Source organism: Scyliorhinus torazame, chromosome 29, assembly GCF_047496885.1.
Source record: "Scyliorhinus torazame isolate Kashiwa2021f chromosome 29, sScyTor2.1, whole genome shotgun sequence".
Classification (NCBI taxonomy): domain Eukaryota; kingdom Metazoa; phylum Chordata; class Chondrichthyes; order Carcharhiniformes; family Scyliorhinidae; genus Scyliorhinus; species Scyliorhinus torazame.
The window spans coordinates 27428441-27572619 of NC_092735.1; the positions used below are offsets into that span (position 1 = coordinate 27428441).

Sequence of the window (144179 nt, forward strand, 5' to 3'; positions counted from 1 at the left end):
CGTGGAAGAATGAAAGTGTGCATTTATATAGAAAAAAACAAAGAAAATACGAAGGGAAGACTTGAATTTATTTACTTGAAGTCGTGGCAAGCAGCCATTTCAAAGCACTTTGCAGTCAGTGAAGTACTTCTGAAGTGCTTCTCCTGGTTAATGGAAACAAAACTAAATCAACAAACTCAGGGATCAATTAAAATGCTCCTTAAAGGGGCATTGCATCAAAGTAAACAGAATCTCAAAGGAAACTTAGAGTAGCGAAACAAAATGTGATTGGAGGAGATGATGACACACCCCTAGCCCCCGTGGTGCCCATTGGGCACGGGTAGCATCGATAGCATCATGGGACTCCAATTTCCCTCCTCTTCCAGGGACACACGGCAGCAAGCACAGCCGCGGAAGAGGGGCAGACAGCCGGGACGGACGGCCCCTTTGATCGCCCGCTGCCTGGACCTACTAATGGTCAGCTTGGCTAAGCCCAGGATCTGGCCCACGAGGAGGTCCTCCACCCGCACCGGGAAAGTGATAATGACCAGCTAATTTGTTTTTGTAAAAAAACACCCGCTCAACGTGCCCAAAGCGGGACTCTGTTTCTGTCCCGTGACATCGCGGCCATTATCAGTGCCCATAGCCTTTGCAGTATCCAGTGCCTTCAGCTGTTTCCCGATATCATGCGGAGTTAATCTAATTGGGGGTTCTCCAGAGGAGACCGAGATGGATCATCCACCCGTCACTTCTGGCTGAATGTTGTTGCGGATGCTTCAACCTTGTCTTTTGCACAGATGTGCTGGGCTCCCCCATCATTGTAGATGGGGATATTTGTGGAGTCCCCTCCTCCAGTGAGTTGTTCACCATTATTCATGACTGGATATGGTAGGACTGAAGCGCTTAGATCTGATGCGTTGGTTGTGGAATTGCTGAGCTCTGCCTATTACCTGCTGCTTACACTGTTTGGCTCACAAGTCGTCCTGTTGTAGCTTCCCCAGGTTGACTCCTCAGCCTGCTCGGTGAGTCGTGGTGCGACCCAACCACTCTTGGTGTTGGTCATTGAAGTCCCCCACCCAGAGTACATTCTGTGCCCTTGCCACCCTCAGTGCTTCCTCCAAGTGGTGTTCACCGTGGAGATTTATTGATTCATCAGCTGAGGGTGGACGATACATGGTAATCAGCGGCCCCCTTGTCCATGTCTGATCTGATGACATGAGACTTCAGTCAATGTTGAGGGTTCCCAGGACAATTCCCTTCCTACTGTATACCACTTTTCAACCACCTCTGCTGGGTTTGTCCTGTCGATGGGACAGGACACACCCCGGAATGATGATGGTGGTGTCTGGGACACTGTCTGTAAGGAATGATTCAGTGAGTATGACTACGTCAGGCTGTTGCTTGACTAGTCTGTGGGACAGTTCTCCCAATTCTGGCAGAGGCCACCAGGGGCGGGATTCTCCCCTACCCGGCGGGGCGGGGGGTTCCGGCGCAATGGAATGGCGGGAACCACTCCGGTGTCGGGCCGCCCCAAAGGTGCGGAAGTCTCCTCCCCTTTCGGGGCCAAGCCCTCACCTTGAGGGTCTAGGCCCGCGCCGGAGTGGTTTCCGCTCCGTCGGATGGCGGGAAAGGCCTTTGGCGCCATGCCAGCCGGCCCTGAAAGGTCTTCGCCGGGCGACGCATGCGCGGGAGCGTCAGCGGCTGCTGACGTCATCCCCGCGCATGCGCTGGGGAGGGGGTCTCTTTGGCCTCTGCCATTGTGAAGACCATGGCGGAGGCGGAAGTAAAAGTGTGCCCCCACGGCACAGGCCAGCCCGCGGATCGGTGGGCCCCGATCGCGGGCCAGGCCACCGTGGGGGCACCCCCCAGGGCCAGATCGCCCCCCCCCCAAGGACCCGGAAGCCTGCCCGTGCCGCCTTGTCCCACCATTCAAAAGGTGGTTTAATCCACGCCGGCGGGAGAGGGTTGACAGCGGCGGGACTTCGGCCCATCGCGGGCCGGAGAATCGCCGGGGGTGGGCCCGCCGACCGGCACGGCGCAATTCCCGCCCCCGCCAAATCTCTGGTGGCGGAGAATTCGGGACATGGCGGGGGCGGGATTCACGCCGGCCCCCGGCGATTCTCCGACCCGGTGGGGGGTCGGAGAATCGCGGCCAGTTGTTTGTAAAGAGGACGTTGCAGGTTCGACAGGGCTGAGTGTGCCTTTGTTGTTTCCAGTGCCTCAGATGTTGGGTAGTCCGTCCCGTTTCATTGAAGGATAAATGTTGGCCAGGACACTGGGAGAACTTGCGTGCACTTTTTTATGTCATGCCATGGATTCATTTACATTCTGTTCAGTGGGTAGATGGTGTCCCCCTTTAATGCCTCATCGTAAAGATGATCAGTATTGGATCATGTTCCCAAGTTCCTAGAATTGGGTTTATATTTGGTGGAAGTAAAGAAATTTTGTTGAAGCATTATGCCTTGGACTCATCAGGACAGATGCAAGAATGCCAAATTTCAAAGGAAAGTCACTGCATGAGAAAAGAGACGCTGATTGTTTGGCAAGTAAACCCTGATTGGTTGAGGAATTACAACGGAGAATGCGCCAGATAACAGTTACTCCCAAACTGTTGCTCAAACGTCTCTTATTCGTCGAGGAGTTGCCATGAGGAATGCACCAGGGAACAGTTGTCCCCCAAGGTTTTATTGAACTGAAAAAAGTGGAGTGCCTGTTTGCAGAAAGAAGAGAGGGCTCTGCGCATGAACATACGTAACTCATAGCAAACACAAGTGAGCCAAATTGAAGAGTCTGACTGATCATCTTAAATTGCTCAAAAGTGTAATTCTTAACCTACTTAGGATTGTTCAGTAGGTGCTGTCCAATTGCAGAACCACATCCAATGTTGGTCTATGGGCTTATACTCCTGGTGTACTGACCCAGGGGTGAGAGTGCTATCAGCTGAACAAGGTATATGTTAGAGCATTGCAGAATTTTTAATTCCTGAGTATATCGGCCAGCAATTAGGGTCTTGATTCGAGGATTCGGTAAGGATAAAGTAAATGCAATAAAACTTAAACATAAATACGCACAACCACGTCTCATGATCCAGGGGGACTGAAACATGACACCGTTCTGAATTCAGTACCTTAAGCTGGCCCAACCCTTTTTGAATTCATCACAAGAGACATGTGCATTGTACATTTCTCTGAGCTCAACTGCATAATAGTGTTTGCGTTTTAACATTGCCTGTGAACAGAGCAGCAGTGCCTGAAAAGGCTGTCAGGTTAAACAGTAGTTTGACGCAAGCAAGAAACTGCAAGCTGGTTCCTGAAGGATCTCTCTCCCAAAGCAGTTTACCCAAGACATCCCTTTACAGCAAGTATTCCTGGGTCTGCTAACTGCACTTAAAAGTAGATTTTGACCTGAGATGGGGTTTTGCCTGAGTGGAGATAAAAGATAGCAGTTAGGATTTAGTGTTTCATTGTCATTGTTAAACATCGTTAAACTGGTAATTGTAAGCTATTTTCTGGATGATGTTACATTTAATAATACTGTGTTACTAATAAAGTGTGTTTTAATACACCATATCCCTATTTATGCATGGAAGAGTCTGTGGATTTGGAAGGTATTTTATTTTAATCACTCTGCTATTGATTGCTGTGCTTCCAGCTGTCAAGGCCTTAAGCTCTGCCAAGGCCTTAAGCTGTTCCTCTGTGAACCTTCTCTACACACCTGTCTACTGACGGAGCCTTTAGTCAGTGTCCTAACATGTCCTTACATGGCTTGCTGTTACTTTGCGTCTGATAGCACTCTTGTGGAAAATGTTGGGAGGAGGTCTTGTGGTGCAGCAGTTAGCATCCCTGCCTCTCAACTGGAAGCCATGGGTTCAAGCCCCACCCCAGGACTTGATGGCTAAGGAATTTGCATCCACAACGTAGTCAAACAGGTTGAGTGTCAACCTGCAAATCCTTCCAAACATGCCAAAGGCTGGCGGCAAGAGCGAGAGAGACTCCTGGTGAGCCAGTTTGATGTCGAGTGGCACCCCTCACGCTATAAGTCCCTGGCGACAGACTAGCGATCTGTTCTGGGAATTACTCGCTATAGAGACAGACAAAAGTCTGCCTTAGTGCCCCACTAGGTGGGGGAAAAGAATTGGAATAATTGCATAAGGTTAAATCTCACGGGATCCGGGGCGGTAGCCAATTGGATACAATCTTGGCTTGACGACAGGGTGGTTGTAGAGGGCTGTTTTTCAAACTGGAGGCCTGTGACCAGCGGTGTGCCTCAGGGATCAGTGCTGGGTCCACTATTATTTGTTATTTATATTAATGATTTGGATGAGAATTTAAGAGGCATGGTTAGTAAGTTTGCAGATGACACCCACGATTGGTGGAATAGTGGATAGTGTAGGGATTAAAAAAAATAAATTTAGGGTACCCAATTGATTTTTTCCAATTAAGGGGCAATTTAGCGTGGCCAATCCACCTACCCGGCACATCTTTGGGTTGTGGGGGTGAGACCCACGCAAACACGGGGAGAATGTGCAAACACCACACGGACAGTGACTCAGAGCCGGGATCGAACCTGGGACCTCGGCGCTGTGAGGCAGCAGTGCTAACCACCGCGCCACCGTGCTGCCCAGTGAAGGAGGCTATCTAGAATTGCAACGGGATCTTGATCAATTGGGCCAGTGGGCCGATGAATGGCAGATGAAGTTCAATTTAGATAAATATGAGGTGATGCATTTTGTAGATCGAATCGGGGTAGGACCTACTCAGTTAATGTAGGGTGTTATAGGACACAGAGATCGAGGAGTACAGCTTCATAGTTCCTTGAAAGCGGAGTCACAGGTGGGCATGGTGGTGAAGAAGGCATTCGGCATGCTTGGTTTCCTTGGTCAGAACATTGAATACAGGAATTGGGGCGTCTTGTTGAAGTTGTACAAAGTTGGTCAAACTTGGAATACTGTGTACAGTTCTGGTCACCCGATTATAGAAAATGTATTATTAAACTAGAAAGAGTGCAGAAAAGATTCACTAGGATGCTGCCGGGACTTGCTGGTTTGAGCTATAAGGGGCGAGATTCTCCACTCCAGCGCCGGTTGGGAGAATCGCCTGGGCCGCCAAAATTTCCCGGGACGCCGGTCCGACGCCCTCCCGCGATTCTCCCAAGCGGCGGGAACGGCCCCCTCGAGTTCCGCGGGCCGCAGGCCGGAGAATCGCCGGAGACACCCAAAATGGCGATTCTCCGGCACCCCCGCTATTCTCAGGCCCGGATGGGCCGAGCGGCCAGGCCAAAACGGCGGGTTCCCCCCTGGCGCCGTCCACACCTGGTCGCTGTCGTCGTGAACGGTGCGTGAAGGCTGGGGGGGGGGGGGGGGGGGGGGGGGCGGCCTGCGGGGGGGGGGGGGGGGGGAGGGATCCTGCACCGGGGGGTACCTCAAATGTGGCATGGCCCGCGATCGGTGCCCACCGATTGTCGGGCCGTCCTCTCTGAAGGAGGACCTCCTTCCTTCCGCGGTCCCGCAAGATCCGTCCGACATCTTCTTGCGGGGCGGACTCGGAGAGGACGGCAACCACGCATGCGCGGATGACGCCAGTTATGCGGCGCCGCCTTTACGCGGCGACAAGGCCTGGCGCGGGTAGATGACGCGGCCCCGATCCTAGCCCATTGTCAGGGCCTGAATCGGTCGGGATCGGGGCCGTTTCGCGCCGTCGTGAACCTCGACGGCATTCAGGACGGCGCGGCCACTTCGGCGCGGGAGTGGAGAATCCCGCCCAAGGAGTGGCTGGATAGACAGGGACTTTTTTGCCTGGAGCGTAGGAGGCTTCGGGGTGAACTTATGGAGGCCTATAAAATAATGAGGGGCATAGATAAGGGAGATAGTCAACATCTTTTCCCAAAGGTAGGGTAGTCTAAAACTAGAGGGCATAGATTTAAGGTGAGAGGAGAGAGATACAAAAGAGACCAGAGGGGCGATATTTGCACACAGGGTTTGGAATGAGCTGCCAGAGACAGTAGTAGAGGCGGGTACAATTTTGTCTTTTAAAAAGCATTTAGACAGTTAAATGGGTAAGATGGGTGTAGAGGGATATGGGCTAAATGCGGGCAATTGGGACTAGCTTTGTGGTAAAAGCTGGGCGGCATGGACAAGCTGGGCAGAAGGGCCTGTTTCCATGCTGTAAACCTCTTTGACTCTATGGAACTCCCTGTTGACGATATATTATTGCATCAAAAGACACTACATAAATGCAAATGTTTGTTGCTGTTGCTTCTCATGGGATCAGATTCAATTTTTAACCGTGAGGTAGATGGGACATGGAATTCTTATTTGAGTGGGTTCAGTGGGTTAACGGGTCAGTCCCCAAAACACGGAGGGTAACCTTTGTACCTCCATTTTTATAGTTGCCAACTCCGGTTGGACGTATTCCTGGAGTTTTAGTGCCATGACCTCTTGCCACTGACCGCCCCACCTGACCACAACAACCTTTAATCCCATCGCCGCTGAGTTTGAAGAAAACAAAGCGGCTAATTTAATGATTTCTCTCTGGGGTTTGCGTGCCACCGTGCCGGGGAGGTTAGCCATTAGCTCCTGGGGACTCCAGACTCCTGGAGGGTTGGCAACCCTGCCCCTTGCTGATGGAATGCACCAGTGGGAATGGCGTAACTTGTGTATAAAGGCGGGAAAATACTGGGACTACTCAGCAGGTCGGGCAGCATTGGAGGAGGAGGAAACAAGTTAGTATTTCAGGATGATGGCCTGTCACTAAAGCCATTCCTCACCTGAAAAGGTTATTCCGCTTCTCCCTCCACAGATGCTGCCCAAATTGCTGAGTATTTCCAGCATTTTCTGTTTTTTATTTAAGGTTTCCAGCATCTGCGGCTTGTTTGTGTATTCATGCTCTTGTGTGTAAACAGCCCAGAGATTGCATATCACTGCAAAGAGAGACACGTCGCTGAAGCTTTTCATTTGGCACTCATCAGGACAAACACCAGAACGCCAAATTTCAAACGATCGCAGCAATTTATACCGCAGGGGAAATAGGACGCTGATTGCTTGGCAAGTCAACTCTGATTGGCCGAGGCGTCGCCAATGGGGAACGTGAACACACCCAACAGGCCTGTGTTTGCTACACCCCCTCCAAAAGATCCATTGTTCAATGTGATTCCACAATCGGGCAGCACTTACTGAACAATCCTGAGTGCGCTAATAGCTACACTAACAAACAGTTGAAAATAATCGAGCTCGTAATGTGGCTCGTTTACACTTGCCGGAAGTGACATACATCCATGCACAGGGAGTCGTTCTCTGCAAATTAAAAGGATATGTCCAAGCTTTGCTTCTTTTTTGGATTATCAATTGGCTCAGGGAGCCTATAGTTCCCTCTTGCCTCCTCCATGGCAACGCCTTCGACAAGTAATAATATAATAATAATCTTTATTGTCACAAGTAGGCTTACATTAACATTGCAATTAAGTTACTGTGAAAATCCCCTCGTCGCCACACTCCGGCGCCTGTTCGAGTACACAGTAGTGCCACCCGATACTATAAGAATTCAGAATGTCCAATTCACCTAACAAGCACGTCTTTCGGGACTTGTGGGAGGAAACCGGAGCACCCGGGGGAAACCTACGCAGACACGGGAGAACGTGCAGACTCAGCACAGACAGTGGCCCCAGCCGGGAATCGAACCTGAGACCCTGGCGCTGCGAAGCAACAGTGATAACCACTGAGCTACCGTGCCTCCCAAGTGGAGGTGACTTGCCAACCAATCAGTGCCCTTTTCCCCTGCAAGTATAAATTGGCGCGATTGTTTGAAATTTGGCATTCTTGTCTTTGCCCTGATGAGTGCAGATTGAAAAGTTTTGACAGCATGTCTCCCTCCCCTGCTCTTGCGTGCCTCGGATTTTAATTTCTTCCCTGCGTCTCCCATGAGGGCTGCAGACCTCCAACTGAAGGGTTAATGGATGGTTCAGACAGGGAGTACTTGGAATGCTCAGCTGTACACGCCTGCGTTCAGGGCGAGAGCTGCTCAATGGTAGATCATTAAGGTCTCTGCAATGGTGTCAGCCTTTCATCCCAGGGGGTATTGATCTGTGCGGCTGTCGTTCAAAGGAACGCAGATTTGTGCCCCAGGTAGCGACATTCATTACCTAGGCTTTGTTGCTGCTCCATTACCTCAGGCCCGGCGGGATGTGGCTTACCTACGGTTAAAGGAAAGGTGATGATGGTAGTGGAGTGCAGGCATTTTGAAGTCTGATCTTAGCACGGGGAATTCCTTTGATATTTATCCTCTCGAGACTTAAGTGCTCTGTCCTCCGATACATCAACCCCGCTTGTAGACACTCCTGTGGACGTGTGCTGGCACCTGGAGCTAAATCGAGGATGAACCAGACAGGCACAGGCCAATGGCAGCTCCTCTCACTTCTGAGCCAGGTCCTCCCGTCCGACTCCAGACGTTTGCGTCCACTTTCTCGACCAGACACACCCAGTGCGTACCGAGGGAGTGCTGCATTGTTGAGGGTGCCGTCTTGCGTCAGAACATAAGGACTAGCAGTGGTGGTAGGCCATTCCACTCCATGACCCCCCTCCGCCTTTTGATAATCTGACCCCGGCCTCGACTCCACTTTCCTGCCAATCCCCCCCCCCCCCCCCCCCGCAACCGTCGACTCCCTCGTGGACCAAAAGTCCCTCCACCTCAGCCTCGAATCTATCCGATGGCCCAGCCTCCACCCCTCTCTCTGTGGAAGAGATGCCCAAAGGTTAACCACTCTCTGAGGGAGAAAGAATGCCTCCTCATCTCCGTCTGAAATGGGAGTCAGTTCGGGTGGGATTCTGCGTCCCGCCGTGCCCGTTTTCTGGTGAGGCGCGCCCCCCCCCTCCCCACCAGCAGCGGGGTCCTCCGTCCCGTCAGCCGGCCAATGGGCGCTCCCGCGCCGTCGCGGAATCCGATGCCGTGAATGTGCTGCCGGCAACACGGAGCATCCCACCGACGGAGAATTCAGCACTTATTCTGAAGCTGTGCCCCCCCCCGGTGTCTCCCCCGGTGGGGGGGGGGAGAGGGGGGGCGGAGGGGTGGGGTAACCGCACGGCATCCACCCCGCCAATTCCTCTCGAGATCTTACAACGTTCAAGAAGATCGGCTCTCGATTTCTGAACTGCAATTAAGTTCAAGGTCAGGGGCGAAATTCTCCCGAAACGGCGCGATGTCCGCCGACTGGCACCCAAAACGGCGCCAATCAGACGGGCATCGCGCTGCCCCAAAGGTGCGGAATGCTCCGCATCTTTGGGGGCCGACCCCCAACATTGAGGGGCTAGGCCGACGCCGGAGGAATTTCCGCCCCGCCAGCTGGCGGAAACGGCCTTTGTTGCCCCGCCAGCTGGCGCGGAAATGACATCTCCGGGCGGCGCATGCGCGGGAGCGTCAGCGGCCGCTGAAAGTTTCCCGCGCATGCGCAGTGGAGGGAGTCTCTTCCGCCTCCGCCATGGTGGAGACCATGGCGGAGGCGGAAGGGAAAGTGTGCCCCCACGGCACAGGCCGGCCCGCGGATCGGTGGGCCCCAATCGCAGGCCAGGCCACCGTGGGGGCACCCCCCGGGGCCAGATCGCCCCGCGCCCCCCTCAGGACCCCGGAGCCCGCCCACGCCGCCTTGTCCCGCCGGTAAATAGGTACTTTAATTTACGCCGGCGGGACAGGCAATTTATCGGCGGGACTTCGGCCCATCCGGGCCGGAGAATCGAGCGGGGGGGCCCGCCAACCGGCGCGGCCCGATTCCCGCCCCCGCCGAATATCCGGTGCTGGAGACTTCGGCAACCGGCGGGATTCATGGCAGCCCCCAGCGATTCTCCAACAGGGGGGTCGGAGAATGACGCCCCTGATGTCAAACTGATGTCAGCTCTCGGGTGAATGTGAAAGATGGAAGAGGGGGAGTGTGGAAACAGTGACGGGGTAAAAAGAAATTTCACTTCCCCCTCGATTGATCGGCAACTTTTAGCTTCCCTTCTCGTGGCTTGGTCAGCAAGGGGTCAATCGAACTCACTTTGCCCATTTCTGGCCCACATCTACATTATCATAGAATCATAGAATTTACAGTGCAGAAGGAGGCCATTCGGCCCATCGAGTCTGCACCGGCTCTTGGAAAGAGCACCCAACACAAGCCCACACCTCCACCCTATCCCCATAACGCCAGGGACCCGTGTTCGATTCCGGCCTCGGATGGCTGTCTGTGCGGAGTCTGCACGTTCTCCCCGTGTCTGCGTGGGTTTCCTCCGGGTGCTCCGGTTTCCTCCCACTAGTCCAAAGATGTGCTGGTTAGGTGGTGCTACGGGGATAGGGCACGGGGGAGCGGGCCTAGGTAGGGTACTCTTTCGGTGGGCCGGAGCGGACTGGATGGGCCGAATGGCCTCCTTCTGCACTCTGGGAATTCTATGAAAGCTGTGAGTTTTGGTTGTCTGCAACAGGGGGTTCTGGGCAGAGATTTATGAGCGCCGGATCTAAATTTGTAACAAGGCTGGAAAATCCGGACTGGAAGTTTCAATCCTGAATGTCAAGGGAGGGGTCCACTTGGAAATTGGAAATGAAGGGAAAGCATTTAGCTCCTTCTCATTAAATTGGCTGTTTCATTACAAGGACTTCATTCAGAGTTTGAGTATCTGCTTGCAATCTATCCCACTCTCACACTGGCTATGAAGGGAGAGTCTCCATTGACGTTTTGATCATACTCAATGAAGCTATTAGCCATCTAGTTCATACCTGGCACAAGAACGATTCAATTCCCTCAGGAAGAACCGATCTGATTGGCAATTATTCTGTGCAGCAGAAGGTTTCTTTTCCATTCTGTAGCTACCCCGCATTAGGGTTTTTAAAATAAAAAGACGGCGGGCGGGATTCTCGATAGCCTGATGGCGTAATCGGTGTTCGGGTGGAGAGGCCCTTCCGACGCCCAAATCGGGGGGCGCCGTTTTGACGCCGTTTAGACGTCGGTTTTCTACCTCCGCTCCTTCCAAAATGGCATCATTGCGCCGCGCGCGTTGGGCCGGCCTTAGCGCGTCATCTGAATGCCCCCCCCCCCCTCCCCCCGGATGGGCCGAGTTCTTGACCACGCGGTTGACTTGTGCTCTGAGCGGTCGGGAGCCCGGCGTGGCGGCTGCCACACTCGGCCGGGATCTGTGCCTCTGGCCGAGGCGGGGGGCTTCTGCAAGGACTGGGGGGACTGGTGGGAGGTGGCCAGGGGGGCATTATCTAGCATGTCGGGTCCGTGCACGGCCGGAACCATGTGTTACGGCGCAACCGCTGAGAGCGGCCACGGACCAGGCCATTCTCCGACCATTTTTGTCATGGGAACCGGGAGTTTCACTTAGTCTCCAAATCGGTGAATCCAGCCCTGCATATTTCCCTAAACTGGCTTGTTGTTCCCAGGAATTAGCTGCGCGCAGTGTTAAGACCTGATTTGGAAGGGACCAGACTGTCCTTTCCTTTCCCCCACTCCTTGGAATGGGACGGGATCATCTGGCTGTTCACGCAGTCTTCCAGTCCCACCGAAGGGGGTCCTACGAAATGTGTGCAGGCGAACCAGTGCCAGTTCAGTGTCTGTGCTCAACTGTTTACCCGTGTGGTGGTATGTAGTGGCCCAGTAAAGCGGTATTGTTGTAAATAGTTAACGCTGCTAATCGGGTAAAATGTGAATAATTCGGTAGGCCCAGTAAAAGCGGCATGGTTGTATATAGTTCAATGGTTAAGGCACCGACCCTGTAAACCCCTACCACCATACCACCCACCACCCCGCCGGGTTCTTTTTTAACAAGGGGAGAATGTGGTGGTATGTATTAGAGGTAATATGGTACACCATGAATGCCGAGGAGCTATTGGAGGACAGATGCTGGGTCCCGATTGGATCTGCCGCCTACTGGGCTCCACCCAGATAGGCGGGGTGTAAGAACCCGGTTTACTCCCCGCAGCTGCATTCTGTGACTGAGCTGCTGGGGAACAAGTCTGAATAAAGCCTCGATTGAAGTTCTTTACGTCTCGCCTCGTGTGTGAACGATGGTGCTACAACCCGCATGTTGCAAAGAACTCGGTCAGGCAGGCGTTGCGGAGTTTAAACACGTTGGGGTTGGTTTTTATTGTGCCAAAATCCCACCGAGGTAAAGATATTTTTTTAAAAGTGCGTTCCAACCAGCTGGGGAATTGTGGTGGGCGGGGCACTAAATCTGGCCTGATGGGAAAAGTCAGCTTCCCGCCGGTGGGAAATCAGTTTGGAATTCTGTGCTCCCGCGTTTGATGGCGGTTTATAGGCCGGTCATGTTTGCATTCATTAAAAGGCCAGGGTCACCTTCGCCCTCCATCTCAGTGCCCCGCCAGCGGGTTATTCAAACATTCCGTTTCCCAATTGTACATAAGTGACGTGCACCTGGTGAGCTTTACCTCATTGACGACTTTGAGATGTGTCAACGTTGCTTACACCTACCCTTGAGAGCATCATGGTGAGATTCTGGGTGCTTATATCACAAGGTGTGCCAAGGCTGGAGAGGGAAGACATACTTACCGGGAGGTGGCAGGTTAGGGGAGGCGGTGGCGTAGTGGCATTGTCACTGGTCTAGTAATCCAGAGACCCAGAGTAATACTCTGGGGACCCAGGTTCGAATCCCACCACTGCAGATGGTGAGATTTGAATTCAATAAAAATCTGGAATTAAAAGTCTAATGATGACCATGAAACCATTGTCGATTGGTTCACTAATGTCCTTCAGGGAAGGAAATCTGCCGTCCTGACCTGGTCTGGCCTACATGTGACTCCAGACCCACAGCAATGTGGTTGACTCCCTTAAATGCCCTCAGTGATGGGCAATAAATGCTGGCACAGCTGCAACGCCCAGGTCACATGAAAGTTTAAAAATCACACACACTCACATGTGCACACACATGCGCAGACATGCACACACAGACATGCAAGCACAGACACACACACAAAGAGACACACACATGTCTTGCAGATACCCCTACACAGAGAATGCCATCTTGCGATACCCGCCCCCCAATAGGGATATACCCAATCCCTTCATTGACTGATGCCTGAACACTATCTGCAATCTCTGTGTCCTTGCCTTGGGAGAATCAGCTGAGTATTGACTCTGGTGCTTTGCTGGTGAGAAGACTGAGCACGGACAGCAATCTCTTCAGCCATCTCTCAGGGAGATAATCTCTCTTCTAAGTGGTGCCGAGGAGGAGATTTGGAGAAATGGGGGCGAGGAGGAGATTTTCAACAGGATTTGACTGATTTGCTGACAGCGCGGCACTGGTGCACAGTGCATGTTTTTAAAAAGCCGCCTTGGTGTTTTTTCGCTGCGTTATGTGAAGTTCTGGAGCTGGATTCTCTGCAGCCCCGCGCCGATATCGTGTTCGGTGCGGGGCCAGACAATGGCCGTTTACGAGGAAATCGGGACCGGTGCCGCTGAACAGGGGCGACATTCTCCGACCCCCGCCGGGTCGGAGAATCGCTGGGGGCTGGCGTGAATCCCACCCCCGCCGGTTGCCGAAGTCTCCGGCACTGGATATTCGGCAGGGGCGGGAATCGCGCCGCGCCGGTTGGCGGGCCCCCCCCCCGCTCCATTCTCCGGCCCGGATGGGCCGAAGTCCTGCCAATAAATTGCCTGTCCCGCCGGCGCAAATTAAATCACCTACCTTACCGGCGGGACAAGGCGGCGTGGGCGGGCTCCGGGGTCCTGGGGGGGGGCGGGGCGATCTGACCCCGGAGGGTGCCCCCACGGTGGCCTGGCCCGCGATCGGGGCCCACCGATCCGCTGGCGGGCCTGTGCCGTGGGAGCACTCTTTCCCTTCCGCCTCCGCCACGGTCTCCACCATGGCGGAGGCGGAAGAGACTCTCTCCACTGCGCATGTGCGGGAAACTGTCAGCGGCCGCTGACACTCCCGCGCATGCGCCGCCCGGAGATGTCATTTCCGCGCCAGCTGGCGGGGCGGAAATTCCTCCGGCGTCGGCCTAGCCCCTCAATGTTGGGGCTCGGCTCCCAAAGATGCGGAGCGATGCCCGTCTGATTGACGCCGTTTTGGGTGCCAGTCGGCGGACATCACGCCGTTGGGGGAGAATTTCGCCCCAGATTCGGGAATCACTCGCCCGCGATCTACGCGGCGCGGCTAGGAGGCCATTGACAGAGGCCCCGCCATGTCCCACGGCGCGGCCGCGCCGCGCGCATGCACGGACTCCCGACCGGAGGTGCGGGGCCTCGTATCTGCAGCCAGAGCTGCGAGGAGCACTCCGGGGCCCTGCCAGCCCCCTGCAGGTAGGAGAATCGCTCAGGACTTTCTTCAGGAAAGTCCAGAGTGAAACGCCTGCGTTGTTACGCCGGTGTGGGGACAAAGCCCCATTATCGGAGAATCCAACCCCTGGTGTTTGCTGAATTTCCCCATGAAAATTCCCGATGGGTTTGGCTCATTTACTCACCTCAATTTACTGCTGCTGAGTTCCTTATAAAGGGATTTATTTCGGATCTAATCCCGTGCTGTACCTATCCGGGGAGGAGGCCATTCTGCCCTTCGAGCATGCTCCGCCATTCATTCTGATCACATCTGATCATCCAACTTAATATCCAGATCCAGCCTTCCTCCCACATCCTGTGGGCCCCTTCCCCCCCCCCAGGAGCTATATCTAACTGCTTCTTGACAACAAACAATGGTTTGGTCTCAACTACTTTCGGCGGTAGCGGATTCCACAGGGGCACCATTCACTGGGTGAAGAGATTTCTCCTTATTTCAGTTGTAAATAGTTTACCCCATAACCTGTGACCTCTGGTCTTCCCCTCTATCGGGAACATCCTTCCCGCATCGACCCTGTCCAGTCCTGTTAGAATTTTATAGGTTCTATGAGATTCCGGCCTCATTCTCCTAAACTCCAGCGAATATAGAATTTATTTACAGTGCAGAAGGAGGCCATTCGGCCCATCGAGTCTGCACCGGCTCTTGGAAAGAGCACCCTACCCAAGGTCAACACCTCCACCTTATCCCCATAACCCAGGAACCCCACCCAACACTAAGGGCAATTTTGGCAATTTTGGACACTAAGGGCAATTTATCATGGCCAATCCACCTAACCTGCACATCTTTGGACTGTGGGAGGAAACCAGAGCACCCGGAGGAAACCCACCCAGACACGGGGGGAAAGGTACAGACTCCGCACAGACTGTGACCCAAGCCGGGAATCGAACCTGGGACCCTGGCGCTGTGAAGCAACTGTGCTAACCACTGTGCTACCGTGCTGCCCGTTAATAGAATCATAGAATCATAGAATTCACAGTGCAGAAGGAGGCCATTCAGCCCATCGAGTCTGCACCGGCTCTTGGAAGGAGCACCCTACATAAGCCCACACCTCCACCCGATCTCAGTTTTATCCTCCTCATCTCAGTTTTAAAGGATCGTCCCTTTAGTCTGAGATTGTGTCCTCTGGGTCTAGCTTTTCCTACAAGTGGAAACATCCTCTCCACGTCCACTCTACCCAGGCCTCTCAGTATCCTGTAAGTTTCAATAAGATCCCCCCCTCATCCTAGAGTTCTGGATTCAAGCTCCTGAGAAAGAATTCAAACCCCATCATGACAGCTGGGGGAATTTAAGTCCAGTTCGTTATTAAAGGATAAATTGTTCATTTCATTAATAACAATCAGAAAATTACTGGATGGCGTTAAAATCTAGCTTCACCCCCCCCCACTTTGGAGGCGGAAATCTACCATCCTTGCTCGGTCTGGCCTGTTTATGGCTACAGATCCATACTTATGTGGCTGACTCTCAATGGCATTCCAAAATTGTCTAATAAGCCACTCAGTTGTATTGAACCCCTCCAGAGATGGAGCCATGGGCGTACCCACAGCATGCGGACTGCAGCGGCTCAAGAAGGTGGCTCACCGTGACCTTCTCGAGGGCAATTAGGGACGGGCAATGATCGCCGGGCCTTCCATTGACACTCATGTTGCATGAATTGATGATCACTCACTGCTGCCTCACAACGCCGAGGACCCGGGTTCGAATCCCGGCCCTGGGTCACTGTCTGTGCGGAGTTTGCACTTTCTCCCCGTGCCTGCCCTGGTCTCACCCTCCCCACAACCCAAAAACATGTGCAGGCTCGGTGGATTGGCCACGCTAAATTGCCCCTTCATTGGAAAAAAAATGATCGGGCGCTCTGAATTTCGAACAAAAAAAATAAATTGATGATCATCAGCAGAAGATGTAGGAATAACTATCCCACACTTCAGTAACCCTCTGGTTAATAGCTCCAGGCGAGCTGTGATTTCTTTTTCGGCACACAAGCTCAAGGAGTTCTTTTCATACTTCATCATAACACTGACAGAGATAAAGGCCTACTCTGTGACATCAAAGATAATGGAACAAGCACGAATGAGTCAGTCACAGTTTAATATTAAACACAAGAGTCCTCTGCACTAAAATAGATAAATTGCCCCATCAGATCCCGCATGACTAATATCTCCATGTTGAGGTGAGCAGTACATGTCGAGGGCTCACCAGGTAAAAGGTGAACAATCATTTAGGTCTATTATTGGAAGGCTAGTTTCTCCCTGCACTGTCAGATCTTTCAAATTATCCATTTTGGTAGGAATAACAGCAAAAGGGATTATTATTTAAATGATAAAGTATTAAAACATGCTGCTGTGCAGAGAGATCTGGGTGTGCTAGTGCATGAGTCGCAAAAAGTTGGTTTACAGGTGCAACAGGTGATTAAGAAGGCAAATTAAATGTTGTCCTTCATTGCTAGAGGGATGGAGTTTAAGATTAGGGAGGTTCTGCTGCAATTGTATAAGGTGTTAGTGAGGCCACACCTGGAGTATTGTGTTCAGTTTTGGTCTCCTTACTTGAGAAAGGATGTACTGGTACTGGAGGGTGTGCAGAGGAGATTCACTAGGTTAATCCCAGAGCTGAAGGGGTTGGATTACGAGGAGAGGTTGAGTAGACTGGGACTGTACTCATTGGAATTTAGAAGGATGAGAGGGTATCTTATAGAAACATATAAAATTATGAAGGGAATAGATAGGATAGATGCGGGCAGGTTGTTTCCACTGGCGAGTGAAAGCAGAACTAGGGGGCATAGCCTCAAAATAAGGGGAAGCAGATTTAGGGCTGAGTTTAGGAGGACCTTCTTCACCCAAAGGGTTGTGAATCTCTGGAATTCCCTGCCCAGTGAAGCAGTAGGGGATCCTTCATTAAATGTTTTTAAGATAAAGATAGATATTTTTTTGAAGAATAAAGGGATTAAGGGTTATGGTGTTCGGGCCGGAAAGTGGAGCTGAGTCCACAAAAGATCAGCCATGATCTCATTGAATGGCGGAGCAGGCTCAAGGGGCAAGATGGCCTACTCCTGCTCCTAGTTCTTATGTTCTTATGTAAATCCATCCAGGCAGGCAGATGGAGTCCAAGGACGGTTGTGCAGCATTTTCTCGGTACTAATTGGAGTTTCTGCCTTGTTATTTGTCCTCATGTCCTGGAGGGGGTCTTGAACCCAAAACCTTGCGACGCAGAGAGCAGGATCCCCCCCCCCTCTCCCAGCCTGCTATTGGCTGGCAGCAGGATCATCCAGTCCTGCCACTGGCAATGGAATTTCCCAATGATCACAGCCTCCGCCACCAGGGAACCCATGGCAGGATGGGACTGGAAGATCCCATTGACGGGAAGCGGCTGGATAGTCCTGCCCAGACTTGGGAGCGCCAATTGCGCCAACAAAGAAAAATCCCGAGCCCTTTCGTGACCCCAGGGCAGACATGTTTTGCTGTGTTTCCGTGTTCCAACCAAAACACCTTCGACAGTGCAGCACACCCCCAGTACTGCACTGGGCATATCAGCCGGGAATTCATCCTCATGTTCCTCGAGTGGGACTTGAACCCTCAACTCCATGAGTCAGAGATAATAACATTTTAGCATTCAGACACAATTGCTCCATTCCCCAACAACATTTAAAAAGAAACGTGAACTTCCAATTAAAAGTAGAAAATGATGACATGACAAGATTTCATGATTTGAGTCTTTTACTGTAATAAATGACTAAAAGCACCATGAACTGAACACTATTTTCATTTTGTGGTCAATTTATACTTGAAACTATACAAAGGAGTGTTTCCCTTATGACATATCACATTATCCATGGAATTACATTCCTTACAGCAAGAGGTCTACAGTAGCTCCGAGCTTCCAATATGTTCATATTCCCTCATTTCACCGAGTAGCAATTTGGACTGACTGCCTCCAAACACTTTCCTTCGTTTTCAGTGTTTCTTAAATCAGCTACCAGCAGTAAAGCCTGTTCCAGTAACTATTACCCGCTGGTCGTGAAAGATGAATCTCCTGTCATCCTTAGATGGCTGTTGGATGTGTCTCTTTCACCTCGTGCATCTGACTGTGGTAGTTCATGAAGCCAAGCGGCATCTTCTCTCTGCTGGTCACACCAAACTGTACTTCTGTTGATTTGTCGGGAAGTCTGTAACCTGATCTCAAAATGGCCTCCCTTGCACTCTTCCCCATGGCAATGTGAAACACATTAGCTTTTGTCATGAGAGTGTCCCTTTAATAAACATGTGTCTTCTCAAATGGCTTCAGTGATGTCATTGTGGTGTGGGTGGAGCTGGGCTGTGGCCCTGGGATTTACTTTTGTTTTGAGCTGGGAGCTGGGCTGTGGCTCTGAGTTTTACTTTTGTTTACACTGTTGGAAGCTGGATTCAGACAATTAAGGTTTCTCTTGTCTCTCTCTCTCTCTGCATGTTAAAAGGTGTCCAGATCACTTGATAATTTAAAAGTGATAACCGTTTTCTGGAAAGAACTCAAACCTACTGTTTTAGTAAAAGGGTTTTTCTGGTTTATTGAATGTTGTTATCAAATTAAAACAGTTGAAAGGGAGGTTATTAAGGGTTTTATATATATAGAGAACTGTAGCTGTGTGGGGTATTTATGTTTGTCGTTGATAAGAATGCTTACCGTGTGTGTTTATCGAAATGTTAACTGAATTTGTAGAATAAACTTTGTTTTTGATTCAAAGTGCTTAAGGCCTCTGTTGAATAACACCTGAAAAGTAGGCCCTGGTGCTCATCGCAACAAAAATCTATAAACAGTTGTGGGTCAGGTGAACTCAACGATATACTTTGGAGTTTTCTAAACCCTGGCCCATAACACCTTGCATCCAGGTAGTAAAGTTATTACTTATCCAATGTTAAAAATGGGACCTCGGCATCACTGGGCAAGGCCAGCACGTATTGTCCTTCAAGCACTGAGCTGCCTGTTCGAAACCGCTGCAGGTCTCTGCATTGTAGGTACACCCATGGCGCAGTTGGCGAGGGAATTCAACCTGGGGTCAATGAAAGCATGGCCAGTATATATCCAAGTGAGGTTGGTGTTTGGCATGCACGGTAGCATTGTGGATAGCACAATTGCTTCACAGCTCCAGGGTCCCAGGTTCGATTCCGGCTTGGGTCACTGTCTGTGCGGAGTCTGCACGTCCTCCCCGTGTTTGCGTGGGTTTCCTCCGGGTGCTCCGGTTTCCTCCCACAGTCCAAAGATGTGCAGGTTAGGTGGATTGGCCATGATAAATTGCACTTAGTGTCCAAAATTGCCCTTAGTGTTGGGTGGGGTTACTGGGTTATGGGGATAGGGTGGAGGTGTTGACCCTGGGTAGGGTGCTCTTTCCAAGAGCCGGTGCAGACTCGATGGGCTGAATGGCCTCCTTCTGCACTGTAAATTCTATAAATTCTATGCAGGTGACTGTGGTCCCACGCCCTTGCTGCCCTTGTCCTTCTCGATGGCGCAGGGCGCTGGTTGGGAAGGTTCGGACAGTCATTTCTAACACCCCGCACTTGCTCACGAACGTTGGAAAATGTGAAGCAGCTCGGTGAATGCAAGCCCAAGGTGAGGTGGGGGTCAATGCCGAGCCTTTGAAGCAAAAGCGTGTTTCACTCTTTTTAAATAAAACCCTTGTCTTGTGAAGCAGCTTTATGCTGAAGTGCGAGCACCCAGAATGCTTCACTGCCTTGGCCTGGCCTTTGATGCAGCGGAAAACATTTTTTTATTCAGGGGAATATTCGGAATGATCAATGTTGTCATTCTGAAGGTCACAAAAGCACAAAAGGTCACTGCCGCAGCTGAGGACCAAGAGCCCATGTTCAAAAATATAAATAAATGTACCCCTGCTGTGTGTGCGGAGAAGACATAAATGGTGGGGTAAAGATTGTGGGTGATTTTAACACAAGCATCCACAGCGCATCACTAATTGTCACCTTTTTACACCTTCACCCCCATGCCCCCATCTTACAGAGAGTCTGGAAAACAAAGGAAGACTCCATTCCTATTCGTCCCGTGGCTGGGAAAAAGGAGAAACAGACGCGAATGGTTGGCGCTGAGTGAAAAATGGGAAAGGTGGGAATATTTCAATTTCCGGGCCTAAGCGCAGTGTTCCTTACACCCTTCCAGCTTCTGCACCATATCGGGACGGCCCAATGATAGGGGCTCAATGCCTTACAAATTATCCTCATCTGCACTTCCTCCCCAACCTCATCTGACACTATCCCTGCTGCCTCCTCCAGCCTTCGCTCCCTCCGTCCCTGCAGGTTTAATTCCTTACATTTTGTCTTTTGGTCCCTTGTGTGTCTCCCTCCCTACCTCCTTCCCTCCCTCCCTCCTTCCCTCTTTCTCAATGTGCATCCCGTCACAGGAGCATTGGCCCGAGTGCCAATATCTGGAAATCTCCACCGGAAGTCTCCCCTTCTCCTTCTGCCATTGGCACCCTCCTTGAGATGCATATTTTCAATCAAGCTGTGAGTCCTCAGACACCGAAGCAGTCTGTGTCCAAACGCAGCAAGATCTGGGCAATATCCAGGCTTGGGCTGATAAGAGGCAAATAACATTTACGCCACACAAGTGCCAGGCAATGACCGTACCAGGCGGCACGGTAGCACAGTGATTAGCACTGTTGCTTCACAGCGCCAGGGTCCCAGGTTCGATTCCCGACTTGGGTCACTGTCTGTGCGGAGTCTGCACGTTCTCCCCGTGTCCGCGTGGGTTTCCTCCGGTGCTCTGGTTTCCTCCCACAAGTCCCGAAAGACGTGTTGTTAGGTAATTTAGACGTTCTGAATTCTCCCTCAGTGTACCTGAACAGGTGCCGGAGTGTGGCGACTAGGGGCTTTTCACAGTAACTTCATTGCAGTGTTAATGTAAGCCTACTGGTGACAATAAAGATTTTTTTTAAAGTCTGGAGTGTGATGGAATATTGTCCACTTGCCTGGATGAGAGCAACTCCAACAACACTCAAGAAACTCAACACCATCCAGGACAAAGCAGCCCCACTTGATTGCTCCCCCTTCCACAAACATTCACTCTCTCCACCACCAACGCACAGTAGCAGCCGTGTGTACCATCTACAAAATGCACTGCAAGAAGTCCCCAAGGCTCCTTCGACAGCATCTTCAAAACCTGCGAATTCTACCATCTAGAAGGGCAAGGGCAGCTGATACATGGGGAACACCATCACCTGGAAGTCCCCCTCCAAGTCACTTAACACCCTGATTTGGTCGTTCCATCGCTGTTACTGGGTTAACACCCCGGAACTCCCTCCCTAACAGCACTGTGGGTGTGCCTGCCTCCGGGACTGCAGCGGTTCAAGAAGGCAACTCACCTCTACCTTCTGAAGGGCAACTAGGGATGTAGTTCTGGAGTTTCCGTCACATGATGCCTGCCCTCTATTGCCCCGCTCTCGAATCCCATTGGTCACTGAGCACGACCAATCTCCTGGCACCGTGTCTTCCCGCGGCCAATCAGAAAACAGGTAGACCCTGATTGGATGAATCAGTCAAGCTTCAATTTTTTTCCCCAACTGCAGAATTATTTTCACTCACAGTGAAAAAGTGCTGAGAGAAAATTATTGATGTTTTTTTAATGTCTTGGACAGTCTTTCTCTCGGGGTGATGGTTCCAGCAAGTATGATGGGAGAATCAGTCAGGGGCGGCATGGTGGGACAGCGGTTAGCACTGCTGCCTCACAGCATCAGGGACCCGGGTTCGATTCCGGCCTTGGATAACTGTCTGCTTGGAGTTTGCATGTTTTCCCCGTGTCTGCGCGGATTCCTCCCGTGTCCTCCCACAGTCCAAAGCTGTGCAGGTTGGGTGGATTGGCCACGATCAATGTGCGGGGGCTAAAGGGATAGGGCGGGGGAGTCGGCCTAGGTAGAGTGCTCCTTCGGTGCAGACTCGATGGGCCGAATGGCTTCCTTCTGCACTCTAGGGAATCAATGGATAACCCGGCAGTGTTGGCAACTCCAATTCCCGCACAGTGTTTGTGTGAAAAGCTTCCCAACAATTTGGGGCCCAGTTTGACGTTGAGTGGTCAGTTCAGTCGTCCTGGGGGATGTGACAGAATTGTTACACCTCAGGAGGCAGCCATTCGGCCCACCGTATCTGCATGGCTCTCCAACCGAGCACCATGACATAGTGCCACCCCCTTGCCTTTTCCCCAGTACCCCTGCGCATTGTATGTATTCAAATAATCATCAAACGCCCCCTCGAACGTCTCGATTGAAACCTGCCTTCGCCACATTTCGAGGCAACGCACTCCAGACCCCAACCACTCGCTGTGTGAAAATGCTCTGCCTCACATCGACATTTGTTCCTTTCGCAAAATCGCTCTAAATCTCGTTCTCGGACTTTTTTGTGAACGAGCGGGAACGGTTTCTGCCCATCTGCTCTGTCCTGCCCTCTCTATGATTCTGAACACATGGGAGGAGGAACCTGTTAGAATGCAGCGAAGGGTATGTCCTGGCGCTCGCTGCCACGTGAGCGTGGCGCGCAGCAGAGACGATGAATGATCCCAGAAGGTCATCGGATGGGCACTCGAGGGGATTGAACTGGGAGGACCACGGGGGATAGAGCGGGGCCGATGGTCTGAATGGCCTCCTCCTGGAGCTGTCACAATTCGATGACTCTGCAAACAAGAAGGTACAGCTCCTGGCGATCTCGCTCCCACAGGGGGACGATGGGCGGCTGGAGAAAGAACGGCCAAGGCCATGGAGGACGTAGGGCGGTACCCCGAGGGGAGTGACAGGGAGGCGCAAATAACTCCCCCTCTGCCACCTCAATAACCTCGGTTTGTCGGACAGAGACACCTGCGGAAAAGGAAAGGGGAGGAAAAGAAAAACGGCTATGGGTTTGCGGATTTTGGATAAGGGTTTCTCCAAGTTTTCTGAGGTTACCTGAGAGCAATAACGCATCTCTAACGCGTGACGGGGGTAATTTGTGCCACACAAAGTGTTGCAGCCCCTGCGACCTCCCCCCCCTCCCACCCCTCACCCCACTCTGCCCCCACCCTCCGATCCATTGGGATCGTTCAGTCATGTTGCCGTGGAACCCGACTTCCAGGCAACGTGCCAGGAAACCGTTGCCTAGCAACGCTACTCCGGACAGGGTTTGCAAGGCCCTGTAAAATCACTGGCTGCGGGCAAATGAAGGGTTCGGCAGCAGTTCTCAGTCGGTAATTACAACTCTCAGGGACCGCTGGCCACCAGAGAAAGCCGCAGCTCGTAAAAAAAAATAAAAAGTTCCAGGCGCAGAAAGGACAGGAAAGGTAGGGCAGCAGCGATGGCGGAGCGGCCATTTTCTTTCATAGAACTGTACAGCACAGTACAGGCCCTTCGGCCCACGATGGTTCAGTTTTACAGTTTTACATTTACAGTTTCCCTGGCAAAGGGAGTGGGCGTGTGCCAAGTAAGGGCAAGGTACTGAAATGGCCTGGAGGTAGTTGGGGGGGGGGGGGAGATGTTGGTGTTGGGTGGCAAGAATGTTAATATTGCAATTCTGTCACAAACAAAGTGCATGTTCGAGCTGTGAGTGGGAACAGCTGTGGCTAATTGGGGACAGTTTAGGGCATTTTTCTGGAGCATATATCTGAATCTTAATGAAGGAAAGTACGATGGTATGAGGCGTGAGTTGGCTATGATGGATGGGGCAACTTTACTTAAAGGGATGACGGTGGTTAGGCAATGGCTAAGGTTCAAGAAGCGCAGGGGTCAACAGCAACAATTGTTCATCCCCATCTGTTGCAAAACTAAAACGGGAAGGGTGGCCAATCCATGGCTTTTAAGGGAAATTAGAGACAATGTTCAATCCTAGGAAGAGGCATAGAATTGGCCTAAAAAAAAACCAACAGACCTGAAAATTAAAATTCAACGAAGGAGGATGAATGCTGTCGATTCAGAAGGGAAAAATAGAGTATGAGCGCAAGCTTGCGAGGAACATAAAAACTGACTGTGAAGGTTTCTGTAGGTACGTGAAGAGAAAAGGATTGGTGAAGACAAATGTCGGCCCCTTAGTCAGAAACAGGGGAATTTATAATGGGGAACAAAGAAATGGCTGAGCAGCTAAATACACACTTTGGTTCTGTCTTCACAAAGGAGGACACACATTGAAAGGGTTTAGGGAGACGAAGGAACTGAAGGAGATCAGTATATTTTAGGGAAATGGTGTCGGGGAAATTGATGGGATTGAAGGCCGATAAATCCCCAGGGCTTGATAATCTACATCACAGAGTACTTAAGGAAGTGGCCCCATTAATAGTAGATGCATTGGTGGTTATCTTCCAAGATTCTTTAAACTCTGAAACAGAGGGCAGCGCGGTGGCGCAGTGGTAGCACTGCAGTCTCACGGCGCTGATGTCCCAGGTTCGATCCCGGCTCTGGGTCACTGTCCGTGTGGAGTTTGCACATTCTCCCCGTGTTTGTGTGGGTTTCGCCCCCGCAACCCAGAGATGTGCAAGGTAGGTGGATTGAACACGCTAAATTGCCCCTTAATTGGAAAAAATGAATTGGGTACTCTAACTTTATTACAAAAAAACATCTCTGAAACAGTTCCCACAGATTGGAGGGCAGCTAATGTAACCCCACTATTTAAAAAGGGAGGTAGAGAGAAAACAGGGAATTATAGACCAGTCAGCCTGACGTCGGTAGTGGAGAAACATCCAGTATAAAAGATTTAATAGCAGAGCAGTTGGAAAACAGTGGCAGGATTGGACAGAGTTTGCATGGATTTATGAAAGGGAAATCCTGCTTGACATATCTACTGGAATTCATCGAGGATGTAACTAGCAGAGTTCATAGAATCATAGAATTTACAGTGCAGAAGTAGGCCATTCGGCCCATCAAGTCTGCACTGGTCCTTGGAAAGAGCACCCTATCTAAGCCCATACCTCCACCTATCCCCACACCTCCCCCGTAACCCCACCTAACCTTTTTTGGACACGAAGGGCAATTTAGCACGGCCAATCCATCTAACCTGCACATCTTTGGACTGTGGGATGAAACCGGAGCACCCGGAGGAAACCCACGCAAACACGGGGAGAACGTGCAGACTCCGCACAGACAGTGACCCAAGCTGGGAATCGAATCTGGGACCCTGGAGCCGTGAATCAACTGTGCTAACCACTATGCTACCGTGCTGCCCGAGTTGACGAGGGGGAGTCAGTAGATGTGGTTTATTTAGACTTTCAGAAGGCTATTGACAACATCGCATACAAGAGATTAGTGTGTGAAATTAAAGCACATGGGATTAGGGGGAGTGTGTTGAGATGGATAGAAAACTTGTTGGCAGACAGGAAACAAAGAGTAAGAATTAATGGGTCTTTTTCCAAATGGCAGGCAGTGACTAGTGGGATACCACAGTTCTCAGTGCTAGGACCCCAGCTATTCGCAATATATATTAATGATTGAGGAAATTTGAAGTGAGGCAACCATATGTAATATCTCTAAGTTTTGTAATGACACAGAGCTGGGTGGGAGGGTGAGCTGTGAGGAGGATGCAGAGATGCTTCAGAGTGATTTGGACAAGTTGTGAGTGGGCAAATGGATGGCAGATGCAGTGGATAAATGTGAGGTTATCCACTTTGGTAACAAAAACAGGAAGGGAGATTATTATCTGAATGACGATTGATTGAGGGAGGGGAAAGTGCAACGAGACCTGGGTGTCCTCATTCACCAGACACTGAAGGTTAGTTTGCAGGTGCAGCAGGCTGTAAAGAAGGCAAATGGCATGTTGGCCTTCATAGCGCGAGGATTCCACTACAGGAGCAGGAATGTCTTGCCGCAATTATACAGGGCCTTGGAGAGGCCACATCTGGAGTATTATGTGTAGTTTTGGTGTCCTTATCTGAGGAAGGATGTTGTTGCTCTAGAAGGAGTGCAACGAAGGTTTACCAGACTGATTCCTGGGATGGCAGGACTGACGTAAGAGGAGAGATGAAGTTGGTTAGGATTTTATTCTGTGGAGTTCAGAGGAATGAGGGGGGCAGCACGGTAGCCTTGGGGATAGCACAATTGCTTCACAGCTCCAGGGTCCCAGGTTCGATTCCGGCTTGGGTCACTGTCTGTGCGGAGTCTGCACATCCTCCCCGTGTGTGCGTGGGTTTCCTCCGGGTGCTCCGGTTTCCTCCCACAGTCCAAAGATGTGCAGGTTAGGTGGATTGGCCATGATAAATTGCCCTTAGTGTGCAGAATTGCCCTTAGTGTTGGGTGGGGTTACTGGGTTATGGGAATGGGGTGGCAGTGTTGACCTTGGGTAGGGTGCTCATTCTAAGAGCCGGTGCAGACTCGATGGGCCGAATGGCCTCCTTCTGCACTGTAAATTCCGTGAAATTCTAGGAATCTCATAGAAACCTATAAAATTCTAACAGGACTGGACAGGGTAGATTCGGGAAGGATGTTCCCGATAGCGGGGGACCCCAGGGGGCACAGTCTGAGGATACGAGGTAGACCATTTAGGATAGAGATGAGGAGAAATTTCTTCACCCACAGAGTGGACGGCCTGTGGAATTCGCTACCACAAGAAGTGTTTGAGGCCAAAATATTGTGGGCGGGATTCGTAACACGAGTTTGGCGCGGGGGCGGAGAATCCCCGTTCACGCCGTAATCGGGCCCGGCACCGATCCGGCGATTCTCCGGGACCCGGGAATCGGCGTGATCGCGGAGTACGCCGCGCGGCTGGGGGCCCGTTGACAAAGGCCCGCCCAGCGATCCTCCGCTCCCGACTGGCCGAGTTCCCAACGGCGTGGAACTAACCTGCTATTGCCAGTTGGGATGCTGGCGTGAGTCCGCGACTGCCCTGGTGGGGTGGGTGTGGGGGGGGGGGGGGCCTTATAGACAGCCGGGGTTGAGTGGGGGTGGGGGGGGGCCTTATAGACAGCCGGGGTTGAGTCTGCTTGGTCAGATCCTTGGATGCGCGGCCATTGGGGGCTCTAATTTTTGTGTCTGCCTCCACAGTCCGAGTCTGCCATGGTGCTCGGTGCGACCGCTGGAGGCCACCGCCGTACGCGTGCACGGATTCACAACCGGAAGTGCGGGGGCCCGTTTCCATAGCTAAAGTTACATGAATTACTCCGGGTCCCTGCCAGCCCCCTGCAGGGCTGTAAATTAGCTCCACTTTTTCCCAGGAATCTCCAGAGTAAAACTCCAGCGTTTGTACGCCGGAGTGGGGACATAGTCCCATTTTGGGAGAATCCAGCCCTGTATATTTTCAAGAAGGAGTTCGGCGTTCGATATAGCTCCTGGGGCTAAAGGTATCAAAGGAAATAGGGGGAGGGGGAGATGAGAATAGGCTATTAAGTTGGATGATCAGCCATGATCACGCCGAATGGTGGAACAGGCTCGAAGGGCCGAATGGCCTCCTCCTGCTCCTATTTTCTATGTTTCCGTACGAGCACCGGTTTCCATCTCTGTGCTGTGAATTAGAAGATCGGGTTGCCAACTCTTGCTGGATGAGTTCCTGGAGGGATCATCATTGCATTGACCCACCCCCGCTCTCCGCCATTGGTTGTTCAACGCATCCACCCTCACAACGTGCACTCTGATTGGTAAGTCAGCGGACTCGTCAACACCCCATTGGATAATCGTTGACCAGTCTCCGCCCTCCCATCTCCAATATCTTTGGAGATAATTAAATGAAGATCAATGGAATGGCTCCCGGGGCTTTCCTCCTTGCTTTGCTCGCTGCGGGGTCCGGAGAGATAAATCTTTAATTGCTGAAGGGCAATCCTGGAGACAAGCTCTCTACCTGATCATTTATCTCCCATTCTATTATGAACTGAGGTTAATCTGTTTGACTGTGAAGTTCAGGGCAGTCTCTATTGATGATTATGTATCATTAGTGTTAACATTATTTGCTGGGCCAGCATTTATTGCCCGTTCCTACTTGCCATTGAGAAGGTGGTGGTGAGCCACCTTAATGAACCGCTGCGGTCTGTGTGGTGTAAGTACATCCCCAGTGCTGTTAGGGAGGGAGTTCCAGGGAGATCGAGGAAAGTCTGTGGGCTGATGCCCTAGGTAGGGTTAATTCCTCCTCCTCGTGTGCCAGGCTCAGCCTGATACAATTTAAGGTGGTCCACAGAGCGCACTTGACGGGGGCGAGGTTGAGTAGGTTCTTTGGGGTAGAGGACAGATGTGGAAGGTGCTCAGGGAGCCCGGCGAACCATGTCCATATGTTTTGGTCATGCCCGGCACTGGAGGGGTTCTGGAGAGGAGTGGCGAGAGCAATGTCTCAGGTGGTGAAAGTCCAGGTCAAGCCAAGCTGGGGGCTAGCAATATTTGGAGTAGTGGACGAGCCGGGAGTGCAGGAGGCGAAAGAGGCCGGCATTCTGGCCTTTGCGTCCCTAGTAGCCCGGCGAAGGATCTTGCTATTGTGGAAGGAGGCGAAGCCCCCCAGCCTGGAGGCCTGGATAAATGATATGGCTGGGTTCATAAAGTTGGAGAGGATTAAGTTTGCCTTGAGAGGGTCTGCGCAGGGGTTCTACGGGCGGTGGCAACCGTTCCTAGACTATCTCGCGGAGCGTTAGAGGAAGGTCGGTCAGCAGCAGCAGCAACCTTGGGGGGGGGGGGGGGGGGGGGGGGAGTGGGGACTGCCTGGGAGGGTGGATGAGCAAGAGATAACATGAAGGGTTGAGGAAACTGGCACGTATGGGAGACAGCCAGTGTACAAAGCTGTGTAAATATATAATTTTGCCATGTATATATCTTGCTCTGCGCGATTTCTCGTTTTTGTTTGTTACGAGGGGTGGGGGGGTTATTGTTTGTAAGGGAGAAAAATTGTGTTAAAAAACTTTAATAAATATATTTTTTTTTTAAAAAGGGAGGGAGTTCCAGGGTTTTGACCCAGCAGCAGTGAATGAATGTGCAGTGCGGCACAGTGGCACCATGGTTTGCACTGCTGCCTCACATCGCCAGCGACCCAGGCTCAATCCAGGCCTTGGGTGACTGTCTGTGCGGAGTCTGCACGTTCTCCCCGTGTCTGCGTGGGTTTCTTCCGGGTGCTCCGGTTTCCTCCCACAGTCCAAAGATGTGCAGGTTGGGTGGATTGGCCATGATAAATTGTTCCTTAGTGTCCAGGGATGTGCAGGTTAGGTTATGGGGTTAGGGGGGTAAGATGGGGTGGGTGGGGGGTGGATCTGGGTAGAGTGCTCCTTCGGAGAGATGATGCGGATTCGATGGGCCAAATGGCCTCCTTTTGCACTGTGGGAATTTTGTGATATAGTTCCACGTTCGGATGGTTTGTGGCCTGGATTGAGATGCCTCCATGTGTCTGCTGCCCTTGTCACAGAGGGTAGTGGGTGCCTGGAACTCGCTGCTGGAGGAGGTGGTGGAAACAGAGACGATAGTGGCATTTAAGGGGCATCTTGACAAATACATGAATAGGATGGGAATAGAGGGATACGGACCCCGGAAGGGTAGGGGGTTTTAGTTTAGTCGGGCAGCATGGTCAGCGCAGGCTTGGAGGGCCGAAGGGCCTGTTCCTGTGCTGTACTATTATTTGTTCTTTGCCCTTCTAGATGGTAGAGGTCGTGGGTTTGGAAGGTGTTGAAGGAGCCTTCTTGAGTTGCTGCAGTGCATCTTGCAGATGGCACGCACGGCCGCTACTGTGGGTCGGTGGTGGAGAGATGTGGCGGATGGGGTGCCAACCAAAAGGGGCTGCTTTACCCTGGATGGTGTTGAGCTCCTTGAGTCTTGTTGGAGCTGCACTCATCCAGGCTAACGTCGATCTAGCTTCCTTGTACTGTGGGGCTGATCAGCTTTTAGCTTAATTGGCAGCTCATTTGGTAAGATCAGCTCGGCACTGAGCTACACTCGCTGGAAAGTGGCAGGGCAGCACGGTAGCCTTGTGGCTAGCACAATTGCTTCACAGCTCCAGGGTCCCAGGTTCGATTCCCGGCTTGGGTCACTGTCCATGCGGAGTCTGCACATCCTCCCCGTGTGTGCGTGGGTTTCCTCCGGGTGCTCCGGTTTCCTCCCACAGTCCAAAGATGTGCAGGTTAGGTGGATTGGCCATGATAAATTGCCCTTAGTGTCCAAGGTTGCCCTTAGTGTTGGGTGGGGTTGCTGGGTTATGGGGATAGGGTGGAGGTGTTGACCTTGGGTGGGGTGCTCTTTCCAAGAGCTAGTGCAGACTCGATCGGCCGAATGGCCTCCTTCTGCACTGTAAATTCTATGAGGTTTCATTTCAAGCGAGCGCATCTCAGTTGTAGGAAGCAACCGTACCCAATTCTGATTGGACGGAGCTGGGGAGTATGTTGGAAATGAGCCAGACCTCCCAAGTATTGCCTGAACCCTGGAGATTTTAGGAGATTTGACGTTTATACCATCGGGGAGTTTGCTCATGCCAGTGGGATAAAGCTATTTCCATTGGCGGAAAGCTCAGTAACCAGGAGGCACAATTTTGAGATGAGGGCGTGAGATTCATACCCCTGCTGGCCATGTCTTAAGTCCCATTCACCCTGCGTTCTCGAACCTACATTGGCTCCCGGTAAGGCAACATCTCGATGTTAAAATTCTCGCCCCTTTTTTTCAAATCCCCTCCTGGGCCCCTCTCTGTCTCTGTAACCTCCTCCAGCCCCACAACCACACAACAGCAAGGGTTGTGAGGGGGATAAGGTGGGCAAGGTGGGAGCTGAGGGTTATCGCATCAGGTCGGCCGTGATCTGACTGAATGGCGGAGCAGACTCAATGGGCCGAATGGCCTACTTCTATTGAGGTCCAACCACCCAGATTAGCATCCCTAACCTCTCGGCCTCTCCACCCGACATTTCTGCCACAAGGCACTCGCAACGCCTCTCTCGTTGATCAAGCTTTCAGCAACGTGGGCTACCATCTTCTGGTGTTTTACGATACTCCCGAGAGACACCTTGGGGAGATTTTATCCAACCAAAGGGGCATATAAATATAAACTGGTGTTCTCGTGATCTGGGACGTGCTTTTGGAAGGGCGGTGGAAGTAGATCTCACCCTCGGCAGTTGGCAGAATTTGAATTCAATTGACGGAACCTGGAATTAAGACCTATGCCGAGATATTCGGGATTTTCCAGTCCCGTCATCGCCGACCCACCCCTCCCCCCCATAGTGTCCCCCCCCCCGCGGCGGAGGTACGCAAAAGCCCGTGGACATTGGCTGGACCAGTGTAAAATCCCCCCCCCCCCAGCGCCTCAGTCGTAAAAACCCACCTTGTTCACCCATGCCCCTTTAGAGAAGGAACTCTGTCGTCCTTACCTAGGACTGGCCTACAGGTGACTCCAGACCCTTGGCAACATGGCTGACTCTTGACTGGCGCCCCCCCCCCCCCCGAAATGACCCAGCCAGCCACTCCGTTCAATCCAAGGGCAATTAGGGATGTACAATCAATAACCTCAGAAACGACATTGGAGACAATTGAAGGCTTTAATACGCTAGATGTTTCCCCAGCAGCGCAGGTACAGAAGGAAGCTGCTGGGGCAGCACGGGCTCTTATACCCCGCCTTGCAAGGCGGAGCTAACATGGAAGCTTATCCAATGGAACAAGTACATTCTCCACCAATGGTACTCAGGCATTACTAGGTACTGTAATCCTCCTAACACAGACTACCACAGGGCAACAAATGTTAAACCCTGCCGGGTGATGCTCACACCCGAGGGAGGGAAAAAGAAACAGTGGGTGAGGTAATGGTGGTCAGCAAAAGTCAACACAAGCAGGGGAGAACGATGGGGGGCGAGAGGCAGGATTATCTCTCTCTCTCCCACCCTCCACTCGTGACACAGCTTGTTTTCACCTCGAAATAAAACTAAATGAGACCCCTAATGACTGCCAGAGCCGTACACGTTAAGTTACCCCGAGCAGGCTCGCGAGAACACAAACTGGAGCCGACATATTTCTATCTCCGCATTCCTGCCTAGAGAATTGTTATTTTCTTTTTCCCCCTAGTCTTCTAACCTTGAGCCGGATAAAATGTAAATAATTCAGCAGAGAAATAGCATGTGTCAAACTCCCCTTGTCCCAAAGCTGATTGTGTATCTGCTCGCCACAAGCATGGGTAGTTGGAAAATAGGTTTTGCGTGCGCCTGATTGGTCCCGTGGTCTCCAAGGCAACGGGAAGTTCACAACCAATAGGAGCTGCCTTTGTGCAGTGCCTGGCAGATTTTCGTACGAGTCGGGCCAGTTTATTAACCCTTCAGTCCTTCCCATTTTCAGCAGAGTTTCTGTAGTTCCCTTCTTAATCTATCCCTTTGTCCTCCCTCCACGCTCTCTTGACATCCTCCCCCCCCCCCCACAGTCTCCCTCGTGAAATTGGGCGGGTCAGAGTTTGACCGGCCTGGCGAGATTCAGATAAACCAGGCCTACGCCTGGCCGAATGGGTGGTTCTCTTAAAGGGGCCTTGCGAACGTCAACCACAGGTCCGGTTAAAAAAAGATACCTCAATGTGGAGATAGGAGGAATGAAATGAAATGAAATGAAAATCGCTTATTGTCACGAGTAGGCTTCAATGAAGTTACGGTGAAAAGCCCCTAGTCGCCACATTCCAGCGCCTGTTCGGGGAGGCTGGTACGGGAATTGAACCGTGCTGCTGGCCTGCCTTGGTCTGCTTTAAAAGCCAGCGATTTAGCCCAGTGTGCTAAACCAGCCCCTTTCGTGATTCTTCTGGCTCCGCGCTAAAACAATAGACGCATAATCACATCAAACACAATCAACATACATTCCGATGTATTTTCCATCTCTTCCAATCTGATCCTATAAGTAGTTTCGCTGGTCACACCCCATCGCTATAACATGTCCCCTCCCTCCTAATAATGCGGCCTGCACTGCTGGCTACTGTCCCTCCCCCCACCCCCTTCGTTTGTAGTCCCAACTCCTCCATTCTGGGGCTCCCCCCTCTCCACCCCCCCCCTCTCCACCCCCCCCCCCGAACCCCACACCCCCGATTGCTGCTCTCCACCCCCGCCTGCCCGCCCCTCACTCCTCCTCCCTACCCCTCCTGATCCCATGCCGCTTCGCCCGGGAGCCAACCAATGGACACGAACTGCCCCAGAATCAACCTGAAATATGAACCCGCTCGATTGGCCGTTTGCATAGAATTTACCGTGCAGAGGAAGGCCATTCGGCCCATCGAGTCTGCACCGGCCCTTGGAAAGAGCCTCCTACCCAAGCCCACATCTTCACCCTATCCCCATATCCCAGTAACCCCACCCCGTCTTTTTGGACACTTCGGGCAATTTAGCATGACCAATCCACCTAACCTGCACATCTTTGGACTGTGGGAGGAAACCGGAGCACCCGGAGGAAACCCACACAGACACGGGGAGAACGTGCAGACTCCGCACAGACAGTGACCCAAGCCGGGAAACGAACCTGGGACCCTGGAGCTGTGAAGCAACTGTGCTAACTGTGCCACCTGTCTATTGGTGCTAAATATCGGATGGATTTGGGCCCGCCTTCACAGGTAGTTAGGCCAGGAACTTTCGAGCTAATGCCCCTCGATCCTCCCCTCCCCTCCCCTCCCCCCCCCTCCCCCTCCCCCTCCCTCAATCTGGAACTCAGCAACAATGAAGGAAGGAAGTAACGTTTTTAAAATTCTTTTACTGGATGTGGATGTCGCTGGCAAAGCCAGTATTTATTACCCATCCCTAATTGCTCTTGAGAAGGCTGATGCGGCCATCAATTCACACGAGACGAAGAGTTGAAGTGAACAGTGGTTTTAATCAGCTAGATCTGTGCCTGCCTGCGACTGCCCTGTACTGAGTGCCGCCTACAGGCTGCAGATCTATATACCTCCCCCGAGGGGCGGAGCCCACAAGGGCATCAACATAATACAATACAATGTAATCCAATACAATGGTGAATGGTAGTAGTAATACATTCACCACAAAGGCGATGGAGCATCATCGCAATTATTAAACTGCTGCGGTCCCCGCGGTGTAGGTACGCCCACAGTGCTGTTAGGGAGGGAGTTACAGGATTTTGACCCAGCGACAGTGAAGGAACGGCCAATACATTCCAAGTCGGGCTGGTGAGTGGCTCGGAGGGGAACCCCCAGGTGGTGGGGTTTCCCATGCACCTGCTGCCCTTGCCCTTCTAGGTGGTAGAGGTCACAAGTTTGGAAGGTGCTATTGCTGGAGCCTCGGTTGAGGCCACAATCAGGTCAGCAATTAGGTACACCCACAGTGCTGTTCGGGAGCGAGTTCCAAAATTCTGCCCCAAGATGGTAGACGCTGCAGTTTCTTAGAAACATAGAAAATTGGAGCAGAAAGAGGCCATTCGGCCCCTCGAGCCTGCTCCGCCATTCATTATGATCATGGCTGATCATCCAACACAATAGCCTAATCCCACCTTCCCCCCCATATCCTTTGATCCCCTTTGCCCCAAGTGCTATCTCTAACTTTGCCCCAAGTGCTATCTTGAAAACATGTTTTGCCTTCAACTACTTCCAGTGGTAACGAATTCCACAGGCCGACCACTCTCTGGGTGAAGAAATGTCTCCTCACCTCTGTCCTAAATGGTCCACCCCGTCTCCTCAGACTGTGACCCCTGGTTTTGGACACACCCACCATCGGGGGGTCAGTGGGGTCCTGTTGCTGCATCTACCCTGTCCAGTCCTGGTGGAAGTTTTTCCGTTTCTATGAGATCCCCCCCCCCTCATTCTTCTGAACCCCAGCGAGAACAATCCCAACCGACTCAATCTCTCCTCGTTCGTCCGTCCCGCCATCCCAGGAATCAAGGAGCCTTGGTAAGTTCCTGCAGTGCACCCTGCAGATGGTACACACGGCCGCCACTATGTATCGCTGGTGGAGGGAGTGAATGTTGAAGGCGGTGGTTAACGTGTCGAGAAAACTGGCATGGTAACGAGGATCCTCAAAGATAGCAGTGAGGATCTGCATGGCCCCGCCTTCCCAGGGGAAAAGGACATCAATTAATCTGTGACTCTCAGTTCGGAGTTCCTATCACATACAAGGCCGCTAAGTGGATAGTGATGTGACTCGGTCTCCTGTGCTTTGCTCACCCATTCGGAGCAGTTTCATTACTTCCAATTATTCCTTGCTCCGGAGAGTGGGCCTGAATCCATTCCATTGCCTCTCTATCCCATTTTCACCTCTCCCTCTGCTCCCCCCCCCCGCCCCCCCCCCACACCCACCTTAATATTTTTGTGCCTTGGTTTCCTTACCACCATCCCTGGCTCTGTGTAACAGTGTCCACGACCACTTACTTCTCTCCCCTTCCCCCACTCCCCTCAAAACCCCCCACCTCATCTCAGTCGCCTCCAATACCTCCCTCTTAACGTCTCGCCGACTGGGATCTTCCTGTGCCGCAGAAGTCGACTCCTCCCCCTGCTGGAAAATCCCAGCCACCATCTGAGCCCCGGTGGGATATTTCCCTGAACCGAACGCGGGGTAAGCCGTTGTTGCTTTTCCCCCTGTGCGCGAACGGGCGCACCTGGCTGTTTCTCTCTTTGCCGTTTGGGGCTCCGTGTGGGCTGAGGGGCAGAAGTACCCCTTCACTCTTATCGAGGGGTCAGTGGGGTCCTGTTGCTGCAATGAGAAATAGTCATGGGCATGGCATTTAGTGATTTCTTTCAGTTGAACCCGTGGTCCTTGATAAATGAGACTCCATCGTGTAAATATTTGATGCGCGTGTGTGTATTTGGGTACTTTTTCATTATGTGAAGTAATGATTAGAAACCTGAGAGAGGTAGCGAGGAGGCTGAATCAGCTTATGGGCCTATTTACAAAGATGTCAACCTTAACCCTTTGGATCCTTCTGCGCTTAATAATTGGAAAATCCACCAGCCTTGGGGCGCACTTGCTGTTGGCATGATTCCTTCCTGTGCCATGCATATGCCCTTCGTATCCCGGTGCTGTAGCGCACTTACATTTCAGTCCTCCCAACGCTAGGCGTTACCACTCCCTCAAAGCTGATCTTATCAGGACTGTTGCTCTTGGTAATACCGCAGGAAGGGAGATTTACGCTTGGCGAGCACTCTGCTGGTGTCAGCGAACCCCAGAACGCTTCACGGCTCATGACGCTCCTGGGGCGCGTCCATCGCTGCCGTAATGGAGCAAGCATTGGCGGCCAATTTGCGCACAGCAAGCTCCCACAAACAGCAATGTGAGAATAGCCACATAATCCCTCTCGGTTCAGGGATAAACATTTACCAGGGGCCCCCGGAGAGAACGCTTTGCTTTTCTTTTGACATAGAACCCTGAGATTTATTTTAGTACAGGTGCCACGGGTCAACACCCGTCCAAAACCGGCACCGTCCCTTGGCACCGCGCAGCGAGAGCCAGCCTGGAATTTGTGCTCACGTCTCTTCTGGTGGCGAGAGCGCCGCCCACGCCACCAGAGCTGGCGCTTTCTAGATTTTATATCCTTTCCTAATTCAGCCTTGATTTTAATTTGGGTTTAAGTGTATCCGCACCCTCCGGGGGGGCTCGCAGTTCACGGCTTTTCCACTTTCCGGGTAGATCTTCAATAAGCCGTTGGTCACAAACTATTAGTTCTCTCATGGACCGTCCAAGACCAGTTAGCCTCCCTCAGCCCCCTGCTAAACCACCAATAGCTCACTCGAGTCCTACCTCGGTCTTGGGTCATCTCTCTCCTGCCCAATACACCCTCCAGGACACCCCCCGCCCCACTTACTGCTGACACCAGCCGTTAGCGAAGTCCAGAGAGTAAGGTTAAGTTGAGTTAGGAGTGTGGGGACGGGCGTCATTAAGAGTGGGTTGGATAGGGCAGAAAAGATGTGCCGGTTAGGTGGATTGACCGTGATCAATTCCCCTTAGTGTCCAAAAGGTGACGTGGGGTTACCGGGATAGGGTGGGGACATGGGCTTGGGGTTGGGGGGGGGGGGGGGGGGGGGGGGGGAGGGTGCCCTTTCAATTAGACCACAGCTGACCTGCCTATCTACCTGCCTAGGTTCAATGTAACGCTTAATACCGTCGGTTAATGGAGACTTCCGGTTGCGGCGATGACTAGCTAAGCCGCACGTTTCGGCGGCTCCAGCTCCAACGGACCTTCGGGCTCTTTTAAGAGCCCCAACGGGAAATTTTCGCGCGACGAAACCTGGTGTGGGGTGAGTGAATAGGGAGTCCCCCCCCCCAACGAAAGAGGAAAATATCGGCGGCGGCGGCTGCAGCGCGAGGAATCCTCGACGATAGGGACAGAAAGGGAGAAGACACAAGATGGCGGCGGAGAAAGCCCAGGCGACATGGGGGCCCGAGCAAGACGAATTCTTGAGACGGTGTGTGGAGCTACTAAAGAGGGAGGTGTTGACTCCGATGCTACAGGCAATTGAGGGGCTCAAGGAGGCACAAAGGACCCAGGAGACAGAGCTCCGCGTGGTGGAGCAGAAGGTGACGGATAATGAGGACGAGATCCTGGCCTGGCGGTCAAAACACAGACGCACGAGGCGCTCCACAAAAAGTGCATTGAAAGGATTGAGGCCCTAGAAAACAGAGCGCGAAGGAAGAACCTTCGGATCCTGGGTCTCCCTGAGGGAGTGGAAGGAGCGGATTGCGGGGCTTATGTAAGTACGATGCTAAGCTTGTTGATGGGAGCTGAGGCCCCTGCGGGCCCCTTAGAGGTGGAGGGGGCACATCGGATCCCGGCGAGAAGACCAAAAGCGGGAGAACCACCTAGGGTGACAATCGTGCGATTTCACCGCCTTAAAGATAGAGAAGAGGTCCTGAGATGGGCTAAAAAAGTACGGAGTAGCAGATGGGAGAATGCAGTGGTACGGGTGTACCAGGATTGGAGTGTGGAGGTGGCGAGAAGGAGGGCGAGTTTTAACCGAGCCAAGGAGGTGTTACACAAAAAGGTGAAGTTCGGGATGCTGCAGCCGGCACGACTATGGGTCACGTACCAGGAGAGACATCACTATTTCGAAACGGCGGAAGAAGCATGGACCTTTATTAAAGAGGAGAAATTGGATCGGAACTGAGGGACTGATACTGTAGGGAATGTTATTGTCGATGTAAATAGAGAAGTAAATTGGGAAGGGGGGAGACACTAAGAAATGTGGGCGCCGGTGAGGGGGGAAAGAAGGGACATAGGCAGAGAATGAGGAATGGGAGTGGGAGGGGAAAGGGAGCTGCGCCACAAGAGGCGGGTCAGATAAAGGGATGTTCCCGCGCCAGAAAGATAATGGCGGGAAGACAGGCGCAAGGTAGATGGGAGTTTCCCACACGGGGGGGTCAAGGAGGGAGCAGGAGTAGCCGGGGTCAGTTGAAGTCAGCTGACTTGCGGAAGTAATATGGGGGGAGCAATCACGCTAGAAAGAGATCTAGCGGGGGGGGGGGGGGGGGAACACAACTGGGTTGCTGCTGCGGAAATCCAAAAGGAAATGGCTAAAGAGTGGGTGGACGGGGATGGAATGCGACGCCTGGGGAGCGAGTGGGAGCGCGGAGGCGGGATACGGGACTGGCCTAGAGAAGGTGATGGCTAGTCAACACGGGGAGGGGGCAGGTAGCCCCCTAGTGAGGCTGATCACGTGGAACGTGAGAGGCTTGAATGGACCGATTAAAAGGGCCCGAGTGCTCGTGCACTTGAAAGGACTAAGGGCAGACGTGGCTATGCTCCAGGAGACGCACCTGAAGGTGGCGGACCAAGTTAGGTTAAGGAAAGGATGGGTGGGACAGGTGTTCCACTCAGGACTAGATGCAAAGAATAGAGGGGTAGCCATATTGGTGGGGAAACGGGTAGCATTTGAAGCAAGGAGCATTGTAGCAGATAGCGGAGGTAGATATGTAATGGTGAGTGGCAGGCTGGAGGGAAAGGAGGTTCTGTATAGAACCTTAGTTAGGCCACACTTGGAGTATAGTGTTGAATTCTGGTCGCCACACTACCAGAAGGATGTGGAGGCTTTAGAGAGGGTGCAGAAGAGATTTACCAGAATGTTGCCTGGTATGGAGGGCATTAGCTATGAGGAGCGATTGAATAAACTCGGTTTGTTTTCACTGGAACGAAGGAGGTTGAGGGGAGACCTGATAGAGGTATACAAAATTATGAGGGGCATAGACAGAGTGGATAGTCAGAGGCTTTTCCCCAGGGTAGAGGGGTCAATTACTAGGGGGCATAGGTTTAAGGTGAGAGGGGCAAGGTTTAGAGTAGATGTACGAGGCAAGTTTTTTACGCAGAGGGTAGTGGGTGCCTGGATCTCGCTACCGGAGGAGGTAGTGGAAGCAGGGACGATAGGGACATTTAAGGGGCATCTTGACAAATATATGAATAGGATGGGAATAGAAGGATACGGACCCAGGAAGTGTAGAAGATTGTAGTTTAGTCGGGCAGCATGGTCGGCACGGGCTTGGAGGGCCGAAGGGCCTGTTCCTGTGCTGTACATTTCTTTGTTCTTTGTTCTTTGTGTTGGTTAATGTATATGCCCCGAATTGGGACGATGCGGGATTTATGAGACGGATGTTGGGTCGTATACCGGACCTGGAGGTAGGAAACTTGATATTGGGAGGGGACTTCAACACCGTGCTGGACCCAGGGTTAGATAGATCCAGATCGAAGACCAGAAGAAGGCCGGCAGCGGCCAAGGTGCTCATGGGGTTTATGGACCAAATGGGGGGAGTGGATCCATGGCGATTTCTTAGACCGAGGGCCAGGGAGTTCTCCTTCTTCTCCGATGTCCGTAAAGTGTACGCCCGGAGAGATTTTTTTGTTCTGGGAAGGTCGTTGATCTCAAGGGTGGAAGAAGCTGAGTATTCAGCCATAGCGGTTTCGGACCATACCCCACACTGGGTGGACCTGGAATTAGGAGAGGAAAGGGAGCAGCGAGCACTCTGGCGATTAGATGTGGGATTGATGGCGGATGAGGGTGTGTGTGGAAGAGTGCGGGGATGTATTGAGAGGTACCTGGAGGCCAATGACGACGGGGAGGTCCGAGTGGGAGTGGTATGGGAAGCACTAAAAACCGTGGTCAGAGGAGAGCTGATCTCCATTAGAGCCCACAAAGGGAAAACAGAGGCCAAGGAAAGGGAAAGATTACTGGGGGAGATTTTAAGGGTGGACAGGGAATTTGCGGAGACCCCGGAGGAGGGACTGTACAGGGAGAGAAGACGACTCCAGACGGAGTTCGACCTTTTGACCACCAGAAGGGCGGAGGTGCTGTGGAGGAAGGCACAGGGGAGGAGGTATGAATATGGGGAAAAGGCTAGTCGCCTGTTGGCCCATCAGCTGCGAAAGAGGACAGCGGCGAGGGAGATAGGGGGAATTAGAGACAAAAAGGGAGCTACGGTGCGGAGAGCAGGGAAGATAAACGAGGTGTTCAAGACCTTTTATGAGGGACTGTATAGGTCCCAACCCCCGGAGGGAGAGGAGGGGATGCGGCAGTTCCTGGATCAATTGAGGTTCCCGAGGGTGGAGGAGCAGGAGGTGGAAGGTCTGGGGGCACCGATTGGGGTGGACGAGGTTATTAAGGGGCTGGGGAATATGCAAGCAGGGAAGGCTCCGGGACCAGATGGGTTCCCGGTGGAATTTTATAGAAAATACGTGGACTTGTTGGCCCCGCTGTTGGTGAGGACGTTCAATGAGGCCAGGGAAGGAGGGACATTACCCCCGACAATGTCGGAGGCGACGATATCGCTAATTCTGAAGCGGGATAAAGATCCGTTGCAGTGCGGGTCCTATAGACCTATTTCATTATTGAATGTGGACGCCAAATTGCTGGCAAAGGTACTGGCATCGAGGATAGAGGACTGTGTCCCGGGGGTGGTGCACGAAGACCAGACAGGGTTCGTAAAGGGGAGACAACTGAATGTCAACGTGCGACGACTATTAGGGGTGATAATGATGCCCCCAGTGGAGGGGGAGGCAGAGATAGTGGCGGCAATGGATGCAGAGAAGGCATTTGATAGGGTGGAGTGGGAGTACTTATGGGAGGTGCTAAGGAGGTTTGGGTTCGGGAACGGGTATATTAGCTGGGTCAAACTCCTTTATGGGGCCCCAACGGCAAGTGTGGTCACGGGTCGGCAAAGATCGGAGTATTTCCGACTATATAGGGGAACAAGACAGGGATGCCCGCTATCTCCATTGTTGTTCGCGTTGGCAATTGAACCTCTGGCCATGGCGTTGAGAGACTCCAGGAAATGGAGAGGGGTGATTAGAGGGGGAGAAGAACACCGAGTGTCGCTATAGGCAGATGACCTACTGTTGTATGTGACGGACCCAGTGGGGGGGATGACAGAGGTCATGCAGATATTGAGGGAGTTCGGAGATTTCTTGGGATATAGGCTCAACATGGGGAAGAGTGAACTTTTCGTGATACACCCTGGGGACCAGAGTAGAGAGATAGAAGGCCTGCCTCTAAGGAAAGTGGAAAGAAACGTCCGATACCTGGGGATTCAGATCGCTAGGAGCTGGGGAACCTTACACAGACTTAATCTGACACGATTGGTAGAACAAATGGAGGAGGACTTCAAGAGGTGGGACATGCAGCCTCTGTCGTTGGCGGGCAGAGTGCAGGCAATTAAGATGATGGTCCTCCCGAGGTTCTTATTTGTATTTCAATGTCTCCCTATACTAATCACTAAGACTTTTTTTTAAAAAATAGACAGAAGCATCACGAGCTTCGTGTGGGCAGGGAAAGTCCCGAGGGTAAGGAGGGGGTTCCTACAACGTAGCAGAGACAGAGGAGGATTGGCGCTACCGAATTTGGGCGACTACTATTGGGCCGCCAATGTGGCGATGATTCGTAAATGGATGATGGAGGGAGAGGGAGCGGCGTGGAAAAGACTGGAGAGAAAGTCCTGTAAAGGGACGAGCCTAGAGGCGCTGGTGACGGCGCCGCTACCGCTCTCACCAAAAAAGTTTACCACGAACCCAGTGGTGGCGGCAACATTGAATATTTGGGGACAATGGAGGTGACAGAGAGATGCGCGGGGAGCCCAGGTGGGGTCCCCAATCAGGAACAACCACAGGTTTGCCCCAGAAAGGATGGATGGATGATTTCAGAGCTGGCACCAGTTGGGAATTAGGAGGGTGGGAGATTTATTTATAGATGGGACGTTTGCGAGCTTGAGAGCATTGGAGGAAAAGTATGAGTTGCCCCGGGGAAACTTCCTTAGATATATGCAGGTGAGGGCGTTCACACGACAACAGGTGAGGGAATTTCCGTTGCTCCCGACACAGGGGACTCAGGACAGAGTGCTTTCGGGGGTGTGGGTCGGGGAGGGCAAGGTGTCAGAGATATACTGAGAGATGAGGGAAGAGGGGGAGGAGTTGGTGGGCGAATTAAAAGGAAAGTGGGAAGAAGAGCTAGGGGAGGAGATAGAGGAGGGTATGTGGGCTGATGCCCTAAGCAGGGTAAATTCCTCTTCCTCGTGCGCCAGGCTTAGCCTGATTCAATCCAAGGTGTTACATAGAGCACACATAACGGGAGCAAGATTGAGCAGGTTCTTTGGAGTGGAGGACAAATGTGGGAGGTGTGGCGGAAGCCCGGCAAACCACGCACATATGTTTTGGGCGTGCCCGGCACTGGAAGGGTATTGGAAGGGAGTGACGGGAGTGATTTCGCAGGTGGTGAAGGCTCGGGTCAAACCAGCCTGGGGGTTAGCTCTATTTGGAGTTGCGGATGAGCCGGGAGTGCAGGAGGCGAAAGAGGCTGACGTTGTGGCCTTTGCGTCCCTAGTAGCCCGGCGTAGGATTCTACTCATGTGGAAGGAAGCAAAACCCCCCGGACTGGAGGCCTGGATAAACGATATGGCGGGGTTCATTAAACTGGAGCGGATAAAGTTTGCGCTGAGAGGATCGGCTCAAGGGTTCACCAGGCGGTGGCAGCCATTCCTCGACTACCTAGGGGAACGTTAGAGGGAAGATAGATGACCAGCGGCAGCAACCCAGGGGGGAGGGGGGGGGGGGTGGAAAGTTTTAGTTTATGTTAAATGATTAGTTTACCATGTTGATTAGCCATTTGTTCACTGTTAAATTTTTTTTTTGTTATGTTTGATGTGTAAGGGGAAAAAATTGTGATCGAAAAATTTTCAATAAAATATATATTTTTTAAAAAATACCGTCGGTTAATAAACACCTTCCAATCTCAGTTTCGAGATTCTTCTTCGACCCTCCAGCCTTTTCCAGGGAGAGAGTTTCTGATTTCCCCTCCGCTTTGTGTGAAGAATTGCTTCCCGCTTCCCTCGGTAGGCCATTAAGTTCGGGAAGAGAATTGGAACTCTCTGAAGGTGGTGGGTGGGGTGCCAATAAAGCAGCCGATGTGTCCTGAATGGTATCGGTGTACTTGTGGATCCAGTCAAGTGGCGAATTCCAATTCTCTTCCCATACCTCATGGCCGACTACAGCACACCTATGTCCGTTTGCACAGCTTTTTATTCCAGGGACAGGTTGCTCCATATCAAGCAGGGCTGTCCATGAGTCCAAGTGGAGAATATTTTATGGTGATCCATGAATAAAGTGATGGGGCAGAGGTACACATTGAGCTGTGTGTTGCATGATACTGTTTGACATAACTTGCAGAGGTACTGACAGAGGTGTTAATTACTATCCTTCAGTTGTGGAATGTTCATTTTAATTTCAACCTTGAAGAATGTTCCTCAAAGGTAATCAATTGAGGGCTTTCGGAGACCAACAGTCATGTTTGTAGAAGATTGAAAGCTGTAACGTTTCCCTCAAAACGTGCAAACGCGGAGGAGTAGGGGAAAAAGGAAAACAGATTGCGGCACTTTGATCGAAGGATGATCACATCCAAGGTAACATGGGAACAGGAGGAGGCCATTCTCTTGTGGCGCTCGCAGTGGGTTAGCGTGCCTGCCTCTGAGCCGGAAGCTCTGGGTTCGAGTCCCAGCCCAGGACTTGATGGCCGAGGAAGGTGCGTTCATAATGCGGCCAAAACAGGTTGAGCGTGTCAATCCTTCCAAACACGCCAATGGCTGACGGTAAGAGCGGGAGAGATGCCTAGTCAGCCACTCTTGATGTGGAATGGCGTCCCTCGGGCTACAAGGCCCTGGTGACAGACTAGCGACCTGTTGCAGGAATAACTAGCTATGGAAACAGACAAAAATCTGCCTTAGTGTCCCACTAGGTGCGGGAGAGAATTGGAATTGGAATGGACGCCATTGATCCTCTCCAGCCTATTCCGACGTTTAATAAACACCTTTCAATCCCAGTTTCGAAATTCTTTATTAACAATCCAGCCTGAACCACTTTTTGAGGGAAACAGCTTCTGATTTCCACTCCCTTTTGTGCGAAGAATTGCTTCCTGCTTCCCTGAACCGCTTTGCTCAAATTTCAAGATTTTATAACAAAGACACCCACACACATTATGGTGAACGTATTGCTGCTACTATTCACCACTGTATTGCATTGTATGGTATTGCTTTATGTTGATGCCCCTGTGGGCTCCGCCTCTGGCTCCGCCCTCTCGGGGGAGGTATATAGATCTGCAGCCTGTAGGCGGCACTCAGTACAGAGCAGTCGCAGGCAGGCACAGATCGAGCTGATTAACACCACTGTTCACTTCTACTAATCGTCTCGTGGGAATTGATGGTCGCATCACACACATAGCGAGAAAGTGAGAGATAAAGAGAGAGAGAAAGAGCGAGAGAGAAAGAGGGAGAAAAAGAAAGGGGGGGGGGGAGAAAGATCGAGAGAGAAAGAGAGAGAAAAAGAGAGAGAGTGAGAGAAAGAGCGAGAGAAAAAAGAGCGAGAGAGAAAGAGCGAGAGAGAAAGAGAGCGAAAAAGAGGTTGAGAAAAACAGTAAAGAAAACAGACATACTCGAGATAAAGTATCTATGCTTTGGACATGTGCAGTAGAGAGTTATTGACTCCATGAATAGCAGTGATATCCATTGTGCAATATTAATGCTATAATCAAAGGTCTCTATGTGCGCATGTGTAGACAGCTCACTCGACAGGAATTAACTTGGCAAGTGCCTTCATGTTCATTGAACATTCGGCTAGCTAAATAATGCCCTGTGACAAGCAAGCTGCTCTCTGCCGAGGAATTCACCACACTGATATATCTGTGCAGCCTCCTGTCGGATCAATAAGTTGGATGAACGGCGTGGTCTGTGGTAACTAGGCAGCATCTGGCGTGGGGATCAGCGGGCACCATTACAGGCACCTCTGCACAACCAGCTGCTGTTACCTGTTCTTGGTCACAGGCCATGCTAACTGCCCCAGCGAATACTCCCCACTTTGTTCTCCCAGCGCCATGTCCTCCACACACACACACACACAGGAGCAGGCCATTCAGCCCCTCGAGCCTGCTCAGCCATTCAATAAGATGGAGGCTGATCGTAGTGTGGCCTCGACTCACGTGTCCTGCCTGTCTCCCCCGTAACCTTTGACTCCTTCATCGATCAAAATTAGACCTACCCCACTCTTGAGCATATCCAATGACCCAGCCTCCACTGCTCTCTGGAGAAGAGGATTGCAAAGACGAACGATCCTCTGAGAGAAGAAATTCCTCCTCATCTCCATTGTAAATGGGAGGCCTCTCATTTTTAAACTGTAGATTCTAGTTCGACTCTCCCCCAAAAGGGGAACCATTCTATCAGCGTCCACTCTCGTCACGCCCTCCCTCAGGATCTTATAGGCTTAAATAAGGTCCTCTCATTCTCCTAAACGCCAAAGGATTATAGACCCAACCAGCTCAACCTTTCCTCATAAGACATGCCCTTCTTTCCAAGAATCAACTGACTATACCTTTCCCAACTTGAAACGATAGACCTGGGGCGAAATTCTCTGGAAACGGCATGATGTCCGCCAACTGGTGCCAAAAATGGCGCAAATCAGTCGGGCATCGCACCGCCCCAAAGGTGCAGAATGCTCTGCATCTTTGGGGGCCGGGCCCCAACCTTAAGGGCCTAGGCCCGCGCCGGACGAATTTCCGCCCCGCCAGCTGGCGGAAAAGGCCTTTGGTGCCCCGCCAGCTGGTGCGGAAATGACATCTCCGGGCGGCGCATGCGCAGGAGCGTTAGCGGCCGCTGACGGCATTCCCGCGCATGCGCAGTGGAGGGAGTCTCTTCCGCCTCCGCCATAGTGGAGACCGTGGCGAAGGCGGAAGGGAAAGAGTGCCCCACGGCACAGGCCCGACCGCGGATCGGTGGGCCCCGATCGCGGGCCAGGCCACCGTGGGGGCACCCCCCGGGGCCAGATCGCACCGCGCCCCCCAGGATCCCGGAGCCCGCCCGCGCCGCCTTGTCCTGCCGGTAAGGTAGGTGGTTTAATTTACGCTGGCGGGACAGGCATTTTAGCGGCGGGACTTCGGCCCATCCGGGTCGGAGAACCGCGGGGGGTGGCCTGCCAACCGGCGCGCCGCGATTCCCGCCCCAGCCGAATATCCGGTGGTGGAGAATTCGGCAATCGGCGGGGGCGGGATTCACGCCAGCCCCCGGCGATTCTCCGACCTGGCAGGGGGTCAGAGAATCTCGCCCCTGGTTTTAGCGCCATTGATCGAGGGATAAACATCCGCCAGAACATCCTGCAGAAATCTGTTGCTCTTCCTCAAAGGACGGCCTTGGGAATCCTTCACTTTCCACTTGAAAGAGCAGATGGAGCCCTGTTTAATGACTCAAAAGATAGCACCTCCAACAGAGCAGAGCTTCCTTCAGTACTCCACATGCTAGCCTTGTTCAGCCGAGCTCCTGACAGGCAGAGGGATCTGGGTGTACAGGTCCACAGGTCACTGAAAGTGGCAACGCAGGTGGAGAAGGTGGTCAAGAAGGCATACGGCATGCTTGCCTTCACCGGCCGGGGCATCAAGTTTAAAAATTGGCAAGTCATGCTGCAGCTGTATAGAACCTTAGTTAGGCCACACTTGGAATATAGGGCGGGATTCTCCGACCCCCCCGCCGGGTCGGAGAATCGGCGGGGGGCAGCGTGAATCCCGCCTTGCCGCTCCGACGCCGGCTGCCGAATTGTTCGGCGCCCGTTTTCGGGGCGGGGGTGAGGATCACGCTGCGCCGGTCGGGGGCCGTTGGCTGTGGCTTCCCCGGCAATTCTCCGGGCCCCGATGGGCCCGCGCGACCTCCCGTTTTCGGCCAGTCCCGTCGGCGTGAAATGGACATGAAACATCACGGCGGGACCTGGCTTGTCGCCCGTCTAGCGGGGTCCTCGGGGGGGGGGGGCGCGGGGGGATCCGGCCCCGGGGGGGGGGGGGGGCCCAAGGTGGCCTGCCCCGCGATCGGGGCCCACCGATCTGCGGGCGGACCCGTGCCGTGGGGGCACCCTTTCCCTCCGCGCCGGCCTCTGTGGGGCTCCGCCATGGCCGGCGCAGAGAAGAACCCCGCCCCCCGCGCATGCGGCAGAACATGCCTGCGAATCTGCGCATGCGCGGGACCACGGCGGCCCTTCAGCGCCGGTTGGCGTGGCACCAACCCATCCGCCGTTGGCCTAGCCCCCGGAATTGCGGAGGATTCCGCAACTTCCGTGTGTCCTCCCTGAGTTCTCCCAGTGAGCCAGAGAGAAGACAGCCAGGAGTGAGACAGCAAAGAGTGAGTTTGGGAATTTGAATCGAGGTGGGAATTCGAAGCTGGGTGGGGAGGAAGTGCTTTTTGTGACTGGCAAGTAGTGTTTCTGTTTTTCTGTTTCTTTTCATTGGGATATTTTTTTTTTTTCTTCGTTGTTTATTTATTTATTTAAATTTGGGGGGGGGGGGGGAATTGAAATTGTTGAAGTTAACCAAAGGTTTAAGACATGGCAGGAGATCTCAGACCCGTGTCATGCTCCTCGTGTGCGATGTGGGAGCTCAGGGACACGTCCACTGTCCCTGGCTCCTTCACGTGCAAGAAGTGTGTCCAGTTGCAGCTCCTGTTAGACCGCTTGACGGCTCTGGAGCTGCGGATGGACTCACTTTGGAGCATCCGCGATGCTGAGGACGTCGTGGATAGCACGTTTAGCGAGTTGGTCACACCGCAGGTGAAAGGTACTGAGGGAGATAGTAAATGGGTGACCAAAAGACAGAGCAAGAATAGGAAGGCAGTGCAGGTGTCCCCTGCGGTCATCTCCCTGCAAAACAGATATACCGCTTTGGATACTGTTGAGGGAGATGGCTCACCAGGGGAAGGCAGCAACAGCCAGGTTCATGGCACCTTGGCTGGCTCTGCTGCGCAGCTGGGAAGGAAGAAGAATGGCAGGGCTATAGTGATAGGGGACTCAATTGTAAGGGGAATAGACAGGCGGTTCTGCGGATGCAATCGAGACTCCAGGATGGTATGTTACCTCCCTGGTGCAAGGGTCAAGGATTTCTCGGAGCGGCTGCAGGACATTCTGGGGGGGGGGGGGGGAAGGCGAACATCCAGCTGTCGTGGTGCACATAGGCACCAACGATATAGGTAAAAAACGGGACAAGGTCCTACAAGCTGAATTTAGGGAGCTAGGAGTTAATCTAAAAAGTAGGACCTCAAAGGTAGTAATCTCAGGATTGCTACCAGTGCCACGAGCTAGTCAGAGTAGGAATGTCAGGATAGAGAGGATGAATACGTGGCTCGAGAGATGGTGCAAGAGGGAGGGATTCAAATTCCTGGGACATTTGAACCGGTTCTGGGGGAGGTGGGACCAGTGTAAACCGGACGGTCTGCACCAGGGCAGGACTGGAACCGATGTCCTGGGGGGGGGTGTTTGCTAGAGCTGTTGGGCAGAGTTTAAACTAATGTGGCAGGGGGGTGGGAACCGATGCAAGAAGTTGGAAGGTAGTAAAACAGGGACAGAAATAAAAGGCAGTAAGGGGGAAAGTGTAAGGCAGAGAAGCCATAGTCAAAAATCAAGAAGGGCGACAGTACAAGGTACAGTGACTGAGGGGAGCTCAGTGAATAGGACCAGGAATACTAAAAGAAATAAAACGGGAAGTGAAAACATTAATGGTAAGCGACGTGGCAGGTTGTTACAGGAAGATATGGGTTCGACGACAAGGAAAATTAGGAGAAAGGTTAAGAGGAAATATAACTTAGGAGAGGTTACTGATCGAGGTGTTAAGACTCAGAACAGAGGTAAAAAAGCCAACATAAGTGTACTTTACCTGAATGCTCGTAGTATTCGGAATAAGGTAAATGAGTTGATGGCGCAAATCATCGTGAATGACTATGATTTAGTGCCAATTACTGAAACATGGTTAAAGGATGTTCACGACTGGGAGTTAAATATCCGAGGGTATCAAACTTTTCGGAAGGACAGAGTGGATGGTAAGGGAGGTGGTGTAGCTCTGTTATTTAAGGATGACATCCGGGCAACAGTAAGGGATGACATCGGTGCTATAGAGGATAAGGTTGAATCCATTTGGGTGGAAATCAGGAATAGTAAGGCGAAAAAGTCACTGATAGGAGTAATCTATAGGCCACCAAATAGTAACATTATGATGGGGCAGGCAATAAACAAAGAAATAACAGATGCATGTAGAAATGGTACAGCAGTTATCATGGGGGATTTCAATCTACATGTTGATTGGCTTAACCAGGTCGGTCAAGGCAGCCTTGAGGAGGAGTTTATAGAATGTATCCGCGATAGTTTCCTAGAACAGTATGTAATGGAACCTACGAGGGAACAAGCGGTCCTAGATCTGGTCCTGTGTAATGAGACAGGGTTGATTCAGGATCTCATAGTTAGGGATCCTCTCGGAAGGAGCGATCACAATATGGTGGAATTTAAAATGCAGATGGAGGGTGAGAAGGTAAAATCAAGCACTAGTGTTTTGTGCTTAAACAAAGGAGATTACAATGGGATGAGAGAAGAACTAGCTAAGGTAGACTGGGAGCAAAGACTTTATGGTGAAACAGTTGAGGAACAGTGGAGAACCTTCCAAGTGATTTTTCACAGTGCTCAGCAAAGGTTTATACCAACAAAAAGGAAAGACGGTAAACAGAGGGAAAATCGACCGTGGATATCGAAGGAAATAAGGGAGAGTATCAAATTGAAGGAAAAAACATACAAAGTAGCAAAGATCAGTGGGAGGCTAGAGGACTGGGAAATCTATAGGGGGCAACAGAAAGCTACTAAAAAAGCTATAAAGAAGAGTAAGATAGATTATGAGGGTAAACTTGCTCAGAATATAAAAACAGGTAGTAAAAGTTTCTACAAATACATAAAACAAAAAAGAGTGGCTAAGGTAAATATTGGTCCTTTAGAGGATGAGAAGGGAGATTTAATAATGGGAGATGAGGAAATGGCTGAGGAACTGAACAGGTGTTTTGGGTCGGTCTTCACAGTGGAAGACACAAATAACATGCCAGTGACGTATGGAAATGAGGCTATGACTCGTGAGGACCTTGAGAGGATTGTTATCACCAAGGAGGTAGTGATGGGCAAGCTAATGGGGCTAAAGGTAGACAAGTCTCCTGGACCTGATGGAATGCATGCCAGAGTGCTAAAAGAGATGGCTAGGGAAATTGCAAATGCACTAGTGATAATTTACCAAAATTCACTAGACTCTGGGGTGGTCCCGGCGGATTGGAAATTAGCAAACATGACACCACTGTTTAAAAAAGGAGGTAGGCAGAAAGCGGGTCATTATAGCCAGTCAGCTTAACTTCGGTAGTAGGGAAGATGCTGGAATCTATCATCAAGGAAGAAATAGCGAGGCATCTGGATGGAAATTGTCCCATTGGACAAACGCAGCATGGGTTCATAAAGGGCAGTGCCTAACTAATTTAGTGGAATTTTTTGAGGACATTAACAGTGCGGTAGATAACGGGGAGCCAATGGATGTGGTCTATCTGGATTTCCAGAAAGCCTTTGGCAAGGTGCCACACAAAAGGTTGTTGCATAAGATAAAGATGCATGGCATTAAGGGGAAAGTAGTAGCATGGATAGAGGATTGGTTAATTAATAGAAAGCAAAGAGTGGGGATTAATGGGTGTTTCTCTGGTTGGCAATCAGTAGCTAGTGGTGTCCCTCAGGGGTCAGTGTTGGGCCCACAACTGTTCACAATTTACATAGATGATTTGGAGTTGGGGACCAAGGGCAATGTGTCCAAGTTTGCAGACGACACTAAGATAAGTGGTAAAGCAAAAAGTGCAGAGGATACTGGAAGTCTGCATAGGGATTTGGATAGGCTAAGTGAATGGGCTAGGGTCTGGCAGATGGAATACAATGTAGACAAATGTGAGGTTATCCATTTTGGTAGGAATAACAGCAAAAGGGATTATTATTTAAATGCTAAAATATTAAAACATGTTGCTGTGCAGAGAGACCTGGGTGTGTTAGTGCATGAGTCGCAAAAAGTTGGTTTTCAGGTGCAACAGGTGATTAAGAAGGCAAATAGAATTTTGTCCTTCATTGCTAGAGGGATGGAGTTTAAGACTAGGGAGGTTCTGCTGCAATTGTATAAGGTGTTAGTGAGGCCACACCTGGAGTATTGTGTTCAGTTTTGGTCTCCTTACTTGAGAAAGGACGTATTGGCACTGGAGGGTGTGCAGCGGAGATTCACTAGGTTAATCCCAGAGCTGAAGGGGTTGGATTACGAGGAGAGGTTGAGCAGACTGGGACTGTACTCGTTGGAATTTAGAAGGATGAGGGGGGATCTTATAGAAACATATAAAATTAGGAAGGGAATAGATAGGATAGATGTGGGCAGGTTGTTTCCACTGGCGGGTGAAAGCAGAACTAGGGGGCATAGCCTCAAAATAAGGGGAAGTCGATTTAGGACTGAGTTTAGGGGGAACTTCTTCACCCAAAGGGTTGTGAATCTATGGAATTCCTTGCCCAGTGAAGCAGTAGAGGCTCCTTCATTAAATGTTTTTAGGATAAAGAAAGATAGTTTTTTGAAGAATAAAGGGATTAAGGGTTATGGTGTTCGGGCCGGAAAGTGGAGCTGAGTCCACAAAAGATCAGCCATGATCTAATTGAATGGTGGAGCAGGCTCGAGGGGCCAGATGGCCTACTCCTGTTCCTAGTTCTTATGTTCTTATGTTCTTATGTCCCGACGCCGGAGTGGTTCGTGCCGCTCTTGGAGCTGGCATCGGGCCATCGCGCCAAGTGCGGGAGAATCCCGCCCCTAGTGTTCACTTCTGGTCGCCACACTACGAGAAGGATATGGAGGCTTTGGAGAGGGTGCAGAAAAGATTTACCAGGATGTGATTTGGTATGGAAGGCATTAGCTATGAGGAGGGGTTAGAGAAACTTGGTTTGTTCTCACTGGAACGACGGAGGTTGAGGGGTGACCTGATAAAGGTCTACTAGATTATGAGGGGCATGGACAGAGTGGATAGTCAGAAGCTTTTTCCCAGGGTGGAAGAGTCAATTACAAGGGGGCATTGGTTTAAGGTGCGAGGGGCAAGGTTTAAAGGAGATGTGCGAGGGATTTTTTTTTACACAGAGGGTAGTGGGAGCCTGGAACTCGCTGCCAGGTGAGGTGGTGGAAGCAGGGACGATAGTGACTTTTAAGGGGTGTCTTGACAAATACATAAATAGGATGGGAATAGAGGGATACGGACCCCGGAAGGATAGGGGTTTTTAGTTTAGACGGGCAGCACGGCTTGGAGGGCCGAAGGACCTGTTCCTTTTGTTCTTTAGATTTAGCTAGCACATGTGGTCTGCAGGAATTGCAGCCAAACATTGCTGTTAACAATAGCTGTTGAATCTTTGCAGTAAAGCTTGCGCTCCAATTTCTGGAGTGAGGTTCAAATCCACAACTTTTTGAGTCAGAGGTGATGGTGCTCCTTACTGAGCCCCGCCTGACACCGCTATCACTTGCTGTAGCACTGAGTCCTTGATTCTAGGTTTGATTCCTGGTCTCTTCTAGGTCAGGGTAAAGTCTGCTATTTTTCCTCACAGATTCTGAGATTTGGGAGAGGGGCGTTCAGCCATGGTTCCTGCTCCTGAGCATTGATGAGGCTGGAAAATCCTTGAGCGGGATTCTCCCCTACCTGGCGGGGGCGGGGGGTTCCCGGCGGGATGGAGTGGCGTGAACCACTCTGGCGTCGGGCCGCCCCATGAAGGTACGGAATCCTCCGCACCTTCATGGGCCAGGCCCGCCCCGGAGTGGTTTGCGCCCCGCGGGCTGGCGGGAAAGGGGCTTGGCGCCACGTCAACCAGCGCCGAAGGGGCTCCGCCGGCCGGAGCGAGTCGGTGCATGCACGGGAGCGCCAGCACGTGCTGGCATCATCTCCGCACATGCGCAGAGGGCTTTGCTTCTGCACCGGGAATGGTGGAGGACCACGGCCTCCGGTGCGGAAGGATAGAGTGCCCCTACGGCACAGGCCCGCCCGCGGATCGGTGGGCCCCGTTTGCGGGCCAGGCCACCGTGGGGGCACCTCCCGGGGCCAGATCACCCCGCGCCCCCCCCCCCCCAAGAACCCCGTAGGCCGCCCCCGCCGCCAAGTCCCGCCGGTAAGGAAACTACTCTAATTTACGCCGGCGGGACTGGCAAAGAACGGGCGGGACTTCGGCCCATCGCTGGCCTGAGAATTCGTGGAGCCCCAGGGCCCATTGAGTTGTGCCGGTCCCCCGCCATTCTCCGAGGCGGGCGGCGTGACCCACGCCGGGACAATTCTTGGGGGGGGCGAGAGAATTTGGAGGACGGCGGGTGCGGGATTCACGCCGACCCCCGGCGATTCTCCGACCCGGCGGGGGGGTCTGAGAATCCTGCCCCAGACGTGCCGACATTGGGTGCAGAATGAGAACTTTCAAGTCGCCCGCTATCAAATACCCCAGTGGTCTTCACTGTCCTGATTCACACTTAGAAACATCACTTGGGCTTGTGTTGCATTTTTGTGTGAGCTTATTATAAACTTACACACTGTTCTGGTGAACTAAATGTACCTTCAGTTTATTTAAAGATTTAGTGCAGGATTTCTTGGCAGACAGCTTTACTACAAAGATTCAACAGCTATTGTTAACAGAATATTCCTTCGGACCACATGTTGCGAGCTAAGCTGAAAGCAGGTCAGAGGCTGGCTGTTCTGTGCGAGTAACTCACCTCCTGACTCCCCGAAAACCTGTCCACCATCTACAAGACACAAGACGTAAGTCAGGAGTTTGATGGAATACTCTCCACCTGCCTGGATGTGTGCAGCTCCAACACTCACGAACCTCAATGCCATTCAGGACAAAACAGCCCTGCTTGACTGCTACCCTATTCATCACCACAGTGGCAAGGGGCTGCACCATCTACAAGATGTGCTACAGCAACTCACCAAGGCTCCTTTGACATCACCTTCCAAACCCATTAACTTCACCTCCTCGAAGGACATGGGCAGGTTCACGGGAGCACCATCTCCTAGAGGTTCCTCTCCAAGCCACACGTCATCCTGACTTGGAACTATATCACAGAATCACAGAATTTACAGTGCAGAAGGAGGCCCTTCGGCCCATCGGGTCTGCACCAGCCCTTGGAAAGAGCACCCTACCTAAGCCCACACCACCACCCTATCCACAAACCTCCACCCTATCCCCATAACCCCACCTAACCTTATCTTTTTTGGACACTAAGGGCAATGTAGCGCAGCCAATCCACCTATCTCTGCACATCTTTGGACTGTGGGAGGAAACCGGAGCACCCGGAAGAAACCCACGCACACACGGGGGAGAACGTGCAGACTCCGCACAGGCAGTGGCCCAGCGGGGAATCGAACCTGGGACCCTGGCGCTGTGAAGCCATTGTGCTAACCAACGTGCTACCGTGCTGCCTGTCCCTTCACTGTCATTGGGTCAAAATCTTGGAACTCCCTCCCTAACAGCACAGTGGGTGTACCTACACCACGTGGACTGCAGCAGTTCAAGAAGGCGGCTCACCCCCAGCTTCTCAAGGGCAATTAGGGCTGGGCAATTCCGGCCTAGCTAGCGACGCCCACAAACCTGAACCTTTTTTTTTGAAACCATAGAGTAGGCCCGAGCTATTTACTCGTTAGCGTATACTTTCTGAAAGTCATATAAATAGAAGCATCCATAGGAGCCCCACAGTGTAGAAGGAAGCCATTCGGCCCATCAAGCCTGGAGCGACCCTTTGAAAGAGTACTCGACACGGGCCCACTTCCCCACACCCCCGTTTAACCTTTGGTCACTAAGGGGCAATTTTAGCGTGGCCAGTTCCCCCGAACCTGCACAGCTTTGGTCGGCGGGAGGAAATCCACGCGGACACGGGGAGAAAATGCAAACTCCGCGCAGACGGTCACCCGAGGTCGGTCAGGGCGAACCACTGTGCCGCCTACTTCGAGAATGAGAACTTAACAGAAGCCATGACTTCAGGCGATGTGCTCAAATCCCGCCATAGAACATACAGTGCAGAAGCAGGCCATTCGGCCCATTGAGTCTGCATCGACCCACTTAAGCCCTCACTTCCACCCTATCCCTGTAACCCAATAACCCCTCCTAACTTTTTTGGACACTGAGGGCAATTTATCATGGCCAATCCACCTAACCTGCACATCTTTGGACTGTGGGAGGAAACCGGAGCACCCGGAGGAAACCCACGCAGACACGGGGAGAATGTGCAGACTCCGCACAGACAGTGACCCAGCGGGGAATCGAACCTGGGACCCTGGCGCGGTGAAGCCACAGTGCTATCCACTTGTGCTACCGTGCTGCCCATGTCCTCATGCATCCTCATTGCATTAGCCATGAGGAGAGGTTGAATAAACTCGGTTTGTTCTCACTGGAACGTCGGAGGTTGAGGGACGACCTGATAGAGGTCTACAAACTTATGAGGGGCATAGACAGAGTGGATAGTCAGAGGCCTTTTCCCAGGGTAGAGGGGTCATTTATTAGGGGGCATAGGTTTAAGGTGGGAGGGGCAAGGTTTAGTGGAGATGTGCGAGCAGGTCTTTTACACAGAGGGTAGTGGGTGCCTGGAACCCGCTGCCGGAGGAGGTGGTGGAAGCAGGGACGATAGTGACGTTTAAGGGGCATCTTGACAAATACATGAATAGGATGGGAATAGAGGGATACGGACCCAGGAAGTGTAGAAGATTTTAGTTTAGACGGGCAGCATGGTCGGCACAGGCTTGGAGGGCCGAAGGGCCTGTTCCTGTGCTGTACTTTTCTTTGTTCTTTGTTCTTTGTTCTCTGTATCCCCCCACTTGCAATCCTCTGTTTTCTCTTCCCATTCTGTCTGCTTTGGGCTCCTCTGCCCTCTTTGCGCTACCCTTGGCTGCCGTGCTGTCACCCCTCCCAGACCCTGAGCTTTGGAATATCCCAACCTCTTCGCCTCTCCCCTTCCCCCCCCCCCTCTCTCTCTCTCCCTCCGCTATAAGACCCAGATTTTTATTTGATTCCACTTGCGCGGGGCACCTTGAGGGGTAATTTACGACATTAAAGGAGTTGCATAGAGGCAGGTTGCTCGTGAGAGGAGGCGAGGGACCTGGAGGAAAATAAAGCCACAGAAAATAAAAACAACGGGAATAAATCAGCGATATCTGATTTTAATGAAAGTCTGTCCTCCAAATGTGTTCGCTTAATCTCCATGCAAGAAAACTGCCAAAAGAAATGTGAATTTAATTACCACCACCCCGCTCTCACTTCACCACCAGGCTGGGTGTAATAACATTATCTGGGTGTGCGCACGATGAATATTTATATTTTCGGGGCGGGTTTAATATTTGTCATCTTTGATGCGCGTTAAGGCTGAGGTGAGCAATTGTTTTGCTCCCATCACAACAGAGGGGAAACGCGTCAGCCGCCGTGCTGTCATAGAACCCCTCAATGCTGAAGGGGGCCATTTGGCCCATCGGGTCTGCACCGTCCCTCCGAAAGACCCACTCCCCCCCCCCCCGTATCCTAACCTGCCCACCCCCCCCCCCCCCCCCCCGTATCCTAACCTGCCCCCCCCCCCCATATCCTAACCTGCCCATCTCTGAACATTTAGCAGGCAATATTAGCGCGGCCAATCCACCTAACCCGCACATCTTTGGATTGCGGGGGGGAAACCGGAGCACCCGGAGGAAACCCACGCAGATGCGGGGGGAGAACGTGCAGACTCCGCACAGACAGTGACCCAAGGCCGGAATCGAACCCTGGTGAGGCTGCAGCGATGACCGCTGTGATGCTCTCGCACCGCCCCCCCCCCCCCCGCTCCACCGCGTGTGCGCTGTGTATCAGACCTTCAACAGTTAGAATCTCAATTCTGCAATGAGGCTGAAATGGGAACCGAAGGTCTCCCATTGGGTGGGAAACAGTGACTCAGAATCTTCACAGTGCAGAAGGAGGCCATTCGGCCCATTGCGTCCGAATTGCCTGGCCGAGAGAGCATTCTGCTAAGCCCTACTACCCTGTCTTATCGCCGTAACCTTGCGCAATCTTTCTTTTTGGATAGCAATCCACTTCCCTTATGAATACCGCAAACGAACCTGCCTGCGTTCCAGGCACCACGCAGCCTCTGGGTGAGCAAACGGCACTGATATCACTTAAGTCAAGTCACTCACCATCCTGCTTTGGAAATATATCGACCACTTCTTGACCGTCGCTGGGGCAACGTCCTGGAACTCCCACCCTGACAGCACGGTGGGTGTACCTACGCCACACGGACCGCAGCAGGTTGAAGAAGGGGACTCACCACCACCTTCTCGAGGAGCAATTAGGAATGGGGAATAAATGCTGGCCCAGCCACGCTCACATCCCACAAATTAATTTTAAAAAACTTCTACTCCTGTTGCCAATTATTTTGAATCTGTGACCTCCCGTTTTCGCTGTTCCCTGGGGTGGGAGAAAGCTTCTCGTTATTTACCCTGTTCCCCACCCCTCATTTCATTTTCGATTTGCCTTTTCCCCAAAGTGGCCAATTAGTAGTGAGGCGGCGTTCTCACTATCCAATTAATGGTGGTGGGCGGGACCTCGATGCTGGAGGACCAATTAGAGTCTTCCAGCTTGAGTGCAAACCAAATGGCCACCATCCTGGGCAGGGGGAAGGGGGGGGTGGGAGGGGGGGGAGGATTGGGAGGGTGAAGGGGTAGTGGTGGTGGTGGGGAGTGAGGGGGGTGGTGGTGTGGGGGGCTGAGGGGAGGTGGGGGTGAGGGAGTGGGGGGGGGGGGGAGTGGGAGGGGGGGGGGGGAGTGGGAGGGGGGGGGGGAGTGGGGGGGGGGGGAGTGGGGGGTTTAAGCCATTGACCAGAAACTGAACTGCACCCAGCCATGTGAGCCCAAATCAACAGCAATGCGATCGTACAGTTACCAACTGTGTTTCAATGTCTTCCTGGAGGTTTCATCACATGACTTGCCCCCCCCCCCCCACCCCCCCGGCACCCTCCAGTCGCTGGTCGGCCAACACGTCCATCCTCGTGACGCATGGCCTTCCTACTGCAATCGGAAAGCGAAGAGACTCATTATTGAATTGGTTGATATTTGACCGTCAGCCGTACAACCTTTCCAGCTACCAATCCGACTGCCTCTCCACTCCCCTCACCATTTTCAATATTTCTGTTCCTGGTAGAAAAAAAGAATGTTCAAAGAAAGGCAAAAAAACCCAACAGTTTCTTTTGCTGTCTCGATTTGCTGTCTCCAGGGTCGCGCATTGCACGCGCAGACAGCTGTTTCATAGAATTTACAGTGCAGAAGGAGGCCATTCGGCCCATCGAGTCTGCACCGGCTCTTGGAAAGAGCACCCTACCCAAGGTCAACACCTCCACCCTATCCCCATAACCTAGTAACCCCTCACAACACTAAGGGCAATTTTTGACACTAAGGGCAATTTATCACGGCCAATCCACCTAACCTGCACATCTTTGGACTGTGGGAGGAAACCGGAGCACCCGGAGGAAACCCACGCACACACGGGGAGGATGTGCAGACTCCGCACAGACAGTGACCCAAGCCGGAATCGAACCTGGGACCCTGGAGCTGTGAAGCAATTGTGCTACCCACAATGCTACCGTGCTGCCCCTGTTTCCTGGAGATAGATCTCCAGGCCCATCCTAACGAATTGGCAAACCCCAACTGGCAAAGTTTTCTAACTGAGAAGGGAGGAGATGGGTCTGGGGGCTTCCGTCAGGTTCTCTCCGAAAAGAAGCCACCTGGCAGGAACCAATCGCTGACTGTTGTCAGCAGAACACTGCTCCTGGATAGTTCGCCAATGGAACCGACTTCCTCCAAAACCGGTTACGAAGATTCACTCGGCGCTGACGAATGTGGATTTTCCTCTCTAAAATACTGTTAAGTTCACTAAGCCAATCCAATAGATAGACTTTTATCCCCCTCGAGCCCCCAATTGTTATGGGCGAGGATTTAGAGAACCCCAAAGTGTATCATGGAGTTCACCTGACCCACAACTTTTAATAGATTGTGGTATGGGGAGCACACAGCCCACTCTACAGGTGTGGTACAGCAGAAAATGGACCAGTGTTTTTAAAAAACTCAAGTTAACCTTTTTAAAACAAACAGTGAATATCTTAGCAACCAGTAAATCAAATACATCCCCCCAAAATACAACACTAAGTAATCTGTAAGCTGTCCTTTTACACCCAAAAGACTTAACAAATCTTCAAACAGAAGCACATTAGGTTTACATTCAATATTGAGACCTTTTTACAATTCTGAGTTCACCACATGATCCATAGATAGTCTTTGGATGGCAGAGATCAACAGCAGTGCAGCTCACTGACAAAACACAGGCACACCCAAGCTCTTTCTCAAACTGAAACTAAAAAACAGAAGTAGAGCTCAGCTCCATCCACACTCTGACATCACTCCAGTAATATGAGAAGCTCCATTTCTTAAAGGTACATTTCTTAAACACCCATTTCTTAAAGGGTACCCTCACATAACAATACAAAACCTAGGAACACACTGTCCTGGCAATTACACTTCTGCTTAAAGGCACATTCCGATTATGGGTCAACGGCCCAAAAATGAGAAAAGAAATGGCAGCAAAGGAAATAAATAGGAAGGACCCAATAGATCTGCAGAGCTGGCAGGCTAACATCCAATGGCAGATATGGGTATTTGCGTCTCATCTCCCTTCTTCTCAGTTAGAAAACTTTGCCAGTAGGGGATTGCCAACTCGCTAGGATGGGCCTGGAGATAACAATCCAGGACACCGCTGTCTGTGTGCGTGTGCACATTTTATGCCCAATCCTTTCTGACTAATTGGTACCTTTAGGGTGCGCTACGTGGTTGGAGGTGCCACCTTTGAATTAACCCGTCTGCTCTCTCAGATGGGCACAAAAGATCCCTGCCCACGATTTCAAAACAGAATTTAACAAAAAACACAAGCCAAAGATTTCTCCCTGGTGCCCTGGAGCAATATTTGTCCCTCAATCAACGAAGAGTGGTGAATCGGCGCCATTGGCGCCGGCCTGGTTGGCGCGGCGCCAAGCGGCTGTGCCGCCGATTCTCTGGCCCGGATGGGCCGAGCGGCCATAAGAAAAGAGCCGAGTCGCGCTAGCGCCGTTCTAACCTGCTCCGGGCTAGCGGGACCTCGGCGTGTAAGGGTCGGGTGGCGACCTTTGGGTGGGGGGGGGGGGTCCGGCCCCGGGGGGGGGGGGGGGGGGCCTCCGATATGCCCTGACCCGCGATCGGGGATCCCCTCTGTGGCTGGGGGCCTCCTTTCCAAGTGCCGGCCCCTGTAGTCCAGCGCAGTGTTGCGTCGGGGCCGGCACGTTGAAGGGAGCCATTGTGCATGCACGTGTGGGCGCCGGCGCCACTGCGCATGTCCTCATTGACGCTGGCGCAACTGCGCTTGCGCGGTTCCTGCGGCGCACAGTTCATGCCGTGACCTGCAGCTGGAGCGGCGCGAACTGCTACAGCACCGTGCTGGCCCCCTATCGGGGCCAGAATTAGTCGTGGGAGCGGCCCGTTCACGCCGTCGCAAAACATGTTGGCGTTTACGACGGCGTGGACACTGCCGTGGGATTGGAGAATCCCGCCTGGGGCTTCTGGTCGTTATCGGCTCTTTCCAAGAGCTGGTGCAGACTCGATGGGCTGAATTACCTCCTTCCGCACTGTAAATTCTGGGATCGCGTTGCTGTTGGTGGGATCTTGCTGGGCGGCCGCTCCAGTTCCTGCACGGTAACCCCCACTGCACTGCGCAGGTTCCCCGTCGGCTGCCAAAGTGATTTGGGACGCCCTTCCCCCCGACAGTTGGGAGGGCCCGGCGGAGTGTTCTCCCGGTCGAGTGGCTGGCTCGCTGAGAGTGGGGGGGAACATGCGGCCCGCCTGCGCTTGGTGGGGGGTGAGGTGGAGGAGAATGTCGCGAGCGTGGGCGAGGAGGAGGGAATTTGTCACAAAGCAGAACAGCCAGAAAGCCTTTCTGAACCATCGCTCGGAACGCTTGCCGTGCCCCCCTCGGTCAGGGGAGAGCCTCTCAATTGGCGTTCGCTCCTCGCTCCCCAAAGCATCGGCAAAAATGACAAACTGTCTTTGTTGGGCTGTTGTTTCGCATTGTAAATGGGCCGAGGGATTAGCCGCTGTGACTTTGATCTCAAGCCTTTGAATATTGAAGATCGCTGAAGCTCATTACTGATGCGGTGACTACACTCCCCTCATTGCCCCCCACCTATTTGATTAATTGATCCAATTTCATGCCAGGCACGTGCGAGTGAATCTAACTCAAGAGTTCATTTAATACCAGGGAGTTGAACTGCTTCTTTTTGCGCAGCTTTGCTGGTCTCTTGGTGGGGGGGAAGCGTGGGGGAATGGGGGGGGGCAGGTGGTACGTTGCCACGGTAACTGGAGAGCAAGAGTGAGGGAGGGGTGGTGGGGGGGGGGAGCGTGGGGGAAGGGATAAGATTTTTCAGGCTGCTGTCAGGCCAGGCTGAGGGGAGGCACGCACAGGTGTCAAGGGGAAAGTGCTCCGGTGTCAAACCAAGCCGGAATGATAATGGAAACCTTTGCGGATTTTTGATTGTGAGCAGGCCGAGGAGTTTTGGCTGCGGAGCAGGCGACGCTCCATCGATGTGAGGCGTCCTGAGGCTGCGTGTGGGGCTGGATCAGCGCAAGAGCCCCCACATTCGCCCGGGTTTTCTTCGAAATCCCGCCGTGCCCCTCACCACCGCCGCCCCCCTCCCTCCCCTCCGGACCCACCCTCGCCCGAATCTGGCAGAAACCCGCTCCCAAAAACAGGGGGGAAAGGACAGCGCGGACGACAGATCCTCAGGTGAGGTTCAGCGAAAGTCAGACCTCCGGATTGGCCTGCAATCTCCGGGAATTGAAGACCAATCTCCCCCCCCCACCCCCACGGACGCTGCTGTGTGATGTGCGTGACCCGGGAGAATAACCATCGGGAGGTTAAAAAAAAGGGTCGGGCGCGGGATTCTCCGTTGCCCCGAATATCGCAACATCGGGAAGGGTGGGAGCTCTACGTGGCAACGGCTGCTAGACCCCACTGGGCGGGGCATCGGTGACGACTTTTTCATTGTAAAACTAGACACTTCCTCGGGACATAGCCTCAAAATCGGAGAATGCCCGGGTTTTCTTTGAACGTTTCTCTTTGCTGGACATAATAATTCTGAAAATGGGAAAAATAAAGGACGTTCGGCCTGACGGCCAAGTATCATCCAATTGGGTGATGAGTCTCTTTGCTTTCTGATTGGCGTAGGGAGGCCGAGAACGAATGTGTTGGCTGACCTAATGGTCCCTAGCCCTGTAACCCCCACCTACCTTTTGGACACTTAGGGGCAATTCAGCGTGGGCAACCCACCTCACGCAGTGTGGTTTGAACCACATCTCTGGCTATTAACCTGCGCCTCCGGTTAACTAGTCCAATGACATTACCACTATGTCACCACCTCCCCACACCCCTCCCCCCTCACTGCTCATTGGAGGTGGTCACTCTATGGCAGGTCAGGGAGCTATTAAACCCGAGGCTCGAGCCTCGATGATGGGGCTGCGATCAAGGGCGGGACTCTTCAGCCCTTCAGCCTCGTGTTTTTCGGCTGCCCCGCCATTTGACGGTGGTGGGATTCTTCCTTCCCGTTGCTTGTCAATGGGATTGAAGCCAACCCACGTCTTCCGGAAACCCACGGGGCGGGAGTGCGCTGCCAACGGGAAGAGACGACCCCAGCATCCGGAGAATTCCGGCCCAGGTCGCATCTTACAGAAGGGAAGCTCCTCCATCCTCATTTCACTGGAAGCCAGCAGGCAGGTACTGCAAGCAGTGAGGAAGGCAAATGGTTTGTTGGCCTTCATTGCGAGAGGACTTGAGTGCGGGAGCGAGGATGTCCTACTGCAGCCGTACTGGGGCCTTGGTGAGACCACATCTGGAGTACTTTGTGCAGCTTTTGATCTCCTTACCCAAGAAACAATATAGTTGCCACAGAGGGAGTGCAGCAGAGATTCGCCAGGCTGTTTCCTGGGATGGCAGGAATGTCGTAGAAGGAGAGATCGGTTCGACTGGGCCCGTATTCATTGGAGTTTAGAAAAATGGGAGGGAATCTCATTGCAATGTATAACATTCTGACAGGGCTGGTCAAGCTGGATGCAAGAATGAGGTGCCCTCTGGCTTGTGGGGGGGGGGAGGTCTAGATCAAAGGTTACGGTGTCAGGATACAGGGTAGGGCCCATTTAGGACAGAGAGGAGGGGACATTTCTTCACTCAGAGGGTGGGCCAACCTGTGGAATTCTCTACCACAGAAGGCTGTAGAGGCCTAGTCACTGAATATGTTCAAGAAAGTAGGAAATAGATAGATTCTATACCCTAAAGACGTCAAGGGGTAGGGGGGAGAGCTGGAGGCATCGAGATGGAGGATCAGCGGAGCAGGCCTGATGGGGCCGAATAGCCTACTCCTGCTCCTATTTTCTACGTTTACTGGTTTGGGAGTCTCCAGTGCTACGTTAATAACGGAAAACATAGGAACACGGACGGGTAGGCCATCTGGTCAAGCCTACACCGCCATTCAATGTGATCATTGCTGACCTGCCTCAGCTCCAAGTCCCTGATTCCCTGAGAGACTAAAGATCTCTGGGAATGCCGGCCTGTCGTTGCTATGGACCTTCTGATTGGACTCCCGATCCAGCCACTCTTCTTAATTGGACACGGATCTAGGAGCTGAGGGACAGCGGTGCAGTGGTGATGTCTGTGGATTAGTAATCCAGAGACCCACGCTAACGGGTACAAAAGGGGCAACAGTGAGTTCTCCCAGTGAGCCAGAGAAGACACAACCAGAGTGAGACACAGCTAAAAGTGAGTTTGGGAATTTGAAGCTAGGTGGGAATTGAATTAAATTCAATCGGTAAGACTTTTCCTTTATAAATGTAAAGAATTTAAATTAATCTAGAATTGTGCAGTGAAGGTTAACAAGGGCTGCCACACCCACTCACATAACTGGTTCGCAGTTAAGTGTCAGTTATTTTAATCTACTTTGATCTAAAAGGAGGTTGCCGGGGGGGGGGGGGGGGGGGGGGGGAGTCAACTCAGGCCAATTTAAAAGAGCAACTTGTAACTCACTCCCAGCAAGTTCTCCCAGTGAGCCAGAGACGACACAGCCAGAGTGAGTCACAGCTCAAGAGTGAGTTTGGGAATTCGAAGCTGGGTGGAGAGGAGGTGCTTTTTATCCCTGGTAAGTGACTGGTAAGTACTTTTTCTGTTTTCTTTGTCTTTTCAGTCGTATATTTATACATATATTTTTTAAAAAATTGTAGTTGTTGAAGTTCACCAAAGGTTCAAGACAGGGCAGGAGATCCCAGACCCGTGTCATGCTCCTCGTGTGCGACGTGGGAGCTCAGGGACACGTCCGCTGTCCCTGGCTCCTTCATGTGCAAGAAGCGTGTCCAGTTGCAGCTCCTGTTAGACCGCTTGACGGCTCTGGAGCTGCGGATGGACTCACTTTGGAGCATCCGCAATGCTGAGGACGTCGTGGATAGCACGTATAGCGAGTTGGTCACACCGCAGGTGAAAGGTACTGAGGGAGATAGAAAATGGGTGACCAAAAGATAGAGCAAGAGTAGGAAGGCAGTGCAGGTGTCCCCTGCGGTCATCTCCCTGCAAAACAGATATACCGCTTTGGATACTGTTGAGGGAGATGGCTCACCAGGGGAAGGCAGCAGCAGCCAGGTTCATGGCAGCGTGGCTGGCTCTGCTGCGCAGCAGGGCAGGAAGAAGAATGGCAGGGCTATAGTGATAGGGGACTCAATCGTAAGGGGAATAGACAGGCGGTTCTGCGGACGCAATCGAGATTCCAGGAGGGTATGTTGCCTCCCTGATGCAAGGGTCAACGATGTCTCGGAGCGGCTGCAGGACATTCTGGGGGGGGGGGGGGGGGGCGGGTTAACAGCCAGCTGTCGTGGTGCACAGAGGCACCAACGATATAGGTAAAAAATGGGACGAGGTCCTCCAAGCTGAATTCAGGGAGTTAGGAGTTAAACTAAAAAGTAGGACCTCAAAGGTAGAAATCTCAGGATTGCTACCTGTGCCACGTGCTAGTCAGAGTAGGAATGTCAGGATAGATAGGATGAATGCGTGACTCGAGAGATGGTGCAAGAGGGAGGGATTCAAATTCCTGGGGCATTGGAACCGGTTCTGGGGGAGGTGGGACCAGTACAAACCGGACGGTCTGCACCTGGGCAGGACTGGAACCGATGTACTAGGGGGGGGGTTTGCTAGTGCTGTTGGGAAGGGTTTAAACTAATGTGGCAGGAGATGGGAACCAATGCAGGAAGTCGGAAGGTAGTAAAACAGGGACAGAAAAAAAAAGGCAGTAAGGGGGAAAGTATAAGGCAGAGGAGCCATAGTCAAAATTCAAAAAGGGCTCAGTACAAGGTACAGTGACTAAGCGAAGCTCAGTGATAGGCCCAGTAATACTAAAAGGAATAAAACGGGAAGTAAAAACATAAATGGTATGCGACGCGGCAGGTTGTTACATGAAGATATGGGTTCAATGACGAGGAAAATTAGGAGAAAAGTTAAGAGGAAATATAACTTAGGAGAGGTTACTGATCGAGGTGGTAAGATTCAAAACAGAGGTTTAAAAGCCAACATACGTGTACTTTACCTGAATGCTCGTAGTATTCGGAATAATATAAATGAGTTGATGGCGCAAATCATCGTGAATGACTATGATTTAGTGGCCATTACTGAAACATGGTTAAAGGATGGTCACGACTGGGAGTTAAATATCCAAGGGTATCAAACTATTCGGAAGGACAGAGTGGATGGTAAGGGAGGTGGTGTAGCTCTGTTATTTAAGGATGACATCCGGGCAATAGTAAGGGATGACATTGGTGCTATGGAGGATAAGGTTGAATCCATTTGGGTGGAAATCAGGAATAGTAAGGCGAAAAAGTTACTGATAGGAGTAGTCTATCGGCCACCAAATAGTAACATTATGGTGGGGCAGGCAATAAACAAAAAAATAACTGATGCATGTAGAAATGGTACAGCAGTTATCATGGGGGATTTTAATCTACATGTCGATTGGTTTAACCAGGTCGGTCAAGGCAGCCTTGAGGAGGAGGTTATAGAATGTATCCGCGATAGTTTCCGAGAACAGTATGTAATGGAACCTATGAGGGAACAAGTGGTCCTAGATCTGGTCCTGTGTAATGAGACAGGATTGATTAATGATCTCATAGTGAGGGGTCCTCTCGGAAGGAGTGATCACAATATGGTGGAATTTAAAATGCAGATGGAGGGTGAGAAGGTAAAATCAAACACTAGTGTTCTGTGCTTAAACAAAGGAGATTACCATGGGATGAGAGAAGAGCTAGCTAAGGTAGACTGGGAGCAAAGACTTTATGGTGAAACAGTTGAGGAACAGTGGAGAACCTTCCAAGCAATTTTTCACAGTGCTCAACAAAGGTTTATACCAACAAAAAGGAAGGGCGGTAGAAAGAGAGAAAATCGACCGTGGATATCTAAGCACCTAAGGGAGAGTATCAAATTGAAGGAAAAAGCATACAAAGTGGCAAAGATTAGTGGGAGACTAAAGGACTGGAAAGTCTTTAGGGGCAACAGAAAGCTACTAAAAAAGCTATAAGGAATAGTAAGATAGATTATGAGAGTAAACTTGCTCAGAATATAAAAACGGATAGTAAAAGTTTGTACAAATATATAAAACAAAAAAGAGTGGCAAAGGTAAATATTGGTCCTTTAGAGGATGAGAAGGGAGCTTTAATAATGGGAGATGAGGAAATGGCTGAGGAATTGAACAGGTTTTTTGGGTCGGTCTTCACAGTGGAAGACACAAATAACATGCCAGTGACTGATAGAAATGAGGCTATGACAGGTGAGGACCTTGAGATGATTGTTATCACTAAGGAGGTAGTGATGGGCAGGCTAATGGGGCTAAAGGTAGACATGTCTCCTGGCCCTGATGGAATGCATCCCAGAGTGCTAAAAGAGATAGCTAGGGACATTGCAAATGCACTAGTGATAATTTACCAGAATTCACTAGACTCTGGGGTGGTCCCGGCAGATTGGAAATTAGCAAACGTGACACCACTGTTTAAAAAAGGAGGTAGGCAGTAAGCGGGTAACTATAGGCCAGTGAGCTTAACTTCGGTAGTAGGGAAGATGCTGGAATCTATCATCAAGGAAGAAATAGCGAGGCATCTGGATGGAAATTGTCCCATTGGGCAGACGCAGCATGGGTTCATAAAGGGCAGGTCATGCCTAACTAATTCAGTGGAATTTTTACCAGGACATTACCAGAGCGGTAGATAATGGGGAGCCAATGGATGTGGTATATCTGGATTTCCAGAAAGCCTTTGACAAGGTGCCACACAAAAGGTTGCTGCATAAGATAAAGATGCATGGCATTAAGGGGAAAGTAGTAGCATGGATAGAGGATTGGTTAATTAATAGAAAGTAAAGAGTGGGGATTAATGGGTGTTTCTCTGGTTCGCAATCAGTAGCTAGTGGTGACCCTCAGGAATCCGTGTTGGGCCCACAATTGTTCACAATTTACATAGATGATTTGGAGTTGGGGACTAAGGGCAATGTGTCCAAGTTTGCAGACGACACTAAGATGAGTGGTAAAGTAAAAAGTGCAGAGGATACCGGAAGTCTGCAGAGGGATTTGGATAGGTTAAGTGAATGGGCTAGGGTCTGGCAGATGGAATACAATGTTGACAAATGGGAGGTTATTCATTTTGGTAGGAATAACAGCAAAAGGGATTATTATTTAAATGATAAAATATTAAAACATGCTGCTGTGCAGAGAGACCTGAGTGTGCTCGTGCATGAGTCGCAAAAGGTTGGTTTACAGGTGCAACAGGTGATTAAGAAGGCAAATGGAATTTTGTTCTTCATTGCAAGAGGGATGGAATTTAAGACTAGGCAGGTTATGCTGTAATTGTATAAGGTGTTAGTGAGGCGACACCTGGAGTATTGGGTTCAGTTTTGGTCTCCTTACCTGAGAAAGGACGTACTGGCGCTGGAGGGTGTGCAGAGGAGATTCACTAGGTTAATCCCAGAGCTGAAGGGGTTGGATTACGAGAAGAGGTTGAGTAGACTGGGACTGTACTGGTTGGAATTTAGAAGGATGAGGGGGGGGGGGGGATCTTATAGAAACATATAAAATTATGAAGGGAATAGATAGGATAGATGCGGGCAGGTTGTTTCCACTGGCGAGTGAAAGCAGAACTAGGGGGCATAGCCTCAAAATAAGGGGAAGTAGATTTAGGACTGAGTTTAGGAGGAACTTCTTCACCCAAGGGGTTGTGAATCTCTGGAATTCCTTGCCCAGTGAAGCAGAAGAGGCTCCTTCATTAAATGTTTTTAAGATAAAGATAGATAGTTTTTTGAAGAATAAAGGGATTAAGGGTTATGGTGTTCGGGCCGGAAAGTGGAGCTGAGTCCACAAAAGATCAGCCATGATCTCATTGAATGGCGGAGCAGGCTCGAGGGGCCAGGTGGCCTACTCCTGCTCCTAGTTCTTATGTTCTTAACTCCCACCTTGGCAAAGGTGGAATTCATGTTGGGTTCCTGTGATATGGAGCGAAACCCAATGCTGTACATTCAAAACTTTACCCTTGTTGCTATTTTTTTTAATGGACTTTTCTGAAGAACAAAGAAAAGGCATCTGCCACGAGTCACCTGCCCACAGGGTTGATCCTTTGTCTGGGCACTATCGCTGGGAGTTTCAAGAACAACATAGTTTCTCCCCATGTTTGCGTGGGTTTCGCCCCCACAACACAAAGATGTGCAGGGTAGGTGGATCGAACACGCCAAATTGCCCCTTAATTGGAAAGAATTAAGTGAGTATTCTAAATTTATTTCAAAAAAGAACAACATAATTATATTCTGAGCTCCTGGAATCTCGCACTTTATTCTACAGACCCCTCGTAATCAACAAATGCAGAGGAAGTGCATACAAACTGGTTCCCCCATCCTGAGCTATCGCAGAAGAGGGAGATCAAAACTCATTATACTGGAAGAGATGCTAACTAATACCTCTCTCTCTCCTAAGGAGGAATAATTACATTTTGGCCAGAGGCACAGAAACTGATTGTTAAGCTGCAGCTAACCAGTAATAGGCCATATCATATTGACCCAAGCCTCTGGCCTTTTGGACAGCCCCAACACTACATCCGTGGCTTCACAGCAAGTCTGCTGTCTTAACATTCAACTGGTGAGTCACAAAGAAGGAGGTTCCTCCAGGCAGAATAAGCTACCTTCCCATCGAGTCTGACTCTGCTGGAAGATTTTGCAGTGTTGCCTACAGAACGGAATCAGCCACTGTGTACCTGGCTATCCTGCAGTATCGGCATCAACTGAGAAGCAAATCCCACAATTATCAGCTTCATCCTGCTGAACACGAATTCATAGCTCAAAGAATTCCTTACCATACTCTGACTCTAGACTTCGAAACTCACTTGAACTAATATTAATTTGCCGTGACTACTGTAAAACTCCTTTTCTCTATCCTCCCCCTCCCCCACCCCACGTTATTGTGTGTGTGCGTGGATTGGGACATGGAAAATATTACTTCCCCGGAAAATAAACCAACCCTTTGAGTTCATCCAAACTCGAGTTTGCTGTGGATTATTAGTAAAATTGGATCGCCAAAACGGAGGGATTGGGAAAAGGCAGCAGCACCGCCTGTTTTTAAAAACTAATGCAAAACTCAGAGAATCCACTTTCAGGCCGTAATCAGGCCTGGCTCCGGTCCGGCGATTCTCCGGGCCCTGAAAATCGGCGTGACCGCAGAGTATGCCATGCGGCCGGGGGCCCATTGCCAGAGGCACGTCCAGCAGTCCTCCACTCCCGACCGGCCGAGTTCCCGACGGCGTGGAACTAACTACCTATTGCCAGTCGGGTCGCTGGCATGGCGGCGGCAGACTCAGTCTGCAGCCGCCCTGGTCGTGGGCGGGGGGGGGATTGGAGGCCAGGGGGCTGGGGGGCCTTATAGACGGGCGTGGATTAAATCTGCGCGGTTTCAGGCTCGGCCGCGCGGCCGATCGGGGGAGGGGGTCTCCTTTCCCTGTGTGGCTCCGCGGTCCATGCCCATCATGGAACAGCCGCTGCCGCCGTGCGCACATGCAGACTCCGAACTGGAAGTGCGGGGGCCCGTATCCGCAGCAGGGCATTGAATTAATTCAACTTTTTAATAGGAATTTTGGGAGTAAAGCATTACGCTCGGCATGGGGACACAGTCTCATTTTGGGAGAATGCAGCCCACTGTCATTTGCTTGTGGACGGCTGATAAGACTAATCATTGCTGCCTGACTGTCTCTCTCCAGTCTTTGGCATTCAGTTAATACAAAATCTGGAAAATGCAGCTCGTGGTATATCAGTATTGATGACCATGAAACTATCATCGATTGTCGTAAAAACTGGATCACTAATGCCCTTCAGGGAAGGAAATCTGCCGTCCTTACCCGGTCTGGCCTACACGTGACTCCAGACCCACAGCGATGTGGTTGACTCTTAACTGCCCCTCGGAGGTTGCCGGGCGAGCCACTCGGTTCAAGGGCAATTAGGGATGGGCAAGGAATGCCTACCTTGCCCAGCGACACCCGCATCCCGTAAAACGTATAAAAGGTCGCTTCTGAATTGGCCATCCGCGGGGAAGATCACAAACTCCTCCTGGATTCCCAACCCAAATCGAGCTCGGCGTCGGGACCCCCGATGCTCCTCGCGAAAACCCAGCCCCGCCGCAGACGCCCCGCTTGCCCTTGGCTCAACTGTTGCAAATGCTCGATGCTCAGGGATTGGCCAAGTCCCCTGTCGAAACACGGACCCAGAAACAAGACCCAGAACCCTACTGTGAGTCGGCGGGTTGGGGCCCTGGGCGGTGGGGGGGCCCTGGGCGGTGGGGGGGGGGGGGCCACAGGGCGAAAGTAATCTGGAAAAACCCACTCCATACCTGGAGTGGATCGTCATCAGCCATTCATATTTTGGCTGCGGCTATCTCCCAGTCCCTTTGATCTTGGAGTTTCTTGCTGTGCAGATGATGGGACCCAGCCTTTCAAAGAGCACGTTTGAGTTATTCCCGCGCTCCGTCGAGCTCCTTTGCAGAGCTGCCTGTGATTCACAGGTCAGATTGTTCATTGAATAGGTAGTTTTCTTCAGCAGCCGACGGACAATATTGGATGGTCCCTGCAGAGGTGGCATGCTGCCAAGCCTCTGGAAGGAAATTGATTTTCTGGCCGTACCGTCTCTTAACAGCTCTCGTGATGATTCAGTAAATCTTTACTTATTCCTTCTCTTCCCCCTCAGCCCTGTGGTCCAGCAAACAAAAATCGCGCACAAATGTCGCATTTATATAGCGCCTTCCTCGGGCACCTCACCGCAGCCCTGGGAAATCATCACAGGGTCAGTCGCTGTCCTGGTGTGGGGGGTGGGGGGGGGAGCGCGGTGGCCAACGTGGGCACAGCAAGATCCCATGGGATAATAGACCGCACGAGGCTGAATTTCATCGGCTCCTGAGGGGTCATCCCACCTGCGGGGTCTTGCCGGCGCATCGATGGCGGCACCCCGCCGATCGCCCTGCGGCGGGTCGCCCCGTGGCGGAGGGTGCGAGGCAGGCAGGGTGCCGTAGACGTTGGCGGGACCAGAATATCCCACCGGCGGCTAGCGGTGGGCCGCTAGAAAACACAGCCTGTTTGGGGAGAGGGTGGCAATAGGGGGGGGGGGGAGGAAGGTGGGGCAGAAAATCCCACCCAGCCTCCGTGCTTTAGTAGTGATATTGGTTGAGGGATAAATATTGGCCAGGACACCGTGGGATTGACAAGCTCAGGGAATTTTTGGAACGCGACTCGATGGGCCAAATAGCCTAATTCTGCTCCTATATCTTACGAACTTATAAGACTGGGTTTTGCCGCCTCACCAAGTCGAAGAGATTGCCACGCACTTTTTTTAGCTGGCTGCAGGCCCAAGGAATGGTGCCCATCGAATATTCCCCCCTCCCGTAATCCATTCCATTTTCTGCCTTCTCGGCTGGCTAAACTCAATTAAATTCGATTGTTTAATAAACATGGGATAAAATGCCAGTCGACCGCACAGGAACATAAACAGGACTAGGCCGTCCCGGCCCCTCGAACCCGCTCTGCATTCAACAAGATTGTTGCTGATCTGGAGTTGGCCTCAACTCTATATTCCTACCCCCCCCCCCCCCCCCCCCCATTGACCCTTGACCCCTTTGTCAATCAAGAACCTATCTCACTCAGCCTTAAAAATGTTCAATGACTCGACCTCCAATGGACTCTGGAGAAGAGAAATCCACAGATTTATCGCTCTCTGAGAACGTTTTTTCCCATCTCCACCTGAAATGGGAGACCCTAAACCACCCCCCCCCCCCAGCCCTCGGCTCCCCCTCAGGCAGAAACATCCCCTCAGCGCCCAACGAATAATAATCATGAAACTGCTGGACTGTCGCAGAAACCCGTCTGGTTCACCAATGTCCTTCAGGGGAGGAAATCTGCCGTCCTTACCCTGGTCTGGCCTACAAGTGACTCCAGATCTACAGATTGGGGTTGACTTCCCTTTCCAATGGTCACTCAATTCAAGGATATTTAGGGGATGGGCAACAAGTCTTTGGTCTTAGCCACTCGCTCCCACAGCCCAGCAACGAAAGTTAAAAAATAAGTGTGTGGCAATCTCTTTGACTTGGTGAGGCGGCACAACCCAGTCTTATAAGGTCATAAGGTACAGGAGAAGAATTAAGCCATTTGGCCCATCGAGTCCGCTCCGCCGTTCGATCAAGGCTGATCCTATCCCGGCCTCAACTCCACCGTCCTGCCCGTTCTCCATAATCCGTCAATCCATCACCAATTAAAAATCTGTCCTTAAATTTACTCAAGGTCCCAGCATCCACAGCACTCTGGGGTAGCGAATTCCACAGATCCCCAACCCTTTGGGAGAAGTAGTTTCTCCTCCTCTCTGTATTAAATTTGCGACCTCTTATCCTGAGTCTATGACCTCTCGTTCTAGAATGCCCCACAAGAGGAAGCATCTGCTCCATGTCTACTTTATCCACACCTTTTATCATCTTGCATACCTCAATTTGATCTACCCTTGTTCGTCTAACCTTTAGCGTGTAGAGGCCTAAACTGTTCAATCTCTCTTCACACGACTAACCCCTCGTGCGGGATTCTCCGACCTCCGGGCCGAAATCACGCTCGGCGCGGGGGCGGAGAATTACCCCAAAATAGGCCACCAGTCACGTGCGATCGGCGCGGAGCCAGTCGGGGGCTGTTGAAAGAGTGCCCGCCGGCCTGGTTCACATGTGGTCCCACCCGGCGGGACCTCAGCTTTCTGGCTGTGGGGTTTGATCCCAGCCCCAGGTCACTGTCCGTGTGGAGTTTGCACATTCTCCCCCTGTCTGTGTGGGTCACACCCCCACAACCCAAAGATGTGCAGGGTAGGTGGATTAGCCACGCTAAATTGCCCCTTAATTGGAAGAAAAAAGAATTGGGTACTCTAAATCAAAAAAAAAATAAGGGGATCAAAACTGTGCGCAATACTCCAGGTGCGATCTCACCAATGCCTTGTATTGTTGCAACAACACTTCCTACCTTTATGCTCTATTCCTTCAGCTGTAATTGCCAACATTCCATTCGCTTTCGTTATTATCTGCTGTACCCGCGTGCTAGTTTTTTGGGACTCATGAACAAGGACACCCAGATCCCTCTGTACTGGAGCATCCCGAAGTCTCTCCCCATTTTGATAATAAGTTGCCGTCCCATTTTTCTGACCAAAATGCATGACCTCACACTTATCCTGTCTTCCCCTGTCCTTTCCTGAGAGACTCACACAATACTGTGCGACAGTATAAATGGGTGACAAGATTTTCACCAGCTCATCAGTGTTTTTTAATTAATTTATTCATTCATGGGCTGTGGACAACACTTTATTGCTCATCCCTAATTGGATCATGTGACAGAGGTGCAGAAGTAGGCCATTCGGCCCATCAAGCCTGGTCCGACATTCAATGAGACCACGACTGATCTCCGCTTTGGCGCCTTATCCCCACAACCCTTGATTCCCTTCCTGATTGAACACCTGCCTTGCCCATCCCTAAATTGCCCTCGGGAGGGTGGTGGTTCAGCCGCCTTCTGGAACTGCCGCAGTCCACGTGTCGTCGGAACACCCACAGTGCCGATGGGAAGAGCTGTCAATGGACTTAAGAATCGGCGGAGGTGCAAAATGGGCGGTTGTACTCGCCCCCTGTCTCAGACATCCGGGCCTGCCTCTCACCTCCCTATCTTAAGAATTCTGTGGGTAGCCCAGACTGTGCTCCATCGGTGTATACAGCATCAGAAAATGGATAACGCATTTCATTGCCTGCGCACTGCGAACACGTGAGGTTGGTTAACGAGCCATTTCTTGTCTTTTAGATTGTTCCTGGTGGCTGTGACTTTATCGACATCCGTCATGAGTTAGAAGAGGGTCAGAGGCGAGGGGAGCCCCCTTTGAACATACTGTGGGACAGTCATCGCTGGGGGTAGTTGAGCATCACCAAACCGCCAGTGACTTCAGGGCAATAGACGGTGAGTTTGGAATCATGGGCAACGTCCTTCGCCTATTGCTATTGAGGAGATTTACCAGGATGTTGCCTGGGCTGGAGAGTTGTAGTTATGAAGAGAGGCTGGACAGGCTGGGGGTTGTTTTCCTTAGAGCAGAAGAGACTGTTGGGGGCAAGATTGAGATGTATAGAATTATGAGGGCACAGATAGACAGGAAGAAGCTTTTCTTATTGGTGAAGGGCTCAATGACTAGGGGGCATAAATTTAAGGTAGGGGGCAGAGGTTTAGAGGGGATGTGAGGGAAACAAAATTCACCCAGAGGGTGGTGGGAGTCTGGTAATTCGCTGCCTGAAAGAGGTGGTGGAGGCAGAGGACCCTCATAACATTTAAGAAGTATTTAGATGTGCACTTGCGATACCAGAGCCTACAAGGCTGTGGCCAAGTGCTGGAAAATGGGATTAGAATATTTAAGTGATTGTTTTTTGACTACAGGCACGGTGGGCCGAAATGCCTCTTCTGGGCTGGAGGCCTCTATGACTCTTTAGCACTGAAGAAGAACCATATGGACTCGATCCATTTCATCCACTGCCAGACCTGTTAAGCTTATCCGGCATTTCCTGTTTTTATTTCAGATTTCCAGCATCTGTGGTATTTTGCTTTTATCGTCCGAAATAGATTTCCTCCCAGGGGGAGCATGGGGGCTCTGCTCCACTGCAGGGATTCTGCTATCACTTGGACCAGCCACTTTGAGCACTGAGGGAGGTGAGGGTGAGGTGCCTCTGCTGCTGTCCATCTGGGTAGGCCTACCCCATTTCTGGCGTTGGTTGGTACATCTGAGTGGTTTGCTAGGCCAATCCAGAGGGCAGTTAAGAATCATCCACGTTTCTGTGTGGGTGGGGGTGGGGTGGGGTGATGGAGTCACGTGTTGGCCAGACCCGGTAAGGACGGCAGATTTCCTTCCCTAAAGGCGCCTTAGTGAACATGATGGGTTTTATGACAATTCATGATTATTAATACTGAGACCAGCTATTAATTCCAGGTTTATTAGTTAATTGAATTCATATTTCCCGAGCAGCCATCGTGAGATTTGAACTCCTGCCCCGGAGAATTAGTTCAGGCCTCTGAATTCCAAGCAGCGACATTGCCACTATGCTACTCTTGTTCCTAACTCATTGCAGGCCAGGAATCAAAGCTAGTCTTCTGGCAGTAAGTCTTGTTCTCTTTGTACAGGGAAGCAAAGTCCAACATTGAAAAGAGTGACCCTACCCTCAACGAGAAGACAGCAGAGATATGAAGCTGGCGCCTTGTGGCTGGGAGACCCCGATTAATTCTCCGAATGAAACATCCCTTTCCCGTGTTCCAGTGATTTACTTAGAAAGAAGGTCACTAGCTGCTTCTGTGCGATCTAACAGCCAGCTTGGCACCAGTCCACGTCTGAGTGCCATTGAGTAATTAACAATCTGATGCAATGAATGAAAATCGCTTATTGTCACAAGTAGGCTTCAAATGAAGTTACTGTGAAAAGCCCCTAGTCGCCACATTCCGGCGCCTGTTCGGGGAGGCTGTTACGGGAATCGAACCGTGCTGCTGGCCTGCCTCGGTCTGCTTTCAAAGCCAGCGATTTAGCCCTGTGCTAAACAGCCCTGATTGTGCGCACCGAGACCGTTCGAGGTTCTTGAGCTATTTCACAATAGGCCAAGATTGAGGACTCGAAAATTCAGTGTGGTTCGTAGAATCATGGAATCCCTACAGTGCAGAAGGAGGTCATTTGGCCCATCGAGGCTGCACCGACCCTCTGAAAGAGCACCCCGCCCAGGCCCACTCCCCCGCCCTATCCCGTAACCCCACCTTTGGACACTAAGGGGCAGTTTTAGCATGGCCGATCCACCTAACCTGCACATCGTTGGACTGTGGAAGGAAACCGGAGCACCCGGAGGAAATCCACACGGGGAGAAGGTACAAACTCCACACACAGAAAGTCACCTGAGGCCTGTATTGAACCCAGGTCACTGCTGCTGTGAGGCAGCGGTGCTAACCACTGTGCCATTGCGCCGCCTCTCAAGATGCTTTGCTTACTAAAAGAAAGACAAGCCAAATTGCACAAGGAGATAATGGACGGGATTCTCCGGGTTAATCCGTGACGGGACCCCCGTTGTGAGCGAGGATTGAAATGTTGGCGTTCCAGTGGCTTCACAGCGCCAGGGTCCCAGATTCGATTCCCGGCCGGGTCACTGACTGTGCGGAGTCTGCACGCTCCCCCCGTGTCTACGCGGGTTTCCTCCGGGTGCTCCAATTTCCTCCCGCAAGTCACGAAAGACGTGCTTGTTGGGTGAATTGGACATTCTGAATTCTCCCTCAGTGTACCCGAACAGGCGCCGGAGTGTGGCGACCAGGGGCTTGTCACAGTAACTTCATTGCAACGTAAGCCAACTTGTGACACTAATAAAGATTATTATTATTATACAACTGCATTAACTTTCAGCGGCACTGGGAAATCCCAGCTGCCTGCCAGCACGGGAGATTTTGGCCATTGTGTCAGATGACCAACAGCTCGGTCAGAGATCGGCTTTAAGGAGCATCGTACAGGAGCAAGTCAAGCTGAACAGACGCAGAGATTGTGGGACACTATTGCAGAGCTTAGGGTCAAAGCAGGCCCCGCCACCGATGGTGCAGCGGTTTAAACAGGCAACGTACTGGAGGCCGATGTAGGTCAGTGAGCGCAGGGGCGACGGATGAATAGGTATGGCCACAGTTAAGACAAGGGCCGGAGGGTGTTGCATGACCTCGAGTCATTACCCCAACACACTCAACTCAAAACAGCCAGACTTTATTGACGCACAATATTGAAATGAATATTTTTCCCCCTTTTGTTGCAACCTCCATCCCAAGGCAAGGAACGTTATCCGGGAACATCGAGGGCACCTCTTGCTATAGATTCTTACTTCTGTGGACCCTGCCCATGACTCTTCTCAATCACTGAGTGCTTTGGTCTGACATGTAGCTCCATCTGGTGACATGACTAAGAATTTAAGGATGTCTCCCAGGTCGAGGTGGCCAGCTGCCTTGACGTTAGGCCCACAATCATTTAACAATAGCTTGTATTCATTCATTTAAAGTAGGAGATGATCCCGAGTTTCTTCGGAGGAGTCTTCATCCAGTGGAATTTGCCACCTAGCCACCGGAAGGAGATATTGGGACAAGAAGAGGTAACATTTTCAGGAGTGGATCAAAGGAGAGAGATCGCCTGCGGTTCTCGCAGCACAATAGTGTTATTCTGTTGATTGGTGTTAAAAACCCACCTTGTTCACAAAAGCCCCTTTCGGGAGAAGGAAATCTGCCGTCCTTACCTTGTCTGTCCTACAAGTGACTCCAAACCCTCAGCAATGCGGTTGACTCTTGACCCTCTGAAATGTCCGGGCGAGTCCCTCGGTTCAAGGGCAACTAGGGATGGGCTACAAATGCTGACCCAGCCCAGCGACGCCCACATCCCGGGTGAATGAATTTTTAAATTTCACATTACTTAACTCAAACTGTGTTGTTATTGCTGATTTCACTCGTACTGGTCGAATGAACAAGCTATGCATTCTTCTTTAGCAGCTGAATAGACGCCTGCGAGGCTCAAAGTAGCAAATCCTGCAATAGTGTAGCGCCTTTCACGACCACCAGACATTCCAACTAGCCTGTTCTCACCAATGAAGTACTATTTGCCGTGGGGGTCACTGTCTCCATGTAGCAAGCAGGGCAGCCAATCTGTGCACAGCAAGACCCCACAGAGAAGATGATAATGACCAGGCCATCTGGTTTTTTTTTTTGCTTGTGATGCTGATTGAGGGATAAATATGGGTTTCCCCCCACAGTCCAAAGATGTGCAGGTTAAGGTGGATTGGCCGTGCTAGATTGCCCTTAGTGTCCAAAGGTTAGGCGGGGTTACGGGAATAGGGCAGTGCAATTGCGCCTGGACAGGGTGCACTTTCGGAGGGTCGGTGCAGACTCGATGGGCCGAATGGCCTCTATCTGCACTGTAGGGATGCTATGATTCATAGACGAAGGGAGAGGTGCCACTTGATCCAAATTGTTCAACTTTCTGCAGACAAAGTCACTCCCACACTCCTCTTTTTTTCAGGTATCTCAGGTCTGGTTTCAGTGGGAACCCCCCCCCCTGTCCCCTGGGCACCCCCCCCTTGGATTCCCCCCCCAAAAACCACCGTCCCATCTTTCACTCCTCTCCTTCTCAACCCACCTTTTTTTTTCAGACTGCAGTTTGTTCTCATGTGGATTAACCTGGGTTACCCCCCTCTCTGGACCTGTAAAGACTTAACTCCCTGCAAAGACTCGCATTCAAAGTATCGTCTTGCATCTTTGACTTTCTGTCTGTATATATGTTTCTGGAACCTACCTCTTCATTCACCTGAGAAGGAGCAGCGCTCCGAAAGCTAGTGATTCGAAACACACCTGTTGGACTTTATCCTGGTGTTGGAAGACGTCGTACTATACTTTGTTCTAAGCCCCAATTAATGATTTGTTTGTAATATTTAATAAATACATTGATGCACGTAAATGTATTACTGTCCTATCCTATTAATTCCGATGAGGTTTTGGCGAGTGCGAGTGGGGGGGGGGGGGGGGGGGGGGGGGGGGGGCTGGACAAGCAGGTGGTCCGTGGTCAGGTGACGACCCCGCCACCACCCCCTGCAGGTGGCCCACAAACAAAAAGGTTCTGGAACACCCACCCCTCTACACGTCGGACTCCCCCCCCGACCCCCCCCCCCCACCCCTCTCCACTGACCTTGTGTGTCAGTTTGCCAGTGACTGGAGACAAGTCAGCAGAATAGAAAGGAAAGGACGAGAGAACAGGAGGCCGCTGTGTATAGGTTTTTGTAAAAAGGTTTACACATGCGGCTGGCAACACGTTGGCAAGGGAAAGCCTGGGCAGCAACACCGTTACATCCGGAGGCAGGTGAGGCAGCTCGAATGGGGACATAGCGTCGGTCACCATAACAACGTCACTCGCGTGACCTTGGAGGAGTACTGTTACTCGCGAGGCTGAGGAGTTGCCCAGGAAGGTGCTTCACCCGTCCAGACCCTTCATTAGTTCCCAAATGAATGGCACCAAGGGGGGGGGGGGGGGGGGGGACACAGGTTCGAATCCCCTCCCAGGCTGAGGGCGGAAATTTGAATTTAATAAAAATCTGGAATTAAAAGTCGCTGTCGATTAAAAACCCATCTGGTTCACCAATGTCCCTTTAGGGAAGGGAATCTGCCGTCCTTACCGGTCTGGCCTACATGTGACTCCCAGGCCCCACACAGTGATGGGGCTGACTCAGGGCCCGGGCGATAGATGCTGACCCAGCCAGCGACGCCTGCATCCCGTGAGTGAATTTAAAAAAATGTCCTGCGCAACTCAGTTCAGGGTTCTCGATCCACCTGGTAATGCGCACAGCTTCTCCCGTACCTTCTCCCCCTCCCCTCTCTTATCACACCTTTACCAAATCTCCTCTCATTCTTCTCTTCCTCGAGGAGAACAGCCAAAGCATTGCCTTTCGAATTGGACCCTTTTATTTTGTCTTGCCCTCTCGAATTCTTCGTACCAAAATGGATCGCTTCACACTCCTCTCCATTGATTCCCACGTGAATGAGATGCTGGGGGTAAACACTCTGCCCTTTCTAGAATAGACGGCGAAACGATCCCTGGGGTTCTTTGGAATGGTGACGGAGAATCTGCTTCACTCCTCCACCTCAACCTCGCACGATGCTTTCGCAGAAGGACTCTGCCGTCGTGGGAACCCATGGTGGGGGAGGTGTCGTCGTCGGAGGACTGGAAGATCCCGCCGGAGGAACGGCGGGAAATTTCCGCCCTCTCGAAGAGCGCAGAAGGTAGTAGAACCCCTACAGTGGAGAAGGAGGCCATTCAGCCCACCGAGTCTGCACCGATCCTCTGAAAGAGCGCCCCACCTAGGCCCACACCCCCGCCCTATCCTTGTAACCCTGCGCGTTGATCATGGCCAATCCACCGTGGCACTATCCTACTCTGGATTGTGCCTGTAGCTGGTCAGGTGAGGTAATGGCTATATTCTCCATTTTGGGACTATGTCCTCAGGCCATCAGGAAAACTGTGGGGCGGAATTCTCCGACCCCCCGCCGGGTCAGAGAATCGGTGGGGGGCGGCGTGAATCCCGCCCCCGTCGGCTGCCGAATTCTCCGGCGCCGGGGATTGGCGGGGGCGGGAATCGCGCCGCGCCGTCGGGGGCCTTTGGCAGCGCCCCCCCCCCCCCCGGCGATGCTCCGGTCCGCGATGGGCCGAGTGGCGCCCGTTTTCGGCCGGTCCCGCTGGCGTAAATTACAACAGGTACGTACCGGCGGGACCTGGCTCCGCGGGCGGCCTCCGGGGTCCTCGAGGGGGCGCGGGGGGGGGGGGGGGGGATCTGGCCCCGGGGGTTGACCCCATGGTGGCCTGGCCCGCGATCGCGGCCCACCGATCCGCGGGCGGGCCTGTGCCGTGGGGGCACTCTATTCCTCCGCGTTGGCCGCTGTAACAGGCCCGCGATGGCCGATGCGGAGATGAACCCCCCTTCGGCACCAGTTGGCGTGGCGCCAAGCCCCTTCCACGCCGGATGGCGCGGTGCAAACCACTCCGGGGCCGGACTAGCCCCTAAAGGTGTGGAGGATTCCGCACTTCGGGCGGCCCGATGCTGGAATAGTTCACGCCACTCCTTCCCGCTGGAGTTGCCCGCCCCGCCGGTTTTCACAGAATCCCGCCCGTGGTCTTTTATGCCATTTTGCTGGGGGCTTGCAGGGAGCCATCGTAGAGCTCGCAGCTCTATGAAATGAAATGAAAATCGCTTATTGTCACAAGTAGGCTTCAATGAAGTTACTGTGAAAGCCCCTAGTCGCCACATTCCGGCGCCTGTTCGGGGAGGCTGTTACGGGAATTGAACCGTGCCGCTGGCCTGGTCAGCTTTCAAAGCCAGCGATTTAGCCCTGTGCTAAACAGCCCCTGCACTCTAGCTGCTGATACAACCCTAGCGGACGTGCCGTGCTCCATGCCGGACTCAGCCCGCGAACCTGGATGGGCAAAGTAGTTCCCCACATCGGCCACGGACCGCCCACCCACATTGCCCCCGGCCCCTGCCCTCCAATCAGCCTTCCTCCGACTGTGCTGGCCTCGGAGTCCACAGTCGCCTCGCGAGACTCCTGTACGGCTGGGACCATGACAGTCCACGCCGTCGGGAATTTGGCCGGTCGGCAACTGAGTATCGCGGGGGGGGGGGGGGGCTCAGGGGCAATGGGCGGAGGCGGTGGATACTTGGCGCAGTTTACACCTGAGTACACCGATTTTTGGGGGGCGGTAGAGAATTTAAAAACTGCCGCCGCTCCCGATTTCAGCGCCAAAACAGATTCTCCGCCACGTCGCCAAACGCGATTTCAGCATCGGGGGCGGAGAATCCAGCCCAATGTCTATCCCAGGTAGTCCAGACAGCTGAGTGACTTGCTTGACCGCTTCAGAGAACATTCTACGTCAAGACAAGAAAGAACTTGCATTTCTCTCAGATTATCCACATGGTCAAGCAATCCACGGTCAAGGAGTTAAATTTGAAGTGCCTTCACATGGTGTATGTTTAGAAACTCCTCCCACCCTACGAGATCACTCACACCTCCCCAAAACCTTTTTCTTTTCCTGGTCATAAAGCCACCAACATCTTAAAGTTTTAGAATTCCCTCCTTAAGCCTCAACAGCTGTCCCTCTCCCTCCTTTCAGACGCTCCTTAAAACTTACCTCCTTGACGATACTGTTGGTCATCTGTCCTCCTTCCTTCCATGAAGTATTTGCTTCAGGAGGGTGGACAGAGGCTTGGGCCTACCACCCTCCGGTTCAGAGGTAAAAATGATACTGACGGAGCCACAACTGGCACACCAGGTGGACCAAATGTCACGTGTAGGCCAGCCCAGCCAAGGGCATCCGTTGATAAACACAAGGGCTTAAGTGGGTCGGTGCAGACTCGATGGGCCGAATGGCCTTCTTCTGCATCTTATGTTCTATGTCTATCTAAGAACAAAAGGAGCAGGAGTTGACCATTTGTCCCATTGAGCCTGTCCCGCCATTCAATACCGTCATGGCTTCAACGCCATTTTCCTTCCTCCCCCCCCCCCCCCCCAATGTCCCTCAAGTCCCCAAGAGATCAAAAATCTGTCTATCCCAGTTTCAAGTGTAGCCAATGATGATGCATCCATCGCTCAGGAATGGAAAATTCCAAAGATTCACAACCCTTCGAGGTGAACAATTTCTCCTCATCTCAGTCCCTGAACCAATTGACTTCTTTATTCCCAGGCTATGCCCTTGAGATGGATTCTCCAGCCACTCATTCCGGAAGGATTTGCCGGTGAATGGGCGACTCGGCTCAGTGCCAAATTCTCCGTCCTCGCCAGCAGCGGGTAGCAGGGGCGGGACCGGCAACGGGGAATCCCGGCCTCCTGTGTTTTCGATTCCTCGACCAGCGGGAACAATCTCTCAGCATCCACTCTATCAACCGCCCTTCACCACCGTTCTTTCTTTCAATGAGGTGGCCCCCTACTTGCCTAAATTCCAGGGGCTGGATTCTCTGTTTCTGGGACTATATCCCCACGCTGTCGTAAGAACTGTGGCCTTTCATGCCAGGAAAACTGGCATGAAAAGGTCCCTTATTCATAGCCCTGCAGAAGGCTAGCAGCGACCTGTCGTGAATCTAGCAGCTTTAGCTGCTGAAACGGGTCAGAGGCCTCGCATCGGCACGGCGGTGGCCTCCGACCGCGCGCTGGACCTCACAAGTAGTGCCCTGATCGACCGCGTGCCCGACCTGGCCCGCACGCTATACGAGGCCCCCCTCTGCCCTCCTATCGGCCCGCCCCGACCATGGCGGCAGTGGACTGAGTCCGCAGCCGCCACGCTAGTATCCCAAACGGCACGACCATGAGTGGTCCACGCTGCCGGGACTTGGGCCGGTCAGGGGCGGGGAATGGCGGGGCTGGCCTCCAGCAATGGCCGCAGGTCAGGGATAGGTGGCGGGATGTACTTCCCGGAACGCTGCTTTGCGGGGGCACGGAGAATCGGTGAACCGCACCGGTCTCGTTTCCGTGCGCGGAAATGGATGCTCTGCCAGGCGCAGTTTCAGAGAATCCAGCCCCCCAAGAATGTAGGCCCGATTTGGTCAGCTCTCACCATAAGAACATAAGAGCTAGGAGCAGGAGTAGGCCACCTGGCCCCTCGAGCCTGCTCCGCCATTCAATGAGATCATGGCTGATCTTTTGTGGACTCAGCTCCACTTTCCGGCCCGAACACCATAACCCTTAATCCCTTTATTCTTCAACAAACTATCTATCTTTATCTTAAAAACACTTAATGAAGGAGCCTCTACTGCTTCACTGGGCAAGGAATTCCATAGATTCACAACCCTTTGGGTGAAGAAGTTTCTCCTAAATTCAGTCCTAAAAACTACTTCCCCTTATTTTGAGGCGATATGCCCCCTAGTTCTACTTTCACCCCCAGTGGAAACACCTTCCCGCATCTATCCTATCTCTTCCTTCCTAATTTTATATGTTTCTATAAGATCCACCCCCGCATCCTTCTAAATTTCAATGAGTACAGTTCCAGTCTACTCAACCTCTCCTCGTAATCCACCCCCTTCCAGCTCTGGGATTAACCTAGTGAATCTCCTCTGCACACCCTCCAGCGCCAGTACGTCCTTTCTCAAGTAAGGAGACCAAAACTGAACACAATACTCCAGGTGTGGCCGCACTAACATCTTATACAATTGCAGCAGAACCTCACTAGTCTTAAACTCCATCCCTCTAGCAATGAAGGACAACATTCCATTTGCCTTCTAATCACCTGTTGCACCTGAAAACCAACTTTTTGCGACTCATGCACTAGCACACCCAGGTCTCTCTGCACAGCAGCATGTTTTAATTTTTATCATTTAAATAATAATCCCTTTTCCTGTTATTCCTACCAAAATCCCAACCATGGGACGAGGGCGATATTCAAATGACCGTGAGCAATGTTAACTCGGTAGCCACGAACCACTAACCGATTCTGGTCCATTTCTGAGGTCAGGAAAGAGGGGTGTTTATGGGGGCAAGTGCGGAGGGGGCAAGGCCCTGCTGGTAAGTGGTCTAAGAGTGATTGAGGCTGATACTTGAAGTGGAGAGGATTCCGCGTTGAGGAATCATCCTGCTGAGGAAGCACAGAAACACAAAAGAAGAATTCGCGGGAATGGCAGAGGCCTGTCTTCAAGGACGTAACGGTGGCAATGACCTCGCCAATGAGGAATGGTCCTCGAAACAAGTCTCTGGAGATGGTGACTGGGCGACAATGCCACTGGGTCAGTCATCGGACAATGCCACTGGGTCAGTCATCGAAAAACCCTGGCTAACGTTCTGTGGACATGGATTCAAATCCTATCATATACTGGCGATTTGAATACAATACATGCAAAAATTATCTAGAATATAAGCTAGTGTCAGAAATGTTGACCATGAAAGTTGTCTGTGTTTTGATGCAAAAAAAAAAATCCTATCCGATTTATGAAAAGCTGGTCGTGACTCCAGACCCACAGCGGCCTACATGCGACTCCAGACCCACAGCGGCCTACATGCGACTCCAGACCCCACAGCGACCTGGTTGACTCTTAACTGCCCCTCACCAAAATGGCCGAACGAGCCAGTCAGTTCAAGGGCAATTAGGGATGGGCAACACATTCGCTCTTTGCCCAGCGGTGTCTACATGCCATGAAAGAATTAATAAAGAGAGTCCCTGGTTCCCATCCCTTGGCAATTCTAGGCCTCTGTGCCTGGGAAACCGTCGCCGAGGGCTGAGTCCTCAGGAAGTTGAGGGCTATTGGAAGAGATGAGGAGAAAAAGAAAGGTCGGGGAGTCAGCCTGGAGGAAACTGAGGTCAGGGCCTTCTGGGCCCACTGCTTTCCTCTCCAGTGAATGCGGCAGGGACCGTCATACGCGAACGGGGCTTCCGAGCCACACCAGGTGAGCAACAAGGTGCGGAACATCATTCTGCAAGATGTGGGGGGTGGAGGGGGAGTTACCAGAGAGAAATTCCATGTGGGAGTCAGATTGAGAATCTCTATTAGGAGTGCATTAAGGTTTCTGTGTAGACATTGGCGGCACGGTAGCACAGTGGTTCACGCAATTGCTTCACACCAGGGTCCCAGGTTTGATTCCCAGTTTGGGTCACTGTCTGTGCGGACTCTGCACGTTCTCCGCGTGTGTGGGGGTTTCCTCCGGGTGCTCCGATTTCCTCCCACAAGTCCCGAACGACGTGCTTGTCAGGTGAATTGCACATTCTAGGGGCAATTTAGCGTGGCCAATCCACCTACCCAGCACATCTTTGGGTTGTGGGGGCGAGACCCACGCAAACACGGGGAGAATGTGCAAACTCCACACGGACAGTGACCCAGAGCCGGGATCGAACCTGGGACCCTCGGCGCCATGACAACCACTGTGCCACCGCGCTGCCCAATGAATTGGACATTCTGAATTCTCCCTCAGTGTACCCGAACAGGCGCCAGAGTGTGGCGACTAGGGGATTTTCACAGTAACTTCACTGCAGTGTTAATGTAAGCCCCTACCTGTGATACCAATAAACATTATTGTTGTCATTCCTGTGTGGTCTCGGGCCAAACGTTTGCCGCCAAGTTGTCTTAATAGATTGGAAAACTATCACCAGGGAGAGGGGTCAAGTTATACATCTTGTAAGCAACTGAGTTATTGAGAGGAAATCAACTTCCACAGTGGAGGGTAAGGCTAAAAATACATCCACAGGCTGGGAACAGGGCATGCCCTGAAATTCAACTGACCCGAATGACAAAACACCGAGTGACTGCACTGAAAATTTGCAAACCCAATGAGGTCATAGAGCCACTACAGCACAGGAGGCCAATCAGCCCGTCGAGTCCACACTGTTTCTCTGGGGAGCAATCCTGTCACTCTGGCAAATGGACTTGAATTGCACTTCAGTGGGGGCGGGAAGGGGGTTGGGATGGTGAAGCCAGGGGACGGGAGTTTGCCAATTATTCATCCCACTCCCTCTCCCTATTAAAAGTCAATGAAAAGGGAAAAGGGTGGATAGTCAGAGGTTTTTTCCCCGGGGTAGAGGGGTCAATTACTAGGGGGCATAGGTTTAAGGTGCGAGGAGCAAGGTTTAGAGTAGATGTACGAGGGAAGTTTTTTTTACACAGAGGGTAGTGGGTGCCTGGAACTCGCTGCCGGAGGTGGTGGTGGAAGCAGGGACGATAGTGACATTTAAGGGGCATCTTGACAAATACATGAATAGGATGGGAATAGAGGGTTACGGACCCTGGAAGTGTAGAAGATTGTAGTTTAGTCGGGCAGCATGGTCGGCACGGGATTGGAGGGCCGAAGGGCCTGTTCCTGTGCTGTACATTTCTTTGTTCTTTGTTTTGCCACCTCCGGGTTTGTGTCCCTGCCACGCTTGAATATCATCGCAATAAAATCAGATTGACACAGCACCAAATGAGGCCATTCAGCCCATCAAGTCCGCACCAGGAATCTTCCGCACCCGAGCCTCCCAGCCTAATTCCACTCTCTCATCACCCCTTTGGCATTCCTACTTTTTAACAAACGACTTCTTAATTCCCTTTTCATAGAATTTATGGACTGTCGCTTGGTAAAGCACAACTTGAATACCGCTAAAAAGAGAAGACATGTTTCAAACAATCACAACAATTTATACTGCTCGGGAAAGGGAGTGGGGTTGGCTGTGGTGTTTCCATGGAGAAAGCAATAGGGGTCTGGAGGCTCCTCAAGCTCTTTGGCAACTTAAAAAGGTGGCAGGCTTGGACATATCCCTTTTGTTTGCAGAGACTGTGTCCCTTTGAATGAACGAATGAATGAATGTAACTTCTGGCAAGTGTAAACGGGTCACGTTACAAGTTCGACTAATTATCTTAAATTAGCTGTTCGTGTAAGCTGTTAGCACACTTTGGATTGTTCAACAAGTGCTGCCCCATTGCGAAAGCAGATCTAGCATTTTGGTTTGGGCTTTAAAAGTGTGGGCTGGTCGAGTATGGTCCGTACTCTACTTATTACAAACAACCGAGGCAATGTGCTGTTCGAATCGACCAGTCAATCGCTGAGAGGTACGGCCTGCGTATCTGGCGTTGTACGGGCTCTCTGACTCTGCTTCACTAAGGGTTCATGAGAGAGAAGTCCAAGTTCCAACAATCCAGAAACCGCTTCAAATCTTTCTTTCTAGGGCATGTAACAGAAATAAATACACTCACCCTATAGAGGAGGAGTTTGGTTGCCCCACCCTGATTGGCTGAATGGCCTCCTGCTGTTCTGCTTGAGGCTATGAATCATTCATGTTGACTTTGAGGCCTGTTGGGTTGGGTTGGGTTAGGAGACTAGGATGCAGCTTAGCAAAGCCTGGCCGAAAGTTGAGTTCTCCCACTGAAACCTGGGGCAGGATTTTGTGCTTCACCCGGTCAGCACGGGGGTGGACCTGGCAGTTTGGCCAGCTCCATCCGAGCTACCCATCTACAAATACCAATTGAGGCAAGCGAGAGGCCTAACAAGGCTCATTGTCAAGAGGCAGTGAGATTAGGCCACGTGCCTGGAGGGGGTCTCTCAGTGGCAGCTCAGGGTGTTACCACTCCAGGCAGGCTTTGCGGCCTCCCTCACATGACTGGCCATCGTTGAGGCCAAAGGCCGTCCTATGGAGTCGCTTCCCTCGGCCATGATGTCACGGCTACTGAGGCCATTTTATAATTTATGAGTTTGAGAAGTTAGCGAGAGGGAGGTGCACCATTTTCCTCGAGCTGTCGGAATAGTTTCAGCTGAGTTGCAGAAACCCACGGTGCACACACCCAGCTCCTATTTTTGGTACGCCGGTTTGCATCGAACTATTTTGAAACATTCTAAATTAATCCCTGCAAGAGTCTGGTTTGAGATAAATATAGCTGCCCGTTTTGCTCGCAGCCACTCTGTCCTATATCGTGGCTGCAATAATAAGTCATGTTAAGTAGACGCTCCACGGCGTTTCGCCCTTAATCAAAAGAAACATCAGAACCCGAGTGGGGATCCCAGCTCCGAGCGTATCTCTGCTTTGACTCAATGCAACGTAACGTTTATAGAATCACATGGTGCAGGAGGAGGCCATTCTGCCCTTTGCCCATGCCAGCTTTTCGACAGCGCTATCCAATTGGTCCGATTCCCTTATTCTCCCCCCATATTTGAACAAGGGAGATTTTCATTTATGTAGAGCCTACTACGTCCTTGGCTCCTGAACGTGGCCACACAAAGCTGGCTGGAATTTTCCCACAGTCCAAGGATGTGCACGTGACGTGGATTGGCCATGGTGAAACTGCCCCGTAGTGTCCAAAAGGTGAGGTGGGGTTACGGGGATGGGGCGGGGCAGTGTCCCAATTATCTTACGCCTGGTCACACACCCTTCCTTCCGCCTATTCTTCCTCTGCCCGAAGTCCTCAGAATTTTGAATATCCGTCCGACGAAGGTAAGTGACCTCGGGCATTTCCAAAGTCGCTAAGTACTTTTCAAAAGTGGAGTTGCTCTTGTGGTACGGGTACCACGGCAACCAAAATCAGCGCACAGCAAGATCCCACAACGTGAGAACTGACCGTGACGGGATCCGTTTTTAGGCTGGGGGGGTTGGGGGGGGGACTCGCAACTCGGCGCACCACCCGGCCAAGCTGGGTCGAAGTGCCGACCGTGAGGGTGGCCTTGTGGGGTGAGGGCGGAGAGCGGCCACACGGGAACCAGAATGGCCAGCTTCCTCACAACATTTAAGGAGCATTTAGATGAGCACTTTGAAATGCCGTAGCGACAAGGCTACGGAGCAGGTGCTGGAGAATGGGCACAGGATAGGTGCTCGATGGCCAGCATAGACATCATGGGCCGAAGGGCCTCTTATAACTGTATAATTCTGTGACTTCTGCAAACCGGGTTTTGTTCCACTATTCAATTAGATTGTGGGGACTGATCCGAATCTTCCTTACCTCCATATATTAGCCATGGTCTCCTGTCATTTACCGAACAATTATCTATCAATCCCAATTTTGATCCACTCCTCTTCCCACCACCTTCAGCTTCAACAGTTTTCGGGGGAAGTGAGCTCCAGATCCCCGCTACCCCTTTGCGAAGAAGTGCTTCCCGACATCACCCTGGAATTACCAGGCTCGAATCTTAACCCACCCTCCCTTGCTCTCAGGACACCTCCTCCATCAGAGGAAATAGCTTTTCTGTGTCCATCCTATCAACTCGTAGAATAATTTTAATTGCCTCAGGGAGGTCACTCCTCAATTTTCTGGACTCAAATGAATACAATCCTACTTGATGTCTTAACCCCGTTCCCCACCCGGCGTTAGTTTTAACCCGAATACTTTTACCCCTTTGTACTACACACCCCCCCCCCCCCCCCACCTTTCAGTTAAAAGTGGCCGAGTGGTATTGTCACTGGACTAGTAATCCAGAGACAATGGGAAATGGTCTGGGGTCTCTGGTTCGAATCCCACCACGGCTATCGGTAAAATTTGAATTCAATAAAGGTCTTGAATTAAAAGTGTCGTCAAAGCCCCTCTGGTTCACGCATCTCCTTCAGGGAAGGATATCTACCCGGTCTGGCCTACATGTGACTCCAGACCCACACAGGGAGGGGGTTGGCTCTTAACCCCCGCAAAATAAAAGCCCAGCGAGCCACTCAGTTTGGGGGCAACTAGGGATGGGCGACAAATGCTGGCCCAGGCAGCGACGCCCACATCCCAAGGACGAATAAACAAAATAAAAACTCCACTGTCCCTTCCAATCCTTTTTCGAACCTGCCCATCAGATTTCGGTAACATCCGTAGTTGGGATCCTAAATTTATTTCCTCCTTCACCGTTTTGGAAAATATTCTGATCTGTCTTTCTGAGGTTCAAAGGTCCCTCGACCCAAAATGAACTCCACCAGTTTTTTCAGCCCATCAATGTTACTTTGCAACGTTCTGCCCGTATCTACCCTTTGCCAACCAACTTGCTGCCATGGTTGGACTATCTGCCCCCCCCCCCCCCCCAATTCATTTGCCTCAGTTTTTTTTTATTTTGATGCAGCGGAACGTTGAGGCTCCAGTGCAGATTCCTGGGGCACCGCTAATCATATCCTGGCACAGTGGTTAGCACTGCTTCCTCACAGCGCCAGGGCCCCGGGTTCGAATCCGGCCTTGGCCGACTGACCGTGTGGGGGTTCCGCCTTTCCCCTCATGGCTGCGTGGATTTCCTCCCACAGTCCAAAAGATGCGGCAGGTTAGGTGGGGTCATGAGGATAGGGTGGGGGAGTGGGCCTCGGCAGGGTGCTCTTTCAGAGGGTTGGTGCAGAGTCGATGGGACGAATGGCCTCCTTCTGCGCTCCAGGGGTTCCATATCTTCTATCTCTTAATCAAGCGGCTACGCAAATGAACAAGTTGCCTCTTATCCCAAACTCTCTCACCTTTGTCAACAGTCTTTCATGTGGAACTTTATCACGTGCTCTCTGGGGGTTCGGATAAATGACATTTGTCGCGCTTATTGACATATTTTTTTCTTTATCCATTCACAGGGTGTAGGAGTCACTAGCGAGGCCAGCATTTGTTCCCCATCCCTAACTGCCCTCGTCATTTCTGTGGGTCTAGAGTCACATTTGGGCCAGGCCAGATAAAGGTGGCAGATTTCCTTCCCTAAACGGCAGCAGTGAACCAGATGGGTTTTTACAGCAACCGATGGCAGCTTCAAGATCATCAGATGGGCCGAAAGACCTCCTTCTGCATTGTAGGGATTCTATGATTGCATTATAACCCAGACCCATTCCCGGAATTTACATTCCCGCCAGCTGCTATGGTGGGATTTCAACCCGTGGCCCCAGAGCATTTACCTGGGCCTCTGGGCTTCCTGTCTAATGATATGACCACTACGCCATCATTGGCCCCCTTTCTCCAAATAAAAATCTAGGTTTGTTAAAACATGTCTTAACTTTTACAAAGCCATTCCAACTCTCTCTGTCCTGTTCCTCTTTCTAGACTTGCTCAGCCAATCTGGGACGAGTTTTGGTGATGGAGGTGGGGGCGCGAGTTGGGAAACGCCCGCATTTGCCGGACACGTCTCGGTTACAAGTGCTCCGAAACGTATGATTTTCACTCCGGAGGAACCAGGTGTAGGATGGAGTCGGGGCCCCTCGATCTTGAAAGCAGAGTGCAGCTGGCCACCGAGGTGGGTGAGTGCTGGGGTGGGATGGTAAGAAGGCCTGCCTCAGTCCGCTGGGATTCAGAAGTTGTCAGGCCCTCTAGTCCTCACATTGCATCACCCCCCACTCTTACCCAACCCCCACAGCCCTTCATGCCCTCCATGACAACGCAATCCCACCTCATGCCCCACACCAATCCCCCCCTTGCTCCCTGTACCCTCATTGCCACCACCGTAGACACTCACCCAGTATGCACCGTGGGCAGACCTCAGGGCCCATGTGGAGATAAAAGGTAAACTTCTAACAATCACATATGGCTCTCACACCCAAATTCCTGATAGTTAAAATACCTCCTAATCATAAAGCCCATTCAAATACTTTAGATCACCTCAAGTGATTAATATCTTATAAAAACTAACTTCTATTCAGGCCCCACATTAGAAACAACTAATCCTTCAATAAACTCTTTCGCTGTTATTTAAAATGTGAACGTTGAATCATCTGCTTAGATAATTGTAGCTTTTGAAACTCATAATTATACGCCTTGAGAAATGTCAACAAAGAACTCTATTGAAATTGCATGATCCAATGCTACTTTTCCCCCTAACCTGTCCCTGTCAATCAAAGCAGTCCAGCAGAGAAACTCTTACTGGCCACTGAAGCCTGTTTTTGTTTGAAGTTTAAAGAGCGGGAGATTTAAAAAACTTTAGACCGTGACAGTGATACGACCTTACCTGCCTTTCAAGAGTGTTTCGCATCTGCTCCATCAGTTCATGATTCCCACACTGTGGATTAAGGCCCTTGCAACAGCTAAAGAAATGCGGTCTGTTTCAACTCTCAATTAATTTCAACAGGCCCACCAGACTCTTGAATCATGGTTGTATGAATCATGCCCCACCCCCCATCTCCTGTACCTGCAAAAAGGTTCCCGCCAGAAATGGTGGTGGGATTTCTGAATCCGGGTCCCACTTGGGATGTCTTTCCAAATCTGCAAAAATCCAGTGGGACCTCTGTCCGTGAGGATTCTAATAACAGCAGAAGTGAGGCTAGTGCCCATCAGCTTTCTAATTTGCCCTTGCTGAAAAGAGGCTCATGTTCCTGAAGTTTTACTTTTTTCACTCGACAGGAACAATGCAAGAATGTCAAATTGCAAAGGATCACAACAATTTATACCACAGGAGAAAAGGGGACTGATTGGTTGGCAAGTCGACTCTGATTGGCTGGGACGTTGCCATGGTGAAGGCAATGGGAAACTACAGGCTCCCCCAAGATCCTGGTTAGCTCAAGAAAAAGGTGCAAGGTTTGGACCTGACCTTTGTTTACAGAGAATGAGTCCCTGTGTATGAATGGATGTCACTTCTAGCAAGTGTAAATGAGCCTCAATAAGAGATCGACTGATTATCTTAAAATAATTGTTAGTATAGCTACCAGCACACTCGGGAGTGTTCGGCAAGTGCTGCCTAATCACGCGATCACATCAAGCAGAAGTGACATTGGCGATCTTCCAACATAATTCCTGAATTAAGGGAATTTTGGGAAGGTCACGACTAAAAGCCTATGTATTTTCCTCACTTACTTCTTCTAATACCCTCGAGTGGGAACTGGAGATTTGTCAATCTTAAGTCCCATTATTTCCACCATTACAGCGTTGTTTACTTCTAGTAAATCTTGGAAGTCCCTCAGTTTGATTTTCCTTGCACAGCAGGTCACTTCTCCTCACTGTTCACTGTGAGGACCAATTTATAAAATGCTTGCAAAATGGAAATTGCTGCGTGGCATTAATAATAATTAAGCAGAATATTGTGAATTTTGTGTTTTGTGGAAACAAAGGAGCTCGTTGTGGAAAGTCACTAACAACTACTAACCTCATTCTGAATTGTTTTGCCCAATGTGATGGCAATGATTAATTGACATCATTATATATAGTACGGTAAGCCTGGCTTATTGTATTTTCTTTTATTAATTTAGGCCTTTTGCGTATCTTATTTAGGCTTTGTTTTGGCACAACAAATTTATCACTGCCTGGAGCTGGCAGTGCATTCTGGGACACAGGGAGGCCATTTTGGAGAGTCACAAAAGAGATTTGGGTATTAAATTTAATCGAAAACCCTTTCAATCTATAACATAACACTTGTAAAAGTAACAGCTGGTTGATAACAGCAGTATGTCTTCACCGACAAACATTTTTTCTTTTTTTTTTAACTCAATTCAGAGAATACAGTTGTATGGTTCTGTACAAATTTCTCAAGTTTAACATCATGTATGACATTCAGTAGAAATGTAGGGAAATCGTGTGTTATTAGACAGTGCAAAGGATGCGGAACACTCGACGTGTTACTCCCCCTGTTGGGAACTCCTGCCTGTTTGGTTGGGCTGAGTCGGGTGGGGGGGGGGGGGGGGTGAAAGAGGGATGGGGAGGTGAAGGTGAGGGGGTGGGGTAGGGGAGGGGGCGGAAGGGTGTTGCCGGGGTGGGGTGGGTGGAGAAAAGAATGGACAATAAATGGGGAAGGGATGTAAACGTAACTAAGCTTCAATGCTGAACTGTGCGCACAAGAGCTTCACGCACGGCAGCTCACGCCCAACCATGGCCTTGATGGTGGGGCAGCGGGCTAGGCCATCTTGAGGCCCTCGATCCCCGTAGCCCCTTCAAAGAATGCCCCAGCAGCACAGCCATTGTTCGAGGGTCTGCATATCCTGAATCCGTTCCTGGTCTATCCTCAGGATAGTGCGCATTTCCACTTCAAACTAGAATTCAGGATCCTCTCAGGCGGCAACACAATTGCTACAATCAGAGCTGCGGGATGGGATTATTGCTAAAATGCAAACATCCTGTTTGTACAAATCAATATCCATTTCCTCCCAATTTCCCCCGATGGTTTAGGCTGCTTTTGATTCCGAACGAGACCTGGCTCTCTGCGGCCCCCTCCCCCACCCTCCGAGTGTCTTCCACTCTTAGGCTCCTGACTCGCCGTAGGCCCCAGGCCTCGCGGAGGACGGTCCCCGTGGGGAGTCTTCCTCGTGCTCCAGCGTCAGCCTGTCTCCTTTTCGGAGGGCGGGTGAGGGTGAACCTCGATCCATGTCGAGACGAGGTTTCGGGAATCCTAAGGAAACTGGGAAACCAGTGGCGTTTGGCAAGACTGGACAGGCCCACCCTGAATGGGTTTTCCTGTCTTTGAATAACGTTTTGTCACCCATCACATTTCACAGTAAGATAATACTGGAGGAGATCAGATAGCCGCCTTTCTCTTTTTGTTTTACATATATCAACCTCAAGACAAACTTTAAAAATACTGAAGAATCATAAAAGGAGGGATTCAGTGGTCTTCATACCTTTGATGTTGATAATATTAGCTTTACCTAATAATATTCGTCAAGAAAATAAACTGTCCAAGGGATGATTGCTCTGAATTCTTTGGGCCCCGTACCTAACTCTTAATTATCTTGCCTTGTTGAGGAAGAGTTAAAAAGGGTTAAGGAAAAAAAGAATGATGGAAATGGATTAATCGGAGTGAAACGCTGGCTTGCTCCCCCCCCCACCACCCCGCCCCCTCCGTTCCACCAACCCCAGGGCCACTGAGCCCTACCCACCCTTCCTCGATCGGGAGGCAGGTACTGAAGTCTGGGAGAGCTGGGAGGGAAGTAGCCAAGAGGCCTGAGGTCGGGAAATTGGGTTCACCACACTCGATGCAGCCCCCGACTAAAGGGTTGAGGTTCACGGTAGAACGGGCACTGTAGCGCCCGGGCCAATCCCTGCTCCCACTTCTCTGCCTTGCCCTACAGAGTGGGGTTGTTGACAAACGAACAAGAAGGAGCCCCCATTACACTGGACCATTAGAGAAAAAAAACGACTCGCGTCAGACGTAACCTTTTGTCATAATGAGTTCGAAACGTGCGTGACCCGCTCCCCTTCCTTCTGAGAGGAACCCGCATTTCTCACAACCCAACATCCAAATCCGGCGTTCCGCCATGTCCTCTTGCAGCCGTAAATGTCGCTCGGGACGGGTTGCGCTCAGTCGCAAGGGTCGAATCGAGGCCTTGCAGTCTATCTGTAAAAATGGGCGTTGGATAAATTGGTTGAGACTCATCCTCGGGTCCCAGAGCTCTACGGGCAGCGCGGTCACATGTCTCGAAGGGAAAAGACAGGAAGGCCCAAGAAATGTCACCAAAAGGTCTGTCATTGGCTACTTCCTGAAAGAAACCCACTGCAGCTCCCCCCCCACCCTCCAAGGTTTCAGAGCCACTCCCACCCTCCCCTCCCCCACCTCCTCCCCACCCTTCCCCATAAGACCATGAAGCCTTCCGTGTGATAATCTCCAATAAAGTCTTGGACTTATTTCCATCAGATTAGCTGAATTTAGCAACACTGTTCTTCCATAGCTTTGCACCGCAGAAACCCTGACGTCGGTTCCCCACTTGCCACACGGGTTTTCAGTACATCCAAGGCCGCCACTTCCCCCTGAAGCATCCACGGACAGACCGCCGGAGGGCGATCTTGGAATCTGACTCGTTTGCATAACACAAATGGAAATGCATCAGCGTCTGGCCGGGCTAAGACGCTACCGGGCCTCCTGATTTCCCGTGATGATTATCTCACATGTCTCGGTTAGATGTGCACTGGCCTCTTGAATTTTGGGGTCATTTGGAAGGTCAGCCAGGTTATTCACTGGTGATTGTGAATGGCTGCAATCCGGAGGGAAGAGTCAGGAAAGTAGATAGTGAAATGGGATGTGAAGAGGCAACGCTGGCTTCGACTTGTGGGACACTGCAAATGGCTGCCAGGCTGGACAGGGTAGAGTCAGAATGTGGGACTGATTGGACACTGCAAATGGCTGCCAGTCTGGACAGGATAGAGTCAGAATGTGGGATTGATGGGACACTGCAAATGGCTGCCAGTCTGGACAGGATAGAGTCAGAATGTGGGATTGATGGGACACTGCAAATGGCTGCCAGTCTGGACAGGATAGAGTCAGAATGTGGGATTGATGGGACACTGCAAATGGCTGCCAGTCTGGACAGGTTAGAGTCAGAATGTGGGACTGATGGGACACTGCAAATGGCTGCCAGTCTGGACAGGATAGAGTCAGAATGTGGGATTGATGGGACACTGCAAATGGCTGCCAGTCTGGACAGGACAGAGTCAGAGTGTGGGACTGATGGGACACTGCAAATGGCTGCCAGTCTGGACAGGATAGAGTCAGAATGTGGGACTGATGGGACACTGCAAATGGCTGCCAGTCTGGACAGGATAGAGTCAGAATGCGGGACTGATGGGACACTGCAAATGGCTGCCAGTCTGGACAGGATAGAGTCAGAATGTGGGATTGATGGGACACTGCAAATGGCTGCCAGTCTGGACAGGACAGAGTCAGAGTGTGGGACTGATGGGACACTGCAAATGGCTGCCAGTCTGGACAGGATAGAGTCAGAGTGTGGGACTGATGGGACACTGCAAATGGCTGCCAGTCTGGACAGGTTAGAGTCAGAATGTGGGACTGATGGGACACTGCAAATGGCTGCCAGTCTGGACAGGATAGAGTCAGAATGTGGGATTGATGGGACACTGCAAATGGCTGCCAGTCTGGACAGGATAGAGTCAGAGTGTGGGACTGATGGGACACTGCAAATGGCTGCCAATCCGGACAGGATAGAGTCAGAATGTGGGATTGATGGGACACTGCAAATGGCAAAGTTGAGCAAACGGGCCATTGGAAACAATGCAAATGATAGCCCAGTGAGGAAATGGACCTGCAGAGAGAGGGAGGGACAGAGAGAGAAGGAGAGAGAGAAGGAGAGAGAGAGAAAGAGAGGGAGAGAGAATGCAAATGATTGCCGGCCTAGCCTGGGACTGTGGGTCCATTTGTAGAAGTCAGTAAAGTGGACTGATTGACAGCTACACACCTTAATCTGCCAAACCAGTAATTCGGGGGAAGAGGGTGGGATGGGAAGGGTGATGGGGGTGGCGGATCGGAGGGGGCGAGAGTTGGAGGTGCAATAAAACGTTCAGTTCTGCGGCCAGCTACTCATTCCCCTTCGCTGTGTTTTTAAAAAAATGTATCTTTTCCACTTAAGCATCGAGTTGAGAGACCAGCGGCTCCGCCACTAAATCTGCGTCTCTTGCACGTTCTCTTTTGAGCTGGATTTAAAGAGTAGCGGTTCGTGCACAGAGTTGTGAAGCGGGTTTTTGGTGCAGTTCAGGGCGCCGCCTCCTCCCCCGACACCGGCAGCGGTGGTGTTATTGTTGTAGTGGGCCTTGTAGGCCGTGTAGTGGTTGAGATGCTCGTGGTCGACGGCCGGGAGGGTCAGGCAGCTGTCGCCGGGCGTGGCCTCCGCCATGTCGTCCTCCACGTTGATGATCTCGATGGTGCGGGTCTGGCCGTGGTGCTTGTGGAGTTGGTGCTGCTTGCGCAGCTTGTAGAAGATGATCAGCATGACGGCGGCCATGAAGGTGATGGCGACGAAGCAGCCGATGATGATCTTGGTGGTCTTCATCACGTCATCCAGGCCCGCCATGATGTTGTCGGTCATCTCCGTGGTGATGGGCACCGTGAAGGCCTTCTCGGTGGACTTGGTGCTGCGGGGGGTGAGGGAGGTGGTGGAGTACGGCGTCTCCCAGTGGCCGGAGGGGGTAGGCCCAGGCTCGCGCTCTGTCGACTTGGGCTCGTCCACCACCTCTACCGTCTCCACCGTCACCGTGGTGAAGTAACTGTAGCTGTTGCTGCTGTCCACGGCCGAGACGTTGAGGGTGGCCGAGGCAGTGGCGTTGCCGGCAGAGTTACTGACCAGGCAGGTGTACAGGCCTGTGTCCTGCACCGTCACGTTGGTGAAGTTGAGCGTGCCGTCGTGCAGCACCGAGATACGCACCCGGTACGAGCCGTGGGTCATCAGCGTGCCGTTGGGGGTCATCCAGTTGACCGAGGTCATAGAGGTGGCCGCCCGGCACTTGAGCTCGGCCGCCATGCCCTCGGTCACGTTGAGGTCGGTGGGGGGCTCGACAATGACAGGCGCGTAGCACGTGAAGTGGCTCTGGTCCAGCTCGCCGATGTAGCGGGCCTTCAGGTTGGGCGGCGAGTGGCAGCGGGCGCAGCAGGTGGTGTTGCTGGGCACCGTCTCCTTGAGCCACCAGCTGAGCCACAGGACGTCACAGTTGCAGTGCCACGGGTTGTGATTGAGGTGGACCCGTTCCAGCCGGTGCAAGGGCGTGAACAGGTCGTGGGGCAGCGACGTCAAGTTGTTGTGCGACAGGTTGAGCTCCTCCAGTGACTGGAGGTCATCAAAGGCGTTGCGCTCTATCAGTTGAATCTGGGCGTGCATGAGCCACAACTTGCGCAGGTTGGTGAGGCCCTGGAAGGAGCCAGGCTGGATCGCCTCCAGCCGGTTGCCCGACAGCTCCAACTCCTCCAGCTTGATGAGGGGCGTGAGGTTGGGGATCTCCACCAAGTTGCACATTCCCAGGTTGAGGTACCTCAGGTTGATCAGCCCCTCGAAGGCCGCGTCGGAGATGTACTCCAGCTTCTTCAGCTCGCCCAGGTCCAGGCGCCGCAGCGAGGGCACCCGGTTGAAGGCGTAGGACGGGATGCTCTCGATGGGATTGTTCCTCAGCCAAAGTTCCCGAAGCTTCGACAGATACTCAAAGGCCCCGCTGGGCACGGTGGTGAGCCGGTTGTCAAAGAGCTCCAGCGTGTTGAGGTTGGTGAGACCATTGAAGGCACCGACCTCCACTTGCCGAATCAGATTCTTGCTCAGCTGCAGGATCTCCAGGTGTCGCAGCTGCTTGAAGGTGTCCGCCTTGATGACCTGGATAATGTTCTCCTGCAGGTTAAGGTAACGGGTGTTGGTGGAGATGCTGTCAGGGACCTCCCGCAGCTCGTAGCGGGTACAGATCACCTTGCTAAACTGGTTGCTGCAGGAACAGCCCTTGGGGCAAACGTGAGACTGGACCACCCCACTCAGTAGTGACAAAGTCCAAAGGGTCAAAACTACGAAACGGCTAACAGTCCTGCCAACGTTGAATCTCATCCTCTGTGTTCGATATGCCTTCATCATCATCATCATCATCATCGCTTCCATTCATAATTTATCAATGATTCTTGGCCAAACCATCCAGATCTCTCTGTGGGCTGAAAGAGAGAGGGGCGTTAAAGAAGATCATTTTAGCGAGGCACACATTTTAACATGACAGACATTAGATGCTCTCGGTGTAGTCCATGCACAGTGGTCATGGAATAGGAGGAGGCCATTCAGCCCCTCGATCCTGCTCCATCATTCAACGTGATCATGGCTGGTCTTTGACCTAAGGCCACATTTTGCCCCACATTCCTCAATACCGACTGGGTAACAAAAATCTATCGATCGGCGGTCAAAAACTAACAATTGATTGATTGTTGTTTGCCGAAGAATGTTGTAACTCACAGAATTTCACCCCTGCAAAGTTCTGGCTCTCGGTTTTAGGCTATGGGTGGGATTCTTTGCTCCTACCGAAGACATTGGGCTGTTGAATGGCTCGCTACGTTTTCCACAGGGAGGGTCCCAGCCTAGACACCTCAACCAGTGGAAATAGTTTCTCTCTGTCTGCCCCATCTGTTCTTCATTTGGCTTGAAAACTTCAATTAAATAGTCCCTTACCGTTCTAAATTCCAGATAATCCAACCCTAACTTGTTTTGTCTCTCCTGAGGCTTAATCCTTAGCGTCCAGCTTTCATTCTGGTAAATTTGGCCCATCAAGTCTGCACCCACTCTCTGAAAGAGCACCCTACCTAGGCCCACTACCCCGCTCTATCCCTGTAAGCTCATCTATCTTGCACACCCCTGGACACTAAGGGGCAATTTAGCATGACCAATCCACTAGGTGCCCCCTTCATTTCCCTTCATGCTTAAATGCATCTCTGCACTGCACTCCCTCCCATGGCCAACAGACAAAGAACATTCTAGATTTCATGATGCTTTGTATGAAAAGGTGCTTCCTGACATCACCCCCGTATGGTCTGGCTCTAATTTTAAGGTTAACCCCATCCCCAAGTTCAAGTCTCCCCCAACCAGAGGCAAGAGATTCCTCGATCGACCCGATTGACTCTGAGCAGAATTCCCCAGTCCCGCCAAAGTTGCTCGCCCGTGCCGCTGTCGGGGACCCTGCAATGAGGGTCAGCCTCCGGCAGGACTGGAGGATCACGCCGAGAGGAAGGGCTGGCGAATTCCACGCTCCGTCTTAAAACACCTGTCCAGGTGTTCAAACTCCTGCTCTTTACCATCTGCCACTGGGGCATGGTGGAAGGATTTGGAGGTTAACACTCAACCTGTCTGGCCACGTTTTGAATGTGCCTGGAGTGGGACTCAGGCTCAGAACGTCTGGCTCAAAGACAGGGACGCTAATCACTGCGCACCCCCTTCAGTAGCACAACCACCGCACTGTAGCATTTACTGATAATCATGCACTGACGATGTTAGCACACCGGTAATGGGACAAAACTAGTAATCCAGAAGCCTGGACTAATGCTCCCGAGGGAAGGAAGCCTTGTTGCACAGTAGTAGTGTCCCTACCTCTGGGCCAGGCGCTCCAGGCACGAGACCTACACCAGGACATGTTGGCCATAGAAGGAACATTCATTTTGTTTTATAAATTTAGAATATTGATGCGCAATCAATTACTCTCGAGACAAGGTGAGTCATAACTAATAGGCTTTAATCTGCTAGAACTCTTCCCCAGCAGCTTCGATACAGAAAGTGAAGGCTGCTGGGACGGCATCGGTTCTTATACTCCGCCTCTCAGGGCGGAGCTATGTACATCAGCCAATGGTAGACTCCTGGGTCTAGCCAATGGTCATCCACCTCTCAGGTACCGCAATACCTGGTATTACCACAAGTACACAATTATTTTTTTCCCCAATTAAGGGGTAATTTAGCGTGGCCAATCCACCTACCCTGCACATCTTTGGGTTGTGGGGGTGAGACCCACGCAGACACGGGGAGAATGTGCAAACTCCACACCGACTGTGACCCGGGGCCGGGATCGAACCCGGGTCCTGGGCGCCGTGAGGCAGCAGTGCTAACCGCCGCGCCACCGTGTCACCCTATGGAAGGAACGTTCGTAACAATTAGCTCGGGAACCCTTCCACCACTTCCCGCACCATTCCCCAAAGGATTAAAAGAAAAACTGGGTGTGAAGAAATGCGGCGAAAAATACTTCAGGAACACCAAATTCCCCCACCACCCCCTTAATCTTCGATATTCAAGGGAATGCAAGTCTGGCCTCTCTCCATAACTTTTAATCACTTTAGTCCCTGGAAAGCAGTAAAACCAGGGACGGCAGGGCGGCGCAGTGGTTAGCACTGCTGGCTCACGACGCTGAGGACCCGGGTTCGATCCCGGCCCCGGGTCACTCTCCGTGTGGAGTTTGCACATTCTCCCCGTGTCTGCGTGGGTCTCACCCCCACAACCCAAAAGATGTGCAGGGCAGGTGGATTGGCCACACTAAATTACCCCTTAATTGGGGGAAAAAATGTATTGGGTAATCTAAATTTTTAAAAAAATAATGCAATAAACCATGCAGCCATCAGAGCAACTCGTTCATCCCATATCTATGTGATTAACGTTTTTTTAAAATCAATACCAAAGTCTAACAAGGTGAAATAATTGCCAACAGTAACCAGTAAAATGGGGAGTATGCAGACGACATGGCTGCTCATGTTCGAGGGAGCAGTTCAGAAACCTGCTCTACAGCGTCGCCTAGTGGCCAGCGTTTGCCACCTTTTTCTGCTCCAGCTTCAAAACTCTACATCACCGTGGCTTTTATTAGACAGGATTCGGGGGAATTTAAGAACAACCATTGCAATTCCCTGGGAACGCAGTTAAAAAAAAAAAAAATCGCTCTTGAGATAGGGCGGTAGAGCCACAGAGTCTTACAGCAGAGAAAGAGGCTATTCGGCCCATCGTGTCTGCGGCGGCCATCAAGCGCCCATTTGTTCTCACCCCGTTTTCCAGCACTTTGTCTGTAGCCTTGTATGAAATGCTTTGGCGTTTCAAGTGTTCATCTAAAATGCTTCTTAAACCCCTGGCTCTGGCACTGAGGGAGCCGAGGAACTGGAGGGGGTTGGTGCGGGGTGGGGAGGAGCAGAGGGTGTCGCTCTACGCGGACGACTTGCTGCTATATGTGGCGGACCCGGTGGGGGGAATGCCGGAGGTAATGAGGATCCTCAGGGAGTTCGGGGATTTCTCGGGGTACAAGCTCAACCTGGGGAAGAGCGAGTTGTTCGTGGTTCACCCAGGGGGCCAGGCGAGGGGGATTGGCGAGCTCCCACTAAAAAGGGCGGAGAGGAGCTTCAGGTATTTGGGGGTCCAGGTGGACAGGAGCTGGGGGGCCCTGCAACGACTTAATTTCACGAGGCTGGTGGAGCAAATGGAGGAGGATGGAGGAGGAGTTCAAGAGGTGGGACGCGTTGCCGCTGTCCCTGGCGGGTAGGGTGCAGTCAGTCAAGTGACGGTGCTCCCAAGGTTTTTGTTCCTGTTCCAGTACCTCCCCATTCTTATCCCGAAGGCCTTCTTTAGGCGGGTCAACAGGAGCAGAACGGGGCTTGTGTGGGCGTGAGGGACTCTGAGGGTGAGAAGGGTGTTCCTGGAGCGGAGTAGAGATAGGGGGGGAACTGGCGCTGCCCAACCTCTGTGGGTGCTACTGGGCTGCCAATGCTGTGATGGTGCGCAAGTGGGTGATGGAGGGGGCTGCATGGAAGAGGTTGGAGACGGCGTCTTGTGAGGGTACGAGTCTGGAGGTGTGGGCAACGGCGCCGCTGCCGCTCCCTCCAATGAGGTGTACCACGAGCCCGGTGGTGGCGGCTACCCTCAAAATCTGGGGGCAATGGAGGCGACACAGGGGGTAAGTGGGGGCCTCGGTGTGGACCCCGATACGGGGGAACCACCGGTTTGTCCCAGGGAGAATAGATGGAGGGTTTTCGGGTTGGCACAGGGCAGGGATAAGAAGGTTGGGGGATCTGTTTGTGGATGGGAAGTTTGCGAGCCTGGGTGAGCTGGAGGAGAAGTACAGGTTCCCCCCCGGGGAACACCTTTAGGTATCTACAGGTAAGGGCGTTTGCCAGACGTCAAGTGGTGGAATTCCCGCTGCTGCTGCCACGCTCGGTACAGGACAGGGTGCTCTCGGGGGTGTGGGTTGGAGAGGGGAAGATCTCGGCAACATACCAGGTGATGCAGGAGGAGGAGGAGGCTCAGTGGAGGAGCTGAAAGGTAAGTGGGAGGAGGAGTTGGGGGAGGAGATCGTTGAGGGGACGTGGGCAGATGCCCTTGGGAGGGTGAACTCTTCCTCTTTGTGCGCGAGGCTCAGCCTCATACAGCTTAAGATGCTGCACGGGGCACACATGACCAGGACAAGGATGAGCCGGTTTTTGGGGGGTGAGGACAGGTGTGTTAGGTGCTCAGGGAGCCCAGCAAACCACACCCATATGTTTTGGGCATGCCCAGCGCTGGAGGAATTTTGGAAGGGCGTAGCGAGGACGGTGTCGAGGGTGGTAGGATCCAGGGTCAAACCGGGCTGGGGGCTCGCAATATTTGGGGTTGCGGGGAGCCGGGAGTGCAGGGGGCGAAAGAGGCCGGTATTCTGGCATTTGCGTCCCTGGTAGCCCGGCGAAGGATTCTTCTTCAGTGGAAGGATGGACGGCTCCCAAGCGTGGAATCCTGGATCAACGACATGGCGGGGTTTATTAAATTGGAGAAATTTGCCTTAAGGGGATCGGTGCAAGGGTTTTTCAGGTGGTGGCAACCGTTCTTGGACTTCCTGGCAGAACGGTAGACATTGGTCAATGGCAGCAGCAGCCCGGGGAGGAGGGGGGTGGGTTCTATTTTATTTTTGTTTGTCTATACTGGGGGATCTGAGGGGGTGTATATATTTGCTATGTTTGCTATGTGTTAATTCGGGGTGTTAATTTATTATTTATATATAGGGGAGGGGGGCACGGGGTTGTTTTGTTTTGTATTTAATTCTATTGGGTTCCTTTTACATTTTGTTGTTGATATTTTGTGAAAACTTTAATAAAAATTATTTTTTTAAAAATAAAAATAAAATGCTTCTTAAATGTTGTGAGGGTTCCCGCCTCTATCACCCTTTCAAGCAGCGAGTTCCAGATTCCCACCACTCTCTGCGCGAGAGTATACAAATGCCCTATGAATCCCCAGCCTCTTACCTTAAATCCATGCCCCCTGGTCATTGACCCCTCCGCTAAGGGCAAAAGTTTCTTCTTATCTAACCTATCTATGTCCCTCATAATTTTGTACACCTCAATCAGGTCCCGCTCACCCTCCGTCTTCTCTGCTCTAAGGAGAACAACCTCAGCCTAACTAGCCCCACCTTGTGGGAAGGACCGGCATTTATTGCCCTTGAGCAGGTGATGGGGAGCTACCTACAACCGAGTGCTTCGCTCGGCCATTTCAGAGAGGGGAGGTTAAGAGTCAACCACATCGCTACGTGGGTCTGGAGTCACGTGTAGGCCAGACCGGGTGAAGACAGCAGATTTCCTTCGCTGATGGACATTAGTGAACCAGATGGTTTTTAAAAAAACTATTAATTCAACAGTTTTTCCGGTCATCGTTGCTGAGGCTAGCTTTAAGTGCCACGTTAATGACTAAATTGAACTCAAATGCCATTGGCTGCTGTGGCGGGGATGTGACAAGGTCACGATCAGCTCGCGTGTCCGTGTTACGGATGCAACCTTCATGGCCATCAGGTACGTGGGATGTGAAGTGGTGCCGGAGGGAGAGGCAGGTAAGCTATGCCCACTGCTGCACAAGGCCTCCGCCCGCGTTGCGTGGCTGGACAAGTGACCCGCTTGAGCCCGAATTAATAATCCGTTGACAGCGCGGGTTCCAAATCCCATCAGGGCAGCTCGAGAACTTGAGTTCAGCTTCCCATATTCCGGAATTCTATAAAGGTGGCAGTGAGACTGTCAGGTCTTCTTAGTAAAAACACTGGCTCGCTAATGTCCTTTTTAACGAAGGCAATCTGCCACCCTTAACCAGTCTGGCCCACATGCGACTGTAGTCCCAAACCAACGAGGCTGACCCTTAACAACCCACAGAAGTGACCGGGAAAACCAGTCACTTGTATCAATGGGCGATAAACGCAGGGAACTCTTTGCAAAAACGAATGGTTCAGGGATAGCACGGTGGCACAGCGGTTAACACTGCTGCCTCACAGCGCCAGGGACCCGGGTTCGATCTCGGCATTGGTCTCTTTCTGCACTGCAGGGATTCCATGGATGAAAATGGCTGAATGGTGTGTTTTTATCTGGATCGTAGAACTTACAGTGCAGGAGGAGGCCATTCGGCCCATCGAGTCTGCAGCGGCCCTTGGAAAGAGCACCCGACTTAGGCCCACGCCTCCACCCTATCCCCGGAACCCAGTAGCCCCACCTACCCTTTTTTTTGGACACTAAGGGCAATTTATCATGGCCAATCCACCTAACCTGCACATCTTTGGACTTGTGGGAGGAAACCGGAGCACCCGGAGGAAACCCCCGCAGACACGGGGAGAACGTGCAGACTCCACACAGACAGTCACCCAAGCCGGGTATCGAACCTGGGACCTGGAGCTGCGAAGCTATAATGCCAACCACTGTGCTACCGTGCGTCCTCAGAGGAGGCTCCATTTATTAGTCGGACAGCTGAATGGCGTTGTCATTGAAAGCGCCAGATTCAGACCATTTTCATTCTTATTGCACTGAACTCAGGAAGCTTTACCAGTAATTTAGGAATCAAACCTCACCCAATTTTACCATGTAAGCTATCAGCTAATTGCTTGCCTACTAAATACTGGGGCAGCACGGTGGCGCAGTGGTTAGCACTGCTGCCTCACAGCATCAGGGACCCGAGTTCAATTCCCGCCTCGGGTGGCTGTCTGTGCGGAGTCTGCACGTTCTCCCCGTGTCTGCGTGGGTTTCCCCCGGGTGCTCCGGTTTCCTCCCACAGTCCAAAAAAGTGCAGGTTAGGCGGATTGACCATGTTAAATTGCCCCTGAGTGTCCAAAATGTAGGTGGGGTTACTGGGTTACGGTTCAGGGTGTGGGCCTAGCTAGGGTGCTCTTTCCAAGGGTCGGTGCAGACCCGATGGGCCAAATGGCCTCTTTATGCACTGTAGAGACTTTCTGATTCTGTTCTCTTCCAATTCTGGTCTCTTAAGCCTCCCCAATTTCCATTGATTCACCAATGGTGGCCTTGTCTTCCAGGCCCTCTCAACTCCGGAATTCTCTGCCTCTTTATTCCACTTCCCTCCTGTGAGACCTTCCTTTAAATCCAAATCGTTCACACACCTTTTGCGTCAAATTCTGTTTGGTAACTTTCCTGTGAAGATCCGTCGGACATTTACTCCGTTAAAGGCGCTATCTAAATGCAAGTTAATGTTGTGCTGGTGCATAGGTTAAAAAACAAAGGGATCCGGTCCTAAAAGCAGAATATAGGGAGTTAGGAAGAAAGTTAAGGGGTGGGATTCTCCCCTACCCGGCGGGGCGGGGGGTCCCGGCGTAATGGAGTGGTGGGAACCACACCGGCGTCGCGCCGACCCAAAGGTGCGGCAGTCTCTGCACCTTTAGGGGCCAAGCCCTCACCTTGAGGGGCTAGGCCCGCGCAGGAGCGGTTTCCGCTCCACCGGCTGGCGGGAAAGGTCTTCGCCGGGCGACGCATGCGCAGGAGCGTCAGCGGCTGCTGACGTCATCCCCGCGCATGCGCAGGGGAGGGGGGTCTCTTCCGCCTCCGCCATAGTGAAGACCATGGCGAAGGCGGAAGGAAAAGAGTGCCCCCACGGCACAGGCCCGCCCGCGGATCGGTGGGCCCCGATCACGGGCCAAGCCACCGTGGGGGCAGCCCCCCGGGGCCAGATCGCCCCCCCCCCCACCAGGACCCCGGAGCCTGCCCGCGCCGCCTTGTCCCGCCGTTCAAAAGGTGGCTTAATCCACGCCGGCGGGAGAGGGTTGACAGCGGCGGGACTTCGGCCCATCGCGGGCCGGAGAATCGCCCGGGGGGGGGGGCCCGCCGACCGGCGCGGCGCGATTCCCGCCCCCGCCGAATCTCTGGTGGCGGAGAATTCGGGACACGGCGGGGGCAGGACTCACGCCAGCCCCCGGCGATTCTCCGTCCCGGTGGGGGGTCGGAGAATCGCGCCCCAAGAAGTCGAGCCTCAAAGGTAGTGATCTCAGGATTACTTCCAGTGCCAGGTGCTAGTCAGAGTAGAAATAGCAGAATATATTGGATGAATATGTGGCTGAAGAGATGGTGCAAGGGGCAGGGTTTCATATTCCTGGGGCATTGGGACCGGTTATCGAGGAGGTGAGACCTGTACAAACTGGATGGGTCACACCAGGGCAGGACCGGGACTGATGTCCTTGCTGGGGAGGAGGGGGGGGGGTTTACTTACTACTAGTCTGGCTGGGGAGAGTTTAAACTAAAAAGGTTGGGGGGGATGGGAACCTACGCAAGGAGTCAAAGGAGGAGGAAACAGGGACAAAAACAAAAGACAGAATGGGGAATAATAAAAGCGATTGGCAGAGAAACCAAGGGCCAAATTCAAACGGGGTCATAGTGAAAAATATTGCGAGTGGGACAGGTATTGTTAAACAGACAAGCTTAAAGGCTTTGTGCCTTAACGTGTGGAGCGTTCGAAATAAAGCGGGAATAGACCTAAACGGATATGATATAATCGGGATTACGGAGAGATGGCTGCAGGGTGACCAGGGATGGGAACTGAATGTCTAGGGGTGTTCAGTATTTAGGTAGGACAGACAAAGAGGAAAAGGTGGAAGAATTCCATTCCTGTCTTTGAAGAGGAAATTAATGCAACAGTGAGGAAAGATATTGGGCGGGATTCTGTGGGAACCGGCGGGGCGGGCAACTCTGGCGGGAAGGAGTGGCGTGAACCACTCCAGCGTCGGGCCACCCAAAAGGTGCGGAATCCTCCGTACCTTCAGGGGCTAGGCCGGCGCCTGCGTGGTTAGCACCGCGCCGGCCGGCGGGGAAGGGGCTTGGCACCACGCCAACCGGCGTCAAAGGGCCTCCGCCGGCCACTGCGAGTTGGCACATGCGCGGGAGCACCAGCGTGTGCTGGCGTCATCCCAGTGCATGCGCAGGGAAGGTTCATCTCCGCACCGGCAATCGCGGAGGACCACAGCAGCCGACGCGGAGGAATAGAGTGCCCCCACGGCACAAGCCCGCCCGTGGATCGGTGGGCACCGATCGCGGGCCAGGCCACCATGGGGACAATCCGCGGGCCAGGCCCCTCGCAACCCCCCCCCCCCCCCCCCCCCCCCCCCGAGGACCCCGGAGGCAGCCCACGCAGCCAGGGCCCGCCAGTAAGTACCTGTTGTAATTTACGCCGGCGGGACCGGCCTAAAACGGGCGGCCACTTGGCCCATCGCGGGCCGGAGAACCGGATTCCCGCCCCCGCCAAATCCCCGTCGCCGGAGAATTCGGCAGCCGGCGGGGGCGGGATTCACGCCGCCCCCCGGCGATTCTCCGACCCGGCGGTGGCGGGGGGGGGAGCGGAGAATCCGTCGATTAGCTCCGACAATGTGGAATCTGTATGGGTAAAGCTGGGAAACACCAAGGGGCAAAAAACATTAGTGGGGGTTGTATATAGACTCTCAAACTGTAGTGGTGATGTTGGGAATGGCATTAAACAGGAAACACATGCGATAAAGGAACAGCTGTGATTATGGGCGATTTTAATCTACATATAGATTGGGCAAATCAAATTAGTCACACAACCGTAGAGGAGGAATTTCTGGAGTGTTTACGGGATGATTTCCTTGACCATACATTGAGGAACCAACTAGAGAACAGGCCATCCTAGACTGGGTTCTGTGTAATGAGAATGGAATCATTGGCAATCGAGTTGTGTGAGATCCGAGGGGACCAGCGAACATAATATGATAGAATTTTTCATCAAGGTGGAGAGTGAAGTAGTTGATTCTGAGACTAGGCTCCTGAATCTTAATAAAGGAAAGTACGATGATATGAGGCGCACGTTGACTATGATTTAATGGAAAACCAAACTTAAACGAGTGACTGTGGATAGGCAGTGGCAAACATTCAAGGAGCACATCGGGGAACTGTGACAATTGTTTATTCCTGTCATGCATTAAAGTATACAGGAAAGGTGGCCAATCCATGCCTTACAAGGGAAATTAGAGATAGTATTAGATCCAAGGAAGAACCATACAAATTGGCCAGGAAAAACAACGGATCAGAGGATTGGGAGCAGTTTCAATTTCAGCAAAGAAGGGGAAAATAGAGTACCAGAGTGAGCTTGCAGGGAACATAAAAATTGACTGTAAAAGTTTCTGGAGGTACGTGAAGAGAAAAGGATTGGTGAAGATAAATGCAGGTCCCTTAGTCAGAAACTGGGGAATTTATAATGGGGAACAAAGAAATGGCTGAGCAACTAAATACATGCTTTGGCTCTGTCTTCACAAAGGAGGACACACAAAGCATACCAAAATTGTTGGGGAGAAACAGGGTTCAGTGAGGGCGAGGAACTGAAGGAAATCAGTATTAGTAGGGAAATGGCGTTGGGAAAATTAATGGGACTGAAGGCTGATAAATCCCCAGGGCTTGATAATCTACACCCCAGAGTAGTTAAGGAAGTGGTTCTGGAAATAGTGGATGCATTGGTGGTCATCTTCCAAGATTCTATAGACTCTGGAACCGTTCCTGCAGATTGGAGGGTAGCTAATGTAACTCCACTGTTTAAAAAGGGAGGCAGAGAGAAAACAGGGAATTATAGACCAGTCAACCTGACATCGGTAGTGGGGAAAATTCTAGAGTCCATTGTCAAAGACTTTAGAGCCGAGCACTTAGAAAACAGTGGCAGGATTGGACAGAGCCAGCATGGATTTATGAAGGGGAAATCCTGCTTGACAAATCTACCGAATTCTTCAAGGATGTAACTAATAGAGTTGATGAGGAGGATGTGGTTCATTTGGACTTTCAGCAGCTTATGATAAAGTCCCGCATAAGAAATTAGAGTGTAAAATTAAAGCACATGGGATTAGGAGTATGTAGCACCCTCAATAACGACACAAGAGTGTAGAATGGTAAATGAAGGCTTTAATAAGCAGAGAACTAGCCAGTGACCGAGACGTGTGCTTACTGAGTGCCACCTCCAGGGCGTCACCTTATATACGGCTCCCTGGTGGAGCCAGAGGCGGAGTCCCCCAGGGAGGATCAAGCACCGGGGGTTCCTCATGGGCGGCCAGGGCAGCGATCGGGCGGCTCAGATCCACAGGCGCGCGCCATCTCGGGGAGGCCTACATGCTGGCACAGTGGTCAGCACTGTTGCCTCACAGCACCAGGGACTCAGGTTCAGTTATGGCCTTATGTGTCTGTGTGGAGTCTGCACGTTCTCCCTGTGTTTGCATGGGTTTCCTCCGGGTGCTCCGGTTTCCTCCCACAGTCCAAAGATGTGCAGGTTAGGTGGAACATAGAACATACAGTGCAGAAGGAGGCCATTCGGCCCATCGAGTCTGCACCGACCCACTTAAGCCCTCACTTCCACCCTATCTCCCGAACCCAATAACCGCTCCTAACCTTTTTTGGGCACTAAGGGCAATTTACCATGCCCAATCCACCTAACCTGCACATCTTTGGACTGTGGGAGTAAACCGGAGCACCCGGAGGAAACCCACTCAGATACGGGGAGAACGTGCAGACTCCGCACAGCCAGTGACCCAGCAGGGAATCGAACCTGGGACCCTGGTGTTGTGAAACCACAGTGCTAACCACTATGCTACCGTGCTGCCCACACGTGGAGTGGCCAAGCTAAATTGCCCCTTATCATTATCATAGAATTTACAGTGCAGAAGGAGGCCATTCAGCCCATCGAGTCTGCACCGGCTCTTGGAAAGAGCACCCTACCCAAGGTCAACACCTCCACCCTATCCCCATAACCCAGTAACTTAGTGTCCAAAAGATTAGGTGGGGTTATGGGGTTGCATGGATATGGCGGGGGAGTGGGCCTGGAGAGGGTGCACTTTCGGAGGGTTGTGTAGACTTGATGGCCCGAATGGCATCCTTCTGCACTGCAGGGATTCTATCACCTCCAGCTATTCACAATATATATATTAATGATTTAGATGAGGGAACAAAATGTAATGGGCTGGTTTCCCCGCAGCCCGGCGCTGAAATCGCGTTTGGCTCCGGGGCGGAGAATCGATCTTTACGCGGAAATCGTAGCCGGCGCCGGTCCCCGGAGAATCGCGCGCGCGCGGATTACGCGGCGAGGCTGGGGGGGGGGGGGGGGGGGGCCATTGACAGAGGACCCCCGCAGCAATTCTCCGGTCAAAACTGGCCTCGGGTGACGGCTGCGGACTCAGTCCGCGGCCGCCCTGGTTTGGGGGGGGTGGGAGCGGGAGGATCAAGCACCAGGGGGGGTCCTCATGGGCGGCCAGGGCAGCGATCGGGCGGCTCCGATCCACAGGCGCGCCCCATCTTGTCGGTGTCGGTCCGCGGTCCGAGTGCGCCATTGCGTTCGGTGCAGTCGCTCCAGGCCACCGCCGTGCGCATGCGCAGACTCCCAACCGGAGGTGCGGGGGTCCGTATCCGCAGCCAGAGCTGCGAGGAGCTCTCCGGGGCCCTGCCAGCCCCCTGCAGGTAGGAGAATCGTTCAGGATTTTCTTAAGGAAAGTCCAGAGTGAAACGACAGCGTTGTTACGCCGGCGTGGGGACAAAGCCCCATTGTTGGAGAATGCAGCCCCTGATCTTCAGATTTGCAGATGACACAAAGCTGGGAGGGAGGGTGAGCTGTGAGGAGGATGCAGAGATCCTTCAGCGTGATTTGGACAGGCTGAGTGAGTGGGCGAATGAATGAAAGAAGCAGTATAATGTGGATAAATGCGAGGTTATCCACTTTGGTAGCAAAAATAGGAAGGCAGACTATTATTTGAATGGCCATGGGAGAGAGGAATGTGCAATGAGACCTGGGTGTCCTCGTACACCAGTCACTGAAGGTGACATGCAGGTGGTAAAGAAGGCAAATGGTATGTTGGCCTTCATAGCAGCACGGTAGCATTTTGGATAGCACAATTGCTTCACAGCTCCAGGGTCCCAGGTTCGATTCCCCGCTGGGTCACTGTCTGTGCGGAGTCTGCACATCCTCCCCGTGTGTGCGTGGGTTTCCTCCGGGTGCTCCGGTTTCCTCCCACAGTCCAAAGATGTGCAGGTTAGGTGGATTGGCCATGATAAATTGCCCTTGATGTCCAAAATTGCCCTTAGTGTTGGGTGGGGTTACTGGGTTATGGGGATAGGGTGGAGGTGTTGACCTTGGGTAGGGTGCTCTTTCCAAGAGCCGGTGCAGACTCGATGGGCCGAATGGCCTCCTTCTGCACTGTAATTTCTATGATAATCTATGATAGCGAGAGGTTTCGAGTACAGGAGCAGGGATGTCTTGCTGCAATTATACTGGGCCTTGGGGAGGCCACACCTGGAATACTGTGTGCAGCTTTTGTCTCCTTATCTGAGGAAGGCTGTTCTTGCTCTAGAGGCAGTGCAGCGAAGGCTTATAAGGCTGATTCCTGGGATGGCAAGACTGAGGTACGAGGAGAGATTGAGTCAGTTAAGGCTGTATTTGCTGGAATTCAGAAGAATGAGGGGGGGGGATCTCACAGAAACTTATACATTTCTAACAGGATTGGCCAGGGTAGATGCAAGAAGGGTTCCTGATGGTGGTGGTGGTGGTGTGGGATGGGGTGGGCAGGTCCCGAACCAGGGGGTCACAGTCTAATGGGGAGACCATTTAGGACAGAGAGGAGGAGGAATTCCTTCACCCAGAGAATTGTGAGCCTGTGGAATTCGCTACCACAGGAAGTAGTTGAGGCCAAAACACATTGGGCAGGATTCTCCGTTGCCTGACGCTGATATCGTAATCGGCAATCGCGCGGCGAATGGGCTCCGACGCCCAAATCGGGGCCGGCATCTCAGCGGTCAGGAACCCGGCGTGCCGGCTGCGGCTTGTGTCCAGCGGCCCGACCGGGATCCGTGCCGCTGACCGGGGGGGGGTCGGAATGGTGGGGGGTGGCCTGTGAGGTCACGGATAGAGGGTCGGGTCCGCGCACAGCCGGCGCCATGTTGCACGCTGCGACCGCCGCAGGTCGCCGCCCGGCGCCTGCGCGGCCACGGGACCCGGCCGTTTTCGGCACGGGAGCCGGGGGTTTCACGGTCCTGGAATCGGTGAGGGGTCGCCGCTGATTTTTGGATCGGCAAAACGCCCGCGAATTCTCCGTTCGAGCTGGCACTTAGCGCTGTTTGTTTTCAAGAAGCAGTTAGATAGAGCACGTGGGGCGAAGGCGATCAAACAATATGGGGAAAGGTGGGATCAGGTTATTCCCGTAACAGCCTCCCCGAACAGGCGCCGGAATGTGGCGACTAGGGGCTTTTCACAGCAACTTCATTTGAAGCCTACTTGTGACAATAAGCGATTTTCATTTTCATTTCATTTGAGTTGGATGAACAGCCATTATCATAATGAATGGCGGAGGGGCTCAAAGGGCCTCCTCCTGCTCCTAATGTCTATGTTTCTACTGAACATGTTCCTTTTTGACATTAAAATAGAGCTCATCACATTATTTAACGGAGATGCTTTTTTCATCAATTAGCCCTGTACCTTTAGTCATCAGCATTTTAAACGCAATTACATTTCCCTATCTCGCAGCGTTCCAAATGTATTTATTGCATTTCTGTACAGCGTGAGAGTTTTCTTACCATGAACTGGAGTGTAAAGTGCCAGCTGTGACCCAGTGGGTAACAGGCTTGCCCCTGAGTTAAGTGGGTTGTGGGGTCAAGTCCCACTGCAGAGGCCCAAGCACCAAATCCAGGCTGGCACTCGGAAGGCAACACCCCCGCCTTAAAACGAAGGAAGTTAAAACTCCCCCTGCTCTCTCAGGTGGATACAGAGGGCCCCACGCATGATTCGAAGAGCGGAGATCGTCTCCCGGGTGTCCTGGCCAAGACTTCTTCAGTCAACACTGTGTCTCAGTGGTAGCTCTCTCGCGTTCTCTCTCTCGCTCGGAACCAATGTCAGCAAAACAGATTATCTGCCCGTTATCACATTAATAAGGAGGTCTATTGGCGCAGGGAGTAGCATTCCAGCCTCTGGTCCAGAGGTGCTTGGTTCATAGAACATAGAACGATACAGCGCAGTACAGGCCCTTCGGCCCACGATGTTGCACCGAAACAAAAGCCATCTAACCTACACTATGCCATTATCATCCATATGTTTATCCAATAAACTTTAAAATGCCCTCAATGTTGGCGAGTTCACTACTGTTGCAGGTAGGGCATTCCACGGCCTCACTACTCTTTGCGTAAAGAACCTACCTCTGACCTCTGTCCTATATCTATTACCCCTCAGTTTAAAGCTATGTCCCCTCGTGCCAGCCATTTCCATCCGCGGGAGAAGGCTCTCACTGTCCACCCTATCTAACCCCCTGATCATTTTGTATGCCTCTATTAAGTCTCCTCTTAACCTTCTTCTCTCCAACAAAAACAACCTCAAGTCCATCAGCCTTTCCTCATAAGATTTTCCCTCCATACCAGGCAACATCCTGGTAAATCTCCTCTGCACCCGCTCCAAAGCCTCCACATCCTTCCTATAATGCGGTGACCAGAACTGTATGCAATACTCCAAATGCGGCCGTACCAGAGTTTTGTACAGCTGCAACATGACCTCTGACTCCGGAATTCAATCCCTCTACCAATAAAGGCCAACACTCCATAGGCCTTCTTCACAACCCTATCAACCTGGGTGGCAACTTTCAGGGATCTATGTACATGGACACCTAGATCCCTCTGCTCATCCACACTTCCAAGAACTTTACCATTAGCCAAATATTCCGCATTCCTGTTATTCCTTCCAAAGTGAATCACCTCACACTTCTCTACATTAAACTCCATTTGCCACCTCTCAGCCCAGCTCTGCAGCTTATCTATATCCCTCTGTAACCTGCTACATCCTTCCACACTGTCGACAACACCACCGACTTTAGTGTCGTCTGCAAATTTACTCACCCACCCTTCTGCGCCTTTCTCTAGGTCATTGATAAAAATGACAAACAGCAACGGCCCCAGAACAGATCCTTGTGGTACGCCACTTGTAACTGAACTCCATTCTGAACATTTCCCATCAACCACCACCCTCTGTCTTCTTTCAGCTAGCCAATTCCTGATCCACATCTCTAAATCACCCTCAATCCCCAGCCTCCGTATTTTCTGCAATAGCCTACCGTGGGGAACATTATCAAACGCTTTACTGAAATCCATATACACCACATCAACTGCTCTACCCTCGTCTACCTGTTCAGTCACCTTCTCAAAGAACTCGATAAGGTTTGTGAGGCATGACCTAACCTTCACAAAGCCATGCTGACTATCCCTGATCATATTATTCCTATCTAGATGATTATAAATCTTGTCTCTTATAATCCCCACCAAGACTTTACCCACTACAGACGTGAGGCTCACCGGTCTATAGTTGCCGGGGTTGTCTCTGCTCCCCTTTTTGAACAAAGGGACCACATTTGCTATCCTCCAGTCCTCTGGCACTATTCCTGTAGCCAATGATGACATAAAAATCAAAGCCAAAGGTCCAGCAATCTCTTCCCTGGCCTCCCAGAGAATCCTAGGATAAATCCCATCAGGCCCCGGGGACTTATCTATTTTCAGCCTGTCCAGAATTGCCAACACCTCTTCCCTACGTACCTCAATGCCATCTATTCTAATAGCCCGGGTCTCAGCATTCTCCTCCACAACATTATCTTTTTCCTGAGTGAATACTGACGAAAAATATTCATTTAGTATCTCGCCTATCTCTTCAGACTCCACACACAACTTCCCATCCTTGTCCTTGACTGGTCCTACTCTTACCCATGTCATTCGCTTATTCCTGACATACCTATAGAAAGCTTTTGGGTTTTCCTTGATCCTACCTGCCAAATACTTCTCATGTCCCCTCCTTGCTCGTCTTAGCTCTCTCTTTAGATCCTTCCTCGCTACCTTGTAACTATCCATCGCCCCAACTGAAACTTCACACCTCATCTTCACATAGGCCTCCTTCTTCCTCTTAACAAGAGATTCCACTTCTTTGGTAAACCACGGTTCCCTCGCTCTACGCCTTCCTCCCTGCCTGGCCGGTACATACTTATCAAGAACACGCAGTAGCTGATCCTTGAACAAACGCCACATATCCAGTGTGCCCAACACTTGCAGCCTACTTCTCCACGCTACCCCCCCCAAGTCATGTCTAATGGCATCATAATTGCCCTTCTACCAGCTATAACTCTTGCCCTGCGGTGTATACTTATCCCTTTCCATCATTAAAGCAAACGTCACCGAATTGTGGTCACTGTCCCCAAAGTGCTCTCCTACCTCCAAATCCAACACCTGGCCTGGTTCATTACCCAAAACCAAATCCAACGTGGCCTCGCCTCTTGTTGGCCTGTCAACATATTGTGTCAGGAAACCCTCCTGCACACACTGTACAAAAAACGACCCATCTAATGTACTCGAACTATATCTCTTCCAGTCAATATTTGGAAAGTTAAAGTCTCCCATAATAACTACCCTGTTACTTTCGCTCTTCTCCAGGATCATCCTCGCCATCCTTTCCTCTACATCCCTAGAACTATTTGGAGGCCTATAGAAAACTCCCAACAGGGTGACATCTCCTTTCCTGTTTCTAACCTCAGCCCATACTACCTCGGAAGATGAGTCCCCATCTAGCATCCTCTCCGCCACCGTAATACTGCTCTTGACTAGCAGCGCCACACCTCCCACTCTTTTGCCTCCTTCTCTGAGCTTACTAAAACACCTAAACCCCGGAACCTGCAACATCCATTCCTGTCCCTGCTCTATCCATGTCTCCGAAAAGGCCACAACATCGAAGTCCCAGGTACCAACCCATGCTGCCAGTTCCCCTACCTTATTTCATATACTCCTGGCATTGAAGTAGACACACTTCAAACCACCTACCTGAACACTGGCCCCCTCCTGCGACGTCAAATCTGTGCTCCTGACCTCTATTCTCTCATTCTCCCTTACCCTAAAACTACAATCCAGGTTCCCATGCCCCTGCTGCATTAGTTTAAACCCCCCCAAAGAGCACTAACAAATCTCCCCCCCCAGGATATTTGTGCCCCTCAGGTTCAGATGTAGACCATCCTGTCTGTAGAGGTCCCACCTTCCCCAGAAAGAGCCCCAGTTATCCAGTTCGAGTCCCGCAGGTTTATTAATTGAATTTAAAATTCACCAGTTGCTACAGTGGGATTTGAACCCCACCCCACTCCGTAGCGAGCATCATGTCGCCACCTCCTCCCAGCAGGATATTGGTATGCCGCCTCTCGCCACTGTGTGTATTCTCGGTACTTTCTGGCTGGTCCGCTCTCAGACCTGCCAACTCCTGGACGTGGCAGGCGCATAAAGCGAGTAGATAGGGACGATCGAGGCGCATCTGTGTCACTGATACGGTGCATTCTCTCTTTCCTCGCCCTAGTGTTCCCTGTTTCCATTGCTCGGTCCCTCCGCAATCGATGGGATGTGTTAGCGCTTCCATCAGTTCCCAAGCGAGACCATTGGAAGGGGGAGGTGTCCTTGGGTCTGGGAGTAGCAGAGAGGGGAAGTTACGCAGGGCCCAGCCATACTAGCAAATGTTTCTTTCCCAGAAAAAAAGCAAGTTACTGTGGGCGGCGGAATGTGAAACAAAAACAGAAAATGCTCCCCAATCTCGGGAGGTCTGTGGAGGGAGAGAATGGAGCTAACGTTCTTTCCTAGGCTTGTTTGGCAATAGGGAACTTTTCACTGCTCTGATTGGTTGGCTTATCAGTGTCCTGATTGGTTATTTGGTCAGAACGCTTTGACTGAGTGAGCGAGACAATAGTGTGTGAGTGTGAGATACTGTGTGTGAGTGTGAGATACTGTGTGTGAGTGTGAGATACTGTGTGTGTGTGTGTAATTGTGAGAGAGAGGTTGTGCGCTTGTAGTGTGAGAGGATATGTAATACTGGCTGTGTTAGTCTGAGAGAGGTTATGCGTGCATGTGTGTGTAAGAAACTGTGTAGGTGTGTTTGTGTAAGTGTTTAAGAGATTGTGCGTGTTGGTGTGTAAGAGACTGCATGTTTGTGTGTGAAGGTGTTTAATAGACTGTGTGACAGACTGTATTACGGTGTGTGTGTAAGTGTGAGAGAGGTTATGTGTGTGTACATACACGTGTGTGTGAGGGAGGTCGGTTAGCTCAGTTGGCTGGACTGTAATGCGTAGCGATGCAAGCGGCGTGGGTTCAGTTCCTGTACCGGCTGAGGTTTTCCATGAAGGTCCCGTACCAGCCTCCCCGAACAGGCGCTGGAATGTGGCGACTAGAAGCTTTTCACAGTAACTTCATTTGAAGCCTACTTGTGACAATAAGCGATTTTCATTTTTTCATTTCTTCTCAACTTTGTCCCTCACCTGACGTGTGGTGACCCTCCGGTTAAATCGCCACCAACCAGCTCTCCCCCTCAAAGGGCAACGTCCTTGGGGATTATGGTGACTTTCAGGTGTGTACGAGGCTGGGTTTATGTGTGTATGTGTGTCGGAGACGATGGGTGGAATCTTATCATATTTTTTCAGGCTCAGAGTGAAAACCATCATGTCGCTCTCCAGCCCCGCACACCAGTTTTCTCCCCAGCACTGAAATGGAACTACACCCCTCCCGCGGAGGTATGGGGGATTCCGCCATCCCCCTCCCGGACAATCATTGGGGCGTCCCGCCCACCACCACGCAAGTATCACCGGCAATCCAATGCCTATACTTCCCCAGGAAACAAAGGAAATTCAGCATGTCCACACTGACTCTTACCAATTTTTACAGATGCACCATAGAAAACATCCTATCGGGCTGCATCACAGCCTGGTATGGCAACTGCTCGGCCCAAGACCGTAAGAATCTTCAGGGACTCGTGAACACAGCCCAGTCCATCACACAAACCCGCCTCCCATCCACTGACTCTGTCTGCACCTCCCGCTGCCTCCCACCCGGGTTATTTTCTCTTCCAGCCTCTTCTATCCGGCAGGAGATACAAAAGTCTGAGAACACGCACGAACAAATTCAAAAACAGCTTCTTCCCCGCTGTTACCAGACTCCTGAATGGCCCTCTTATGGACTGAACTGATCTCTCCACACATCTTCCCCACTGAATAGCACACACTCCATATGCTTCACCCGATGTCTGTGTCTAAGTATTTACACTGTGTATTTATTGTATGTCCGAGGTTTTTCATGTATAAAACAATCTGCCTGGACTACGCAGAACAATACTTTTCACTGTACCTCGGTACACGTGACAATAAATCTAGGGTGGAGGCGTGGGCTTTTGGAGGGTGCTCTTTCCAAGGGCTGGTGCAGACTCGATGGGCTGAATGGCCTCATTCTGCACTGTAAATTCTATGACTTAAACCTAAATCTCACAGCCCGCTCTCCCCAGGGGCTCGCAGGGGGTGGTGGTCTGGTGGGAGTGGAGTGGGCGGATCTTGCATTGTGGGGAAGAGGGTGGCTCTCCAAAGGACATTGGGGGCAACTCCCTTAAAGTGAAACCCCCTATGGCCCACCGCGAGGTGCGTCATGTCAGCTACACGCTTGTCAAGACCGGCACCAATTCTCGGCCATGTGACCCCCGTCCCAGAGGATTGGAGAACAGCTGGCCCATTAACAGGATGCAAACGTGTCTTAATAACCCATTCGCAGCCACCCATTGGTGCTGGCGCGGGGGCTAGGCGCGGGTGGGGGACCTCGATCCGATGCCAGCGGGGGAGGAACATCGGAAAATTGCCAATCCCGTTTTCCTCCCGATGCTGGATTCTACGGGCGGTGGGCGGTGGAGAATCCAGCCCTCTGTGTACGTTTGTGTTTGTATGTACAGGTGTGCAAGAGCCTTTGTGAATGTGTGTGAGATGGACAGTATGTGTGTCCGGTTTAATGAGACTATGCGTGTGAGATTATGAGAATACATGTTTACACTGGTGTGTCAGGCTGTTTGCTTGAGTTTATCTTGGTGCGTGTGTTCACTAATAGGTGTGTAAATGTCCGTGTGTGTGTGTGTATGGGGTGCGGTATTTGGGTCAGTATCTGTGCAGGAGGGGACAGGTTTTTCCGTCTGTGTCTCATGGGGTGTGAGCATGTTGGCAAGGCTGGCGTTTGCTGCTAACCTCTAATTTCCTAACCATCTCTGTTCAAAGGCAACCTCGCCAATCTGTCCAATGATCATTAAAACTGCAGCTCAGTGAGAGTGAGGTCATACAGTCCACACTGAATATATAAATTAAATATTAATTAACACTGAACAGACTTCTATTAATTTTAAATAGTTTCTATTTCTACAATTGAAGCTCAGAACCTTACTGAAATAATAGGATAAGACATGCCTCAATTCTCTGAGATTGACCGTGACTGCCTCACCATTGAACCTTAACCCAATCAATGTGATGACAGATATTACTGGAATTGTGTCTCACTGGCTGCAAAGTGTGTGGCACCAGTGGGCATTCTGACTGTCACACTGGCTGCACAGTGTGTGGCATCAGTGGGCATTCTGACTGTCACACTGGCTGCACAGTGTGTGGCACCAGTGGACGTTCACACTGTCACACTGGCTGCACAGTGTGTGGCACCAGTGGACATTCAAACATAGAAAATAGAAGCAGGAGGAGGCCATTCGGCCCTTCGAGCCTGCTCTGCCATTCCTCATGATCATGGCTGATCATCAAGTTCAATACCCTGATTATGCTTGACCTCCGCCCATATCTCTTGATCCCCTTTAGCCCCAAGAGCTATCTCTAATTCCTTCTTGGAATTACACATTTGGGCCTCAACTTTCTGTGGTAGTGAATTCCACAGATTCACCACTCTCTGGGTGAAGAGATTTGTCCTCATCTCAGTCCCAAAAGGTTTACCCCTTATCATCAAACTATGACCCCTAATTCTGGACTCCCCCCACCATTGGGAACATTCTTTCTGAATCTACCCTCTCTAATCCTGTTAGAATTTTGTAAGTCTCTATGAGACGCCCTCTCACTCTTCTAGACTTCAGTTGAATATAATCCTAACCGACTTAGTCGCTCTCATATGACAGTCCCGCCATCCTAGGAATCAGTCTGGTAAACCTTCGCTGCACTCCCTCCGAAGCAAGAACATCCTTCCTCAGACAAGGACACCAAAATTGCACACACTACTCCAGGTGTGGCCTCACCAATGCCTTTTTAATTGCATTAAACATCTCTGTTCCTGTACTCAAATCCTCTCCCTATGAAGGTCGACATACCATTTGCCTTCTTTTTTTATTTTTTAAAATTTTTTTTTTTAAATTTAGAGTACCCAATTATTTTTTTCCAATTAAGGGGCAATTTAGAGTGACCAATCCACCTACCCTGCACATCTTTAGGTTGTGGGAGCGAAACCCACGCAGACACGGGGAGAATGTGCAAAATGCACACGGACAGTGACCCAGAGCCGGGATCGAACCTGGGACCTTAGCGCCGTGAGGCAGCAATGCTAACCACTGCACCACCATGCTGCCACCATTTGCCTTCTTTACTGTCTGCTGTACCCGCGCGCTTACTTTCAGCGACTGATGCATGAGGACACCAAGGTCTCGCTGAGTATCCACCTCTCCCAATTTACACCCATTCAAATAATAATCTGACTTCCTATTTTTCCGACTGAAATGGGTAACGTCACATTTATCCACATTATACTGCATCTGCCATTCATGTGCCCACTCACTCAGCCTGTCCAAATCCCGCTGAAGCATCTCTGCATCCTCCTCACAGCTCACCCTCCCACCCAACTTTGTATCATCTGCAAATTTGGAGATAATACATTTAGCTCCCTCGTCCAAATCATTAATATATAATGTGAACAGACGGGGTCTTAGCACAGATCCATGCGGTAGCCCACTAATCACTGCCTGCCAATCAGAAAAAGACCCATTTATTCCAACTCTTTGCTTTCTGTCTGCTAAGCAGCTTTCTATTCATCTCAAGACACTAACCCATAATCCCATGCGCCTTAACGTTAAAATGCTATGTGAGACATTGTCGAAAGCCTTCTGAAAGTCTAAATAAACCACATCCACCGGTTCTCCCTGGTCAACTCTACTAGTTACATCTTCAAAGATTTCTAGTAGATATGTCAAGCATGATTTTCCTTTTGTAAATCCATGTGGATGTTGTCTGATTACGCCACTGCTTTCCAAATGCTGTGCTGTGAAATCCTTGATAATGGACTCCAGCAACTTCCCTACTACCGATGTTAGGCTCACTAGTGTATAGTTCCCTGTTTTCTCTCTACCTCCTTTTTTGAATAGCGGGGTTACATTCGCTACCCTCTAATCTGTAGGAACCATTCCAGAGTCCAAAGAATTTTGGAAAATGATCACCAATGGAACTAATATTTCTAGGTTACTCTGGAATGATGATTATCAGCCCCTGTAGATTTGTTTGGCTTCAATCCCATTTATTTCCCCCAAACTATTTCTTTACTAAACTAATTTCCTTCAGCTGCTCACTAGAACATATATTTCTCAGAACTTCCAGTACATTATTCAGGACAGTGTGTGGCACCAGTGATCATTCAGACTGTCACACTGGCTGTACAGTGCGTGGCACCAGTGGACATTCAGACTGTCACACTGGCTGTACAGTGCGTGGCACCAGTGAGCATTCAGACTGTCACACTGGCTGTACAGTGCGTGGCACCAGTGAGCATTCAGACTGTCACAGTGGCTGTGCAGTGTGCACCAGCGTACATTCTATTGTAAACCCAGATAAACTATGTGCCTTATTCCGCTTGTGCACCAGATGTAGTGAGTGAAAAGGGGGCTATGGGTGGGGCATGGTGTGGACCAGGGGTAAATGAGGGGCAGGTCGGATGGCAGTGGTGGGCATCAACGGTCATCATTTTGGAATACAGTCACTATTTTTATGGAAAAAAGGTGGGAGCCATGTGCTGCAAATTAAGATCCCATAAAAACAATTGGATAAATGACAATTAATCAATAGCAGTGTTATTTATTGAAGGCGGAATGTTGGCCGAGGACACTTGGACAACTTGACTCAGCACTCTGCTGAAACTCGCTATCTCACTTTGTGATGAATGTAGGATTTTCACTTATATTGTATTTTATGTATTTGGTGCAGTAAGGATTAAAAGCCTGGGTTGGTGTGTGCGTGACTGCTGCTGTCATGTTTTTAAAAATCCTAGTTTGAAAGGCTGCAGTATGTTTGGAGACAGAGATGCAATTAAAGCATAGTAAAAGTTGGGCTAATGGAATTTTGTTGATAGAAATGAGGTTCCCTAGGGCGTAGATAATTAGAGACAATGGACGGGATTTTCCCGCAATCGGCAGGATGGCCCGACGCCGGCGCCAAGAACGGCGCAAACCACTCCAGCGTAGGGAGATGCGGAATCCTCCGCACTTCTGGGGGCTAGGCTGGCACCAGAGGGGTTGGTGCCACGCCAATTGGTGCTGAAGGGCTGCTGTGGTCCTGCACATGTGCAGAACCGCCGGCGTGTTCTTGCACATGCGCAGGGGGTTTCTTCTCCACTCCGGCCATGGCAGAGCCCTAGAGAGGACGGCGCGGAAGGAAGGCGTGCCCCCACTTCACAGGTCCGCCCGCAGATCGGTCGGCCCTGATCGCGGGCCAGGCCACCATGGGGGCCCTTTGCATATAAGTTCAGCATTGTATCTTAAGTGTCAGACTTTTAGAAGAAGAATCAGCCCAGTATGGTTTTGGTAATGAGCCTTTTTTTGTTGCAAATTTTGACTTCTAGCTACGAAAGGCAGAAGAGGGAAAACCATCCACCCGCGCCCCCCCCCCCCCCGAGGACTCCAGTAGACGGCCTACCAGCCAGGTCACGCCGTGTGGACCATGTCCGTTTCACACCGGCGGGACTGGCCGAAAACTGGCGGCCGCTTGGCCCATCTGGACCCGGAGAATTGCCGGGGGGGCCGCTGCCAACGCCCCCCGACCGATGCGGCGTGATCCTCATCCCCGCCCATAAACCAGCGGCGGAGAATTCGTCAGCCGGCGTCGAAGCGGGATTCACTCCGCCCCCACCTGCCGATTCTCCGACCCGGCGGGGTGTAGGAGAATCCCGTCCAATGGGTGGGATTCTCCTTCTGGGGGATCCTCCACGCCCGCCGATTTCCCGATGGTGTGGAGGTGGCCATAATGGGAAACCCCATTGGCCGTTTGCCGGAACGGATGGTCCCGCTCCCAGCGGGGGCTCGCCGTACCAGAAAACGGGTCTGGCGGGCATGGTGTTTAGCCTGAGAAGATTATCATAGAATTTACAGTGCAGAAGGAGGCCATTCGGCCCATCGAGTCTGCACCGGTTCTTGGAAAGAGCACCCTACCCAAGGTCAACACCTCCACCCTATTCCCATAACACAGTAACCCCACCCAACACTAAGGGCAATTTTGGACACTAAGGGCAATTTATCATGGCCAATCCACCTAACCTGCACATCTTTGGACCGTGGGAGGAAACCGGAGCACCCGGAGGAAACCCACGCACACACGGGGAGGATGTGCAGACTCCGCACATATAGTGACCCAAGCCGGAATTGAACCTGGGACCCTGGAGCTGTGAAGCAATTGTGCTATCCACAATGCTACCGTACTGCATGGTGTCGTAAATGGGAGGAGCCAGGGCTGAAGCAATCAGGTGTTGAGTTTTCCGTTTTGAAGTTCAGTTAACGATTTGATTGTGGACAGACCAGCAGCTGCTCTCATGACGGTGAGTTTTGATCTGTCTGCGAGCGGGAGCAGTTTCTCTCAAAACACTGGGTTTAAGTATTTGCCTGTGAACAAGACAGGAACAGTTTTGCAAAGGCCGGCAGGTTATACAGCACTCTGAGGCAGGAAAGAATCCGCAGGCGGTTTCATGACTGGATTCCTCTCTCTCAAATCAGTCTTTTAAAAGGATCTCTATTAAGCAAGTATTCTTGGGTTGGCTAACTGTATTTAAATGCGGATTTCGACCTGAGATGTTTTGATGTTAAAGTTATTTTACTCCTATGTTAGCAATAAAGTTTATTTTAATACACCATATTCCACCCACTATTTGTGGGTGGAATCACTCATAAACAAAATATCCTTTCCTCACAGTCTTACAAATTAAATAAAATACTGCGGTTTCTGACCGGCATCCTAGCCACTGTTGGAGTTTGATCAGGGATCATAATAACTTACGCTCTCTCCCTTTCCCAGTATCTCTCTCTCTCACTTTCCCCTTTCACACTCCCTCACTCTTATTCTTCCCCTTCACGCTCTCTCTTGCTTCACCCCTTTCACAGATACACTCACTATCTCATTTGCACTCTCTCCCCCTTTCACACACTGTCTTTCACTCTCCCCTTTCCCACTCTCCCTTTTCGCACTCTCTCACTTTCCCTCTTTCACACTCGCTCTCTCAAACTCCCCCTTTCTCACACTTTGTCATGCTCTCTCAATCTCGCCCTTCCATTCTCTCTCTCACTTTCCCCTTTCACACTCTATCCCTCTCACTTTCCCCTTCCATGCTTTTCTCTCTCACTCTCCCCCTTTCATGTCCTCTCCCTCTTTCACACTCCCTCTCTCTCCCCTTTCCACACTCTCTTTCTGTCTTACTTTCCCACTTTCACTCTCTCTCTCTCCCCCCCCCCCTTTCACACACACTCTCTCCCCCTCTCTCTCCAACTCCCCCCTCTCTCTCCCACTCCCTTCCCCACTTTCACAGTCCGTCTCTCTCACTCCCTCCTTTCACACTCTCTCTCTCTAGGTGGGTCCGACCCCAGTGGGGGCCTCCGATGTGGCCTGGCCCCCGGTCGGGGGCTCTCTATCTCCCGGCCTCTTTTCTTCCGTGCTGGCCCCTGTACTCCTGCGCCATGTTGGGTCGGGACCGGCGCGGACAAGGGAGACACCGCACGTGCGCAGAAATCGCGCCGGTGGAACGCGCATGCGTGGAAATCGCGCCGGACTCACTGCGCATGCGCCCCCCCGCACCCATTCCACGGCCGGATCAGCGGCGTGAACCGCTCCAGCGCCCTGCTGGCCCCTGTAGGGGTCAGAATTGCTGATCCTGGGGCCGTGTTGACGCCGTCGAGAAACACGACGGCGTTTCCGACGGGGTCAACACTTAGCCTCAGGATCAGAGAATCCCACCCCTGATTTGTACACAGAAAGATCCCAATAAACAGCAGGGACCAGATAACCTGTTGTAGCAATGTCCACTGAGGGACAAATATTGTCCACTAGCGGCTGTGAGATACGTTGCAGCCACTGAATTAAGTCAGGGCCCTCAGTTAATTTATTTACTCGGTTAACTATCTAATCTGAAAAGCAGCAATTGAACCGGTGTAGCACTCTCTCAAGACTGCGTCGGAAGGGTCATAGAATAGGTTGTTGGTTCAAATCCCTGGAGATGGGCTTGAACTGACTAACACAGAGGCAGGAAATCTAGCAGCTGAGCGCAGCAGAGAGGCATGTAGAAGTTAATCCAACACCTTCCGACCCTAATTTGTTACGGCCAATATTTTATTCAAATATAAGTAAGCCAATGTCTTGTTCTGCTTGGCACTGACGGGCAGTGGTTGTCCAACTAGAATAGCTCTCGGCCTCTAGGCTTGTGACGCATGCCAAACCGTCTGAGGAATGATTGAGTTTATATTTAGAATGATTTCTGTCTTCTCAATCTTCTCCAGTATGCAAGGCTGCATACTTAGCCCCCTTACCACACTCTCTGTACACACACGACTGTGTGGCAAAATTTGGCTCCAACTCCATCTACAAGTTTGCTGATGACATGACCGTAGTGGGTCAGCTCTCGAACAACGATGAGTCGGAATACAGGAGGGAGCTAGAGAACCCAGTGGCATGGTGTAACAACAACAATCTCTCCCTCAACGCCAACAAAACAAAGGAGCTGGTCATTGACTTCAGGAAGCGAGGTATTGTACACACCCCTGTCTGCATAAATGGAGCCGAGGTGGAGATGGTTGACAGCTTTAAATTCCTAGGGGTGCACATCACCAACAATCGCTCCTGGTCCACCCACGTTGACGCTACGACCAAGAAAGCACAACAGCACCAATACTTCCTCAGGAAACTAAGGAAATTTGGCATGTCCACATTGACTCTTATCTATTTTTACAAATACACCATAGAAAGCATCCTATCGGGCTGCATCACAGCCTGGTAGGGCAACTGCTCATGCCAAGTCCGTAAGAAACTACGGAGAGTCGTGAACACCGCCCAGTCCATCATGCGAACCTGCCTCCCATCCATTAACTCCATCTACACCTCTCGCTGCCTGGGGAAAGTGGGCTGCATAATCAAACACCCGTCCCATTCGGGTTATTCTCTCTTCCAACCACAGAAGATACAAAAGTCTGAGAACACGCATGAACAGATTTAAAAACAGCTTCTGCCCCGCTGTTACCAGACTCCTGAATGACTCTGTAATGGACTGAACTGAGCTCTCCACACATCTTCTCCACAGTGTAGCACTACACTCCATATGCTTCACCCGAGTCTATATCAATGTATTTACATCGTGTTTCTATCGTATGTCCGAGGTTTTTAATGTTAGGAATGAAATGTCTGGACTGTACACAGAATACATTTCACAGTATCTCAGTACACGTGACAATAATTAATCAAAACAAAATCTCAAAGTTCCGCTGCTGATTTTTTAGGCAGGCCTGAATTCAGTCCCAGGACAGGTACAGCACGGGGTTAGATATAGAGTAATGCTCCTGCTACACTGTCCCCATCAAACACTCCCAGGACAGGTACAGCACGGGGCTAGATACAGAGTAAAGCTCCCTCCACACTCTCCCCATCAAACACTCCCAGGGCAGGTACAGCACGGGGTTAGATACAGAGTAAACATCCCTCTACACTGTCCGCATCAAACACTCACAGGACAGGTACAGCACAGGGTTACAAACAGATTAAAGCTCCTTCCACACTGTCCCCATCAAAAACTCCCAGGATAGGTACAGCACGGGGTTAGATAAAGAGTAAAGCTCCCTCTACATTGTCCCCATCAAACACTCCCAGGACAGGTACAGCACCGCGTTAGATACAGAGTAAGCTCCCTCGACACTGCCCCATCAAACACTCCCAGGACAGATACAGCGCGGGGATAGATACAGAGTAAAGCTCCCTCTACACTGTACCCGTCGAACACTCCTTGGGCAGGTACAGCACGGGGCTAGATACAGAGTAAAGCTCCCTCTACACTGTCCCCATCAAACACTCCCAGGACAGGTACAGCACGGGGTTAGATACAGAGTAAAGCTCACGCTACACTGTCCCCATCAAACACTCCCAGGAGAGGTACAGCACCGCGTTAGATACAGTTTAAGCTCCCTCTACACTGTCCCCATCAAACACTCCCAGGACAGGTACAGCACGGGGCTAGATACAGAGTAAAGCTCCCTCTACACTCTCCCCATCAAACACTCCCAAGGAGAGGTACAACATGGGCTTAGATACAGAGTAATGCTCACGCTACACTGTCCCCATCAAAAATTCCAAGGACAGGTACAGCTATGAGTTGGATACAGAGTAAAGCTCCCGCTACACTGACCCCACCGAACACTCCCAGGCCAGGTACAGCACAGGGTTACAAACAGACTAAAGCTCCTTCCACACTGTCCCCATCAAAAACTCCCAGGACAGGTACAGCACGGGGTTAGATACAGAGTAAAGCTCCCTCTACACTGTCCCCATCAAACACTCCCAGGACAGATACAGCACGGGGTTAGATACAAAATAAAGCTCCCTCTACACTGTCCCCATCAAACACTCCCAGGACAAGTACAGCACGGGGTTAGATACAGAGTAAAGCTCCCTCTACACTGTCCCCATCAAACACTCTCAGGCCAGGTACAGCACAGGGTTAGATACAGAGTAAAGCTCCCTCTACTTTGTCTCCTGTTGCTATTGTTTGGTTGGCTCTTAATTTGGTTCTGTTTAATCACGTTTGCTCAAGAGTCGCGAGGTATCTTTCGACACCGCCACAAGGTTCAGAACCGAATACTGATCAATGACTCGATACACCAGTTAGTAAGTTCAAAAGCAATGCTCATTTATTTACACACAGTGAAATCTACTCATGCATAAACTCTACAAACTAAACTACCACTATTACTAAGGCCGATACTTAGCTTCGGGCGCCCATTCAGTCAGAGGAACAATGGCCGTTGCTCGGTTCTGAGGCTGCTGGGTTGAGCTGTTTACAGGGTAGCAACTAGGAGCGTCTATCTCATAGCGTGCGTTGACTTGGAACTTACTTGGTCTGGTGCAGCTGCTAGGCTGATCTCTCTCTCCGGTGAGAGCCAAAGCCAAAGGAGGAAGATTCTCCCTTGGGGGATACCTTTATACTGAAAAGGGCTTTGCGCGCTTTTGGGAGGGCCTTGAACTTGGCCTCTCCTAATTGGGTCCTTCCCAATCATCTGTATCGATTTTCCTCCAATAGAGGGGTGGTTCCCGGATCGCTGGGCGTGTCCTGGTGACTGTCAGTCAGCTTTGTCTTAGCCTCTTCTGGCGCCGGGGAGTCTGTCCTAACATTGTGTATCTAAATGTTTTCCTTTTGTCCCTGCAGATGGCTCATCAGTATGTCGATTGCTTGGTAGTTTCGGTCCTGTCTGCGAGTTGAAGGTTCTAATCAAATGACAGAGCTTGCACCTGCTTGTTTCTTAGCATTGTCCAATTTTCCCTGCATTCTTTGCAAGTGTCCATTTTGTAATCGGGAAGTGGCCATCCCAGATGGCTACACTCCATCAAACACTCCCAGGACAGGTACAGCACAGGGTTAGATACAGAGTAAAGCTCCCTCTACACTGTCCCCATCAAACACTCCCAGGACAGGTACATCACGGGGTTAGATACAGAGTAAAGCTCCCTCTACACTGTTCCCATCGATCACTTCCAGGACAGGTACAGCACAGGGTTAGATACAGAGTAAAGCTCCCTCCACATTGTCCCCATCAAACACTCCCAGGACAGGTACAGCACGGGGTTAGATACAGAGTAAAGCTCCCTCTACACTGTCCCCATCAAACACTCCCAGGACAGGTACAACACGGGGTCAGATGCAGAGTAAAGCTCCCTCTATACCATCCCCATCAAACACTCACATGACAGGTACAGCACAGGGTTAGATACAGAGTAAAGCTCTCTCTGCAGTGTACTCATTAAACAAGTCAATGACAGGTACAGCACGGGCTAGATACAAAGTAAATCTCCCTCTACACTGTCCCCATCAAACACTCCCAGGACAGATACAGCACGGGGTTAGATAAAGAGTAAAGCTCCCTCTACACTGTCCCCATCAAACACTCCCAGGACAGGTACAGCACGGGGTTAGATACAGAATAAAGCTCCTCCTACACTGTCCCCATCAAACACTCCCAGGACAGGTACAGCACGGGGTTAGATACAGTGTTATGGGCCAGGGTTTAGGGAACCCCAAAGTGTATCATGGAGTTCACCTGACCCACAACTTGTAATAGATTGTGGTATGGGGGACACACGGCCCACTCTACAGGTGTGGCAAAGCAGAAATGGAAAAGTATTTTTAATGCAAAATGTTTATTCTATGAACTCAAATTACCCTTTTTAAAACATACAGTGAACATCTTAGCAACCATCAATTGAAATACATCTCCCAAAGACTACAACACTAAGTAATCCTTTAAGCTTTCCTTTTAACATCCAAATACTTAGAAAACAAAACCTTTAACAGAAGCACATCAGGTTAAAGTCACTACTGAGAGCAGTTATTAGTTTTAAATCACCAAAGGATCGATTTACGATCTTTAGATTACAGAGCGAGAGACTCATACACCTTCCGGCTGTGACTGCAGCTATCCAGCTCTGAAAACAAAACAAAAACACACCCTGCAGCAAATAGCCTAAAATGAAAGTAAAAAGGTGACAGACAGCCCAGCTCCACCCACACTCTGACATCACTGCAGCAGTAAACACCCATTTCTTAAAGGTACTCTCACTACAGATATTTATATACATACCCATTTATAAACACCCATTTCTCAAAGGTACATTTCTTAAACAACCATTTCTTAAAGGTACTGTCACATGACACCTCTCCCCAAGAAAAAAAAATAAACCATCAACTTCAAGATGGTTTCATTTTTCACCTTTTCACCATCCTTTAAGAAATGCACACAGTAAATATACTTTTTTGTTTAAAAAAAACAACACACACAAACAGGTATAACAATATAGTCCATTTTTTGTTTTTCTTCCAACTGGAATCCTTCTCGATTGACAGTCTCTTTGAACAAGAAGGTCTCTGCATGATCCATCCATTTCTCTACGCCTCGGCATTTCTCTTTAAAGTCAGATACTTTAATTCAGTCTGATCACAGAGTCCCTCGTAATTCACCAACACAGGAGCATCGGTTATCACAGCTTTCAGGCAGTCAAATGCCTGTTGACACTCAGCTGTCCACCGGAATTTGTTACGTTTCTTCAGCAAGTCCATCAGTGGAGCAATCACGATACAAAGCTGTGGCACAAATGTTTCATCAAATCCACTCATGCCAAGAAATCGCATTATTTCCCTTCGTCCTGAGGGTATCGGGAATTCCTCAATAACTGATGGTTTCCATCCCGTGGGACCAGTCGACACTGTCCGATTGTATGTCCAAGGAAAGTGACTTGAGCTTTTCCAAATCCACTTTTGGCTAGGTTCACCATCAAACCCGTCTCCTGAAGTCGATCGAATAACACCATCAGATGTTTTAAATGTTCTTTCCATGTCTGGCTGAAAATTACCAGATCATTCATGTATACCGCACAATTGGGTAATCCTGAAACAACTTTGTTAGTTAACCGTTGAAATGTGGCTGGTGCGTTTTTCATGCCAAATGGCATAACTTTGAATTGGTATATACCATCTGGAGTCACAAAAGCTGAAATCTCCTTCACCCTTTCGGATAAAGGTACCTGCCAGTAACCTTTAAGTAAATCCAGTTTGGAAATATAAGCTGATTGTCCCACTTTCTCAATGCAAAAATCCAAACGTGGGATAGGATAAGAGTTCTATCTTGTAACTGCATTCACCTTTCTATAGTCCATATACAACCGTTGGATACTGTCTGGTTTAGGTGCAATCGCTATGGGTGAGCTTCATTGGCTGCAACCCACTTCAATTATGCCATTTTTAAGCATACTCTCAATCTCTTTGTTAACCTGTGCCAATTTTAAACGGTTAAGTCTGTATGGATGTTGTTTGATTGGAACAGCATTTCCCACATCTACATCACATATAGCCATTTTAGTACTTCCCACTTTATCTCTACAAACTTGCCCACGTGATATCAGTAACTCTTTCAGGTCAGTTCGTTTTTCCTCTGGAAGGTAACTCAACAATTTATCCCAATTTTTAAGAACATCCTCATTTTCCAATTCAATTTGAGGTATGTTAAATTCACAGTCATCTGGATTTGGTTCGTCACTTTGAGTTAGAATCATTAAAACCTCCTCCTTTTTCTCTCTTTCCCTTTCAAAGTACCTTTTAAGCATATTCACGTGACACACTCGGTGAGTCTTCCTTCGATCTGGTGTTTTTACCACATAATTCGCCTCACTTAATTTCCTTTCAATCTGATAAGGTTCACAAAACCTTGCTTTTAAAGGCTCACCTACCACTGATAACAACACTAAAACTTTATCTCCACTGGCAAAACTACGAACTTTGGATTTCTTGTCTGCTACCTGTTTCATCACATTTTGTGCAACTTTAAATATTGTCTAGCCATTTCACCTGCTCTATTTAATCGTTCCCTAAAATTTGACACGTAATCCAATAGTGGAATTTCCGATTTCTCACTCACCAATTTTTTCTTAATCAATTTAAGTGGTCCTTTAATCTCATGACCAAAGATTAGTTCAAAAGGACAGAATTTGGTTGACTCATTAGGAGCATCCTTAATTAAAAACAGTATGAATGGAATTCCTTTATCCCAATCCTCTGGATAATCTTGACAATAAGCCCTCAACATTGTCTTTAATGTCAGATGCCACCTTTCTAATACACCCTGCGATTCTGGATGGTACGCAGTTGATTTAAATTGTTTTATTCCTAAACTATCCATAACTCCTTTGAATAACCTCGAGGTAAAATTTGATCCTTGATCCGACTGTATTTCTATGGGTAGTCCATATCTAGTGAAGAATTTAAGTAATTCCTCCACAATCTTTTTAGCTGTAATATTACATACTGGAATGGCCTCTGGAAACCTAGTGGGCACATCCATTATCGTCAAACGATATTGATTCACACTTTTCGTTTTAGGAAGCGGTCCTAATTAGGACCCTTGTAAAAGGTTCCTCAAATGCTGGAATTGGTATAAAGGGCGCTGGTTTTATCACTGCTTGAGGTTTCCCTATCACTTGATATGTGTGACATGATTGACAAAATTTAACTACATCTTTATGTAGTCCAGGCGAATAAAAATGTTTCTGGATTTTAGCTTGAGTTTTCCATATTCCCAAATGACCTCCCACTGGTACCTCATGTGCAACTCGCAACACCTCCTTTCCATACCCTGCCGGCAATACTACTTGATGAACTTCTGCCCACTTTTCATCTGCCTGCATATGTACAGGTCTCCATTTTCTCATCAAGACATCACTTTAACGGTAACAACACTCTGGTATACACGCAGATTTCTCTTCTATGTATGCTTTCTGATACATCCGGTTTATTTCTACATCTTTCTGTTGTAACTCCACCAATTTTCCTGAGCGAAAAATATCCGCCTCATCCTCCACCTGTTCTTTTCTAACCATCTGATCAAAAATAGTTTCTGATAATTGCACTTCACCTTTATCTTCACTCTCTGATTTCTCCTCTTGTCTTAACCTGTGACTTTGTGACCTTGTTACTACACAATCCGGAAAAATCCCCGGATATTCGTCCTTCAACACTTCAGTTGTCTGATTTTCCACTGGCTTATCAACCACAGTAGGCATCGCTCCCACCTGCGATCCAGCTATATCATTACGCAAGATAAACTGTATTCCTTAATAAGATAGTTTCTCTATTACTCCTACCACTTCACCACTCTTCACTGGACTTTCCAACCTTACCTTATATAATGGAACACTACTCCTCTCACCCTGAATTCCACATATTACCACCTTTTCTGGCAATATTCTTCCTAAACTACATAACTCCTCATCTCTTACCATTAAAGATTGACTAGCTCCCGTATCTCTTAAAATTGCGACTTATTTACCCGCTCCTCCTGATACACACGAGTAAACTTTACCCACACAAGTAAATTCTTTAAAGACATCTGGCACCTTCATATCAATTACCTCTTTATCAGGCTTTACAATCTTTTGCCCCTCCTTCACTTCACTTGGGCTTTCTTCTACCACTTTAACAAACCCACTGTCTTATCCTGTTTTACCATATGGAAAGCGTCATAGATCGCAGTTATATAAATGTGGTCACACCCAAGGTGCAGGCAGAGAAATGGGTGACCACCAGAAAGGGCAGGCAGTCAGTGCAGGAATCCCCTGTGGTTGTCCCCCTCTCGAACAGGTATACCCCTTTGGATACTGTCGGGGGGGATAGCCTATCAGGGGAAAACAGCAGCAGCCAGAGCAGTGGCACCATGGCTGGCTCTGATGTTCAGAAGGGAGGGTCAAAGCGCAGAAGAGCAATAGTAATAGGGGACCCTATAGTCAGGGGCACAGATAGGCGCTTTTGTGGACGTGAAAGAGACTCCAGGGTGGTATGTTGCCTCCCTGGTGCCAGGGTCCAGGATGTCTCCGAACGGGTAGAGGGCATCCTGAAGGGGGAGGGCAAACAGGCAGAGGTCGTTGTACATATTGGTACTAGTGACATAGGCAGGAAGGGGCATGAGGTCCTGCAGCAGGAGTTCAGGGAGCTAGGCAGAAAGTTAAAAGACAGAACCTCTAAGGTTGTAATCTCGGGATTACTCCCTGTGCCACGTGCCAGTGAGGCTAGAAATAGGAAGATAGAGCAGCTAAACACGTGGCTAAACAGCTGGTGTAGGAGGGAGGGTTTCCGTTATCTGGACCACTGGGAGCTCTTCCGGGGCAGGTGTGACCTATATAAGAAGGACGGGTTGCATCTAAACTGGAGAGGCATAAATATCCTGGCCGCGAGGTTTGCTAGTGTCACACGGGAGGGTTTAAACTAGTATGGCAGGGGGGTGGGCACGGGAGCAATAGGTCAGAAGGTGAAAGCATTGAGGGAGAACTAGGGAATAGGGACAGTGGGGCTCTGAGGCAGAGCAGACAGGGAGAAGTTGCTGAACACAGCGGGTCTGGTGGCCTGAAGTGCATATGTTTTAATGCAAGAAGTATTACGGGTAGGGCAGATGAACTTAGAGCTTGGATTAGTACTTGGAACTATGATGTTGTTGCCATTACAGAGACCTGGTTGAGGGAAGGGCAGGATTGGCAGCTAAACGTTCCAGGATTTAGATGTTTCAGGCGGGATAGAGGGGGATGTAAAAGGGGTGGCGGAGTTGCGCTACTGGTTAGGGAGAATATCACAGCTGTACTGCGGGAGGACACCTTAGAGGGCAGTGAGGCTATATGGGTAGAGATCAGGAATAAGAAGGGTGCAGTCACAATGTTGGGGGTTTACTACAGGCCTCCCAACAGCCAGCGGGAGATAGAGGAGCAGATAGGTAGACAGATTTTGGAAATGAGTAAAAACAACAGGGTTGTGGTGATGGGAGACTTCAACTTCCCCAATATTGACTGGGACTCACTTAGTGCCAGGGGCTTAGACGGGGCGGAGTTTGTAAGGAGCATCCAGGAGGGCTTCTTAAAACAATATGTGGACAGTCCAACTAGGGAAGGGGCGGTACTGGACCTGGTATTGGGGAATGAGCCCAGCCAGGTGGTAGATGTTTCAGTAGGGGAGCATTTCGGGAATAGTGACCACAATTCAGTAAGTTTTAAAGTGCTGGTGGACAAGGATAAGAGTGGTCCTAGGATGAATGTGCTAAATTGGGGGAAGGCTAATTATAACAATATTAGGCGGGAACTGAAGAACCTAGATTGGGGACGGATGTTTGAGGGCAAATCAACATCTGACATGTGGGAGGCTTTCAAGTGTCAGTTGAAAGGAATTCAGGACCGGCATGTTCCTGTCAGGAAGAAGGATATATACGGCAATTTTCGGGAACCTTGGATAACGAGAGATATTGTAGGCCTCGTCAAAAAGAAAAAGGAGGCATTTGTCAGGGTTAAAAGGCTGGGAACAGATGAAGCCTGTGTGGAATATAAGGAAAGTAGGAAGGAACTTAAGCAAGGAGTCAGGCGGGCTAGAAGGGGGTCACGAAAGGTCATTGGCAAATAGGGTTAAGGAAAATCCCAAGGCTTTTTACACGTACATAAAAAGCAAGAGGGTAGCCAGGGAAAGGGTTGGCCCACTGAAGGATAGGCAAGGGAATCTATGTGTGGAGCCAGAGGAAATGGGCGAGGTACTAAATGAATACTTCGCATCAGTATTCACCAAAGAGAAGAAATTGGTAGATGTTGAGTCTGGAGAACGGTGTGTAGATAGCCTGGGTCACATTGAGATCCAAAAAGACGAGGTGTTGGGTGTCTTAAAAAATATTAAGGTAGATAAGTCCCCAGGGCCTGATGGGATCTACCCCAGAATACTGAAGGAGGCTGGAGAGGAAATTGCTGAGGCCTTGACAGAAATCCTTGGATCCTCACTGTCTTCAGGTGATGTCCCGGAGGACTGGAGAATAGCCAATGTTGTTCCTCTGTTTAAGAAGGATAGCAAGGATAATCCAGGGAACTACAGGCCGGTGAGCCTTACTTCAGTTGTAGGGAAATTACTGGAGAGAATTCTTCGAGACAGGATCTACTCCCATTTGGAAGCACATGGACGTATTAGTGAGAGGCAGCATGGTTTTGTGAAGGGGAGGTCGTGTCTCACTAACTTGATAGAGTTTTTCGAGGAGGTCACTAAGATGATTGATGCAGGTAGGGCAGTGGATGTTGTCTATATGGACTTCAGTAAGGCCTTTGACAAGGTCTCTCATGGTAGACTAGTACAAAAGGTGAAGTCACACGGGATCAGGGGTGAGCTGGCAAGGTGGATACAGAACTGGTTAGGTCATAGAAGGTAGAGAGTAGCAATGGAAGGATGCTTTTCTAATTGGAGGGTTGTGACCAGTGGTGTTCCACAGGGATCAGTGCTGAGACCTTTGCTGTTTGTAGTATATATAAATGATTTGGAGGAAAATGTAACTGGTCTGATTAGTAAGTTTGCAGACGACACAAAGGTTGGTGGAATTGCGGATAGCAATGAGGACTGTCAGAGGATACAGCAGGATTTAGATTGTTTGGAGACTTGGGCGGAGAGATGGTAGATGGAGTTTAATCCGGACAAATGTGAGGTAATGCATTTTGGAAGGTCTAATGCAGGTAGGGAATAGACAGTGAATGGTAGAACCCTCAAGAGTATTAAAAGTCAAAGAGATCTAGGAGTACAGGTCCACAGGTCACTGAAAGGGGCAACACAGGTGGAGAAGGTAGTCAAGAAGGCATACGGCATGCTTGCCTTTATTGGCCGGGGCATTGAGTATAAGAATTGGCAAGTCATGTTGCAGCTGTATAGAACCTTAGTTAGGCCACACTTGGAGCATAGTGTTCAATTCTGGTTGCCACACTACCAGAAGGATGTGGAGGCTTTAGAGAGGGTGCAGAAGAGATTTACCAGAATGTTGCCTGGTATGGAGGGCATTAGCTATGAGGAGCGGTTGAATACTCTGAGCGGTTTGTTCTCACTGGAACGAAGGAGGTTGAGGGGCGACCTGATGGAGGTCTACAAAATTATGAGGGGCATAGACAGAGTGGATAGTCAGAGGCTTTTCCCCGGGGTAGAGGGGTCAATTACTAGGGGGCATAGGTTTAAGGTGAGAGGGGCAAGGTTTAGAGTAGATGTACGAGGCAAGTTTTTTACGCAGAGGGTAGTGGGTGCCTGGAACTCGCTACCGGAGGAGGTGGTGGAAGCAGGGACGATAGTGACATTTAAGGGGCATCTTGACAAATACATGAATAGGATGGGAATAGAGGGATACGGACCCAGGAAGTGTAGAGGATTGTAGTTTAGTCGGGCAGCATGGTCGGCACGGGCTTGGAGGGCCGAAGGGCCTGTTCCTGTGCTGTACATTTCTTTGTTCTTTGTTATATCAGTCTTCCCAGTGCTTTTCTTCAACCACCAACATTGTGACTTTACATGGGGTAGTTTATTACAGTGAAAACATTTGAAACTTTTCATTTCTTTTCCACCCTCCTGGATTTCTTTTTTAATCTGAGGTACACCCTCCTTATTATCTCCCATCAGATCACCTTTACCTTTACCACTTGAGTATTTCTCATGTCCCCAGTTTCTATCCCTCACCGGCTGAAACTGATGTCGGAAACCAAGCTTTGATTTATGAACTAATTCATAATCATTTGCCATTTCTGCTGCTAATCTCGCAGTTTTAACCCTCTGCTCTACCACATGAGCTCTCACTACATCAGTAATTGAATTTTCAAACTCCTCCAAAAGTATAATTTCTCTGGGAGCTTCATACGTTTGGTCAATTTTCAAAGCTTTTATCCACCTATCAAAATTACTCTGTTTGAGCCTTTCAAACTCCATGTATGTTTGACCAAATTCTTTCCTTAAATTTGTAAACCTTTGTCTGTAAGCTTCAGGCACTAGTTCATATGCACCCAAGATGGATTTTTTCACCTCCTCATACGTCCCAGATACCTCCTCCGGTAGTGATGCAAACACTTCACTAGCCCTATCTACCAGCTTTGTTTGAATCAGTAATACCCACATGTCCTGTGGCCATTTCATTTGTTTCGCTACCTTCCCAAATGAAATGAAAAAGGTTTCTACCTCCTTCTCGTCAAACGTTGGAAATGCTTGGACAGATTTAAATAGATCCCCACCAAGCCTTCGACTATGATGCTCTTTCTCACTATTCTCAGCACTATCCTCCAACTGTATGTTTCCCTTTACGTCTGCCAATTTTAACTGACTGTTATGTTTCAAAGCCATTTTCTGAAGTTCAAACTCTCTCTTGTATTTCCTTTCCTCTCTATCTCTTTCCTTTTCCTCTCTATCTCTTTCCTTGTTTCTTTCTTCTCTATCCTTTTCTTTTTCCCTGATCTGTATCTCCCTTTCTCTTTCATTTTCTCTCATTGCATATTCAAGCTGCTTTACTTCTTTCTCATGTTTCATTTGTTTAATTTGTAACAGATTTTTGCCATTTCCAATGAGTGAAACTGTATCTCAGGCAACTTTAAATGCTTAGCCACCGCCATAATTACCTCATCTTTAGCATTTTGTCAGGTAATGTTAACTGCAATGTTTTTGCCAAATCTAACAGCCTGCTTTTAGTCTCCGTCCATAAGGTACTGCGTGTGACCGACTCCACCCCCAAAAACTTCAGAGCCTCTGAAAGAACCATTGTCCACAACACACTCTCTACTTAAACTGAAATACCACACCTGAAAAGCAACCACAATATGCTCAACCCTCACTGTCTTTAAGTTCACTAAGCCAATCCAATAGATAGACTTTTATCCCGGACGAGCCCCTAATTTGTTATGGGCCAGGGTTTAGAGAACCACAAAGTGTATCATGGAGTTTACCTGACCCACAACTTTTAATAGATTGTGGTATGGGGAACACACGGCCCACTCTACAGGTGTGGCACAGCAGAAATGGAAAAGTATTTTTTAATGCAAAACAATGTTTATTCTATGAACTCAAGTTAACCATTTTGAAACATACAGTGAACATCTTAGCAACCATTAATTCAAATACAAACCCCAAAGACTACAACACTAAGTAATCCTTTAAGCTTTCCTTTTAACATCCATGAGACTTAAAAAACAAAACCTTTCACAGAAGCACAACAGGTTAAAGTCACTAGTGCGAGCAGTTATTAGTTTTAAATAACCAAAGAATCGATTTACGATTTTTAGATTACAGAGAGAGAGACTCATACACCTTCTGGCTGTGACTGCAGCTATCCAGCTCTGAAAACAAAACTAAAACACACCCTGCAGTAAACAGCCTAAAACGAAAGTAAAAAAGTGACAGACAGCCCAAATCCACCCACACTCTGACATCACTGCAGTAGTAAACACCCATTTCTTAAAGGTATTCTCACAACACAACAGAGTAAAGCTCTCTCTACTCTGTCCCCATCAAACACTCCCAGGACAGGTACAGCACGGGGTTAGATACAGAGTAAAGCTCCCTCTACACTGTCCCCATCAAACACTCCCAGCACAGGTACAGCACTGGGTTAAATACAGAGTAAAGCTACCTCTACACTGTCCTCATCAAACACTGCCAGGACAGGTACAGCACGGGGTTAGATACAGAGTAAAGCTCCCGCTGCACTGTCCCCATCAAACACTCCCAGGACAGGTACAGCACGGGGTTAGAAACAGAGTAAATCCTTCTCCAAACTGTCCCCATCAAACACACCCATGACAGGTCCAGCACGGGGTTAAATACAGAGTAAAGCTCCCTCTACACTGTCCTCATCAAACACTGCCAGGACAGGTACAGCACGGGGTTAAATACAGAGTAAAGCTCCCTCTACACTGACCCATCAAAGACTCCCAGGACAGGTACAGCATGTGGTTAGATCCAGAGTAAAGCTCCCTCTACACTGACCCATCAAACACTCCCATGACAGGTACAGCACGCGGGTAGATACAGAGTAAAGCTCCCTCTACACTGTCCCCATCAAACACTCCCAGGACAGATACAGCACGGGGTTCGATACAGAGTAAAGCTCCCTCTACACCGTCCCCATCAAACACTCCCAGGACAGGTACAGCATGGGTTAGATACAGAATAAAGCTCCCTCTACACTGTCCCCATCAAACAACTCCAGGACAGGTACAGCACGGGGTTAGATACAGAGTAGAGCTCCCTCTACTCTGACCCCACCAAACCCTCCCATGACAGATAAAGCACGGGGTTAGATACAGAGTAAAGCTCCCTCTACACTGTCCTCACCAAACTCTCCCAGGGCAGATACAGCACAGGACTAGATGCGGAGTAAAGCTCCCTCAACACTGTCCCAATAAAACACTCCCAGAACAGCGACACCATGGGATTAGACACAGAATTAAGCTTTCTCTGCACTGCACTCGTCAAACAAGTCAAAGAAAGGTACAGCATCGGGTTAGATACAGAGTAAATCACCCTCTACACTGTCCCCATCAAACACTCCCAGAACAAGTACAGCACAGGGCTAGATACAGAGTAAAGCTCCCTCGACACTGTCCCCATCAAACACTCCCAGGACAGGGACAGCACGGGTTTAGATACAGATTAAAGCTCTCTTTACACTGTCCCCATCAAACACTCCCAGGACAGGTACAGCACGGGGTTAGATACAGAGTAAAGTGCCCTCTACACTGCCCCATCAAACACTCCCAGGACAGGGACAGCACGGGTTTAGATACAGATTAAAGCTCTCTTTACACTGTCCCCATCAGAACAAATTTAATTGCAGTATAAAGTCCATTTGCATTGTCCCAATCAAACATACCCAGAACATGTTCAGCACGGGTTAGATACAGGGTACACAATCCTCACTCTGCTAAATAAATTGATACACTGAACAGTAACACTGTGAACAATCCTTACTCTGCTAAGTAAACAGATACTCTGAATAGTTACACACTGAACAATCCTTACTCTGATAAATAAACAGATACTCTGAACAGAGACAAGGAACAATCCTTACTCCGCAAAATAAACAGATACTCTGAACAGTAATACAGTGAACAATCCTTACCCTGCTAAATATACAGATACTCTGAGCAGTTGCACAGTGAACAATCCTTACACTGCTAAATAAACAGATAATCTGAACAGCTACACAGTGAACAATCCTCACTCTGCTAAATAAACAGATACAATGAACAGTGACAGTGAACAATCCTTACTCAGCTAAATAAACAAATACTCTGAACTGCTACACAGTGAACAATCCTTACTCTGCTAAATGCAGAGTTACTCTGAACAGTTACACAGTGAATAATCCTTACTCTGCTGAATACAGAGATTCTCTGAACAGTTACACAGTGAACAATCCTCACTCTGCTAAATAAACAGATACACTGGACTGTTACACAGTGAACAATCCTCACTCTGCTAAATAAACAGATACACTGGAGTGTGACACGGTGAACAATCCTTACTCTGCTAAATAAACAGATACTCTGAACAGTTACACAGTGAACAATCCTTACTCTGCTGAATAAACAGATACTCTGAACAGTTACACAGTGAACAATCCTCACTCTGCTAAATAAACAGATACACAGGACTGTTAGAATGATGAACAATCCTTCCTCTGCTAAATAAACAGATACTCTGAACAGTTACACAGTGAACAATCCTTACTCTGCTAAATAAACAGATACTCTGAACAGTTACACAGTGAACAATCCTTGCTCTGCTAAATCAACAGAGACTCTGAACAGTTACACAGCGAACCATCGTTACTCTGCTAAATACAGAGATACTTTGAACAGTTACACAGTGAATAATCCTTACTCTGCTAAATCAACAGATACTCTGAACAGTAATACAGTGAACAGTCCTAACCCTGCTAATTATACAGATACTCTGAACAGTTGCACAGTGAACAATCGTTATTCTGCTAAATAAACAGATACCCTGAACACGACACAGTGATCAATCCTTACTCTGCTGAATAAACAGATACGCAAAACAGTTAAACGGTGAACAATCCTTATTCTGCGACATAACCAGATACTCTGAACAGTTACACAGTGAACAATCCTTACCCTGCTAATTAAACAGATAATCTGAACAGTTGCACAGTGAA

The 144179-nt window shown here is 50.9% G+C and overlaps 1 protein-coding gene and 1 long non-coding RNA gene across 6 annotated transcripts in view; one reads left to right on the forward strand and one right to left on the reverse strand.

The window, feature by feature from the left end:
* The first annotated feature begins 23462 nt into the window (after positions 1 to 23462).
* Positions 23463 to 79495, forward strand: LOC140403761 (uncharacterized). Its single transcript, XR_011938412.1, has 3 exons — positions 23463 to 23569; positions 74864 to 75016; positions 79246 to 79495. It is a non-coding gene; the product is annotated as an uncharacterized lncRNA (long non-coding RNA).
* Positions 79496 to 97959: 18464 nt separating this feature from the next.
* The window catches only part of lrrc4ba (leucine rich repeat containing 4Ba), a 257493-nt gene continuing 211273 nt past the window's right edge, over positions 97960 to 144179 (reverse strand). For all 5 annotated transcript variants that reach the window (XM_072492277.1, XM_072492276.1, XM_072492278.1 and 2 more), the window contains exon 2: positions 97960 to 100327. In XM_072492277.1, coding sequence (XP_072348378.1) covers positions 98310 to 100277 — 1968 coding nt within the window. In that variant the 5' untranslated portion in view covers positions 100278 to 100327 and the 3' untranslated portion in view covers positions 97960 to 98309. The remainder of the gene's footprint in view (positions 100328 to 144179) is intronic.